The 134,536-nt window shown below is 45.1% G+C and overlaps 5 protein-coding genes across 5 annotated transcripts; 3 read left to right on the top strand and 2 right to left on the bottom strand.

Moving 5' to 3' along the window:
- The first annotated feature begins 54,526 nt into the window (after window positions 1–54,526).
- On the top strand, window positions 54,527–68,959 carry gtf2e2 (general transcription factor IIE, polypeptide 2, beta). The gene is made up of 9 exons (XM_056280111.1): window positions 54,527–54,563; window positions 54,708–54,738; window positions 55,342–55,496; window positions 66,041–66,132; window positions 66,772–66,879; window positions 67,245–67,427; window positions 67,584–67,677; window positions 67,939–68,054; window positions 68,241–68,959. Exons 3-9 carry the CDS (start codon window positions 55,343–55,345, stop codon window positions 68,358–68,360), a joined length of 867 nt encoding a protein of 288 aa, XP_056136086.1. The 5' UTR covers window positions 54,527–54,563; window positions 54,708–54,738; window position 55,342; the 3' UTR covers window positions 68,361–68,959.
- smim18 (small integral membrane protein 18) lies at window positions 58,161–59,487 on the bottom strand. Its single transcript, XM_056280113.1, has one exon. The coding sequence runs from the start codon at window positions 59,370–59,372 to the stop codon at window positions 59,049–59,051; it is 324 nt and encodes a 107-aa protein (XP_056136088.1). The 5' UTR covers window positions 59,373–59,487; the 3' UTR covers window positions 58,161–59,048.
- A 270-nt stretch (window positions 68,960–69,229) lies between the features above and the next one.
- Window positions 69,230–74,139, bottom strand: LOC130112657 (dynactin subunit 6-like). Its single transcript, XM_056280112.1, has 7 exons — window positions 74,054–74,139; window positions 73,787–73,851; window positions 73,571–73,676; window positions 73,374–73,462; window positions 73,197–73,244; window positions 72,935–73,077; window positions 69,230–70,877 (listed from the first exon to the last, which is right to left on the bottom strand). The coding sequence occupies exons 1-7, from the start codon at window positions 74,080–74,082 to the stop codon at window positions 70,785–70,787; spliced, it is 573 nt and encodes a 190-aa protein (XP_056136087.1). The 5' UTR covers window positions 74,083–74,139; the 3' UTR covers window positions 69,230–70,784.
- A 1,164-nt stretch (window positions 74,140–75,303) lies between these two features.
- Window positions 75,304–105,572, top strand: hgsnat (heparan-alpha-glucosaminide N-acetyltransferase). The gene is made up of 18 exons (XM_056279921.1): window positions 75,304–75,547; window positions 76,399–76,511; window positions 76,901–77,037; window positions 83,073–83,191; window positions 83,865–83,934; window positions 84,312–84,381; window positions 85,263–85,366; window positions 87,875–87,951; window positions 88,129–88,159; window positions 89,236–89,396; window positions 89,501–89,616; window positions 89,888–90,009; window positions 90,296–90,422; window positions 98,460–98,546; window positions 98,667–98,744; window positions 98,915–98,985; window positions 99,205–99,317; window positions 104,669–105,572. The coding sequence occupies exons 1-18, from the start codon at window positions 75,334–75,336 to the stop codon at window positions 104,848–104,850; spliced, it is 1,992 nt and encodes a 663-aa protein (XP_056135896.1). The 5' UTR covers window positions 75,304–75,333; the 3' UTR covers window positions 104,851–105,572.
- Window positions 105,573–107,389: 1,817 nt separating this feature from the next.
- On the top strand, window positions 107,390–117,700 carry LOC130113096 (recombining binding protein suppressor of hairless). The gene is made up of 10 exons (XM_056280609.1): window positions 107,390–107,445; window positions 107,600–107,695; window positions 107,819–107,984; window positions 109,003–109,177; window positions 109,482–109,619; window positions 109,912–110,024; window positions 110,278–110,418; window positions 116,540–116,695; window positions 116,818–116,921; window positions 117,041–117,700. Exons 1-10 carry the CDS (start codon window positions 107,390–107,392, stop codon window positions 117,393–117,395), a joined length of 1,500 nt encoding a protein of 499 aa, XP_056136584.1. The 3' UTR covers window positions 117,396–117,700.
- The last annotated feature ends 16,836 nt before the right edge of the window (window positions 117,701–134,536 follow it).

Raw genomic sequence — 134,536 nt, forward strand, 5'->3', positions numbered from 1 at the left:
TGCCCCGGTTGTTCTTCCACCGCTCCCGCCGCGAGGTTCGCCGCCCCTCCCCCGGGCCAAGAGCTCGGTGTGTACGTCGCGGCGCTTCCCGGAAGACATTTTCTCAAAGTGCTCGCACGCTGAAGCGCATGCGTAAAAAAACCCCGAAAACTCCCGACCGTTGTTTACCGAACCCGGCCGCGGGGTCCATCACCTACCCGCCCGTACACCCCACCACCAACGGGGTTGCGGTTTTCGGGTCCGCCCAGTCCGTTCAGCCGGGCAAGTATAGCGAATGGCGACATACACAATGATTGATATGTTATTTTTCACACTCCGAGAAGATCCTCAAGGATCAGGCACCTCGGTGGACTGGATTGAAGAGGTTCTGTTTACATCTCGTCCTCACCTGGGAATGACATCACGGAGTGGGGCGTGGGGTGCAGCAGCTCATTTGCATCAAATTAGCATATGCTCAGTCCGAGTAATCTGAACAGGAGGTCAACAGAGGGGTATAGAAGCATGCTAGAACGCTTAATTTGAGTGGTATTTTCAGCATAAAAAATACTCAGACATGTTTTGGGGACCCCAAAGACTTAAATTAAATTGTTGGAAAATGGCATAATGGGCCCCCTTTAAAACTCCGCCATGAAAATACAGTTTCAAGAGTGGGATTAATCACGGTCACAGCCGGAAATCACCTCGGTACCGTCAACAAAACATTTCCCATGGCTGAGCTCTGTTTTCTTAATGCTATTTTATTGCCTCAGAATTAGTCAATCGCCATCCTTAATTTTATATCATGAAAACTGCGACATTTGAACCCATCTGAAGTTTTTTAATACAGTCCCCTTTTCCCTGTTGGTGGAAGAAAAAAAAAAGGTGGTTTCTCACCAAGTCGGAGCACCAGAGAAGGGGAGATACGCCTGGCGGGGATATGCACTCAGCTCAGTGCACTCTTCTAGTTGTTACTGTTTTTGTGCCATGTGATGTGCGTGTGCAATCTGGTTGCTGAGTGACATAAAGGAAGATCTGATGGTGATGCTGCAATAGCTGCTATAGTGCACAGTGGTGTGCATGTATGTTGTGGTTGTTAAAGATCAGCTGTCTTGTTGGTGTTGATCCAGTAGTGCATATAATGTATTTTGTATATGGCTGTGTTGGTTTTATTGGCACCCATATGAGAAATTTGTGTGTGTGTGTGTGTTTGTTGGGAGGGGGTCAGTTTGTTACTCAAGGCCCTGACTGAAACCCCCCAGTATGCTACTGAGTATAGTGTTTGGCTTCTCCTGGATTGCCACCTTGCCGTGGTGGAGAAGCTTGCGTGTACCAATGATCCCAAGAGCCATGCCATCCGCAGCTTGGCTCCTGGTAGGGTCACCCAAGGTGGATTGGCCAAGGGGGAGGTTCCAGATGAAGCGCGATCCAACAAAGACCTCAACAGCAGAACTGGTCTCCAGGTCACAATGGCAGTGAAGGCGGATGAAGGCTGCGACAGAGGGTGGTCCCCAATCGTCTTGGTTCTCCATGCCATTGGACTCTGGCCACCCCCTGGCAAGGACCGTGTGGTGGCTGCAGCCGCCATCAGCCACTCCACGTAAAAAGCTGTCATGCACAGGTGTCCCATTATGCAGCTCCAGGATCGGCCTCGTCACCCACCAGAGGACCCAGAGGGAGGACGGTCATACTCGACCCCGAGTGACCGCTGATGATGATGATGATGATGAAAGTGTATGGGCAGTATAGTATATAAGCAATATTGTATAATATATGGGCAAAGGTTGTTGATTACTCAACCATAACAAAACTCTGTGTAGTAGCAACATACCTGTTGTGCATACATGCTTGCCTCCAATGTCCTGTTTTGGCTCCATTTATTTTTTTTGTTTGGTTTTTTTTTTTTGGAGAAAAAAGAGAGCCATTTTATTTAGTCATTGAGCCTTACAACGAGGTGTATTCTTACAATGAAATGTGTTCTCTGCATGTAACACATCCTATTGTATAGGAAAAGTGGGTAACTGCAGCGCCCGGGGACCAACTCCAGTTCTTCTTTTCATTGCCTTGCTCAGGGGCACAGACAAGAGTATTAACCCTAACGTGCATGTCTTTTTGATGACATGTATGTTTGATGACATGACATGTATCTTCTTGTGTGAGTGATGCCTGCAAGTGCTGGAAGCTGCTGTGTACCTGAATCAAATTCCCCATGTGCATAGGCACACTTGGCCAATAAAGTTGGTTCTGATGCTGAATTGTACAGGCTTGCATTACCTAAACTGAGCTGAATTCATTAAATGTAGCTTTAGTAACTTGTAAGTTTTATTTTTCTACACATCATGTGTAGAAACACTACCATTACAAGTTCTTGCTGTACATGTAGCATCTTGTAGCAAGCCTTCAGAAGATACTGGCCAAGTAAGTTGTTCTCTTCATTATGTATTAACTGTGGTGTACTGGCAGCCGTCCCCGTCTTTCCCTGCTCTTATGAGAGTGCAGGCTCAAATGTTATTGGTCTTTCACCTCTACTGACTGACAGTGCTCTAAAAATGTCATATTGTGTTAATGGGAGCAGGGAGAGCTAGACCTTGATGTTTGTTTTGCAGCCAGCACTCAGAGTGAGCATAAGTACAAACAGTGCCATTTATTTCCATGCTTTATTGAATCTCATAAATATGTACAAGATTGATTATGGACCATTTTTCACTGATAGTACTGGCCGTATTTTTTTTCCCCCAGACACTAATCGGAAAGGTGTCTTATATGCCAAAAAAAAAAAAAATCCATCTGACTTCATTGAGAGACATGTTAGTGTGTGTGGTGAGAGGTACGTAATACATTTGCCTGTTTTGTTATATACATATACTTTATGTATATACATACAGCAGCCTGGTCTGCTGCGTCTGGTGGGCCCAGGGACCACGGCCTTCCCCGGAGATACGCCCGAAGAGGAAACATCGAGGGCTGTCTGGCAGGACATAGAAGTGGGGCAGGCTAAGCTAACTGCTAGCCCATGCAGACCGGCAGTTGTGACAGTCATCCTGGCTGGCGTTCGCTCTATTGGAAAGTGAATTTTCTCTTTTTTGTTTTTGGATATGTTGTATATATGGGTTTTTGTAGCTTTTGTAGTTTTTTGTAGTTTGGATATGTGTTTTTGTCTTTGTGTTGCACTGCTGTGGGCTAGGGGGAACGATATTGTGCACATGAAATGAAACGACAAATAAATGTGATTCCTGATCCCTGACTTTAAGCGTGTCAATGCTTATTGGTGTTTCCTACTCAGAATTTACGTAGAAAAGGACGCTAGTTACATTAACAGCTACCACAGTTTTTTCCCTCGCATGGAAATTAACTGTATTAATTGTTTACTTTGGTTCTTGATTTGAGGGAACCCCACCCCAAAATTTTCAAAGAGAGTTATCAAAATCATTGTCAATAGTGTCAGGTCTGTAGGAAGAATGTTGTTGCATGAATCTAATGTCTAGCCTGTCAAATCAGACATTGGATATGTCCGATTCGGCTGGAAGTGGAGGCATAAGAAGGACCATCCGCCACAGCTTCCCAAGTGGTGCCTACTCTGAATCAGCAAGAGGGTTCTTGTTCGGCATCCTTTGGTTATGCTGATAAAGCAGAGGGTCTGTGCTGTATTTGATTCTCCTCAGTGTCTGTTCATGTGTTTTACTAACAGGCGCCTAAATTGCAAAGATTGACTTGACTTCAGATATCATTAATCGGATTTAGTGCGCAAATTAAACGACACACTGCGGCCCTCATTGACAACCTCTCATTGGTTTCAGAACATCCTTTTGTAGATTGGAAGAAAACGCTAGACCCGTCAAGGACAGCTGGTTTGTACAGGGAGGATAGGCTAAGCGTTCAGGCAACAGGGAAACCTGCATTTGCACGTTGACCTCAGAAGCAGGGTTACGGGCAAGAAATGAAACTTATTGCTTTTGACAAAGCAGCAGAAAATGTAGAATGGGCCAGTCCTCTTGCAAGGGAGACTTGGGGGTTAGTAACATAGCGTTTCACTTGCTGTGCATTGAGGTGCTGATCATCCTGTTGGGATTTATATTTCAAGAGTGTCCAGCAGGCTTAACATTATCCATTACATATACTGCATGCCGTTTCCTAGGTGATCCTGCCGTGGGAGAAGGTGCTGTTTCCTATTTTCCATGGTCATGCAGAAGCTGAAATCTGTTTTTCGCTTTAAACTTTGGTGTGTTTTTTCACATTCACTCCTAATCTCTTCGGGTAATTCACATTGCATAGACTGCTGGACCTGTTATTGGCAGCGATTGCATCGGAACACCGTATTTATAAATGCTTAAACACATCGTGTTGCAAGGCATTTATTCTCTGCACAGCACAAGTGTGTGTGACGAAGCTCTTTGATAGAGAGCCAGACCATCTTGTACCTTCATCATCTGCACTTTTGGTTGAGAGTGATCTGTTCCGGATGGCTGGCATAATGATAGGCCGCTAGTTTTTGCACGGAGGTCCTACTTTTGCAGGGCTAAACCCCACTGTTGTTCGTGTACTTATGGAGGCAAAGCTGAAACCACGGTCATAAAAATCCGTGATTGTCCAGATACTGATCTGCGTGTATTCTCAAAAATTAAAATTTGTCCGACAACTTGTGTGCTTGCTTTATGCTATTGGTGCACTACTGCAGGCAGTAGATTTCATGAGTTACAGTGGTACATACTGAAAATTGCAAAGTAAACTAAATCCAATGGGTGCCTTACATCTGGACGGTAACTGAACTTCAGCTGATGAAAAGGAGAGTTGACACTTGTGCGTAACATGGGACCTCCCTGCAGTGCTCGGCGATAGCAATCCAAGGTGTCCCTTCAAGAGGGTTCTTTAACACGCGGCATGAGTCTTTGCTTCTAACAGACTGCCCAGAAAATTGCTGTCTGCTGTTTCTTTGTTTTTGTTTTTTTGGGAATGCTGGCCCTACTCACAAATTACATCTAAATGGTTATATGTTACCATTTTTTGAAATATCAAAAAAGTTTGATCTTGCATCTAGCTCTTGTTAAGTCAGTCAAAACTGACTTGTGAGAATGCAGCACTAGTATCCTCATAAAATGTTTAGCATGTAGAACCAATGTTGATTTATTTTGATATTTTGCTAATTACGTAATTGGACAGCCCAAGAGGCAAATTAAGTAGATTCGAAAAGCACCAAAAGACAATGGTAATGGACTGCATTTGTGTTGTGCTTTTCTAGTCTACTGACCACTCAAAGGTCTTTACAATGTATGCCTCAAATTCACCCATTCACACACACATTCATACACTGATGGTGGAGGCTGCCATGCAAGGCGCCAACCTGCTCATCAGCAGCAGTTAGGGGTTCAGTGTCTTGCTCAAGGACACTTCGACAAGCTCTCTGGAGGAGCCAGGGATTGAACCAGTGACCTTACCATAATCCTCACAATCGGCAGTCACTCGGGAGTCGAGTATGACCGTCCTCCCTCTGGGTCCCTCTGGGTCCTGAGGTGGGTGTAGAGGCTGATCCTAGAGCCGCATAATGGGAGGACGCCTGTGCATGACAGCTTTTTACGTGGAGTGGCTGATGCACCTGTAGCCACCACACAGTCCTTGGCAGGGAGTGGCCATGGTCCAATGGCATGGAGAACCAAGACAATTGGGGACCACCGTCTGTTGCAACCTTCATCAGCCTTCACTGCCGTTGTGACCTGGAGGCATCTGCCAGTTCCGCCGTTGGGGTCTTTTGTTGGATCACGCTTTGTCTGGAACCTCCCCCTTGACCTATCCACCTTGGGTGACCCTACCAGGAGCCAAGCTCTGGACAGCATGGCTCTTGGGATCACAGACCTTTCAATTACTAGATGACCCGCTCTACTTCCTGAGCCTTCAAATTTGTGGCCGCAAATTAATCAGCGGCCAGATGTTCTTCCAGTCATTTTTCAACGAGAGTTAAGAGCTGAGTTCACCCCGGAGGTATGTAGCTCAGTCTTATTAAGTGCTTTATAAAGTTTATTATTATTAAAACTTTGGCAAATGTTTAATCTGTGTAATCAAGAGGGCAAACATTTTGAAAAATGCTTCAGATGGCTTGCCTATGGGGTGTGTGTGTGTGTGTGTGTGTGTGTGTGTGTGTGTGTGTGTGTGTGTGTGTGTGTGTGTGCGTGCGCGCGCGCTTAGAGCATTTTGAACAGCATCAATTGGCCCACCATAACCGAAGATGACACATGCTCAGTTGAGGATAAGTACTGTATCACTGGTTATCTTCATCAGGTCATTGAAAACGGTACATATTTCCTTCACATATTGATCTTTAATCATGCATGTTGTACTGTGTGCTTACTTTTATATTTACTGTTAGCATCCAGCTCTGAGCTTAAGGCCCTCCTGAATAGGGTTTGTTACCGAACTCGATACTTTTAAGGGGATGGACTGAGTTACATCTGTACTACCTAGTACATCACATTAGATCAATCGGTGCCAATTGTTGGCACCTTGAGAGCGGGTTGTGTTATGAGTTAAAATAAATATTGATAAGATTCCTTATGAGCTTTTCGAGAAAAAAAACCACCTAGTTTACCGCCTGTTGCAAATGCACAGCTGGATGAGAGAGTATACATTAGAGAGCGAGACTACGTTACCCCTCCCCCTAAACCTACAGGTGGTTCAAGTCCAACACAGTCAGGAAAACGGTGAGCCAGAAATTGTTCACTTGTTTTTGTTTTGTGTAATCTCCTATTTCCCCCAACCCCACTACAGTAACTAACCTCGTTGCTATGACTCCTATCAGGATATCCCGTGCTTCTTCCGAGACACGCATGGCGCTCTGCCCTGGTGACTGGCTAGGGGCTGTAGTGGCAGTTTGGGAGGGGGGTTTATTTTGTGTCATGTGTTACAAGAAAATGTTCTAAATAAATAACAAATTAGATAGATAGAGAGAGAGAATAAAATTAAAATACAATGGCTGCGCGAACTCACATTTGCGGCGGCCTCACCCAGTACCAGTGTAAGAAGATGGCAGCATGAACTTACGTTTGCGGCAGCCTTACCCAGTACCGTCCATGCAGTGTCTTTGTCCACCTCTGCATCTAAGTTTGTGTCTTTGTTTGATGGTTGAGAGAGCTGGCGCTGGACCTGCTGGGAGAGCGTGGTCTGTTGCGTCCTGTGGGCCCAGGGGCCACGGCCCTGCCTGGAGCTGTGCCCGAAGAGGAAACACAGAGGGCGGTGTGACGGGACGCGGAAGCGGGGCAGGCTAAGCTAACTGCTAGCCCATGCAGACCGGCAGTTCTGATAACACCGAGGGCGGTCTGGCAGCGGCCTCACCTAGCGTTGACTGTTTTTTGGTGTCGTCTTGTGGAGTGCGGGGAGGTGTGTCGAAGGTGTCTGGCAGAGACAGCTGGCGTTGGATCAGCTGATGGGGACTGGTCTTGCTGCGTCCGGTGGGCCCAGGGGCCATACCCCTGCCCGGAGCTGCGCCCGAAGAGGAAACACCGAAGGCGGTCTGACAGGACGTGGAAGTGGGGTAGGCTAAGCTTCCTGCTAGCCCATGCAGACTTGCAGTTCTGACAGTGATCCTGACTGGCATTCATTTTCTTGGACAATGATTATTTTCTTGCTTAGTTTGGATATGTGTTTAGTCTGGATATATGTATTCTTAGTTTGGATATATGTATTCTTAGTTTGGATATATGTATTCTTAGTTTGGATATATGTATTCTTAGTTTGGTTATATGTGTTCTTAGTTTGGTTATATGTGTTCTTAGTTTGGTTATATGTATTCTTAGTTTGGTTATATGTATTCTTAGTTTGGTTATATGTATTTTTAGTTTGGATATATGTATTCTTAGTTTGTGTTTAAGTGTTCTAGTTTGGATATATGTGTTGTTGTAGTTTTCATTAGATATGTGTTTTTGTCTTTGTGTTGCACTGCTGTGGGCTGGAAGAAACAATATTTCATTTTATTTCATATACGCAAGAAGTGAAATGACAAATAAAATGTTCCTGATTCCTGACTGTATTTGTCATTAGTACATACATACAATTAAATTCACTCTCTGCATTTAACCCATGCTGTTGTATAGGAGCAGTAGGCTACTGCAGCGCCCAGGGACCAGCTCCAGTTCTTCTTTCCATGGCCTTGGTCAGGGGCAAAAGCAGGAGTCTTAACCCTAACATGCATGTCTTTTTGATGGTGGGAGGAAACCGGAGCACCCGGAGGAAACCCACGCAGACACGAGGAGAACATGCAAACTCCACACAGAATGGACCTGTGATGGCCTGGGGTTCAAACCCAGGACCTTCTTGCTGTGAGGCAACAGTGCTAACCACTGGGCCACTGTGGCGGATGGATGGATGGATGGATGGATGGATGGATGGATGGATAACAATGTTGAAATCGAGAAGTTTGGACTTATTTTCTACAACTGAAATTCCATTTTTGTTATTATTTTGTTAGAGAGCAACGTACCAAAAAGGGTACTGTTGGGTAACGGTATCAGTTCAAATGTGAACAGTACCAATCCTACTCCTGAAATTCTGGCTGGGTTGGGGGGCTGTTTCCTCTGCCCTAACGGTGGAAGTGATTGATGGAAGCCTAGCAACATCATCTATGTGCTTTGAGACCCTACCTCTTCCAGCCCACTACCAAGATTTCTCAACATTTAAGGCAGAGCTTCTTGCGAGTATAAATACAGCTGACCCCAGTTTGGGATTGGTTGGATTTTAAAAAAAATTATTATTATTGTTTAAACGTTGGTTAAATCTGTCTTTGCTGTTGCTAAGTGATAACTGAAATGAAATACACTGCTTCTCTGTTACTCTGGCTTCTTGTTTGGTCAGTTTATGGTAAGAAGAAAATGCACACAATTTGTTGTTAACCCAACAGATTTGTTACTGTGTTTCTTTTTTGTTGTTGTTGTACAGTAGCGCTGTCCTAGTATGTGTTGAACATATTGAATGGTAGCCAGATAAATCTCAGTGCCATACGTTTGGGAAGGTCCCAGTGGATCAGAAGCTGTATTCCTGCCAGTTCTTTATGGCTCAGCGGGTCCTCTGTGATGGGGACTGTGACTCCATGGTGTGGGTCTTCAAGCAAGCCACAATCCTCCCAGTCAAGATGCTGAAAGTATAATTCCTAAAAAGACATTGCCTTTCAATGCATTTTATGATCGTTTATTTAATGTATTTTCACTGGCTTGTAGACAGATCTTAAATGGAATATATGTCATGCATACAGCGATTGAAGAGTCGAGAATAAGGGTGATGTGCAGAGCTGTGGTAACCACAGCATGAAGATATGGGCAAGAGTAATAGAAGCTAGGTTAAGAGGAGAGGTGGTGATTAGCAAGCAGCAGTATGGTTTCATGCCAGGAAAGGGCTCAACAGGTGCGATGTTTGCTTTGAGAATGTTGATGGAGAAGTATAGAGAAGGCCAGAATTTCCCCTCGGGGAAGAATAAAGTATTCATGTTCTGATTGTGTCTGTAGATTTAGAGAAAGCCTATTACAGGGTGCTGAGAGAGGAGGTGTGTTATTGTATGAGGAAGGCAGGAGTGGCAGAGAAGTATGTAGGAGTGGTGCAGGATATGTTTGAGGGCAGTGGTGAGGTATGCATTAGGAGTGATGGATGGGTTCAAGGTGGAGGTGGGATTACATCAAGGATCGGCTCTGAGCGATGGCTTGTTTGCAACGGTGATGGACAGGTTGACGGACGAGATCAGGCAGGCGTCTCCGTGGACGATGATGTTCGCGGATGACATTGTGATCTGTAGCGAGAGTAGGGTGCAGGTTGAGGAGAGCCCGGAGAGGTGGAGGTATGCACTGGAGAGAAGAGGAATGAAAGTCAGTAGGAGCAAGACGGAATACCTATGCGTGAACGAGAGAGGACAGCGGAATGGTCAGGATGCAAGGAATAGAGGTGACGAAGGTGGATAAGTTTAAATACTTGGGGTCAACTGTTCAAAGTAACGGGGAGTGCAGGAGAGAGGTGAAGAAGAGAGTGCGGGCAGGGTGGAGTGGGTGGAGAAGAGTGTCAGGAGTGATTTGTGACAGAAGGGTACCAGCAAGAGTTAAAGGGAAGGTTTACAAGATGGCTGTGAGACCAGCTATGTTTTATGGTTTGGAGACGGCGGCACTGACGTAAAGACAGGAGACGGAGCTGGAGGCGGCAGAGTTGGAGATGCTAAGATTTTTATTGGGAGGGATGAAGAAGGACAGGATTAGGAATGAGAATGTTAGAGGGACCGCTCAGGTGTGATGGTTTGGAGACAAAGCAAGAGAAGAGAAAAGATTGAGATGGCTTGGACATGTGTGGAGGAGAGATGCTGGGTATATTGGGAGAAGGATGCTGAATATGGAGCTGCCAGGGAAGAGGAAAAGAGGAAGGCCAAAGAGGAGGGTTTTTTTTCTTTTGTTTTTTCACCCCAATTGCACTTGGCCAATTACCCCACTCTTCCGAGCTTTCCTGGTCGCTGCTCCACCCCCTCTGCCAATCCGGGGAGGGCTGCAGACTACCACATACCTCCTCTGATACATGTGGAGTCACCCGCCGCTTCTTTTCACCTGACAGTGAGGAGTTTCACCAGGGGGATGTAGCGTGTGGGAGGATCATGCTATTACCCCCAGTCCCCCTCCCCCTGAACAGGCGCCCTGACCAACCAGAGGAGGCGCTAGTGCAGCGACCAGGACACATACCCACATCCGGTTTCCCACAAACATGGCCTATTGTGTCTGTAGGGACGTCCGACCAAGCCGGCAATAACATTGGAGATTCGAACCGGCGATCCCCGTGTTGGTAGGCAATGGAATAGACCACTATGCTACCTGGACGCCCCCAAAGAGGAGGTTTATAAATGTGGTGAGGGAGGACATGCAACTGGCTGGCGTGACAGAGGAAGATGCAGAGGGCAGGAAGACATGGAAATGGATGACCCGCCGTGGCGCCCCCTAACGGGAGCAGCCCAGAATAGTAGTAGTAGTAGTAGCATTTATTAAACTGAATCGGTCAGACTTGATAAGTGTAATATCACACTGTTCTATAACGACGAGAGTTGGCATTAATAATTGTGTACCTCTGCACCGTTGGGTTCAGTCACTGGATCCAGACTGAGTCTCGTCTCCCATAGTTCACTGGGTATTAAGTTTCCCTCAGTTTTAATTGGGCGGTTAACCCAGCCAATGCGAAAGGCCAGCTTGTAATCTGGGCACAAGCACGTATTGGCAACAGCAGAAGTGTACCATGTTTGACCGGTCAAGAAAACCATCATCTTCTAGCTAGTGAAGCACACTGGAACAGTCATTTATGACTGCACACCACATGTCTCTCCACGGCCTCTCCGTCCTGCAAGGAGAGTTTGACTAATGTTAGTAAAATATAACGCAGCTGTTATCACAACATCTGACTGGTTTACCTAAATGTGGCACTGACAGAGAAGCCTTCAACAACGAAGTGCTTAGTTTGTTTACTTATTCATTTATTTAGCAGATAACTGTAACTGAAATGCGAAGTCCTGGTTAGACCACTCCAAAGTACATTTGCATCCACAAACCAATGGTCGTCAAACTAGTCCTCATGTCCAGTGGCCATTCTCATTGACTTGTTATAGTGGGGGTTGGTGAGAAAGATTAGTAAACCTCCCTCTGATTATGGACACTTGCCAGCTATGAAGCTGGGCTTTTCTGCACCTGGCACAGAGAGCATCCATCCATTATCCAAACCGCTTATCCTGCTCTCAGGGTCGCGGGGATGCAGGAGCCCATCCCAGCAGTCATTGGGCGGCAGGCGGGGAGACACCCTGGACAGGCTGCCAGGTCGTCACAGCTGTTGTGCAGTACCAGCATTCTCTACACCATGGTCGCCTCTTACCCTTAAACAGTTATCAAGGGGCGTCCGGGTAGTGTAGTGGTCTATTCTGTTGCATACCGATCGTAGGTTCGAATCTCCATGTTACCTCCGGCTTGGTCGGGCGTCCCTACAGACACAATTGGCCGTGTCTGTGGGTGGGAAGCCAGATGTGGGTATGTGTCGTGGTTGCCGCACTAGCTCCTCCTCTGGTTGGTCGGTGTGCCTGTTCGGGGGGGGGGGACTGGGGGGGAATAGCGTGATCCTCCCACGCGCTACTTCCCCCTGGTGAAACTCCTCACTGTCAGGTGAAAAGAAGCGGCTGGCGACTCCACATGTATCAGAGGAGACGTGGTAGTCTGCAGCCCTCCCCAGCTTGGCAGAGGGGGGTGGAGCAGAGATTGGGATAATTAGCCGGGTACAATTGGAGAGAAAAAAATAAAGGGGGGAGGGCGGGTGGGCAGAATATCAAGAGCATGCATTTACTATTGCGGGTGAACAACTTCATCTTCACATGTTGCCTATACAGGCATGTGGAAAGACGCTCCACACCTACACATCACGCAGGGAAACGCACTAAAATTTGCAGCACAACAAAACTAGAGATAGATGTGCGATACTCTGTCTTCTTCAGATCACATTTCTCTTGGAAAATAAGAGCGGCAGAAGTTGTGTAAGTAGAGTATCCGTGGGTGCTTCAACGGTGTGAGAGAGACGGGGATTGAGGACAGAGTTTATAGCGCTGAACAGGATTCTGGGTCTGTGAGAATGTTTACTGATTATCTCAGAGAAATATTTAGCCCTGGCTTTTTTTTCCCTTTTTTTGGGCTGCTGTTTGGAAATTAGCCAGACATTTTTGAAATATTTCAAATGAAACTGAGAGGTGATCTCCCCCCCCGTCTCCGCTAAGCTTTCCGGCAAGTCCTGCCTAAAATAACGGGTTGAATCGTCCGCCCACTGAAGGGATTTAAGTTTGGGATGTCTATATTTGAGGAGGGCCGCAGAGTCCAGGAGAGCTGAGCAGGAAGAGGGAAATTAATTCATCCGGACTCGAAAGAGGCTCAGCGGCAGAAGTAATGGAGGCTGGGGCGGCATTTCTTTGATCGGCTTCAGCAAACTGGTTTGCGGGGAGAGACGTCGTGTAACGGGAATAGTAACCAGGGGTTTTGGCAGTACATAGCGGACCGGATAAGGTGGCACAAAAGGTGTGTGATTGGAAAAACATGCACCCTCTATATTATCAATAGAAAACCCATAAGACATAATAGGGTCAAGTGCATGTGCAGCCTTATTCATATGCTGAAGAAGGCCATAAAGTGAAAGACCAATAAAGTGAAAGACTAATAAATAATCCTGTACTTAAATACGATTCATGGGCGTATAGAAAAGAGATGCAGGAAAACTTTCAAACACTAGCAGAGCAAACTGGATTTCTAGTCAGGTTGTTGTTGGTGGCACACGGGTACATGATCTGTAAAAATACAATATATAAAAAGTAAGCCAAACCTAAAAGTCTTGGTAATGTGTGCATACATGCATCGTATCTTTCTTGAAAGGCCATCGATGGCGCCAAAGATGACAGTGTTGTACCCAGTTACACAAAGGACGTTAAAAGTAGGCCACACACAATGTAATCCATCCCCAAGGAACTATAATAGACAAAAATAGAAATGTTATGCACACTGGGCCAGCTAATGGTTGGCGTCTGTGTGAACTGGAGATTGTGGGCGAAGCACCGAGTTCGGGTGAGAGGATTGCCAAGAGCATCTGCACACACATGGAAGCCCCCCTGCACCCCGATGCCCTCTCGCCTGCAAGCTCCCCTTCACTCGCCGGTAGTCTGCGTGAGGCATGCCGTCTTTTATTTCTGTGGCTAAACGGGTCCAGCTCAACACCTGAACATGTGCGGTACAGTGCTCTGACAGAGATGTCTGATTCTGCCAGTCTTCTGGACGGGGTTCGTGTGGACACACCCGTTATTTTGGCAATGCGTGGCACAGGCAGGCAGGCCGGCCAAGGTTTAGCAAACGTGTCAGGTAAATCCGGAGACACTTCTCATCTTGGACGACCACTCGCTCCATGCCGGACTTGAACACAATCTGTTGGTCGTTTGTTTTGCCGTTCAGATCTAGGGGCTGTTGACTCGGGACACGCACACGATGTACCTGAAGCCTCTCCAACAGGGTCCGTATCTCCGTTTCCTACAGGCGGGAGAAGAGAATGTGTGTTGTGAAGAACAACCTGTTGACCGCTCATGTTGGGCGGCCACATGTCCTAAACCTTGTGTCCAGATGAACTGACTGGTTTAACTTTCTGGGACCATGTCCACGCGCTCTGACTGATCTGGAGAAACCCGAGGCACCTCCTTCTTTGGAAGGGTAATTGAGCTGACTGGAGAGCAGATGCCCCTGTGGCGCCCCCTGCTGTTATGGTGCTCAAGCCCATTTGTGAGAAAATTGGGCATTTGCGACTCCCACAAGCGGAAGGTCATGTGATCCGCACGTGATGTGGGTTGCTGTGTACTTGTCAGAAAAAAATGTGTTGTGTTTGACACAGGCATGCAAACGGTTGCTTATTTATCTGAATCCTTTCTTTGCATTTGTGGAACCTGCCCGGCATTTGTTTGTAAGTAGTATTTGTATTTGCAAAGCACATTGTACATTTTTGATAGCCGTGTATGTGTTTCGTGTTTTCAAAGCTCATTGTGTTTGTTGGAGAGTGCGTGTTGTATTTGTAAAGCGTGGCGTACATATTTGCAAGTCATGGGGCGTTTGTACAACATATTCGGTGTGTTTGTGACCATTTGGTGGCTTTCTAACTCCAGTTGGGGTGCTGGATAACTTGAAATCCTGTTATGATGATGCTGTAATTGTTTTGTAAATTTCTAAGTTACAAATGTGAATAGCACACTCTTTCTCTGAATGGGCGGTCAATAGACTTGAGGAGGGGCTTCAGGAAATGACACTTGCTGGACCCTTGGCCCAAGGCCTTGCTTAGTCTCTATCCCATAGCTGATGCATGTTTCCTCTCTTTTACCCGGCTAGACAGGTAAACGTAAGCAGTGGATCAGTGCTGCTTTTGATACTGGGAGCCTTCACGTTTTGCTTGACCGCCTGCAAAGCTTGCTTGGTGTTTATGGTACTCTTCCTCCGGCCGTTAAGAGCCTGCGTCACTGAGCGATAACATTTCATCATCCTTGGCACTCGTGAATCTCCCAATGCTTCTGTCACTCAAGGTGTTCCCTAAGGTGCTGTGCTTGGTCGCTATGGCCTTGCTTTTCGTTGTTATGCCGGCCATACCCTGATCTACCATGACATCTGTCCCGTCTCACTCCCTTTACCCTCTGTGCCTGCTTTCAAGTGACTGTGTCTTGGATGGCAGCGGACAATCGGAAACTGAACAGTCCCTAATACCACCAAATCTCAACTTTTGAAACCATGGAAATAAATGCTTTCCCTGTCCGTACAACCTCGGCCCTCAATAACCCTGGGGTAGGCTTTGATACCACCTGGTCACCTCAACACTATTTCAACCACACGGCCAAAAACTGCCTTTTTGTTTCACCTACAAAACACCGGCTGTGTTGGACCGCCGCTCTCTCTCCCTGGTGCTACCTGTCTCTTTCATGATCACAGAAAGGTGAATCAGTTCGTCTGGACACAACGTTTGTTGAAACGTTTCATCGCTCATCTAAGTGACGTCTTCAGTCTCAGCTGACTGCAAGTATCCCCACAAACCAGTGGCATAACGACCAAAAACAACAACCGGTTTCATATATTTCCGCTTCCAGTGTGGGAAGATGGCGGCGCAAATTCACATTTGCAGCGGCCTCGCCCAGTACCCGTGTGGGAAGATGGCGGCATGAACTTACATTTGCAGCGGCCTCACCCAGTACCCGTGTGGGAAGATGGCGGCATGAACTTACATTTGCAGCGGCCTCACCCAGTACTGTCCATGCAGTATCTTTATCCACGTTTGTGTCTTCATTTGATAGCTGAGAGAGCTGGCGCTGAATCAGCTGGGAGAGCTTGGTCTGCTGCGACCTGTGGGCTCAGGGACCACGGCCCTGCCTGGAGCTGCGCCCGAAGAGGAAACACCGAGGGCGGTCTGACAGGATGTGGAAGCGGGGCAGGCTAAGCTAACTGCTAGCCCGTGCAGACCGGCAGTTCCGATAACACTGAGGGCGGTCTGGTGGTGGCCTCACCTCGCGTTGACTGTGTTTTTAGTGTTGTCGTGTGGAGTGCGGGGAGGTGTGTCGAAGGTGTCTGGCTGGGAGAGCCAGCATTGGATCGGCCAGGGGAGCCTGATCTGTTGTGTCCGGTGGCCCCACGGACCATGGGCCTTCCTGGAGCTGTGCCTGCAGAGGAAACACCAAGGGCGGTCTGACAGGATGTGGAAGCAGGGCAGGCTAAGCTCACTGCTAGCCCATGCAAACCAGCAGTTCTGATAACACTGAGGGCGGTCTGACAGGATGTGGAAGTGGGGCAGGCTAAGCTAACTGCTAGCCCATGCAAACCAGCAGTTCTGATAACACTGAGGGCGGTCTGACAGGATGTGGAAGCGGGGCAGGCTAAGCTAACTGCTAGCCCATGCAGACCAGCAGTTCCGACAGTCATCGGCTGGCGTTCGTTCTCCTGGACAGTGATTTTTTTGTTGTTGTTTAGTTTGGCTATGTTAGTTTGGATATATGTGTTAGTTTGGATATGTGTATTCTTGTAGTTTTTTGGATATGTGTTTTTGTTTTTGTGTTGCACTGCTGTGGGCTGAAGGAAACGATATTTCATTTCATTTCATGTATGCAAGTACATTAAATAAAATGACCAATAAAGTGCTCGTGATTCCTGATATGCAGATTGCCGTGATCATTAACTAGAGTTACAATGGCCATGTGTACTATTCACAGAGGATTTGGGAATGTTTGCAATCACAGCATTGTAAGATGGGGACAGATGTACTCTTGGCCCCAGGGATGGTCATTCCCTCTTCGCATCGATGGCCTCTTTGACTCCCTGTTCAAACCAGCGTTCCTCCCTATCAAGGATGTGCGCATTCTCATGTTTGAAAGAGTGACCACTGGCCTGTAGATGGGTGTAGACTGCAGATGATCATATTTACCTGGATTATTTAGCATGCATTAAGACATGTCTCCTTCAAGCGTTTTCCGGCTTCTGACTGGACGACTGCAACACACTCTTGTATGTACTGCAACCTTCCCTCACCTGCAAGCTATGATATGTGCAGATTCAGCTGCCAGGGTCCTACCACCTACCAGGTCCTGGTAGCACATTTCTCCAACTCCTACAAACCTCCGCTGGCTCCCCATCAAGCCTGTCGGGCACCCTCCCTTTTTTCCCCAAGGACGGCTACCGCACGGTCTGTTTTTCCATCACACACCCCCCCCTTAACTTCAGTTACTCCCGCTGTTTCATCACCTAACACCTTTCCTAACTTATCATTCGCTCATGTATTAGTTTTATTGCCCTCTTCCTTTTTTTGAGTGTCTTTTTAAGTATTCCTGAGCCCTGCAAATGATATAATGATATATATTAAATTAGTTCTTGATTATTACAATAACAACCCACATGCAGGAGGGAGAATTTTGTGGCCAGTGTTCACAGTGTGAATGGAAATAACCTTCTCAGCTTGCGTCTTGAGTAAGTCGCCGTTGATGGTCAGTAGCCCAAGGGGAACCGCCAACACCAAAACATCCTATACCGTAGCAATAAGCACGCAGCAAGGCCTGCTGACCCGCTTCTGGGGGGCTGCAGTATAATGAAGCGGCCTTATACAGGTTCGCTAAGACGGCGTTAAGCGCTGGCGAATGAAGTCTGAAACTTTGCAGAAGCGGTTCTTTGAAAGGAAAGCGCAAAGGAGCCCACCCCCACCCCCCCCACCCCCTCCGGTCAAAGTTAGTCGAATTCCACTCGACGAAAATGTGGCGCCGTCGCATGAAGGACACATAAAAAAAAACCTACCCGTCAGTCATAAAAATAAAAACACAAAAGACTTGCGCATGAATATTCACAAAGTCCAAATGTTGTCTCGCGCAATATCACGCACGCCAACACACGCGCACGTGCCCAACACACACCGGCACGCAGACGCACGAGCAGCCACGGAGTGAGACTGATGGCTCGTAGATGTGCTGCGCTTCGGCTTCCAATGTTCATCACGTGCCCTGATGCTCTCTCTCATCTGTTGCCACATGCTCATCATTCACCCAGCTCCTCCCCCCCCCGTCACGTGCGTGTGCGTGTGCTGCTGGTCTTGTGTCAAATCTTGTGCCCACGTTTATGTGGATATTAAACCGGTAGATTGGCTATTTGCCGTGCGACATTCTGATCATCTCGCTGTGGCGGCGTCAGTTTCAGAAGTCCTTATTTTATTGAAGATAACTAACACCCCAGAATTCAATTACCAACAGCGGGGGGGGGGAGGGGAGGGGGGGGTCCTGCTTGTTCCACGCCGCCGTCATCAAATTCCCTGTTCACCCAACGCAATGACCTGATTATATGGATAGAGATGGCTCTATTATGTGGTGTGTGTGTGTCTGTGTGTGTGTGTCTGTGTGTGTGCGCGCGCACCCGTGCAGAGGAGATGATGTATGTCCCTGTGCATGTCATGCATGCGCTTGGCTGGGCTGTCGCAGTGCCAGCCTCGCGGGCCGCATGCTGGTGGAAGCCTGTGGGCCCCAACATCTGCTCGCTGCTGGTAGGAGAAGCCCGGCCCGACCTCCACCCTCCGTCCCCGCCATCCGTCTCCGTCCGTCCACACGTCTGTGTTGTTTTCATCTGGCGTGCCCCCCCCCACCCCCACCCCCCCCCCCAAACAGCCTCGTAACCTCCGAATTTGTTTTTTGTACTCCCTCCTCTGCTCACATTTTCACCCACCTCCCCTATTTTCCACGCCGTTCTTTTCTTCTTTTCTTTCTGCCCCCCCCGCCCCCCTCCTCGGCTGCCCCCCCCCTCTCCGTCAGCCTCTCCTCCTTTGTTGCTTCTTCGACGTCCGTGACCTCCTGAAAGCCGACGAGCTGCGGTGTTAAGCGAGCGGCGTGTCGGGGGTCCGCACAACGCGGCTGACCTCCCGGACGCGATGAATGGCTGTCAAATGGTTTTATTGATCGTAAAGGAAGAGCCGTGTGAAGTGTGCGCCCCCCCCCCCCGAGGAAGGGCCGCGGGTTGCTGTTTTCAGCTACTGGGCTTGCAGGGGGGGGCGTGCGCTGCGTTGGGTGTGAAATGTAAGCGGCTTAACGTTTTCAGCAGCGCCAACAAAGGTGAAAGGAAGAGGGGCGTAGCGGTCTATTACCAACACGGGGCCTCGCTGGTTCGAATCCCCGCGTTGCCTCCGGCTTGGTCGGGCGCCCCAACAGACACAATTGGCCGTGTCTGCAAGGTGGGGAGCCGGATGTGGGTATGTGTCCTGGTCGCTGCACTAGCGCCTCCTCTGGTCGGTCAAGTTCAAGTACTTTATTTGTCACATGCACAGAAATGCAAAGTAAAACATGCAGGCGGAGCACCCCTCAGGGTGCCTGTTCGGGGGTGGGGGGGGGGGGAATAGCGTGATCCTCCCATGCGCTACATCCCCCCCGGGATGTAGCGGGGAGAACATGCAAACTCCACACAGAGTGGGGTAATTGGACGGGTACAGCTGGGGAGAAAAAGGGGGGGGGGTCCCAAAAAAAAAAAAAAAATATATATATATATATAAAACTCACTCTCAAACCATAATTGGCAAAATGCATTGTTGTGACGGCGTGGGAGTTGGTGGGCTGGGCTGCTGTTCTGTCAGGGTCCGTCAGATGCCGGCAGGCGGTCGGGTTCTGGACGTCCACCTGTTGCTGGAAGACGCCTGCTGGTGGTGGTGAAACACGGCGAGGTTTAAGAAATAAAGAGGAGCCGATGGCTCTCCTAATGTTGATGATCCGGTTGATTGTGCTGTTTCGTCATAATGCAAAGGGAATCAAACTGATCGTAAACGCTGTGTGGGTGATACTGCATGGTAAACACACACACACACACACACACACACACACACACACGATAGCCCACCATAATTACCCTCCCAAGATAGTTGCTAGACAGCACTTCAACCTGCACAGATGGCTACACACATAATCTCTCACAACCTCTCTCTCTCCCTCTCTGCCTCTCCCCCTCCCTCCCCCCTCCCTCTCTGCCTCTCTGCCTCTCTCTCTCTCCCCCCTCCCTCTCTGCCTCTCTCTCCCCTTCCTCTCTGCCCCTCTGCCTCTCTCTCTTTCTCCCCCTCTCCCTCTCTGCCTCTCTCTCTCTCCCCCCTCTTCCCCTCTCTCTCTCTCCCCTTCCTCTCTGCCCCTCTGCCTCTCTCTCTTTCTCCCCCTCTCCCTCTCTGCCTCTCTCTCCCCTTCCTCTCTGCCCCTCTGCCTCTCTCTCTCCCCCTCTCCCTCTCTGCCTCTCTCTCCCCTCCCTCTCTCCCCCTCCCTCTGTCCCTCTCTCTCTTCCTCTCTCTCACACACAAATTCTCTCTATCTCTCTCCCTCTCTGCCTCTCTCTCTCTGCCTCTCTGCCTCTCTCCCCCTCCCTGCCTCTCTAACTCTCTCCCCCTCTGCCCCGCTCTCTCTGCCTCTCCCCCTCCCTCCCTCTCTGCCTCTCTCTCTCTCCCTCTCTGCCTCTCTCTCCCCTCTTTCTCTGCCCCTCTCTATCTGCCTCTCTCTCTCTCCCCCTCCCTCTCTGTCCCTCTCTCTCCCCCCCTGCCTCGCTCGCTCTCTCTCTCTCTCTGTCTGCCTCTCACACACAAATTCTCTCTCTCTCTCTCTCTCTCTCTCTCTCTCTCTCTCTCTCTCTCTCTCTCTCTCTCTCTCTCTTTCTGCCACAGACACAGTGCCTACCCGCTCTCTCTCACTCTTTTATTCTCGCTCTCATTTTCTGGTGTGCTGTCGCCTCCCTTCCTGTCAGACACCCACATGAAGTATAATGCGTCCCTTCCCTCCCTAGTTAACTGCAGTATACGTCATATTTATTGTGTAGTTAAATGGGAAGGACGAAAATGAGAGTCAGAGAGAGGGGGGGGGGAGGGGGGGAGACAGAGATGGAGAGAAAGGTTTAAAGAGTTGAACACCCACATGCACACACAAAGGTGTCGACGGAGACTTGTACACAGACACCCCACATACCTGCTGTCAGACAAAAACTTTGCACCGGCATCGTCGTTTTCCTTTTCTTCATGTGGAACTTCTTTTAACCCTTTGTTGAAAAACAGACTAATAACAGCAAGCGCACACACACACACATACACACCACACACCGGAGGCAAGCCATCTGAAGCATTTTGCACGCACTCACACAGACCTGAGCACAAAAAGTTTATTTTTAATTCTTCAGTTTTGTGTGATTGTATCGAGCATTGTTTGTTTTTAATCTCTACTATTTTGAAACGAGATGAAATGAAAGCCACTTTATTTGACATCGTATTCTTACGGTGGAACGTGTCCTCTGCATGTAACCCATCCTGTTGTATAGGAGCAGTGGGCAGCCGCCGTGCAGCACCCGGGGACCAGCTCCGGTTCTTCTTTCCATTGCCTTGCTCAGGGGCACGGGCAGGAGTATTAACCCTAACATGCATGTCTTTCCGATGGTGGGAGGACACCCACGCAGACACGGGGAGAACATGCAAACTCCACACAGAAGGGACCTGGGACGGCCTGGGGTTCGAACCCAGGGCCTTCTTGCTGTGAGGCAACAGGCTCTTTTTGGCGGCGAGGTGGCCCAGTGGTTAGTGCCTTCGCCTCACAGTAAGAAGGCCCTGGGTTCGAACCCTTGGGGGGGGGGGGGGTGTCATCCCAGATCGTCCTCTGTGTGGAGTTTGCATGTTCTCCCCGTGTCCGCGGTGGGTTTCCCCCGGGTGCTCCGGTTTCCCCCACCATCAGAAAGTCATGCATGTTAGGGTTAATACTCCTGCCTGTGCCCCTGAGCGAGGCGTGGCAAGGCGACCTGGAGCTGGTCCCCGGGCGCTGCAGCTGCCCACTGCTTCCGAGCTACACAGCTAGGATGGGTTAAATGCAGAGAGAGAATTTACCTTTCGCAAAGCACCGCCCCAGAACGGTGCTGGTCCAATCCTACCTTAGCAACGGTCCGTCACGCTTTCAAACACACAGCAAAATGCTGAAACGGTGTGCCTATGGGATCTGCACATCAGATACTAGATGAAAAGTTTGGAGGGGGGTGTCATTTTCTTTCCCTTCCCGACACCCAGAACGCAAGAAGCACAGTGTCGGCAATATATTTGGCAGTACAGCAGACCCCATGGCCAGCTTAATCCATCCCAAATCAACACAAATACCTGTCTGCTCCAAGCTAAGCTTGCTACTAGCTATTATTGATAGCCGATACAGCTAACGTATTATTACTGTTACTTTTACCCACACAATGCGCTGATTTCTTCCGCAATGTTTTGGTGTTTTCCGGCTACTTCCTGGATAGTTCTGAAATGCTTGACGGGCATAGCAACAGTAACTAAGGGGGGCGGGACTTTGCGAATGGTCAATTGCCCCATGGGTGTGTGTGTGTGTGTGTGTGTGTGTGTGTGTGTGTGATGGCCTGGTGGCCTGTCCAGGGTGTCTCCCCACCTGCTGCCCAATGGCTGCTTGGATAGGCTCCAGCATCCCTGAGAGCAGGATAAGCGGTTCGGATGATGGATGGATGGATGGATGGATGGATGGATGGATGGATTAAAAAGTAATAAAAAAAAGTAGCCACTGGGCCAACGTGCCGCCCAGATTTGTGGGTTTTTTTTTTCAAATGCACTTCATGAATACGTGCACATGTAAGCTCACACACAAGTCAGGGGAGTAGTAATAATGCCTGCCCTGCCCTGAGCGTTATAATCTCACTAGGTTAGGTTCGCGACTTCAGATGCATTGATTTGAGTGTTCAGATTAAAATCCTAATCCAGAATTTGTTTGAGTCAGCCTGCGCGTGAAAACCACGTCCGCTGAACCCCCCCCCCCCCATAAGCCAAATCTGAAGTAAGGTCGCCATTTTACTCGACTAGGTGAAATGAACAATGCCTTCTGAACTCACAGTACACGCGCGCGCGCGCGCGCGGCGCGAGATGTAGCGGTGACGTCTCCTGCAGCGAGAACACGTTTCGATGAGCTGGCTCAGCTGGCGTCCAAAGTGCACCTCCGGGAACCCCCCGTGGAGCCGCAGAGGTAATGTTAAAACAAAGAGGAGCAGGAGGAGGGCTGAAAAGAGGGAGGAGATGCAGATTGACTGAGAAAGAAGAGAGAGGGAGAGGGAACCTAAATAAAGTTTCAAAGAGTCATGGAGGGAAGTGGATCAAAATGAAACATTAAGTGCGGGAGAAGGCCCAGAGGATGAAGAAGGGAATCACTTCAAGGCTTCAGACAAATTGAGCTCGTGTTTAAGTATTTATTTGTCTGGGGGCGCCGCTGATGCTTGACAAAGAAGCTGCTTCTTGAAGCCGACTTTGTGTCATGGTATGCCAAGTAGACTCGGCTCTTCCCTGCTATTACCTGCTGCTGCTGCAGCCTTTCGCCGGCGACAGCTCCCATAATGCCGCTGCGAGCGTGCCGATGTCTCGTGTATAGCATTTGCATAGCATTTGCATAAAAAACCCAACAAGTCATTGTACAGCAAATAAAGACGACACCTTGTCGTTCAGTGTTGTGGCGGGTTGTGGGCTGGCGTTGTGGGTGCACAGTCCACGTGTCTGCGCGTTATCGGAGACAAAGCGCGCCACGCGTGCGCACGCGGGAGGGCGCGGATGAAACAAAAGTGGAGCGTGTCAAGTATGAAGGCTTCTCCATTTGCCGAGAGACGCTCCTTCACCTCGGACCAGGAAACAATCGGAGGCGCATTTGCATGATGGAGCGCCTGGTGGAATGTATGGGAATTAGCATAATCCAATGCGCACGTGTGCATATGGGCGTGCGTGTGTTTACTAAAACATTAAGTAGGATTCACCGTGTGCGATTTCCCCTGACAAATCCCCCAGGTCAACAGCTTTATTATGAGACAAGGTGTCACACAGGCTCTGTCTCCGTCTCATGCATGCAAACACACACACACACACACACACACACACACACACACACACACACACACTCAGAGGCACACAGCATGATGTTGGTTGATTTACTGATCTTCCCCACTGTCTTGTTCCCGATACACCTGCACAGTTTATACACACACACACACACACACACACACACACGCACAAGCACGCACTCATGTACACACACACACATGCAAATACATAGACAGCCATATACACACAAGCACACACACAAGCACGCATGTACACACACACATGTACACAGAAATACATAGACAGCCATACAGACACACACACGCGAATATACACACAACCACACGCACACACGCATGCATGTACACACACGCTCACGTGCTCGCGCACTCACACAAATACATAAAGACGGCCATGCACGCGCACGGCTATAAGCTGAATAAGATTCGTGCACCTCCAAACAACCTCGGCGAGTCAGAACTTCGCTCCCAGGCGAGCAGCAGTGGGAGAGAGGAACATGAAGAGAGAGAGGTTCAATGCAAGAAGAGAAATACAGCAATAAAACCCTCTCCTCCTCCTCCTCCTCCTTCTCCTCCTCTGTGCTGCTGCTTCCACTTCCATACCGTCCCCACCTCTCCACCCTCTTATTCATTTTTCCTGCCACGCCCCCCCCCTTTTCTCATCCTTTCATTTGTATACCTTCTTATCTAAAATTCAGATCAGCTTTTGTATTTTTCCGAGGCGGTGGGTGGTGTGTGTGCGCATGCCACTTGTTAGCGGGGAAACATGCGCCGTATTTCCTCACCTCCCCCCGTCCCTCGTGGTGACATGAACACACTGACAGACAACTGGCTGCAGACAAATGTCACGCTTTCTACACGTACCTGTGGCAACCGCTCACATCACGCACACCGCGTCTGACGAGTTTCTATTTGTGTGCGCGCGTGTACGTGCGCGTGCTTGTTCGGTTGGTTGTGTGCATGTGCGCGCGCGTATGTGTGTTTGTGTGTGCGTGCGTGTGCACGCGCACGTGTGCATACGTGTGTTTGTGTGTGTATGTGGGTACGTGTGTGCATGCGCACGTGTGCATGCGTGTACGTGCGTGTGTGTGTGTCTGTGTGTGTGTGTGTGTACCTCATCAAACATATCTAGCCCGTTTACCCTGTTGGTTGCCAGACAGTTAGGTTTGCTGTGTGTGTGTGTGTGTGTGTGTGTGTGTGTGTGTGTGTGTGTGTGTGCGTGTGTGTGTGCGTGTGCGCGTGCAGACGCCTCCCTGCCAGAACAGCGTGTCCCAGTTTCACTCTCGGCAGCTCTCGTAGTTAGTTGGTTGGTGAAGTTTGCATACGGAAGTGTTTGCGCGCGCGTGCGCGCACGTGTTCGTGGACGTGTGCATGCATACGTGCGTGACTGTGTGCGCAGCCAGCTTTCCCCGTGGCGGGAACGGCGTCGGGGTTTTCTGGCGCCTCGGGAATCACCAAGGAAATCGTGCATCGCCTGCCCGTAGGTGAACAGCACACGCGTCAGATTTACCCGGCTCGAGGAGCTGCTCGGCGTCCACGGTTTGGGGTTTTGTGCAGAAGCTCATTATTAGAATACGTCTCGGTCCATGCAAATGCATCCTCTAACACACCATCTATCCCCCCCACCCCCCCCACCCCCACTGTTTCTTGCAGTATGCACATGCACGAACTGTACGTGCGCACACATCACTGCCTGTGTTGTTGTTGTTGTTGGTTTGTTGTTTATAAGAGTCGGCACGCTTTATTTACTCGGGTTCACGTCTTAATCTTACTCGTACCTTAACTCCAGCCTACCCCTAACCCTTAACAATCAGGCCTGTAGGATGACACTAGCGGTCAGGGATGGGCAACGTGGTCCAGAAAGGTCCGGCGTGGGTGCAGGTCTTTGTTCCAACCAAGGAGTTACACAGCGGGGTCTACAAATCGAGGTCCTTAGCCAAGACTTTTGGTTGCTCTATAGAATCAGGGGTGTAACTGCTTGGGTGGAACGAAGACCTGCACCCACACCGGACCTTTCTGGACCATGTTGCCCATCCCTGCTATACAGGGCCTCGTTTCCCTCTTTTCTGCTGAGGAATTTCTCAAGAAGTTGTTTGTAACCTGCGAGATTGTAAAGGTCCACTGCTTCCATACAAAGAAACATGTTTTCTGGGGCGTCCGGGGGGCGTGGCGGTCTATTCTGTTGCCTACCAGCACGGGGATCGCCGGTTCGAATCCCCGTGTTACCTCCGGCTTGGTCGGGCGTCCCTAAAGGCACAATTGGCCGAGTCTGCGGGTGGGAAGCCGGGTGTGGGTATGTGTCCTGGTCGCTGCACTAGCGCCTCCTCTGGCCGGTCAGGGCGCCTCTTCGGGGGGGGGGGACTGGGGGGGAAATAGTGTGATCCTCCCACGCGCTACGTCCCCCTGGTGAAACTCCTCACTGTCAGGTGAAAAGAAGCGGCTGGTGACTCCACATGTATCGGAGGAGGCACGTGGTAGTCTGCAGCCCTCCCCGGATCGGCAGAGGGGGCGGAGCAGCGACCGGGACGGCTCCGAGGAGTGGGGTAATTGGCCGGATACAATTCGGTCGAAAAAGGGGGACCCCCCCCCCCAAAAAAAACAAAACGTGTTTTCTTAGGTCTGCCGTTAACTTTATGTATTGGTTTTAGTCCAGAATTGTGTATTTGCTGTGGTTTTGACACGTTGGTCTTGGAGCACAATGGAGCACAACTGCTCCTTGTCATGTGAGACTGGAGACACAATGCTATGTGGGGTGGAGTGGGTACTTTTACTTTGAAGGCACATGTGTATGTGTGGGGGAGGTTCGAGTTTGTGCACGTGTTTCTTCGCTCACCATTACAGATGTTGCATTTCTTAAGGACAACAACTCCAGATGCTAGCAACCACCACTGCTTCCAGAGAGCATGACGGATGTGAGCACGGAGGAAACAATGTGTCGTGTTTGTGCCACGCTTCAACACCGCCTGTGTCCAATCCGCACACAGGGGCAGTTCACGATGTGAGTGACGGATGGTGGTCACGGGTAAGTAATCCCTGCACTAATCAGTAACCTGTCATTAACCTTTTAATGCCTCTTATGTAAAACACTTGGCTGAAATGTGCTGTATAAATATATTTATACATAAATATATAAATGTATGAATATATAAATGTGTGAATATATAAATATGTGAATATATAAATGCATAAATATATATGAACATGTATAAATGTATGAATATATAAATGTGTAAATATATAAATAGATCTGCCTCACCTTGCTTGTGTGAAAACAAACAGTGCTTTTCAATGATTCATTTGCGTTAATGATTCATTGTCGATTTTAGAAAAGACATGGCAGACATTTACACACCTGGTTGACTTCCCCAACCAAGCGAGACCCGCTCAAGTCTTTCGCAAACCGGACTGTCCGGTCCAAAACCAAGGCCTTGGAAACGTGTCGTGGGCGGCTGAAGGAAATGGGTGGAAGGATACGTCCCTTTATGGTCTTCGTAGACGTAAGATGACTGTAAGGCAACATAGCCTCTGATATAAGAGCTCCCACACACACACACACACACACACACACACACACACACACAGCCGATGCATTATTTGAGAGGGGCTCCACAAAAGCAGTCCACTGGGTAGACCCTTTAGAAAACACACACATCACAAGCACACACACCCCGAGGCCTGGTTTGCGCTGCGGCGTAAAGGTTTTTGCACTGGGTACTGAAATGTTTGTCATTAGTTATTATAGTTTATCAAGCAGTAGTAACACGCACACACACACACACACACACACACACACACACACACACACACACACACACAACCCTGATGTAGTACTGCTGACCAGCCCACACAAGGCCTTGAGACGCACAGTACTCACTTTTTGAGCTATAATCTGTCTAACTTCAAAATGGGGTTCAAAATTGTATGCACGGGAGCACGTGCACACACACACACACGCACACACACGCACAATAATACTGATGCACACACACACACACACACACACAATAATACTGATGCATACATGCACACACACAAAATAATACTGATGTACATGCACGCACACATACATACACACACACACAATAATACTGATGCACACACACGCACACACACACACAATAATACTGATGCACACACACGCACACACGCCCACAATAATACTGATGCACATGCACACACACACACGCTTGCTTGCTGGTTGTCCATGGTGCCCGATGATGACCATCTTCTTCTATTTGTGGGTCCTTTGAGGACTCAGATAGCAGAAGATCCCTGCGCAGCAGAGATGGTTTTTAAAGTGGCATGGGGGGTGGGGCGCTTCTCCCAACGCCACATGACTTGATTGTAGAGGAGATGGTTCCGATGGCAAGGGGGATCCCTAGACGACCGGCACCTCCACACAACTGCAGGGGGCTGCCGGAAATCCAGTTTTTCGGAAACCGCCTCGAAGCGTGCCGCCACAGCTTGCTTTTCTGTTGGGGTAAGCTCCCTCAGCCTTATGTCTTCCAGACTCACCCACAAGGCAGCGGGGCAGTGGTTGATAGGTGCCAGGGCGTGTCCACCAGGGTGGGCCTGCACACCATATCTCTGGGGCCCACTGCTGCTCCGAGATCCCCTGCCAAGTTAGCCTGGGGCCGCAAGACCCCAGTTACCATGTGTGGCCACGGGGAGGCCTGGCAGGAGTCTTGGTGAAGGAGAGGCTATGTACTGGCAAGGGAAGGCTTACACACTAGGATGCTGCCCTATTCGCCACAGAGGCTAGCCAGCGGCAGCAAGCTAAGGGCAGGAAGGACACAAGCGGGTTGGAAGAACACATGCACCTTCCCTCCAACTACACACTGCTGCACTAGACACATCACAACACCCTGTGTGTATGTACACACACACACATACACACACACACACAATAATATCGATACACATACACATGCTACAATACTGATACACTCACACAATAATACTGATGCATACATGCACACACACAAAATAATACTGATGCACACACACACAATAATACTGATGCACACACGTGCGCGCATGCACACACGCCCACAATAATACTGATGTGTGTGCACACACACACAATAATATTGATGCACACACACATACACATGCTACAATACTGATTCACACACACAATAATGCCGATACACACACATACACGCACAATAATAGATACACACACACAATAATACTGATACACACATACATACACAATAATAGATACACACACACCCACAATAATACTGATGCACACACACACGTGCACATGTGCACACACCCACCCACAATAATACTGATGCACACACAATATTGATGCACACACACACACAATAATACTGATGCACACACACGCCCACAATAATACTGATGCACACACACACAATATTGATGCACACACACACACACACACACACACACACTAATACTGATGCACACACACACACACACACACACACACACACACAGCTGAATAGTAAGGTGCAGCTTCCAGGCTAAGTGAGCATGTGTGAGTCCCTCAGCAGCGTCCTGCTGCCCTCTCGTCTCTTTTATCTGGTTAATGCTTCACCACGCTCCACCATTTTGTGAGTGTCTTACTGCAGCTGTAGAGATGAACTCCACTGACCTGATCAGCAGCAACTCTAACCTTAGAATGCCAAGCCCCGCTGGCAGGGAAGAGCATTGTCAGCCCTGAATCCACCCACACACACACACACACGCACACACACACAGACACACACACAGATAAAGTGCATATGCAGAAAAGCAGAGTAAGAGAAGGTGCTGAGGAGCGTTTATTCTTCTCCAAACTGCTGCGGCTTTGGAAAGTCAGTTGGTTGCATCCATCCCGTCACCTGACTTCTGGGTGTTTATTAGGTGGCTTTCTTTTTTTTCTTTCACTGCTTCATGCCCAAAAAAAAATATATAAAAAAAATAATAATAATTCATGTATTTTTCCAATAACGTCCCACCCCAGGCAATTATGTCTATTTTTGTGCGGCATCTTTGCCTCTCAATAAAGTGTTCATAAACGGGGAGGGCAAAGATGTGAATCAAGGAAGTGATTTTGAAAAGATGGCCGGGCCCGTGAGGAAATGAGACAGTGAGAGCGCGCGGCGGAGGGAGGGAGGGAGGGAGAGATGGCGGCGTTAAGAGATGGGCGGAGATACTGGAAGTGAAAGCGATATTAAAAAACCCGGAGTTGAGAGGAGGAGGTTTGAAGGGAGAGGTCGTGGATATGAGTTTTGAAGTGCGGGCCTGTGTGTTCTGCTCTAGACACTTTCTAGAAACGTGCTGCAGTGGGGAAAATTTAGTGTGCAATTGATCATTTTTTTCACACTTTGTGGAGATATACATTGCCCCCCCCCCCCAATTAGCTCCATCAGATCCTTATCAACCTATATTGCATCTTATTACAACGGGTAATGTCGGCGGTAATTTCATAATAAACATGACCCCAGTGTGTGTGGGCCCTGTGATGGCCTGGCGGCCTGTCCAGGGTGTCTCCTCCCCAGGGTGTCTCCCCGCCTGTTGCCCAGTGGCTGCTGGGATAGGCTCCAGCATCCCTGCTGCCCTGAGAGCAGGATAAGTGGTTTGGATAATGGATGGATGGATGGATATCCTTTTCAAATGATACCAGCACTACTTTTTTCTTTTTGTAAATATATTTTATTGATTTTCAAATGTTTTATCCCACAAGAATGACAAATCATGTATAACGTCAAATCAGCTCCTCATCCCAAGACACAAAGTATTATTCATCACATGTATTAACAAATTAAAAACCTCATTCCCATCACTGAACACCCACCCACCCACTCATAGGATCACAGGTTACAGAATCCATTTACGTGAAGAAGGGAAAACGTAAGATAATCAAATAATTGTATTAATTATTCAGACAAAAGGAAGAAAGGAAGCGGGGGGGGATGCTCATCACTGTAATAGGACATTTAGGGCTTCTGCCCTACTCTTTCAAGGGGTTCCTTTAGAGAGTCATGGCAATCCAGAAAGGGCCTCCATATCTTAGCAAAGGTTCCTGATGACCCTTCGAGTGTGTATTTAATGTTCTCTAAATCTAAGAAATGCATAACACCTTTGACCCACTGAGAAAAGGGTGGAGGAGTGTGTTGTTTCCGTTTTGACTTGGATTTCCTCAAAAGGCTGTGTTGTGATCTAGGATTTATCGAAGTGTTGAATAATGTTCATCCGTTATCTACGTCTGCTTGCCATGCATTTCAGGGTAACAAGGGGCCGGAGTCTTTCCCAGCATGCATTGTGCGGAGAGAACAGGGAGACACTCTGGACGGGTCACCAGTCCATCACAGGGCCCGCACACACGGTCATTCACACCTATGGACGACTGAGAGACTCCAGTACAGCTGACATGCATGTATATGAGCTGTGAGAGGAAGCCCATACAAACACAGGGAGGACATGCCGACTCTACCCAGGTGGGCTGGAATCAAACCCAGGACCTTCTTGCCACGAGACGGCAATGCTAAGCACTACTGCCTGCTCAACAATATGAATTTAATTTAATTTTCAGTATTATACCATCAGAGAGCCGTCTTTGCATGGATCGCATGCAATGTTTTATTACTGATGCATTGCACTAGAAAATGTAAAAACTTCAGCTCTAACATAGAGCCTCAACATCACACAACAAATATCTCTTATCAGATGTGGCATTTGTGTCAAAAAAAAAAAAAAAGGCCTATCAGATTCTGCTTTTTTACACTTGAGTTAGAGTAAACACTGGCTGCAACGCTTTCCAGGGAATATGAGCATGTTTGTATACAGCATAGGATGTCCAAGACGGGACTTCATGGAACCTTAAAGTACCCCAACACTCAAAAATGTGTGTTTTCTGCTGCAGGAGCTGTCTGTGCACTTCCCTAAAAACCTGAGATTCAAACGCACCCCGGGCAGGCTAGATTTGGTACGTCACAAATCCAAAAACCAATCGCTGGCTAATATGCAAATGTTGGGCTGGCAAAGAATCCTGACACCTCCTGGGCAGAGCGGACTCGACCGTACGGAGAGCGAGTTTGCATTAGCATTGCAGAAGTGTTGACAGCGAACAGCTCACAGTTTTTGCTAGTTTTTACCGGACCCTGTAGCTTCCTCCCACTATCTACTAAAAATAAATCCCACTATATAGTGCTGAAATGGTTGGAATCTATTTACAGACCTGGGGCTCATGTGCCTGCAAACCTGGAGGGACTGTGTATCTGCAAGGCTCATTTCAGTGAGGAACGTTTCCATATTGCAGAAATCATTGGTTTTTCATAACAAATTAGTTTTGAAATGTGATGCTGTTTATCCTGGGACTGCGGCAGCGAGTGGGGGTCATTATGTAAGTTGTGTATTTCGTTTCTTTAACCGGCAGTCAAATGAAAGCGTTCTGCATGTAGCAGATTTCCTTTGTGACTTATACATAGCGTTAACTACGTGAGGGTCTTGCTAGCTGCTGCTAGCTGTTTGGCGATAGTAAAACTGTAAACTATGTATTTAGCTAACGTTTCCAAGTTCAGCTATACCCAGGTAGCATTCGGATGTAGGCCACTTCAGGCAATGATGCGGCACTGATGGCCTTCTTCTGGCCCTGACAAAATGGATGTGAGCCTGAAGTGGCCCACATGTATAATAGCAAGTATGGCCCAAATATGCCAAATTAAATGTGGACCTTTTTTGGCAAAGATGCGGTGCTCTGGGCAACATGTAATCTAGATGTGACTCTGAAGTGGCCCGTGTGGTAAATGGTGAATATGGCCCAAATATCACAAAGCAAATATGGGCCACCTTTGGCAAATATGTGGCATATGCGGCATTGCTATGGCTTGGTTCTGGCCCAGATCTGGCAAACAGGAGTGGATCGCCCAAGTGCTGCCACTCCATGCGGTATGTGGACCGGATGAAAGTGTCGGTGTGGAATAGGTCCGGGCCACAGCAATTTTGCTATCTGGTGGATGGATGGATGGTATGAAATGATGACGGCAGCCCGAGGTGCATCGTTTTTCACCTGAAAACCGGTGCGGTGTGCAATGTGAACCTCTTTTCTATTCTGGATTGTGATCCCGACCGGGTTCACATGGATCACCCCTGCTCCAGTGGCGCCACTGAAGACGTGTGTTGTTGTGCGCTCCGAGGGAGGGCTGACTGAGCAGTGTCGGGGAGTTCTCCCCACCCCCTTGCTTTTCGGGCTTGGTCCCAAACAAAACTCCCGGAACCATAAACTGAAGTGCGGTGTGGGCTGCCTCACAATGATGTCCCGGCAGTTTTTTATTTTAGACTACTGCCAGTGAGTCAGTTCCCAGGCAAACCTGGTTGGCTGTAAATATAAACAGTAATATTAGATATAATATGACATTGTGATCTGTAGCGAGAGTAGGGTGCAGGTTGAGGAGAGCCTGGAGAGGTGGAGGTATGCACTGGAGAGAAGAGGAATGAAAGTCAGTAGGAGCAAGACAGAATACCTATGCGTGAATGAGAGAGAGGACAGTGGAATGGTCAGGATGCAAGGAGTGGAGGTGACAAAGGCATTTGAGTTTAAATACTTGGGGTCAACTGTCCAAAGTAACGGGGAGTGCAGTAGAGAGGTGAAAAAGAGAGTGCAGGCAGGTTGGAGTGGGTGGAGAAGAGTGTCAGGAGTGATTTGCGACAGAAGGGTATCAGCAAGAGTTAAAGGGAAAGTTTACAAGATGGTTGTGAGACCAGCTATGTTATATGGTTTGGAGACAGTGGCACTGACGAAAAGACAGGAGGCGGAGCTGGAGGTGGCAGAGTTGAAGATGCTAAGATTTTCATTGGGAGTGGTGAAGAAGGACAGGATTAGGAACGATTATATTAGAGGGACCGCTCAGGTTGGACGGTTTGGAGACAAAGCAAGAGAGGCAAGATTGAGATGGCTTGGACATGTGTGGAGGAGAGATGCTGAGTATATTGGGAGAAGGATGCTGAATATGGAGCTGCCAGGGAAGAGGAGAAGAGGAAGGCCAAAGAGGAGGTTTATGGATGTAGTGAGGGAAGACATGCAGGTGGCTGGTGTGACAGAGGAAGACGCAGAAGACAGGAAGAAATGGAAAGGGATGATCCGCTGTGGCGACCCCTAACGGGAGCAGCCGAAAGTAGTAGTAGTAATATTAGATATAATATAACGCAGATAGCAGACACATTTGGGCCTAATCTGGGGCACTTTTAGTATATCCGGCTCAGTTACGGCACTGGCAACTGTTGTGTGGGCCAGATGTGGCCCAAATGTCATAAGCCGGGCCTGACTTGGGTTACGGCAAGTGTTGCGTGGGTCAGACATGGCCCAAATGTAATGAACCAGCAAATACTATGTGGGCCAGATGTGGCCCAAGTGTAGCTGAGTTGAGGCAGCCACACTCACCCTGAGTCAACGCCAGCATTCAAGGCCAAATGTTGGCCGTAAGATAACTGCAGATGTGGGCTATATTTGGGCCAGCCAAAGATTCTTTGCTATCTGGGAAAAAATCCTAGCCAGACAGAATATACCTTTCTGCAAACTTTGATTAGACCTCTGGTATAATTAAATAACAACAATGTGACAATGTGAACACACTGTAACATCGTAGCAGATGTTATTGTACGTTTCACAGTCACTGCCTGTTACAAGCTAACAAACAGCATAAACAAATAAAAGATGCTAACTACACTTACCACTTTGACATGTCTGCTATTTGCTGATTTTGGTGCACAACAGAGTCTGAGTCTGGGTCTGAGTGAGGCTCAAACATGTACGGCTGGATCTCTCCAATGTTTGCTTTAATGCTTGCCATCTTGATGTGCACTGCTCTTTAACCGGTCAACGGGGTTCCCCAGTTAATTTTCCCCGAGGGCCAAATCATGTCATGCATGCCAAACCAAGGGCCAAAACCTCCAGGGGCTTATTTTTCCATTGTGCCAGTAATGTTGTTTTATGTGCAGATGTTGTTGTTGTTGCTGCTATTAGATTATTATTATTAGTAGTATTAGTAGTAGTAGTAGTGGTAGTAGTAATGTAGGCCTGGGATTCTCAAAGACTGTGTTGAGGGTCACACAAGGGAAAAACAAAAGTGCTCTAGAAACAAAATAAATCCAAAACCAACCATTTAATTATGGGCAAATGGACAAAAATAAATGGATGTTAATTCACCAATCAGTGAGAGAAGTGAGAGCAATGAGATGAAGCAATCCATCTGATGTCGGGCCTGTTTTCTGTTGTGGCAAGCCTGGGGCACTGGCCAAGATATCCACTGGAGAGTCCGTTTCTTTCCTGGTTCTTGATCCAAGTTCAATGAAGAAAACCATGACTCGCATACATACGTGGAGGGGAAAATTATGGGAAGGAGCATTGCAGTAGCTCTCGTGTTTTTGAATTGAGCTCGGGGAACAATGTTGGTCCAAAAGTCACTCACCCCAACGTCCTCGTGTTGTGCTTTGAGTAAATTAGATGTTCCCATCTCCAAGACCTCCATCTGTAGAGTTGCCTAATCTATGGAAGGTAGCAGCCTTTTCGCCTCCGCAGTCCACTGGCCGTCAGCCAAAACGGGGAACGGCTGTCTCAGGAAGAGCAGGACGTCACCTGAGAGTTTAGGGGAGCTCTCAGTTTGTTCCTTGAAGTTTTCTGCCAGGCTCGTCACGGAATCCTTCATGGCTGGATCCTCCTGCATTTCATTCTTCTCGCAGTGCTCCTGCATAAGTGGAAAGTGCAACTTTCTCCCGTGAATGTCTCTCTCCAAAAGGTTCAGCTTTGACCGGAAAGCTTCAACCACCTCCTACAGGTCTGCAACGGTGTGGTTCTTGCCTTGTAATTGCAGATTGAGGTGATTTAGATGAGACATGATGTCACACAAAAAAAAAACATAGGCCATCACCTTATTTTCACTTACAACCCTCAGAAAGTTGAATCAGTTCATCCGGGCACGTTTATCGAGAGGAACGTTGCATCACCCATCTAAGTGACCTCTCCAGTCTCAAGTGACTGCAGGTAGTAAAAATCTCTAATAATTCTTGGGCTTTTTGGCTCAGCTGGCGAACATCATTATGCAGCAAAAGATCCTTGTGTTCTGCTGACAATTCCTCCAGCCATGCTCTGAAAAGGCCATGTTGCAGACCAGGACTCTCGCGAATGAAATTTACCAGTCTCGTCACAGTATCCATCGCCTCTTTCATTTCCCCACTCAGTTTAGTGCACAACATTGATTTATGAATAATGGAATGAAATGCTAAGCGTGCTGGGTTGACGGCGGCCAGCCTGCTTACCGAGCCCTTGTGTTGTCCCACGGTTGGCGGAGCTCCATCGGTGACAACGGACACAGTTTTGCTGACGTCCAGTGCCATTCTTCTCAAAGAACTGTGTTAATTCATTGAAGATGGTTTCCCCAAGTTGTGCGCCCAGGCAGAGGAAGCAAACAAAGTAGCCCCCCCCCCCACCACCACCGAAAGGTCTTCCCATCAGAACATCTTGCCAACACACATAGCTCTTCCATATCGGTTGGGTCACAGGACGAGTCTATGGCTAGTGATATGGCTTCTGCTTTCTTCACATCGGTGAGTACACTGGAAAATCAATCAATCAATCAATCAATCAATCAGTCAAGTTGCATTTTATATAGTGCTTTTCTAGCTGCAACAGCCACTCAGAGCACTTTACAATGAATTCATTCACACACAATATACACTGATGCATGTCAGCTGCCGTTTGCAGTCCCCAAATGATATGGCGGGAGCAGAAGGATCATGTGACGTGATACGTGTGTCACGTGACGTTAAAGAAACACTCCCCCACTTACAAGTTCTCCTAGCGCTTCTTGTTGCCGTTGTAAACTACTAATAAGACACGTTAGTCCCTAGCTAACGGGTCTGACCCTTTAGCCGAGCGGTTAGTGATGTCGCCTTGTGGTGCAGTACACCCTCCCTATCGAATCCCGCACCGGGCAAGAAAATAACCGGTCACATTGGTGGCAGCGGTGGGATCCGGAAGTGTCCAGATCCTCAGGAGTCTCTTCGGAGCGCGGGAAGAACAAAGCGCGAGGGCGCGCCTCCGGGGAGGGTGACGACTGTAAACTACTAATAAGACACGTTAGCCCCTAGCTAACGGGTCTGACCCTTTTATCGGTGAGTTAGCCGGTGGGCGGCTCTGGCCAGTCAAGGACCGCAGAGAGCGCGGGGTACGTTTTACGTCCGCACGCGCTCTACGGCGTAGGTCGGGCGTACGGTGCGGGGGCGAGGTCAAAATAAAGCGGAGCAGCGCGCGCTTTATGTCACGCGTCATGACAGGTGCGTTAGCGCCGGCGGGTCGGCGCAGGCCGGCGTTTGGCTCCCTGTTCACACATGCCGAGTTTCTCCGTGAGGGAGAAAGAATAGCTGTGCTTCCGGCCCCTTTTCAGAGGTTTATTATTATTATTATTATTTTACTTCTTATGCGGGAAACCGTGTTAAAAATATATGCTAATCATAGGAGAGTATTTTTAAACTTTAAAATGTGTCTGGAAGGGTACTTTGATAGACTCCCACCCCCCCCCCCCGCCTCCAGTAATAACCCGCTAACACCGAGCTGAACTGCAGCCTTCTCATCGTGTCAGATCTAGAAACTCATACAGTATGTCAATACGGCACAATCCTTTCTCTCGCACACACCCATTTCCTGCCCCTCGTTTGCTTATCGTTCTGCTTTCTAACCCAGCAAACTACCCCCCCCCACAACCCTACGCCCACCCCCCACAACCCTACGCCCCCCCCACTGCTTCTATTTGTGTGCGTCTGAAAGGCTCATCATTTACCACAACGCATGAGTGCACACAAACACACTCGTATACATGCATGCATGCTGAAACACACACGAATGATTGCACACACCCCCCCGGTTCTCCACCCCACCGTGGGGGGGGGGGGGGGCGAGGAGGGGCCGGGGGGGGTGTGGTGGGTCAAGTCACCGGCGGAGTAAAGCGGTGCGGACGTCGCGAGGCAAGCGTTGCTATATGACACGCGTTTTCCGCGTGTTTCACCGCAGCGCCTCTGCGGTCGTTCTCTCATTAGCGCGCAACTCCCACCGCATCCCTCCGCTGCCCGAGCCTCGCTGTCAGCCCCCCTCCCCTCCTCCTCCCCCCCTCCCCCCCGCTTCTGACAATGGTGTGACTGGCTGCTAACAGGAGGCAGCTCTCCCCAGAGCCACTAATAATACCGAGGACCGAGATACCAACGCTGCCTACGCCACGTACCCAGGCTGGCCATGGTGAAGCAGGGAGGAGGGAAGGTGAGAGAGAGAGAGAGAGATGCAGGGAGAGAAAAAGAAACAGATTGTGTGTGTGTGTGTGTGTGTGTGTGTGTGTGTGTGGGGCGGGGGGGTGTAGAGTTTTGTTATTACTGAGGAAGGAGGGAGGCAGATGGACGTGCCGAATTGGCAGAAAGGATGAGGCATATTTTCGTGTATCATCGCTCGGTTTTAATGAACATCTAAAACGTGGGGGCGCAAACTGTAAGCTGACAAATCCTTTCTTTGAGAATATGTAGGCCCTCGTCTCCCAGCACCCTGTAACAGCCCCGCACTGTGTCTCCCAGTCTGCTGATCAAGCTGAAATGCATCACAAGAAAAGAAAGAAAGAAAGAAAGAAAGAAAGAAAGAAAGAAAAAACATAACGCAGCGAATAGTAAGGTTAACCGCACACATGCCCACATGCACAGAGATTAGCATATGCATATATATATATATATATACATATATATATGCAGACACATTACATTCATGCACGAAGCTTTACGAGTAAAGAAATGTTCAATTCAGAAAACCCATGCGTTCATTTTCCCTCTCTCTCTCTCTCTCTCTCTCTCTCTCTCTCTCTCTCTCTCTCTCTCTCTCTCTCTCTCTCTCTCTCTCTCTCCCAAAAAGACACCAACACACCGAGCACAGCGTATAGGATAGCACGGCTTTCATATCCAGTGCATGGCATCATCCATAACTGACACCAAAGGGCTCTTTGGATGGTCATATATTTCAGACCTGTGTGTGTGTGTGTGTGAGAGAGAGAGAGAGAGAGAGAGAGAGAGAGAGAGAGAGAGAGAGTGAGTGAGAGTGAGAGAGAGAGAGAGTGAGAGAGTGTGTGAGAGAGAGAGAGTGAGAGTGAGAGTGAGAGAGTGTGTGAGAGAGAGAGTGGCTGTTAGCTGGAGAGAAGGTTAAATCGTTTTGGTGGCCTAGCCTGAGAAGTGCGGCGTCCTTGTTGTTGTTGTTGTTGTTGTTTCTTTAACAGTCTTGTGAGATAGACTCCCCGCACTAACACAGTAACCGGATCATTCACACAGACACACGGCAAATCGCAGAGCGTGTAGCGCAGAGTCCACTCTGCCTGTGATTTCCCGACTCGTCCCGCCCCCCCTCCGCCCCCCCCCGCCCCCGCTGTGCTACGTGCAGCCTCGAACAGATAGACATACGCCGACGCAAAGACGCGTGCGTACATACCCACACAGCGTGGCGAGATCGGCTCGTTGCTGCGCGTGAGATGAGGGCCGCGTGTCCTTGGGTTCGCTGCCGAGGCTGTGATAAAGACGGGTTGGGAGTAGGCAGGGAGGGAGGGAGGGAGAGAGAGAGACAGAGAGCGGAGAGTGGTAGGTGGGAGGATAGATGGAAGGAGGCGATCGCCGCCTTATCGCACGTTCGCTCTCGACCAAAATGAAGAGGATGCTGACCCTCCACATTCAGCTGCTGCTGCTGCCAGGACCCAAACTCCATTCCAGCCTCTTATATCAGGACCCAAACTCCATTCCAGCCTCTTAAATATCGACTCTGTCGGTGCTGTGCACATGCAGCACAGCTGTGTGCACATGCAGTACAGCTGCACACAGCTGTACTGCATGTGCAGCATGCATCGTCCGATAGTCAACTCGGGCCGTGATGTATGTCTGATATGATCCTCCGTATGATTGCGCGACCCGGTGGAAAAGCCGCAGTATTCGCACCGATACATAACGACGAGTTAATGACTTGAGAGGAGCGGTGACAAGCACTAAGATATCATGTTCATCAGTATGGATGTATGTGTTGCCGAGGCATTGCCAGACGTACAAGTGCGATGGGCGATAAATCACCCCCACATTATTTTGGCTCCAAACAGCCCTATTAATCTGCCTCTCGTCGCGCGGCGAGGTTTAAGAGAAATATGTAAAGTGCCATATTAGATTGTGTGCCATCATTCAACTGGTTTTCCATTTCGGCCCTGGGAAACTCTCCCGAGGAGGGCAGGGTGAGGGGAGTGGCTGGGAAAGCAACATGCACCAGTTTATATCAGGGGAGGGGGGGGGAGAATTCGAGAACAAAATGAGTACACACAGATAAACACACGCACGCGCACACGCACGCGCGCGCACGCACACACAAGCATGCAGTAAATGAAGAGCTGCGCAAGTACAGAAGAGTTCAAATAAGCACATCCCTTCACTATCTCACGCAGCACCGACCCACCGTGTTCCCATGACATCTAATACCGCAGGGGTCGTTTGGCTGAGTCAAGGAAGCCACAATGGCGCATTCAAGGCTGGAGGAGGCAATCACAAGGACAGCGCTACGAGTCGACTGAGGAGCCAAACAGCTCCGTGGATATCGGTGCGCTAAGCAAGCCTGTAGGCCATTGTGCCCTTCGCCAAGAACTGAGTACCAGAGCAGCATAATAGACGCAATTGTGAAGTACAAGGACGCCGTCATTGCTGTCTTATCCACCATCATCAACTTCCCAACTCAGTATTTGTACACTGCTTTCTTGTGGGCACTAGTGTCATTTTACCAATCATGTTGTTTTTTTTGGGGGGGGCCTTTTTGTCCTCAGTTGTACCCGGTCAATTACCCCACTCTTCCGAGCCGTCCTGGTTGCTGCTCCACCCCCTCTGCTGATCCGGGGAGGGCTGCAGACTGCCACATGGCCTCCTCCGATACATGTGGAGTCGCCAGCCGCTTCTTTTCACCTGACAGTGAGGAGTTTCACCAGGAGGATCACGCTACCCCCCCCAGTTCCCCCTCCCCCCTGAATAAGTGCCCCGACCGACCAGAGGAGGCGGTAGTGCAGCGACCAGGACACATACCCACTTCCGGTTTCCCACCCGGAGACACGGCCAACTGTGTCTGCCCGACCAAGCCGGAGGTAACAGGTCAATAGGTCAGGTTTAATAGGTCAACTTTGAAGAAAAAAAAATGGCCAACCATGTTATTCTAACCCAGCGCATCCTGATATTTCACACTGGGGACATGATTTAGCGTTTGCACAGTGTTGGGAGATGGCGCCATTATGACTCAGCCGAATCTGCTAACTATCAAAATGCAACTGTATAGAGAGTAATTTTAAGGCAAGCACTTTACATTCTTCACTTTGCCTTGAATAATGACCGACCCAATGGGAAACAGTGGGATGAGTTGCGATAAGTCTTGTTGAGGTTACCATTAATTCTGCCGGTGATAAAAAGGTTTTTAGCATGGTTTTGACTATCGTAGTCATTCTAGAGAGTCTAAAGCAAGAGCACCGAAAAAGATATTATCTTTTTATGCACTTCACACCTCTTTCACAAAATACAGCTAGAATTCAGTGCCAAAGATCCGCACCATCTTGCATTATTGATACCATTTTTACCCCCCCCCCCCGAATAAAACTTGTGGAAGAAGCCTTCATAAGATGACTCAAATTGTTTTATTGGCTGCCTCTGATGACTCGAACACATCCCACTGCTACAGAAAAAAGGACGCGTAAAAGCAAGATGGATGGCTTATGAGGACCCTCACCCCCCAACTACGGGTTCCCTCAATTAAAGCAAACAGCACTTTACCCAAATACACCACAAATATGAGACCAGTTAAAACCACCTTGGATATCGATGTAGACCGCCTAGTGACAACAAGCTGTTATTGACACAAACGACTGAGTCCCTCAACTCTGCAGAGCGAAATGACAGGTTGTAATAACAGCGACTTTGCTCAGAGGCTCTGGGGGCCACCTGACCCCGCTGGCCCCTGGGCCTGTGTGGGAAGCAATCTACGATGAAATTCACCGTCAGACATCGGTCATGTTCTTGGGCAGCGTTTTACTTCCTCAATCTTGGAAATTACCTCCCAAAGGTAAAAAATCCCAAAATGCTGGAGGCCGAAGATTAAAAACAGAAGATTGAAGAGCACTGCTTGTTTTTTGGGCTCTCTTTGCTTCATGTTTTGGTCATTTTCAGCCAGCAAGAATAAATAATGGCCCCACTCAAACATTAATGTCTTGTTAGCTGGGAAAAGCTGCTTTCAAAGAGTGGAAGAGACTGTGGGTGTAGAGTGTTAGCTCGGGTTTAGCTTCAGATGTTTTTTTTTTCTTCTCCTCAAGTCCCATGATTAAAAAAGAAGACGATACAAGTAAAATATAAACAAGCAATTCATGGAGCGAGTCAAGACTGGAAGAAGGTTCTGCAAAATTCATTTATGCATGCTCAATAATCCAGGCAGGGAAATCACAAAGGTGAACCAGTTCATCTGGACACAGCGTTTATTGAGAGAGAGATGTGTCGTCCCTCATCTAAGACCCCGTTAACACTTGGTTTTAAAATGTGGTTTTTTTTTCGCAATCGGCTCACAAGTGGACAGCACTAAATACAAGTGTAAACGACCACCAGAACGTTGTGTGAACCGGTTACTCAAAGCACTTGCTGAGGTGGTCTGGGACGCAGTTGACCACATATCTTTTGTAGTGTAAATGTTAATGCGTCCTGATGCGTCCCCGACAAGGACAGTAACGAAATCTTCTTCGGAGTAACGAAGTCTGATCACAAGTGGTCAGCAGGACACATTTGGAGACGTATGATAGACACGGGTGTAAACGGCGATGTGTCTCACTGTCCACTTGTGAGCCCATCGCCCAAAACGCATTTTAACACCAAGTGTAAACAGGGTCTAAGTGACATCTTCAGTCTTAACTGACTGCAGGTATCCCCACCCTTGTGCTTATAACTTACTGTGATTCTGCACAATCCCCTACTAATTCTGCTGTATGCATTAATGCGTTTTTAGTGGCACCGAGATCATGTTGGTAGCAGTTCTGAACTAGAATTCCCAAAGATAATAAAAATAATCCCTGAAATAACTGAGACAGGAACAATGCTCAGTATGAACAAAGTCGGCCCTCTGTGTATTGTGAAAGGGACAGCTCCACCAAGTGTTGCTCAACGCCCTCACACTGCAACGTATCGACACCCTGCTTTCTAAATTGGGGGGGGGGCTTATTTCTGTGCACTGATGAAGATCTATCCCAGATAGCAAAATTGCTGTGGCCCGGACCCGTCCCACACCCGACACTTCATCTGGCCCACATACCGCGTGGAATGATGGCACTTGGGTGGTCCGCTCCTGTTTACCAGATCTGGGTCAGAGCCAAGCCATAGCAATGCTGCATGTGCGACATATTTGCCAAAGGTGGACCATATTTGTTTTGTGATAGTTGGGCCATATTCACCATTTACCACACTGGCCACTTCAGAGTCATATCCAGATGAATTGTTGCCGAGAGCACAGCATCTTTGCCAAAAAAGGCCCACATTTGATTTGGCATATTTGGGCCATATTTGCTATTATACATGTGGGCCACTTCAGGCTCGCATCCATTCAGTCAGGGCCAGAAGAAGGCTATGAGCTGCCAAATCATTGCCTGAAGTGTCCCACATCCGGATGCTATCTGGGCTCTGCCAAGACACTTGGAAAGTATTGTGCAATTGTGCTCAAAAAGAACGGTATTTTGAGGAGTTTGTGTGCGAGTTGACTCTTTCCCAAAGAATGATTGACAGAGTGATCCACCAGTCACTTCTTAGCAACCGCATGACTTCCTGCTGCTCTGACGTCACATCCACAACAACATGGAGCAACTACTGCTCAATACAGCATACTCCTAGATTACTGATAGACAAGACTGAGGGAATGAGGGGAAAAGGGATTCACTGGAAAACCCGGAATACAGATTAGCATGATCCGTAGCGTTCAGACATCTCCTGTGGTTATTTGCGGAGGCGAAAAATAGCCGAGTTCATCTTGAAAGTTTGTTGGCAGGTCTTGCAGAGCTCTGCAGCGCACTGAAGACAACAGTCATTAAATATACAGGTGCAGAATAGGGAGGGGGGGGGGCAGTAATCAGTGCAAATAGACCATACACACAAAATATGCATGCACACCGCACACATACTGACCAAAAACAAAAACATACAAATGGAGATCTTAATAGAGGGGGTTAAATGAAGCAAACGCATGCACGCATGCATGCGCACACGCGCACACACACAGAAATGTGAGACCCCCATTATGTTCCCCCTCCTCAGGAGTTGCCCCTCTGGTGACATTTGGAAAGGGCAGAGGAGCATTATGCACATACACACACAAACACCCTGTTCACACACAGACACACACGCAGCCCTGACCTCAACACTGTCGGGTGTAAATGCGGCCCTCCCGCAGAGCAGTTCAATACGCAGATTAGCATGAGAAACAAGGATTAGAGTACACCTACTGACTTTGGACAACACACACACACACACACACACATTTGACCGGGCTGTCCCACCGCTCAGCACCATGAGCCCCCCCCACCCCACCCCCACAAACACACATCAAAAGACATGCATAGGTTAGTACTCCTGTGCCCCCGACTGAGGTGTGGCAAGCAGAGCTGGAGTTGGTCCCCGGTCGCTGCAGGGCGGCTGCCCACTGCTCCTAGCTGCAGTGTGTGCTGGGAAGGGTTAAATGCAGAGGAGGAATTTCCCCACAGGGATTAATAAAGCACATTTTATCTCTTATCTTGTCTTACACACCTTGTCTCTCTATACCTGTGGGGGCCCCTCGTTGATTACATTCATTCCCTAAACCCCAAACTTAACTATAATAACTACATGCCTAACCTTAGCCTAATCCTGAGTCTAACCTTAACCCCAAACCCAGGTCCTAACCCTAATGTGGACCATTTTCCCCATGGGAACCCATTAAATGTCTCCACAGGGTAGGTGGTTTCAGGTTTTTCTATCCTATTGGGAGTATTTGATCCCCATTATGTTAGAAGTGGATACACACACACATACACACACACACACACACACATCATGTTACCCTATACTTGTGGGGACCCCTCATTGACTACATTCATTCCCTAGCTCTAGCTTACACCTAACTTTAACCATCATAACTACATGCCTAACCCTAACCCTTACCCCAACCTTACTCTAATCCTAATTCTAACCTCAACCCTAAACCCAAGTCTTAACCCTAAAATTAGACCCTTTTCCTCATGGGGACCCATTAAATGTCCCCACAAGGTAGGTGGCTTCACCTGGTACACACACACACACACACACACACACGGACACACACACACGGACACATGCACTCAAACCTACTCACACACAATGCACATACCCTCTCTTGCACATTTCTCTTTTAAGATATCGTAATGGAAACTGAGAACCAGCAGAGGTTCAGTATGAGATGGTGAACAGCAGAGGTTCCGTATGAGATGGTGAGCAGCAGAAGTTCAGGATGAGATGGTGAACAGCAGAGGTTCAGTATGAGATGGTGAGCAGCAGAAGTTCAGTATGAGATGGTGAACAGCAGAAGTTCAGGATGAGATGGTGAACAGCAGAGCTTCAGTATGAGATGGTGAACAGCAGAGCTTCAGTATGAGATGGTGAGCAGCAGAGGTTCAGTATGAGATGGTGAACAGCAGAGGTTCCGTATGAGATGGTGAGCAGCAGAAGTTCAGGATGAGATGGTGAACAGCAGAGGTTCAGTATGAGATGGTGAACAGCAGAGGTTCCGTATGAGATGGTGAGCAGCAGAAGTTCAGGATGAGATGGTGAACAGCAGAGGTTCAGTATGAGATGGTGAGCAGCAGAAGTTCCGTATGAGATGGTGAGCAGCAGAAGTTCAGGATGAGATGGTGAACAGCAGAGCTTCAGTATGAGATGGTGAACAGCAGAGCTTCAGTATGAGATGGTGAGCAGCAGAGGTTCAGTATGAGATGGTGAGCATCAGAGCTTCAGTATGAGATGATGAACAGCAGAGGTTCAATATGAGAAGGTGACCTAGCAGCCAATAAAGAAAAGGCTGAAGTGATTACACCAATCAATGCCAGGATCAATGCTTAATTGGAAGGTGTTGTCTTTTACTGTGCATGTGTATGTGCGTGCGTGCATGCTTGTGTGAGTGTGCACGTGCTTTTGTGCACTCATATACCAGTAAGCAAAAGACAGAAAGGCAGGAGGAGCGAGTTGGCGAGAATCATTAACCCTTGTCGCACGCACACTTGCCAAAAAAAAAAAAAAATCATCCCTCGCTCAAGTTACATAAAGAGCAGAATAATGCATCAAAGAAGCTCGGTATATGAGCTTCACAGGCCTGTAGGCCTCATTCTGGCCCATGCAGTTTTCCACGAAAAATATAATATTTTTTAGAAAAACTGCCTCGGCAACAACACTCCATCCCTGTGTGTCTATACTTCCTTACATAACGATGTCTCACCAGCATTTGCACAGCGAGAGAGCTTGGTTCAGATTTCTTCTTTACTTGGAGCAAACACGGGTCGAACAAGGACTGCCTCGGTTGATGAGTGCAAGTTCTTCACTACATCCCTCGTTCCAGTCAAAGTCAGATAACAGATTTGTTCGAAGTACAGTCTGCAGGAAGACTGTGTTTAGGAATATACAGCCAGCTAGATAGATAGATGGATGGATAGATAGATAGATAGATAGATAGATAGATAGATAGATAGATAGATAGATAGATAGATAGATAGATGGATGGATGGATGGATGGATGGATGGATGGATGGATGGATGGATGGATGGATGGATGGATGGATGGATGGATGGTTGGTTGGACGGACGGACGGACGAACGGTTGGTTGGTTGGTTGGTTGGATGGGTGGATGGATGAATAGATAGATAGATAGATAGATAGATAGATAGATAGATAGATGGATGGATGGATGGATGGATGGATGGTTGGTTGGTTGGTTGGTTGGTTGGTTGGTTGGTTGGATGGGTGGATGGATGGATGGATAGATAGATAGATAGATAGATAGATAGATAGATAGATAGATAGATAGATAGATAGATAGATAGATAGATAGATGGGTAGATGGATGGATGGATGGATGGATAGATGGTTGGTTGGTTGGATGGATAGATAGATAGATAGATAGATAGATAGATAGATAGATAGATAGATAGATAGATAGATAGATAGATGCACATTTTCTGAAGGCTAGCTGTTCAGCTGCAGACTGGGGTCATAACACGAACGGCTGCTCTGTCTTCTCTGTAGGGCCAAAAGGCTTGCAGCTCCTGTGGATAAGACAACGTGTTTGTTTAAATGGCAAAAACTTACCTCTACTGCCATCATGTGGACACTTTGGCTACAGCATCTGGTTGCAACGTTGGGCGAGACCATACGAAAAACAAGAGGACAGGGAACAGCAGTGGATGTTATCAGTTCATGTTGTGTTGATAACAAAAGGATGATCCCTCAGAATATGTTAACATCCGCATGTTAGGACATATTCACCTTGGTTGAAAAAAACAAAAACACACATTTTACTGTGTTTAAACGACATTGTGTTTGTTTATGAGATAAAGCCTGGACTGATCCTGTTTTCCTTTATGTCCTGGTCACACGCGCTGCACCTGGCCGGCATGGATTTGTACTTGTCATTGTTTGTATGTTAGGACATTGAGCTTCTCAGGTTTGTCAACTATTGTGTTAATAACTTCCGCTCGATTAGCCCAAACCATCGGTTCTCACTGACCTGGAGTTCATGAGTCACTTCCCTCGCTTCCTTTGACCAAGCAGAGGATGGGAAACAGAACCTATCCCCTGACACTCTCTCGAACGCACAATTGTGTCACATACATGTGCGGACTCACACACTCACACACACAAATACACACAATGAGTATGAAGGAGTAGGTTCAACCCTCAAGGACTTCCTCTCTCCGCAGTTCTCAAGAGTTCAAGTCCGGCGAGGCCCGGACACACCTGCTCTGCCCTGGGAAGAGGCAAACTGATATGTGTAACAGAGAGGGAGTCAGTGGTCCTCGTGTGTGTGTGTGTGTGTGTGTGTGTGTGTGTGTGTGTGTGTGTGTGTGTGTGTGTGTGTGTGTGTGTGCGCGCGCGCGCACCATGAGGATTTAGATTCCATAATTCCATAATCATAAGGGAAGCCCACATGATCTGACAGATCTCACACACAGACACACACACTCGTTTCACTATCCTTATGAGGACCCCTCATTGACTACATTCATTTCCTAGCCCTTAACCCTAACCTTAACCATGCAAACTACATGCCTAACCCTAACCCTTACCCCAACCTTACCCTAACCCTAATTCCAACCTTAACCCTAAAACCAAGTCCTAACCCTAAAATAGACCCTTTTACTTGTGAGGACCTTTAAAAATGTCCCCACAAGGTAGGTGGTTTCTGGTTTTTCTATCCTAATGAGGCCATTTGGTCCCCATTAGGATAGAAAAAACATGGTACACACACACACACACACACACACACACACACACACACGCGGTCGCAGACTTTCTCATAACACGGTAATTGAAAGCTGTCATGGTGACAGCCTCACCTCACGAGGGATTAGCACTGGCCGGCTGTAGTTTCAGGTCTTCACTGTCCCCGTCTTCCTTTATATTACTTCTCCCCTCTAGATTAAAGTCTCTCTCTCTCTCTCCCTCCCTCTCTCTCTGTCTCTCTCGCTTCCCCCCTTCCATTCCGTACCCATCCCTCTCCCACAGAGTGAATCGAAACAGTGAGTCAAAAATAATTACCCGCTTCCGACCTCGGCCGCGTCCAGCCGTGGTCTCGTGTCCGCGGCGGCGCGAGCGCACCTGTAGTTGCGCTAATGAAAGATGCATCGGAGGCATTTGGGGCAGTCTGGGTCGGGTTCGGCGCAGTCTGGGTCGGGTTCGGCGCTTCACAACTCCCAGTAACTCGGCGGTAAACAAATCTAAAAAAAAAACAAAAACCGATCTCTCTTGCTCCGTCATGGCTATGACTAAACAGCGTTGTTCATTCATTATGGATCGGGCCCTAAATTAGGCTGGCACATATTTAATCATTCATACGGGCTCTCTTCTTTGAGTAGCCTGCTGAATGATTAATCAAAAGTTTTTGAAAATGCTAATTTGCTCCATTATTTGTGTGAACTTCTCCAAGTTGGGTGAACGGGTGCGTGTTTTCTGTTTGGGACCTGCACAATGCCGGGGCGGTTTATCCGCGGAGAAGATCACGCGCCACCCTCGGAGTAACGCGCGCGAGCACAGGCAGCGGCTCGCCCACGCGCGCGCACACACGCACACACACGCATCGGAGGCCAGGCTAAGCTCCTCTAATATGAACATCTCACGCTGGTGATTCTGGGTAGAACAGCCCCAGCAGCAGATGGAGGATGCAGTGTGTTGTTGTCTTCTCATAGTAGGCAGAGTTTTACCCCAACACTTACCAGCTCACACAAAGTACAACTCAAATACACACACGCGCGCGCGCGCGCGTGCACACACACACACATACACACACACGCTCTTTCTCTCTCTCACACATACACTCACTCTCACACACATAAACACACACATACACTCTCTCTCTCACACACACATACACACACTCACTCTCTCACACACAAACACACATACACACTCTCTCACACACAAACACACATACACACTCTCACACACGCACATACACACTCTCACTCTCTCACACACAAACACACACATACACACTCTCTCTCACACACACATGCACATGCTTTCTCACACACATACACACTCTCTCACACACAAACACACATACACACTCTCACACACGCACATACACACTCTCACTCTCTCACACACAAACACACACATACACACTCTCTCACACACAAACACACATACACACTCACACACACACATGCACATGCTTTCTCACACACTCTCTCTCTCTCTCTCTCTCACACACACACACATCCTCTCTCCCTCTCTCCCCCTCTCTCTCTCTCTCTCTCTCTCTCTCTCTCTCTCTCTCTCTCTCTCTCTCTCTCTCTCTCTCTCTCTCTCTCTCTCTCTCTCTCTCTCTCTCTCTCTCTCTCTCTCTGTTACACACACACACACACAAATCATACAAACACAAACGATTCCCATTTTCGCATCCCTGTGGAACAGATAATGATACACTCTATTTTAGTGCGGTACGTTTTTATCGAAACTCTAGCTGAGCACTTACCCGGCCAAGTACCATGCAAAAATAAAGTCAAACGCCACGGTCAGACGACTGCTGCATGCTGCGCACACTCACAGGCCAAAGTTCTCATGGTGCTTGAATCAGAGTTTGTATGCATGGGCACCATGAAGAGACTGACCGTCTGACCTGTGAGAGACGGCTGCCATGAGACTGGGGAGTGTGTATGTGTAGTTGTATATATGTATGTGTGTGTGTGTGTGTGGGGGGGGGGGCGGCTCCCCTTTACCGTGCCTCGGTCTCTTTCAGTTACCTATTACCAGCTCACAAAAAGTATATTCTGTAAGAAAAGTCATGTAGTCGTCCAGTTCTGCCATTTATCTGTCAAGGTTTGTCCTCCTGCCAGTCAGACTCATGAAATGCACCGAGAGAAGGCCGGTATTACACACTGACCAGCAAATCACAGCCACTGCTAAATTATCATCAAGGACAGAGCAGAGGAAACACATGGCCTCTTGTTTTTGTTTCAGTGGCACGGTGGCAACAGTGGTTAGCACTGTCGCTTCACAGCAAGAAGGTCCTGGGTCCAACCTTGGGGGGTCATCCCAGGTCATCCTGTGTGGAGTTGGCATGTTCTCCCCGTGTCTGCGGCGAGTTTCTCCGGGTGCTCTGGTTTCCCCCACCATCAAAAAGACATGCATGTTGGGGTTAATACTCCTGTCTGTGCCCCCGACCGAGGGAGGCATGGCAAGACGAACTGTAGTTGGTCCCCGGGTGCTGCACGGCGGCTGCCCGCTGCTCCTAGCTACACCGCTAGGATGGCTTAAATGCAGAGCGTAATTTCCCTACGGGGATCATTAAAGTATATCAAAATCAAAATCCAAAAAAAAATATCAAACTTTGTCGACTTCTTTCACTTAAACTTGTTCATCTTTTGTGTGTATGTGAATGAGTATCAGACCAAATCACATGAGCACTTGGATACTTGCTCTTCATGATACTGGGAGGAAATGAAGAGGACCACACTGCTTTGTGACTAAATAGTCAGAAGTGAGCCTTCACCCAAGACTTTAGGGGACTCAGGTTGAAGCTTAATTCTCATTAGGGGGGGGGGTGACTAAAAGTAAATACAATTAAAGTACCATCGTTAAACATATGATCAGAAGCCTTGTTAGAGGAGCTATACACTCAAAACCCCCCCAGACAAACCAAGCTTGGCTATTGGCCCACAGCATTACAGCCCATTGTCACAGCCACTATATCTACAGTGTTTACCTCACGTGCAGAAAACCCTTCATATTGGGAATGCAACCAAATCACTGTCAGCATCTGTAGTCTTACAATACACAATTTTGCACAGAAGAAAATATCCCCATTACTTGCACATATCATGTGTCCCACAACAATCCCAAAAGGGCAAAAAAAACCCAAAAAAAAACACCTCAGCAGAAGAGCGATAGATAAAAAGTTATTTTAGAAAACTGTAATTTCTCGAATCTCGCACTGATATCGCCTCTCTTATTTGACACAGCCGGCTCACAGTCAGGACATCATTATTCAGTAAAACACCAGCGGAGCTGGAAGTAAATAATTAGCTCTGACTGTTGGTATGTGCGGTGCTCATGAATGCAGAAACCGTTTCACTTTTGAAAATGCATGCTACTGGGGGGGGGGGGGGACGAATGGTATATGTATGAAAATTGCACGAATAGTCTGTGTTTACTTTCTGAGTCACGTTTTAAAAAAAAACATTTAAAGCTAAAACACATCCGGGAAGTCATGGAGGGATGTGATTGTTGTATTTTGCAGAAATGTAAAGTTAGATATTGTAACGCGCATGGGTAAGTAGACACGTTGGCCCTTGGCTAAATGGTCGGATCCTTTAGTCGAGTGGTCAACGTTGTCGCTTGCGGCGTGGGAGCCACGGGTTCGCGTCCCGGGCGCGGCGTCCCAAGCCACCACCAACACCACCCCCCCCCCGAATTCGCTACAATATAGAACGAGTAGGATTTGTCGGTTGCGGTTTGTAAACACAGTGTTCGAAGTTTGCCCCGCCCCCGATTCAACGTCACCAGGAGGACACGCCCCCCTGACCGCAGTTGGCAGAACACGTCCCAGTGTACAGGCCAACTCCGTGTCGCTCTTCATCCCCATCCTCTCCTTCAGTGCTCGCCAGCGGGTGAAAGCCGACCCCAGATTCACTCTCGTTTTGGGACGAGCTTGGCGTCTCGCCTCGCTATGTTTGTGTCTTTTCAAGCGCTGTGTCCGCCATTGTCGTAGCTTCCTCTTGGACCCGTGCTTACGATCTGGCATCTGGTAGCTACGGCTTTACAGAGCTAACCGCTCGACTAAAGGGTGCGACCCGTTAGCCAAGGTCCAACGTAACTACTTATCCATGCACGTTTCACTACCCCCTTCCTTCGGGAAGCGCGTCCCCGCGCTTAAGCATATCAGCACCTTCACGCGCAGACGCTTCCGATGGCCTTACACCATCCCACTTCTGACACCGGTGTAGCAAACTCGGGGGGTAACCACAGGAACTGCCGCAGCCGGGACGCGAACCCGTACCTCCCGCACCGCGGGAGACATCGCTAACCGCTCGACTAAAGGGTGCGACCCGTTAGCCAAGGTCCAACGTGTCTACTTATCCATGCACGTTACACTACCCCAACGTGCATGAGGCTGGCGGATCGATTGAGCTCAGGGGCTCTGGGCTGCAGCGGCCTATGCCGATCTGGTGTCCGCACTAAGTTCGTTATCGATATGGTGTTCCGGGGGGAGCCTAGGACCACCAGGTCGTCTAAGGAGGGGGGTAGTGTGACGTGCATGGATAAGTAGACACGTTGGCCCTTGGCTAACGGTTCGGACACTTAAGTCGAGCGGTTAGCGAACTACGGGTTCGCGTCCCGGCTGCGGCAGTTTCTGTGATTGCCCCCCCGCTACAATATATAACAATAACCTCTTGCCACGTTTGCAACTACAACCGGTTCCCATGTGTATTGTTTTTCATCTCCTCGCTCACTTGATAAACTTAATCATTTTAATTGGTAATTTCAAGGCATTCTTTCCCTTTTTGTTCACTCCAAGACAAGCTCTGTGAAAAAGAGAAACTATGAGCCAATTAGCAAGCAATAACAGTTAGATTCCAGCGTATGCAAAATGTAGACCTACAACATTCTCAGTACAAATAGTCGGGGGAAATCTATATTCAAAGGGAAGCATCTCTTCTTTATCCCAATTAAAGCACAACTCAACATGTTCAACAGAAAGGTGTCACTGTCTCGCGACAGGAGTCATTGCACGAGGATTGTGCAGAAGAAGGTACAACACATTGAACGGTCATTCTATGCAGTCGTATTGTTGTCAGCGTTTGCACCAACTCCCTCAGTGTCATTATATCAAATTGTGAAATTGCTTGCTTCATATACTTCCATCGACATGGTGGAAATGTGTGACTCCATATCTCAAGGCAAATACTGGAGTATGGGACCATTTAAAATGCATTTATATCACTGATTACAGATATAGAAAACCGAAACCGACATCATTCACATTATATTTAACTATTCAATTTTAATGATCAAAGAAAGTTGAATCAGTTCACCGAGACACAACGTTTATCGACAGATACGTTTCATCAGCTTTCTTTGATTTTCTTACCTGGATTATTGAGCATGCATAAAGACAAAGATATATTTTAATGACAGCATCTGTCACCCAATGGAAATGAATAACAATGAACAGGAGCCAATTCGTGTGCCATAAGCCACACTCTCTAAAAGGGTTTCTGATGGGAGGCTGTTCTTGTGGATGACTAGTGTAAAAAGGTTAATGGCGGTTGACTTTATCATGCAAAGCTGTTGATTATGAAATCCAAAAACACCCCATTACAAAAGCACCAGAGTTATGGTCATTCATACTGTTGTTTGATAACTAAAAAGGTCACACACGAATTAGCTGTTCAAAAAATATAGTGCAGACAATCTATTCGAAGTGCGTTTTCACTTGCTTAAAAAGAGTTTAGGTGAAAAAAAACCCCCAACATAATTTACTTCATTGCAAATTGTGACTTATAAATTCGTAGATCTATTTATTTCCTTTTGGACGAGGCCTGTAAGATAACAGTCACACCATGGGTGATGCTGGATCAGACAATCCCAACGCTGATACAAAAACTTGTGGAGATGAAAAGTGCTGTGCCAAGTCCTACGAAGTGGTGGATGAAGAGTGTTTCTCATTTTCATTTTATTTTTTTATTTTGGCCAGCTGATCTGAGTCTGAGGGTGATCGAACCTGAAATATACTAATATTTTCTTTTAGCACAGTAAACCTTGGCGCTGACAACGGAGGCTGTGAGATGCAGTTCTCCCAATCGTCACTAGGTGGCACTTTGCGGTTGAACACCGTGACGTCAGAGGATTTGCAGTCGATATCCGCACAGTCGAACGCGGAACGAGGAGGAGCGCGACGAGCTGGCGAAATGTCACAAGTTGGTTTGCTATTGTTTACTAGCGTCTAAGAATAAAACGAGGGGGGGGACGTTGTTATTTACAACAATATTACGACTGGCAAATTTATCAGTAGGGTTTTTGTTGTTGTTGTCTTTTTAATTGTTGCTTTTACTGAATTCCAGTAGATCAACGGGAAGTCCATCGAAGAATAAGGTAATGTTAGTAGTTAGCTAACTCGCTAAGCTAAACAAATTGGCAAGCTAACGTTAGTAAATCAGGACTTCTGATGCTTCGTCCGCTTTAATGAATAAAAACAACATATCCAACACTAGGTTAGGTGAATAAAGTGAAATAACAAGTATGTATGCTTGTAAACGAACTTCACCCAAGTTACCGTTAAATGTCAACGCAATCTGACGTCTTTGCCGACTAACCAAACGCTATGAAGTTAACTTGAGGTCGTTAGCTACATTATTCTGTTGTGTCGTTTAAGTGTGATCAGATCACACTTATATCCGCTCATTTTTATATGATCATATTTATCAAGGTAGAATTCAACGTAGATGCATATATTTAATATTTCTTAAGATCCCGATACTGATGTTGGTCTTACCTAAATCCAATGGAAAAAAAGCTCACCAAGTCTAAATTGTTTTTTTTTTTCCAAACCTTTTCAAATTTTGAGATCTGCTTGTAGGGAGGTTGTCATAATCCTTGTAAAGACCAATTGAATAAATGCTATCAGACAAAGAAATATTGAAAAATTCCCACTACCACATTTGATCTTCAATCCCTTCAAACTGCTTTTATTCTCAGGATGGATCCAGCCTTGTTGAGGGAGAGGGAACTATTCAAAAAGAGAGCTTTGTCCACTCCAGCAGTAGAGAAAAGACCAGCTGCCACAGACTCTCACAAGAAAAAGAAGGCTAAAGTTGACAAGGAGGGCTCCTCGGGGTCCAAGCACAGTGCCGGTGAGTGAGGCAGACTCTGCTGCTTGGGGAGTAACCACACACTTTTGGATGGGTTATGGTGAAGGGCTTCTTAATTAAGACCTAAACGCATTGCACGATTTTAGCGCTACCTGTGTCACATCCTTCGAGTCACAGACAAATGTCCATTGTTGTGGCCAAAATCCAAGTACATACACGATTTTTGCTTGTTTTGGCTTGTCCAATGTGCCCGACCATGGGATGTGATCCTAGGCTCCGTTAAAGTTTTGGCAGTGCCCAAATTTTTTGGGCTGAATTGTGCAGTGTGGCTCCACTTATGAGCAGATCCCAGTGCCTGATCAATGGGAACATTATCAGAAAATGTGTAATGCTGGCCTGAGATTTGTATGTACACATGGTAGCAGACACAGCTACATGAGAGACAGTCATGTCTTCACAAAAAAAAAAAAAAAAAAAAAAGGCATGAAGGGAGGCTTGTTGGACTGTCGCAACAGCAGAAGCTTCTCTATCATGTCTTGTGTCCAAAATATCACGATAGGTCAAAAAGGAAAAACTCTCCCTCTTGAAGGCAATTGTGGCCCATGTTGTCCTCTCCTACCAAGTCAGGATCAGGTCCATATCCCCTTTCTTTTCTTTTTCTTTGATTTCTCCAAACAAAACACCAGCAGAATCACGGCAACAGCTTGTTGTTGTTATTCCGACGTAGTCTCACAAGCTAATCGCAGAATGTGTCATGATTTATGTCCCTTGCACAATCTGGCCAGAGTGCTTTTAAGACTTTTATTTTGTCACATTGCACAGGAAACACAAGACAGATTCTATTGTACAGTTCAAGCACTACTCATGCCATATTGACATCCCCATGTTGGTCTTTAAAAGTGTGAAAATTTAAAAAACTATATTCATGTCATGATGCAGAGTTGCCCTGTTGGCTTTTGTTGTCATACATGGTAATATTTGCAGCATTAATCATTTCTTTGGTGGGTCAGAAGCATTTGCCATCTTTCACTAATGTTTTTATAGCCAATTTCCCATTCAGCATTTTTGCTAATAGCTGATTTCTAATGTCATTCTTTATCAACTTCATGTATCAAAATATGTGGTTCACCTCTGCTGTGTTGTGAGCTAAAGCATCAATACTCATGGAGAGCTTTGAGTGAATGGGAAAGGGTGTCTCCATTAAATGAAAGATGGGATACTAAGATCCCGTACTCATCGGCATCGCCAGTTCATTTTTTGAGTGTAGCTCTGAATATAATTTTAATTTTAAGCCTGTGTGAAGCCCGACAAAAAAACATAACGTGTGTGAATGTCCGATAGTCTTCGTAACATAACAGCCTGTGAAGTAAATGCAGGTCTCTAAACTAACTCTGTGTGTGTGTGTGTGTGTGTGTGTGTGTGTGTGTGTGTGTGTGTGTGTGTGTGAAAGAAAATTTAATATTCCAATAAACTGATGTTAACATAAATACATTTAACTTTTTTTTTCTCTAGTCTGGTACTGTAGCACGTCAATACATGTTTAGTGATAGCAGTTGTGAAGTATTCTGCTTCTACTCAATACTAATACTCATTACTAACAAGTAATATTTTTAACATCACAATTCATAATTAATCCGGAGAGTAAACAACAGTTTTTGAGGTACACATTTCAAATTTTCAATGATTAAGACATGTACTTTGAATGTAAATAAGGTGCCAGAGTGCATAAAAAAGCATCAAAATAGATCTTGTTTATCAAAAAAACATTTCCTGGGGAGGATTCCCCCAAGAACCCCCTACAAAAGTCCAGGCTAAGCCCAGAATGTGCTCAAATCGTGGAAACGCTCTTGCCTGTACTTATCAATGGCAAAATCTTGGTTGATATTAGTCAAGTCTGTGACTTGACTAATATCAACGATAATATTAGCTATTTTTATTTTTATTTTAAGTCTGTCGTTGCTGAACACTTGATTGAGGCTCATTGACCTATCTGCGTTCTACATCAAACTTGAGTTGGGGAAAAAAAATCTTCATAACTAAAAAGAAAGTGAGGAATTTAGCAATGAAGGAAGTAGTAGTAATGGGAGATTTTTTTCGGACAGTCAAAACCTTTCTTTTTTTTTACAGCTTTACGGACAAAGTTGAAATTGAGATACTTCATTGCGGAGTATGTAAATTTACGGACTGTTGGCTACCCTGCGTAGTAGCAGACTACCATTTCAACACATTGGCCCAACAGACCGTCTTTATATTTCATGATTGACTTGGCTAGTTGTGCCAGGTGCTCAGCCTTACCTTTATGTACTCAAAGCAGCAGATAGTGTGGTGTTGCTGACTTGGGATGAGAAGTGGTAGACTCATTTTGCCTGTATTATCACTTTTTTTTTACTTATGCTGCATTCACATGGAATCCACAATTTAACTTTTTTCTTTTCAAATTATTGTTTTTTTTTTCAATCAATACACCATAGCAACCCTTGTGTGTTTTTTTTTGTTGTTTTTTTTAACTGTCCTGCCATTCCATCGTGCGGTTTGTGGTTGTTCCCATTCTGTTTTGCCAACTGCCATTTACCGTCTCCCGGATTCCATGTGAATGCAGCATTAGCCTTAGACTTTAACCTCCTTCGCTGGAAAAATGCATCACTCTTGTTTTTGTATGTCTCGTTTTGGTATAAAAAGGCAAAAAAATTACTCAATAATTCTGTGATCATTTATTGGATATGTTGTGTTAAGGCATTTAAAATCATACCGTGTGCTCAACATGACTTTGCTATTGACCATCACTGTGCAGCATTCAGGTGTCAATCATCATAAATAATGTGCTGAACATGTTGACAATATTAAATGGTGAAAGACTGGAGAAAATGGGCTTGACCTAAACCTTTGACGATATCAAATTAAGCTTCATCAGTTGAGCTGTTGTTGGTTAGGTCTAGTTGATGAGCTAATAAAGGCATAATTGCAAACCTTTTGGACAAAATTTCCCAGCAGTAAGTAACGTCCTGTGCCATATCAGAACAGATCTTTTATTGTGGCATTATCTTGGACACATAGGATGCATCCTGTTGGCCACAATCATGTGCAAAGCTGAGACAGCCTAGAAATTATTTTCTTTCGTTAAAAAGACTAATTGCCTATTGTGATTTTCTAGTACAGTGCCGTTTCAAATGGCCGTTCTATATTTATTAACTGCATTCTACCTGCCATTCTGTGAAAAGTCAGAAAGTCGCTATTTTTGTACATTTCAGTGCAGTGTACTATCTAGTAGTCAATAAGTAACAACTGGATACAACCTGTATTTGTACTGGTGTAAAGATTGTAAACATAGAGGGTGACATTTTCATTTCATTGTTGACCAAATTAGGCATACTTCACATTACTAAGCAAAATAAAGATTGTTATCCATCTCCTTTAGTATTACCTTGCCCTGTCCCTTGCCCCAGCCCCATTTTGCACATCCTTCCCCGTGTGAGCAGTCCAAGCACTGTTGGGCCATTTTATAAGTTGTCTCTGAATTAGGACCATGGCCGAAGCTGTGACACTGGCAAATTCAATGCCGAATCACTGCTTTCACCACCTCCTGCTTTGCTGCCTTTACACCACCTCAGTGTGGGACTGTGGTGTTCGGCGGAAGCCGCTCATCAGCTTGCTGAAGCCTCCTGGCCTCTCCTCCTGGAGCTGGCGGTGTGTTTTTCCTTTGGCGCAGCATCCGCAGTCCAGCAGCTCATAGAGCACTGCCAGGGCAGCCAGAGACAACACGGTGAGGATGAAGAGGAGGAGAATAATGAAGCAGGCCACATTCCAGCCGTCGTGGAATGGGTAGACCTCCTGGACCTGCAGGGAGACCTGGGAGAGTGGCGCCACATCGGGGTGCCCGGGCAGACCACTCGGGAGCTCAGTGGTTGTTATGTTGTCCATGGTTTCTAGATAGAAGGAGCAAAGAAAGGGAAAAAGGCAGAGTGTGAAGGTTCATCTGTTCATGGCTGCTCAACAGAAATTACCTGTTTTTGACAGGGCAAGGGATCAAAGTGCTTTTCCCTCAATGTAGTGCACCTCCACAAGTTTTGTGATGTTACAGACAACCATTTGGAATGCCAAAGCTGTTGCCATGGAAACAACAGAACTCTGCCTACACATGAATGCCAGATGTCACTCAACACCTAAATTTCTGTCAAGTTACCCGTTATTGGAATCAAGAATAAACTGACTGTTATTATCTGTAGCTACAATAAGATTTGACTCCTTTAGACCAGTGTTTCCCAACTCAGTCCTCAAGGAACCCCTATCCTGCAGATTTTCTTTGCAACCCTGAATAGGTACCTGTTTGTAGTTATTCAACCAATCAGCAATGAATCATGTCAGATGTCGCACACCTTGCATAATTAAGTGCTGTGAGATGATTGGTTGAGTAAGTACAAGCAGGGCTACCTATGCAGGGTTACAATGAAAATCTGCAGGATAGGGGTTCCTTGAGGGGGTTCCTTGAGGACTGGGTTGGGAAACGCTGCTTTAGACAATGTTGGGCAGTGACGCTAGAGACTAAGTGTGAAAGGGATAGTTGAAAAAGGTTTCTTCTTCATGCTCAGAATGAAATTATAAAGATCCTGTAGGAAGTACAATTACTACTAAAATGCAAATGTTTGGAATTTATAATTTTTGAGTGAAATAAAATATTTTTAATGCCCAATGTGATCTGTAAGGTTCTGCAGCACTTAGCACAGTTGTCCCTAAAAATAAATACATTCTGCGTACATTTTCCGTTATTTAAAGAGGCCGTATCATGCTTTCCCCCCCTTTCCTTTAGTGTATTATATAGCTGGGAGGTGCATGTAGAATGTCTGCAGTTACAAAGCCCAAAGTCCACGTCAAGGGGATTTATTCTCTCCGACAGAAAACTGCCTGAAACGCCTCTTACTTAGTCTAGCATTTTCTTCCGTTACTTATCTATGTCACTATGTAACACATTTTCGTAATACCTGCCTAGCGGCTAGTTTGGCCCGCTCCCAAAGAAAGTTAGATATAGCGGCGGCGTGAGGACTCAAGTTAGGTTGAGCGGAGGCCGGGAAGAGTTTGGTTAGTGTATATCGCAATGTTTAGAACATTTCTTCTGTGTGAAGGCAAATGCCCTTTGTATGGACTTCCAAAGTAAGACAAAAAGAAGAATCGGTGGTTAAAATTCTTTTTACCACTATTCCTCAGCAATACAACCCCAAACTTGTATTGTGTTCCCGTCATTTTACAGAGGACTGCTTCCGGAACTGGGCACAGTTCAATGCTGGATTTTCGGTTTGTTCACGTTTCCTAAATAAAAAAGCACCAGACAGCATTGGATAGTTTCTTTTTTCAGGCCAACTACAGCCATATGCCACCGTGTCTGTTTGTTCATGCAACTTAAACAGCCCAGTGTAAAGCTGGATTTTCGACTAGGCTAGTGCTAAAAGACGGGGCTGTTCCATCTGTAAAGGTCCATGTCGAGCAGTCAGAAGTGCAAGCTGCAAGTAACATATCAATGAAATGTTTGTCTTGAATTGGATCAAATGGCTTGTGAATACAGTTTCAGTGGGCATATACGTACAGTGCAGTTTCAGTGGGCATATGCAATGCAGCTAAAGTTATTTAGGTTGCTAATGGTGATTTGCACAAAATAGAGCCATGCACCGAGCAGTCAGCTATATGCCTTTATTTCAACCATATTCACTCAAAATCGTGGTGTTATTTTCCACAACCACCGAGGATAAATGTCACCATCCCCTAAACATGATTTTTTTCAAGTAATAAGCAATCAACTATATATATTTTTATAATGCCAAAAGCAGTTACGCTCAAGCGAAGATATTCCAAGCCTGTCAAACTACGATCTACTCGGTAAATGTATGTACACGTTCTTGCAAAACCATCTGAGTGGTACTATAAGGCATTTAATGTACTCCAGCAATTGACAATGCAGGGAGATGCTATACATCTATTTGGCGGCAGCAGAATAACATTTTACTAGCTACGCAACCTTTTGTTATTTCTTGAAAGCAGCCATTTTCTACTTCAGTCGGTATTTTAGTGCATTTCTCACACGTACACCGATTTACGGGCATGTTTACAAAACATTTACGGCTTGTGATTGAAACACCAAATCCACTGTTGGGATGTATCATATAGTAAGAAAGTAATGCGTGTAATACAGGTAGTCCCCGGGTTACAAACGCCCGTACTTACGAACGCCCGTACTTAGGAACCGACCTCCGTAAAGCCTATTGTTTAAAAACAAAAAAAAACCCGAGTTACACACAATGGTTCGCATTAAAGAATGGACAGACTACATTGCGCGATGCTCAAAACACAGCGCGTTTTAGGCGGGTTGTCGGCCCAGTTGTTGCCATTTTAAGTCAGATCGCGTAAACATTGTTGTGTGCGTTGTTTTGACTTGAATTTTCGGTGTGTTTACCGTCGTACCATGGCTTCAAAGCGTAAATCTGATGCAAGTGATGGAGATGCATCGAAGAAAAGGAAAACGATCATGATTGAAACAAAAGTGGAAATAATAAAGCGTTCAGAGAGTTGAAACGCTCATTGTTTTTTTTTTTCCCTTCTTTTACTTACCCGGTGAGGTGGGGAGGAGAGCCCCAAGCGGGCTCTCGTTTCTGGTGTCTAACCGGTCGCTACCCGCTGTGGGGACTGGCAGGTGGGGAGTTTGAAATGTAAGAATTTTTTCTTTAATGTTTTTTATACCTCTCTCAATTATAAATACTGTACTGTAGTTGCATTTATTATTACTGCATTATAATGTTTATGTTTTAGGTAAAATATATACTATATACTAAGACAAACATTTGACTAATGGACCCTAGATGTGAACTGTACATAACTGTTCCGACTTACGTACAAATTCGGTTTACGAACAGACTCAAAAACAGAGCTCGTATGTAATCTGGGGACTGCCTGTATTTACCAGACATCCTGCTGTAAACTTTGCTGCTGCGGATATTTGTGTTGTCTGCTCTCATATTGCGGATCGTATTTGGGCTTGAACCTGTATGGATGGATTTGAGAAGTTACCATTTCATATCAAGAACAATAAATTATGTTACTTGGTAGGTTTATAGTTTGCTTACGGAACCGGCTTGTTGTGAGTTCGACACAAGCACTAGGTGCTGCCCCCCGACCGGCCTCCAGAAATTGGCCAATCAGAAGAAAATTAGTTTTTATGGAGGGGGACCCTAAAGAGAAAATAGCCCAAACAGCCTATTTTAGACAGAGGATGAACTGAGGAGCTACAAAAGGTCCAGTATAAGATAAATTATGATTTTTATTTTTTTAACTGTGAATCATGCAAAGCTACTCGAATGCAGCCCCAGAATAAAAATATAGAGCTGTAATGAGCTTGATATGGCCACAGTAAACAGATCAGCCTTAGATATTTCCCTTTTGTGCTGCTACATTTTCAGTTCTGGTGCTCATGTGCTACTTGTTAAAATGTCTCTGAAGATTCCTTGTTTGTGGACTAGGGACTTTGCAGAGCAAAGGCGAAATGCTCAGTCTTACAAGAATAGCCACAGTAAGCACAGGGTTGAGGCGAGTGTTGGGTCATACTGTATCATGCTTTTATCATGTATATAGTGGCTAGAATTTCTCAGAACCTGGGTTTATTGCATTATACTGCCAATGTTGTGTTGACTGCAACTAAGATGATTTTTTAAGTGGTTTCCAACGTTGTGTCTTATGCACCATAACTCCATGCCTAGACCTGTCATTGTATTCATAGGTCTTTGCTGATGAAGACCTTGTAGTCAAGGAGCTGCAAAGTTGCAACTCCACAGAGTGCATCAAGTGGTCTTTTATTTCAACTATCTCTTTTACCAAACAATTTTTCATCTCCTTGGCCATCCTTTCACACTCTACCCAGCACACATTTAAGGCCCCCCCCCACCACCACCACTAAAGAAGCAGTATGCTGCTCTCCACCAGCACCCACTCATATCAAAAATGCATTCAAGCAAATAGTCTACTAGACTGACTGGAGGAACTGTTGACCTAGTTTGCTTGAGCGAACCGCAGAGGCTGGGGAAGATGGTGAACAAGTGAGAAAGCGGGTATTGGGTTAGACCAGGCTGATTCTAAAATAGTCTCAGTTCTCTTGGATTCTGCCCCCAGCACATGCTCTTTGGATGTGTGCATCATGAGCATGTAGGGTACTGTCGACAGCCAAGAAAATAGTCTTTCTAGTATTTATTTGTATTTTGGCTTGTGCCTCGAGTGTAACAGAAACTGGAGTATCAACCCACCAAGCACTGTGCAACGTGAAGCCACAGACATGTTGTGGTGACTCCATTTGTCTCACACAGTTACCTAGCGACCAAAGAACCTAATTTATACTAGCAGTATGGGGCCCTAGTCTAGAAAAAAACATTTCTTCCTCCATCTTAGAGAAGCCGAACACAGCAGAAATGGATTGATAAACCTATTTTGGGTTCCAGTCCACAGCTCGGAGACTAGATCCTGAACGTCTTTTTTTCTTTTCTTTTTTTTTTTTTGGTGTGCGTTGTTTGGTTTGGTCTTGCAAGAAACTCCACAGCTTCACGATTTTCATCCATTCTGTTCATGCTCATGAAGCTTGTGAGCATATCTGACTTCTTTTCATGCTGGCTAATTTTTGCTTGTGTAGGTGGTCTGAATTTAACAATAAGGTTTAGAAAAGGGATGAAGAGAGTGATGGTTTATTGAAGGTCACACACTTGGCAATGTGTTCTGCGAACTGGAGATCAAGTTGTAGGAGCAAAACGTAGTGTCCTGACTTGGGTTCGTTAAACATGCATGTTGATGTGTTTTTTTGTGCACATATGGTTCCTTCCATCTAGTCTAGCTTTGTAACTTTACTCAACCTTCTCTCTCCGCTGTCCAGCCAGTTCAGATGCAGGGTACATTTTCAACATCAGGTCAAGTCATAACCATGACGACAACCCCTTTACGCCCACCTCCTCTGTCTCGTCTGGCCCTTGCTCTCCCCTCCCTCTCTTAAAGCACCCTGAGACACAAGGACCAGTTAGTTCTCGACAGCATTTGGTAAATCAACCTAAAGTAAGCCCTTCCCCAAATCTGCTCCCTGAGGTGATGAGGACAGAAATTGTTGTCCAACACACACACACACACACACACACACACACACACACACACACACACACACTCTCCTTATGTCTCTGTCTGGGTCCATGCAGCTGTCAGTCCTGCATTGATTTCTCTTGAGAGCTCCAGCTCACATCCAGCCCAGTATCTCCACAAACACAGACAAGATGAGACAGACACACACACACACACACACACACACACACACACACACACACACACACACACACGCACACACAATAATACTGATGCTTTTTATTTGAGTGAGAGTGCAGACAGCCAGATTAATATTTATTTAATCCAATGGATCTATACTTCAACACATTCTTTAACATTGTAAACTTATCAATCATGCTTGTTGGTATGGTGCAGAAAAGAATTTTTTTTTTACATATATTCAAATGTGGGCTACCTGTTTTATACACTGCGTGCTCACTTGACATTTAATTGATAGTGGCTGTTGGATGGAATCTGCTTGTTTAAGAACTGGTCCAGTGTGAGTGGAGTTGTGTAATATATTCGCTAAATGCTAGATTGTGGAGCAAAACACACAGAGGTACACTCAGTGAGACATGATAGTCTGTCGACAGATTAGCCTTAATCTCATCGCGTAGATTCTCTGTTGCTCTCTCGCACACACACACTCACACTGCTACTCTGATAAATATGCAGACTCACCTGTGTGCTTATATCTCGAGAGGATGCTTGTCAAGAGATACCCTCTTCTTTCTCTTGCTCCACCTATTGCTCTCTGTCTTCCACTCTACCTCCCCTGCCTGCTCTCTCGCTTTCTCTCTCTCTCTCTGTGTCTGTCTCACTCGTTCATTCTTTCGCTCTCTGGCACTCCTTGCAACCTAGCAGGGCACAAGCTTCAGTTGCCGTCATTGGTTATTTTCTAGACCTGCCTCTGCACCATTTGTTGGCAGCCCCATCTCACAAATCCGATGTCCCACCCCTTAAACTGCACACAGCAACATAAGCAACCGCTCACATCATGAATCATTTATGAGTTGGTGCCATTAGGCAGCTCTGATTGGCTTGCCTCCAGCCCAGGCTCCCAGTCAGATCCGTCTTTCCACGGGGGCGGCACCTTGTTTGGCCATCCACACACTCGGCAAACTGGCAGGACTTGAAATATCTTTTAGATGATCCATATACACTACCATTTTAATTTTCTGTTGGATTTTTTTTTTTATGCAAAAACTATAAATTGAGTAGTCATTATATGCTAACAGTGGAGGTATTGGAATTAATATTATGTCCTATCCTGACAAAGATCAATGAATTCATGGCCATTTGAATTGATTAAATAAGGGCTTGTCTCCCCTGAAATGATGACGCTGTGTAATGACAGTCTTAACAGAAGCTGATCTGCAAAGTTGCTGCAATGTCTTTACCATGTCAGCCTCTAGATGGAAATAATTTAAAATGTGAACATTTTAACTAACCTTTTGTTCTCTTTTTCCTTCTAGAGGCTAATAATGGCAACTTTAACCTCAAGGCTTTAAGTGGTAGCTCTGGCTATAAGTTTGGCTGCCTGGCCAAGATAGTCAACTACATGAAGGTAAGATCCTGCAGAAATTCCACCTGTTTTTGCACAGGATGGCAGTGAGTGTGCATGTGTAGGTGTCCTCAATCCAACGCAAAAAGAACATCTCCTGGCACTTTTAAGAGATGCAATTCTTATCGTTTATGGTCATTCTTAATGTCCCTTTCCAAGTAACTTTGAGGGCTTACAACTGCATCTCTTTGCCAGCATTTTTTTTAAAACAGCCATCATCTCATTTAAAAGTTGTTTTAAAAACAGGGCTTGCTTCCTGCAGTGCTAAGCCAGTGAGGCACTTGTGCGTCCTGTGCAACATTTTGACCCCAGATTTTCTTTTTGCATCTTGGTTTGCAGAGATTGCTAGGCCCTGACACACCAGCACTGACTCATCCCCTCACTGCAGAGCAGGCATTCATGTTGAGAGACTTTTCTATGAATGTGGGCTTATTATTTTTCTTTTTCAGTCGCTTAAAAGGTCAGTTTTGAATGGTCTAAATTTAGCTTAGCGTCAGGGTTTTGGTGTAGTGGAAAGATTGAGCCAAGTCCTATCAAATGGATTGTGTCTGAAAATGTTCTACATTTGGATCAGAAATGTAATGTTAATTTGTGACTGTTGTTGGCTGTTGGTGTTTATGTGTGTTGGTCTGTGTTTTTCAGACAAGGCATCAGAGAGGGGATACGCACCTCCTCACCCTAGAAGAAATCCTGGATGAGACAAAGTTGCTAGATATTGGCATGAAACAAAAACAATGGCTTATGACAGAGGTGTGTGTGTCACATACTATAAGAACCTACAATTATTTTTTGTTAGTTTAAATCAACAACTGATCCACCACGACCTCACCATTCCTTTTCTTTCCTACAATCCTCTTGCTGTCCCCCACAACCCTCCAAGTTAATAAACAGAGAAAAACACAAAGTATGTCACAGAAGAATGTCACTGAATTGAAAGAGTCCTTTTAACCATACCATCAAGATACCATCAAGTGTAACACTAACGTACACTGCTCTGTATTAATGGTGTCAACAGGCCACAATGCATTGACATGTCTACTCTTTACAGATAAACAGGAAACCCACCTTACTGCTAAAGTCTCTTTTTCTTCACCCATTCTGGTGTCCAATTTCAGGCCTTGGCCAACAACCCAAAGATTGAGGTGCGGGATGGGAAGTATTCCTTTAAACCCAAGTATCACCTCAAAGACAAGAAGGCCCTGTTAAGGCTGCTGGACAAACATGACCAGCTGGGCCTGGGAGGAGTGCTGCTAGATGACGTGGAGGAGGGGCTTCCCAACTCTGCAAAGGCCATTAAGGTAACACACACACTATAAATCTACAAGCTCATCTCACTCTGGGAGTGAGTGTGTGTGTATGTGGGGGGTACAATATGTGCACTGTAATACACATTTTTAACTCTTCGCTGTATTGGTACCAAGTTAAGAGATATGAATCCATTTGGTCACCTACAGGCACTGGGGGATCAGATCATCTTTGTGACCCGACCAGATAAAAAGAAGGTCTTATTTTACAATGACAAGCACTGCCAGTTTGTGGTGGATGAAGGTGAGAAACGGTCTGGGCTCTCCAACAGCTACTGAAAGGACTTCCTCTGCGATCTGTCCCCATGTGCATCGATTGCCTTTTTCAGATTTGTAATCTATCGGCACAGCCATTTCACAAAACATGGTGTTAAATTAACTCACTGTAAAATGCCCCTTGCTGCAAGAAGTTTGGACATTTTCCACCTAATACTTGATATAATTTGAAAATTGGCCAAATTGTTGCACCCAGATGATGCATCAGTAGAATTTCTGTTCATCCTAGAATTCCAGAAGCTGTGGAGGAGTGTTCCGGTGGATTCCATGGACGAAGAGAAGATTGAGGAATATCTCAAGAAACAAGGCATCTCCTCCATGCAAGAGATGGGACCGAAAAAAGCGGTAAGCGTCTTTTTTTTTTGGTCAATGCTCATCAATTCAACAAGCGAAATGTAGAGGAATGTGCCCAGTGTGCGTCGTCATTGGACGTACTTCATTAGGAATAATGGTTTGGAGTTAAACAGTGACATTTGTGATAGGGCCATCAAACTTCTTGCTGACTTTTTGTTTTGTTGCTCTGCTCTGCAGTTACCTGTCCAGAAAAGGAAGAAGCCAGGGGGCCAGAAGAAGAGGCGCTTCAAGACCCACAACGATCATTTGGCTGGAGTATTGGAGGACTATTCGGAGGGTGTTCCTGCCAAGAAATGAAATCTCTTCCCATGGTGCTTTCTGATCAGAGAACTAATAAAGGGACTGGAGGCTACAAATGGCGGGAAAGAGAGAATGTGACCCTGGATCAGCAACCATACAAAGAGTTTTTATGGCTTTGTCCCAGTAGTGTTAAACAGCTGGCTTATTTTTTTGCTCGAAGTAATCCTTCCTCAGCAGTCGGTGATCTTGCAGTATATGGATTGATTTGAAATTGTACTTGTGCATCGTGTCCGATTAGTGAACTGATCAGAGACTAGACCAATGGAAGCCAGTTTAGTATTGTGACCATTTAAGACACTGGATGTCCATGCCAAAACTACCTTCCTATAAGGGGGTACTGACATTCATCTTACTGTTAGCAAAAGGCAAATATGTGAAATATGTACATATGTTTTTTTACTTGACTGAGTTTAACGGACATGTGTGATTATAGCAGGGAAATGTGCCTGTATGGAAAGAAAGATTTGATATGACAGCAGAGGGCATTTGCTGCAGCAGCATTTGACTACGGTTTCATAAAAGTTGCATAGGACATAGGCTTTTGTTTCACAGCACTACATTAAAACTACCTAGGGTATATCCATCCTGGTATGTCTTTGAGTAGTGCACTTTTAATCAACAGACCATCTAGTTTTATTTCTTTTACATCATGACACAATTGCAAAGATGCTCTGAATAGTGGGATCACACCTTAATCTTATTTGTTGGCGTTCTGTTCAAATACACAGCCTAGCAGCGTGAGATGTACTGGATCTAAAATGGCCTGTCAGACATCCTGCTATTGGCTTATTATTCCACAGGTGTTTTACCCTCCGAAGTGGCAAGTTAAAGGCTTTTTTTGAGGCCTAGAAAAAGTCACACTAAACCGTGAAAAGGTACAAACTGTTTATTGTGTTCAAAATGTATGGAGCATGGAAATACTTCTGCAAGCCAATTACGGAATCAGTTTTCTTACTTCCACATCTGCACTGGAGAAATCAATTTGTATGGATTCAAAACTCTATTTTTTTTTAATAACATTCATGACTAATCATGAAGGTTAAGTACTGGCTTATGAGTCAGACTCCTTATAATACCGCATCATAACTTGAGGGCATTTAGTCATGGATAACAACCCATCACAATAACATGCACACAAGATTTGTCTTCAATCCAGTGGTTCTCGAACCAGTCCTCAGATACCACCAGTACTAGGGGTGGGGTGATACTGGATCAAATTCCGAATCATTCGATACGGTCTTCATGGCTTGAGATGCTCCCCATTTTGCGAGATCGTGTGTTATTAACACTAGAACGACTGGGATTTCCCTTGTACCTAAAATGACCGCCGGTTTTTAAACTCTATATTCTGTCAAGATAAATACCCAATTGAGATATTAATGCATTGCATATGTTAGTGTGTCTGTTAGGAAACGATTGACACCAAAATTAACATTTTAACAACCTAATACTGCAGCGAATTCAGGGGGCAGCCAGGAACTGCTGCAACTGGGACACAAACCTGGGTCTCCCGCACCACAGGCGACTATGTTAAGCAGTCAACTAAAGGGTCCAACCTGTTAGCCAACAGGCTAGCGAGTCTACACATCAGTGATCATTACAATACTATTTTTCAAACAATTTAAAATGGCCGCTGTCCAATGCCTGTAAATACTGCAATGCCTCAGTGGTAGTCATGGTGCGTCTGAAATGGTGGCTGTACCTAGGCATGTTGGCAATAATACCTGAACTTATTTGTGTGCAATTGATCTAAAACTAATTTTAATGCAATTTTAAGGGCATTCAGGGAGCGGCAGGTCTGTATTCCCCCCCTCAAAGTTATTAAACTTTGAAAATCCAAAATGGTCAAAATGACCGCCTTTGTCATTCTAATAGTTTTAAAGTAAAGCAATTGTGTTACACAACAAGAAAAGATGGCACAAAATTCTGTTAGAACTTTTGCACTTGCATTGCGTTTCAATGCATGCCTTGATAATGCCAAAATGTTGGGCCTAATTCTCAAAATAAATGAAAAATAGAGAACGGCACTGTATCGTATTGAATCGAAATCGTGAGCCCTGAATCGTGAGACGTATCCAACCGTGAAATTGTTGAATCGTCCCACCCCTAACCAGTACTGCTAGTTTTATATTTCTACCAGGTAGTTAATTACATTCACCTGTTGTTCAAATATTCCAGCCTCCAACCAGGGAGGTTTGTGAACGTAATTAACTACCTAGACAACTCGAAAACCAGCAGTACTGATGGTACCCAAGGACCAGATTGAGAGCAATTTCAAAAGAATTTTTAGTCATATAAGCAAACGTGAAAGATGCCCACATTTTACATAATTATGTACATTTATACTTTCCTCCAGAAAATTTTCTTTAGTTGCCAGGTTCTTGCCTTCATTACGAGTCCGTCAGTCCTGAAATTAGGTTTTTAGCTTGTATTCTGGCTGGGTTTGACTGTTTTCTTTAAGTGATGGTAGTTTGGCAAGATCTTCATCAGAAAGTCAAGCTGGAGTGTCTGGGGCTGGAGAGGGAAAGACATACACGACATGCAATGAAGAACAGAGGCAGCTCTTATTTCCTTGACACGGCATTTCTAAAAATATTGTATAACACCTGGTTTTTGGTAGAATTACAATGAGCAGAATTTGTAAGTGACTCTTTTGGGAAATTATTCCCCAACAATATACTGAAAATACTGAGATTTAAATTGTTTTCCAATGAAGACTGAAGACACTGGAAAGTAGTAATTTGAAGCTAGTGATTAAAAACAATCCACCTTGCAAGTCAATGCAGATAATGGACATAACGACTTGCTACCAGTTGTTCGGGCTTTTAATGGGGCCTCAAATTACCAATTAGTAGGTCTTTCCAATGCATGCTATGACACAGTTCATACAGTTTAGTTGAGTAGGAACATGTACCTGCACTAGGACTGTATCAAAAGCAATATTTCTGAGAGATGATGGTAGAGTCACTTAAGTCAAATTTGTCCAACAAAATATGCAACACAGCTGAATATGAATTACATCTATAGATGTAGTATATGTTGTTAAAGTTCTTCTACAAGCCTGTTCTGCCATATTTCCTTTTTAGCTACAACAGCTTTGCTTCTTCAAACTCACCACTTCCTAAAGCTTTAAACTCATGTGCCTTAAATCTAGTTGATTGTATAGGTGTGATGGTGACACAGTTCCCTTCCTGTCAGTAGTGATTTCAGAGTCCTGTCTACCTCTTTAATATATGTAATATTGTGTGAAAATAGCTCCTCTGAAAGTCCACATAATCCTCTCCCTCCCAGCTTTGCCCTCATGTTAAATCTCCATTGAAATTTAGCGGTACGACTTTGTCTCTCTGATCGTGGCTTGCTTGTTGAGGGGAACTGATCTGATACTGAATAGCACCAAGCCAGAAAGGCAACAAAAGCTGTGGTAATAACCACATTGCCATAGCTGCGGCTGAGAACAGAAAGGCAATGTTCTCTAGAGTTTTACATGTTTTGGTTTTTTTTAGCCCCAAGTAAAAGTGGGTAACAGAGAGAGGCTAGAAGTGAAACCGGGAGACGATCTTGTTATTGTAGTCGACCGCAGACCTCGGAAATAGTGCTTTACCAGAAAGGTTTACATTGCCGCTCTACTGGTAATGGTACAGAGCAGCAAAATGAGTTTGGGAGTCTGAAGAATGGTAGAAAATGTATTCACGAAGAAAAAAAAAATTAAAAAAAATTTTCAAGAGCGCGAGGATAACTAGGGAAGCACTATATAAAAGGCTGTCTATTTGCCATTTATCTACAGACTTCAAAACTCTGACCAATATAGTCCCCCCACATGAAACCATTTTGCATATGCCCAGAGGTAATCATGAATATTTCTTTTAAGAAATAACACTAGCTGCCTGAAATCTATCTAACCTAATCTAACATTATGTAACTTAAAAAAAAAATTCTGCATAAAATTTCCCCCTTCATTTAATGTAGTGATGTTTGTGGCGAGAACCTCTGTCCACTTCTTTCCTATTTAGTTTGTTGTTGCGGCCTGTGTTCATCTTTCTGTTTGGGAATATCGAACCTTTAATCAAGTGTCTACAGGGAGTGTTTGCACTACAACCGAAGCACACTTGTCATTACAAGCTCACTTGCTAGCTATTTAGCACCTGTTATACTGCCCAAGTATAGCTCTACAGATGGCTAGTATGGATGTAAACTATCCAGTCTTATTATTTTCAAGACACACCACCTCCAATGTTACATCAATACTTGAAGTTTAGGCTAAGATTTTTTTTTCACTCTGAAAATGATGGTGTTGGCTACCTTTTCAATAACAACTGTGTTCAATAATGTTTTTAACTCACTGTAAGAGGCATGTATACAGCACAACTTGGAGAGAGGAGGTAGACTTGAGTCGGGCTGTTTTTATTTGGATTCAGATTATATTTTGAGTGTTCATGGGTGTCAAATCTTGTATAGGAAACCTTAAAAACAAAATTAAGTTGAGGGATTCTGACTACATGAATTTGCCAAGGATCCAACTTTCGACACCAGATAGAGCCAATCTCCATGTATATGGAAATGTTTTCATTTACCTGTGGTCTCTCCGTTTGTACTCGTCTCATACACCCAGAGCCATATATGACTGTGTTCTCAGGTATGACCTCACAGGTGTTGACCTGGCAGAAGGCACCGATTATACAGCCACTGGTAAGGATCACATTCCTGCCGACATCAGCTGAACAACAACACAGGAAGCGACATCTGATTAAGTTTGACACACCAAATCCCTTTCCCACAAGCCTACACTTGCCCACTGTTGTACATGAACATAAAGATATTAGGAAAACAACCCACCTTTTGATTCTATGACATTGTTGTCCCCGATTTTCAGAGCTTGTGATACTGTTGGTGTGCAGTTAAGGAGACCTTCGACAACTGAGAATGGTCACATTGCTGCTGCTGCATAAAAATACTTGGCATTAAGAAAAAACTAATGCATTATCACACAAGTCCAGCAAGTCACAAGGATACCGCATCCAACTTCAAATACATTATTGATGCCAATGGTCATGGTCTTTGGTTCCACTCCCTCAGAATCTGGTGTGATGTTTTCGGGGTAACTGTTACAAGGGATTGAACAATCAAACACACACACAAGCAAAACGGTAACATTGCAATGCAGAGGTCCATACAGACGAGGGATTAAAATAAAGCGTGTACCACATTACCTGTTGATGATAAGAGCTTGCTCCTCTATCAGATTGCCTTCTCCAATCACTATCGGTCCTGCCTCTGCGATGATGCGAGCCTTGGGGTGGACCACAGTCCTGGGGCCTGGGGGGGGGGGGGGATATACGAACAACTGCGGTTGACTCTGTGTTGAAACGTATAGAATGGTTGGTTTCACAAGAAAGCGAGAGTCATATAAAGAGAAGGCATCTCACCAATAGTCACATCTCCTCTGATTTCACTCTCAACGCACACGACCGCCCCGGCGGCTATTTTAACGCTGGGAAAAAGCACAACAGTTCACACAGTGCTGGAGGCAATACAACTAAGGGTGCTAGCTAACGCTAAACGTCAGATACGTGGCTAGCGTCGTCCTACTTTAGCGTCTTAAAAACACGTCATTGTATGTAAATACCATATGCCTGAGAACGATATAAAATGTGATCAACATTAAAAACAAAAACAAGCTACAAATGAATTACCTTTTCAGAATATTTTGTTTATCAGCCATTGCGGCAGTGTGTCAGGAAGTGAGGACGAGCGCGTCACTCGACGATCGATTTATATTCCTAATCACCGGGCAGTTGTGCGCATGCGGAAGCAGGCAGACGTGCGTTGCGTTCCGGACAACTCGGAAATCGAGGATTTCCAAGCTGCTAGAAAGAAGCGCAATGGGGCGCCGCTTGAAGTAGGAGTTCCTACTTGTGAACTCGGGGGCAAATCCATCTACCCCGACTTCATGGAGAGGCAGCTGCCTGACGTCACACAACAGGTCTTTGAACTGTGGGAGGAAACCGGAGCGCCCGGAGGAAACCCACGCAAACACGGGGAGAGCATGCAAATTCCGCATAGAGGACGACCTGGGATGACCCCCAAGGTTGGACCACCTCGGGGCTCGAACCCAGGACCTCCTTGCTGTGAGGTGACCGCGCTAACCACTGAGCCACCGTGCCGCCGATGGAGGTAAACGATAAACCGTCAACTAAAAGGCAGCGTAAAGACTTGTAGTGAATGCGGGGGATAACGCAACCACGGGAGCTGTCGCGGCCGGGAAGCGAACCCGTATCGCCCGCACCACAGGAGGCATCACTAACCGCTAGACTAAAGGGTCAGACCCGCCAGCCAGCGGCCAGCCTGTCTCCTTATCCATGCACGTTACACTATATTTGCCTGTATTTGATTAAAAAAAAAGAAGTAAAACCTCTCCTGCATGTAAACCGATGTCAGCACATGTCACCAACGTTATTAGATACCTGGTTACGGTAAACGATCTCTGGAAGTCATCTTCTATTGGCGTCGTGCGCCATACTTGGAGGTCGGAACCTCCCGGTTGAAGTGGGAACGGGGGAAATTCCGACCTCGGACATTGAATGGAACGCAGCACAAGCTGTCGAGGGAACGTTTGATCGATTTATCGTCCAATAAATAATTATAACAAGCTACGAATGAGAGGCGCGGCCGAGCAATATCTGGCTTGTGACGGAGGGGGGATACCCGTGCCGGATGTCACTGTTAACGCGACGGCATTTCTTGTGTTGCGAACTGAGGGGAGGCGTTCATGTCAGAGTTGACGTCCAGATGTCCGCACGCAGGCTAAGAGCTTAAAACCTCGGGAGGGGACGAGCATCCGGAGGCAGTTTGGCGGCTAAGCGACGGTCGGTTTGGTCGGGAACCCCCCTACCCACCCCCCTCATAGGCGTCAGGGGTGGGCGAGCAGGTAAACGTGCATCTTGTCCCTCGTCTCTCCCACTACAATGTAAACATGAGGAGGAATCGGAAGTTGCCTTCGCTGTGGGAAGGGGGCGAGCCGGGGGGAAACCAAACGGGGACGCGTCGGGGAGCGGAGGAGGAGAGCGGAGAGAAGGGGGGCCAAGACGCCGAGATGTCGCGACGGGGGAGCCGCACGCTTCGGCTGGCCGCCGCGCTTGTTTTGGTCGGAGCCGTTTGCGCGGCGCCTTTCGCGGCCGACGTCACACGTAAGTAAGCGCCGGCGGCGGCGGCGGCGGGACCTCGCTGCTCTCGGCTGGGCGAGGCGGGGGGGGGGGACGTTGCTTGGATCGGTCGTAGCTGCTACTCTTTAGCCGATAAACCTTATTCAACTGGTGGCTCTTCGAACGAATCTCCCCCTCCCCCCCACCCATTCAGAACGACACAAAAAGATAAAAAGCGCACCCGACTAGGTTGCGTCGGCGCAGGAGTCGCGTGGAGTCTCGGTTCCGCGTTTCACCCCCCGCCTGGACGCACCGAAGGGCCGGGCCAGCTGTTCCACCATCCGCCTCAGACGTTTGAACTTCCCACCAGAGGGGGTTTAGACGGCTAATCGGCCGACAAGGGGGCTTGACGAAGCATGTGACAAGCCGGCTGTGCAGTCGTAACCTCAACTCCCTCACATGCTTCCCTCCCCTTCGAGCCACTTTTGCTTGCTTCCCTCCTTTGGCTTGGGACTAACGGGCCACCCATCCGCCGCACGGTTTATTGGAATAAGTCGATAAAATGTGTTTTGGCACCGAGTCATGAGCGTTAGGGTAAGTTGAGATGGGCTAGCTAACCTTTAAGTGGGGAAGCATATCGGCAACGTTGTGTCAGGAAAGCTGGTATTTTGGGGGTGGGGGTGGGTGGGGGTTGTGCTATAATCGGTGTAACAGAATGTACTGTATTGGCTTTCAATGGTAAATGAGAAGTCTTGATATAGTATGGTTTACACACATGGGTGTGGTGTTCTGGAAAACATGCCAAGACACTCTGAGCTGTTGTAGCTGGCTCTAATAAATATGTTTAATAAATGCATTTGTTCATAATGGTTCCCCTCCCCCCCCTACTGTTTCAGTCGGTCACCCGCATAAGTCTATAGCCCCGAAGATGGACGAGGCAGTTCTGACTGTAAATAATGAGCTTGACACTGAGGTGGTGGTGTCCTGGATGTCAGACCACTGCTACCAGGTGGGTCCGGTGCCTGCACACACACACACACACACACACACACACACACACACACACACACACACACACACACACACACACACACACGGCACTAGCTCAGAGGTCAGAGGTAGAGCAGGTCGTCTGGTAACCGGAGGTGTTCCCGAGCAAGACACCTAACCCCTAACTGCTCCCGATGACTTGCTTGCACCTCGCATGGTTGATGCCACCATCGGTGTATGAGTGTGTGCATAGGTGGATGTGAGGGATAAATTGTGACGCGCTTTGGAAAACAGCGCTGTGTATATGCGCTCCATTTATATTCCCAAACTTTTGATCTAAAATGTATTCTGTAGAGATAGCTGACTTGTTTCTGGATTCACGATGATGATTGTTGGCTTGTGTGTTAGTGTTTGTACCAGGGTCTAGGAGTGGTGCCTGCAGGCCTGGGTCCCGGCATGCCTAGCTCAGTGGACTTCACTGTGGGCACACAGCACGGTATTACCCTGCAGCTCACCAACTCCCCAGTTACTCTGGAGCTCTGCACGTAGGTTACACGTTCACATGCACCCATGCTTATCAGTTCATACCAGACCTGGAAAAAAGGAATATATATACAGTGCTGTGCAAACGTCTTTTGCCACCCTTGAAAAGTATATTTAAAGCTTTGTCTTGGCTGTAAGTCTTTATCATTGCCCCGATAAATAGCTGTTATTCCAAAAACACAAGAATTTCTTGTTTCTAAAAAGTTACTGATATCTTGTGAGATGGCCAGAATAACACAGGTTTGGTTCCCAAACCTCTCCTTTTAGGCACCCCAGCCATTACATAGCTGTGTCTGAAATTGATACCTATTTACCATATAGTATGTTAAATAGTGCGCTATATAGTGTGCTATATGGTAAATAGGGTATTCACCTTTCTCCAGTTTGAGTGTCCGAATTCTAATTGTAAAGTATCTTCGCGATTTAGTGCCCTCAAAAATTCCCACAATGCAACTGATAATGTAGCGTCCAACACATGTACACTACTTTATGCTAAAAATGCCACAATGCAGTGTTTTTCCTCTTCTCCTCTTCACACTCGTTTTATTGTCAAATATCGCGTGATGGGTTGAAAAGCCGCCACAAAATGATCATTTAGCAGTGTATAAAATCTGGATTCATTACTCCCTACAGAGGACCGTATTGAGTGTTTTATATGTAGGGAATAGTGAATGAGGTAAGGATTCTGGACATGGCTTATGTGTTTGTTTAACTCCACCAGCACACCTGATTCAACTTAATGAGGTTTTGGCTAGCGGAACCAGGTGTGCTAGTGGGGGAATTTAACAAATACATGGGTGTATTGGATGGTAACTGCAAATACTGAGGTACCTCAAGGATAGGTTTGGAAATGACTAAAGAAACGTGCTTTGACTTACATAAAATCATAATTTTTGTATCAACAAGGCTATAGAGAGTGAACAATAGACCACCAAACCAAATTTTCAAAATGAGCCGTTCAAGCTGTCGTAAAGAAATGATGAAACTGGGCAAGTTGAAGACGCAAAGTGCAGTAGAAGACCCAGAAATCTTTGCTTCATCATGCTGTACCTTTGGGGGAAAGCAACTGGAAAAGTCTTAATCTTTCGGCACGATAATGACACTAAACACACTTAAAACACCCTCCCTCTCTTCATTCACTCTCTCACCTGCTCGACCAATGCTGCCCAATCTAAGTCAATAGTTAGAATATGCAAGTCTCACATCTACAGTTGACTTGGATGGGGCAACGACATGATCAAAAGTTATTAAAAGAATTTCGATAATCCAAAAAACGTGAACATTATAAAGAAACAACTTCCTTTAGGTTGCAGTCAAAACAGGAAGTGCTGCATATTCTTCTCGCTGCCCGATGTGAGTCAACTGTAGATGTGAGTCACGTACGTATGCGTGACCGTAAGCAGTTTTCCCAGCTTTATTGTATTGTGAAAATAAAGACAGGGTTAGGGTTGGACCAAAATGGACGCATAGCAAGCCTTTTCTTTCTGAAAAGTACAAGTTCATATTAGACTTTGTCACACTTGTGCAAGGGTCTGCCTAGGAGGCTGCGCATCCACAGACAGACAGGCAAAATATTTTTATGAGGTAGATACTTTAGCTTGAGTGCTGCTTAATGTAAAAACCTTTTTTTTCAATATTTCCTGTTCAGTCAATGTGGGTGCTGCGCAAAAGTCTTACACGGCAGGAAAAACACTGGTTTTTCTGTCAGTGTGTGCATGTATCTATCCGCTGCTAATCTCCCACGCTACTGGGCCTGTCAGCCTCATAATTTTCGCACACAGTTATTACTGTGATCGTGGATCGCTCATGGTTGTGGCGTTTCAAAACCTTTGATAAGCCCGTTTTTATACTGCTAACTCCTCAAGCTGGTTTTTCGCCCAAGTCCGAGCACCCGAGAAGGGGATTTGTACTCTACTGAGTGCACTCTTCTAGTTGAAGGTGTGTGTGTGTGATTGCTTGGACAAGGAAAAGAAAAAAAAGCCGAAAAGTCAAGGGACTATTTATAGAAAGTGTTGCAAGAAGCTCAGGAGAATTTGCCACAGAGGTACTTGGGGGGGGGGGGGGGGGGTTGCACAGAAGTGTACCAAATCGAATTGCCTCAGTCATGCGTTCTCTTTAACAACTTTTATTGATTTTTCACTATACATTTTCATGCACATACACGTGAATATATATGCAACTACATATCCATAAATGCATTATACCTGAACCATATGCATAGAGATTAGTACACAGTTTGCACATGTGACCGGTGTACTGACGTTTTTAACCATGCTACACACATATATCTTGCCATACATATTACTCATAATACACACATACATATAGAAAAGAGAAAAAGGAAAACAGACGACAACAAAAACGAAAAAAGGAGGAGGGGGAAGTTCTCTGCCGCCTCAATCTAACTTCCTTATTAAGTTATGCATTCTAAGGAAGGCTGTATAAAATACTGACTTGTTTTAAGAACTCAATAAATTCTTGTTACTCTCTATTGTGTTCAGGTTTATTTGTGTTTATTGTAATGCTATATAGTGTTTTAACAAGCAAATAAACACTTCGTACCTGCATAACTAGTTTAAATGTATTTTTTTTGGGTGGCATAAAACTTTTGCACACTACTTTTTATTTATCTAAATATCGCATTTTAAACCATTGAGTGCGTTATTCACAAATCCACTACAAGCACATATACTGAAACTTGTTTTACGTGTGTGAAACAAATATTTCAGCAGGTCTGAATCTACGGTTACTGGAAACTATTTTTTTAATGCTTGTCTCTAAATAAAGCTGTCGATTGGGTGACATTTCTTATGTTCTACAATATTGTATCTAAATGGGGGGGAAAGCGCATGTGTGTGTGTGTGTGTTTGTGTGTGTTTATATAGCGTTTTTTTCCCCGAAACCGTCAATGGTGTTATAAGTGCTCAACTAATGAGGAGTGGAATATCAACACAGATACAGAAAAAAAATGTATTAAACTTTTTTCCCCCCCTGCATCTGTGTTTTATATATATATAAAATCAGCCAAACTAACAGTTAAGTGAATAACATAGAGTGTCGCCAGGGTTGGGATATATTAGGCAGCAAGTGAACAGTCAGTTCTTGAAGTTGTGTTCGAAGTAGGAAAAATGGACAAGCTTAAGGATCTGAACAACTCTGACATGGGCCAAATTGTGATGGCTAGATGACTGGGTCAGAGCATCTCCAAAATGGCAGGTCTTGTGGGGTGTTCCCAGTATGCAGTGGTCAGTACCTACCAAAAGTCCAAGGAAGGGCAACCCGTGAACTGGCAACAGGGTCATGGGCACCCAAGGCTCATCAATGGACATGGGGAGTGATGGCTAGCCTGTCTGGTCCGATCACACAGAAGAGCTACTTCAGCTCAAATTGCTGAAATAGTTAAATCTGGCTCTGATAGACAGGTATCAGAACTCACAGTGCATCGTAGCTTGCTGCGTATGGTGCTGCGTAGCTGTAGACCAGTCAGAGTGCCCATGATGACCCCTGTCCACCACCGAAAGCAATGGGCAACGTCAGACCTGGACCGTGGAGCAATGGAAAAAGGTGGTCTGCTCTGATAAATCACATTTTCTTTTACGTCATGAGGACAGCCGGATGCATGTGTGCCGTTTACCTGGGGAAGAGATGACACCAGGATGCACTATGGGGAGAAGACAACCGGTGGAGGCAGTGTGATGCTCTGGGCAATGTTCTGCTGGGAAACCTTGGCTCCTGGCGTTCAGAATCAGAATCATGTGGACGTTACTTTCACTTGTACCACTTACCGAAACATCGTTGCAGACCAGGTCCACCCCTTCATGGCAGTGGTATTCCCTGATGGCATTGGCCTCTTTCAGCGGATTAATCCACCCTGCCACACTGCACACATTGTTCAGGAATGGTTTGAGGAACGTGACAGAGTTGCCCTGGCCTCCAAATTCTCCAGATTACAATCCGATTGAGCATCTGTGGGACGTGCCTGAAAAAACAAGTCCAATCCCACCTCGCAACTTACAGGACCTTCTGCTAATGTCTTGGTGCCAGATACCAGAGGACACCTTCAGAGGTCTTGTGGAGTCCATGCCTCGACGAGTAAGAGCTGTTTTGTCAGCACGAGGGGGACCTACACAACCTTAGGCAGGTGGTTTTAATGTTTTGGCTGGTGTGTGTGTGTGTATTTTTTACTATATATATATATATATATATATATATATATATATAATCCTATATGCTCCTTATTTGTTGAGTACTTTCCCTACCATTGAGTGTTTCTTTTGACAAAGTTTTTTTATTTTTATATATATACAGTGCATCCGGAAAGTATTCACACCCCTTCACTTTCCCCACATTTTGTTATGTTACAGCCTTATTCCAAAATGGATTAAATTCCCTTTTTTTCTCATCAATCTACATACAATACCCCATAACGACAAAGTGAAAAAGATTTTGTAGAAATTTTTGCAAATTTATTAAAAATAAAAAACTGAAATATTGCATGTACCTAAGTATTCACAGCCTTTACTCAGTACTTGGTTGAGGCACCCTTGGCAGCGATTACAGCCTCAAGTCTTCTTGGGTATGAAGCTACAAGCTTGGCACACCTATATTTGGGGTATTTCTCCCATTCTTCTCCACAGATCCTCTCGAGCTCTGTAAGGTTAGATGGGGAACGTCGCTGCACAGCTATTTTCAGGTCTTTCCAGAGATGTTCAATGGGGTTCAAGTCTGGGCTCTGGCTGGGCCACTCAAGGATATTCACAGACTTGTCCCAAAGCCACTCCTTCGTTGTCTTGGCTGTGTGCTTAGGGTCGTTGTCGTGTTGAAAGGTAAACCTTCGCCCCAGTCTGAGGTCCTGAGTGCTCTGGAGCAGGTTTTCATCAAGGATCTCTCTGTACTTTGCTCCATTCATCTTTCCCTCGATCCTGACTAGTCTCCCAGTTCCTGCCGCTGAAGAACATCCCCACGGCATGATGCTGCCACCACCATGCTTCACTGTAGGGATGGTATTAGCAAGGTGATGAGAGGTGCCTGGTTTCCTCCAGATGTGACGTTTGGCACTCAGGCCATAGAGTTCAATCTTGGTTTCATCAGACCAGAGAATCTTGTTTGTCATGGTCCGAGAGTCCTTTAGGTGCTTTCTGGCAAACTCCAAGCGGGCTGTCATGTGCCTTTTACTGAGCAGAGGCTTCCGTCTGGCCACTCTACCATAAAGGCCTGATTGGTGGAGTGCTGTAGAGATGGTTGTCCTTCTGGAAGGTTCTCCCATCTCCACAGAGGAAATGCTGGAGCTCTGTCAGAGTGACAATCGGGTTATTGGTCACCTCCCTGACCAAGGCCCTTCTCCCCCGATTGCTCAGTTTGGCTGGGCGGCCAGCTCTTGGAAGAGTCCTGGTGGATCCAAACTTCTTCCATTTACGAATGATGGAGACCACTGTGCTCTTTGGGACCTTCAAAGCTGTAGAAATTTTTTTGTACCCTTCCCCAGATCTGTGCCTCGATACAGTCCTGTCTCGGAGGTCCACAGATAATCCCTTTGACTTCATGGCTTGGTTTCTGCTCTGACATGCGCTGTCAACAGTGGGACCTTATATAGACAGGTGTGTGCCTTTCCAAATCCTGTACAATCAATTGAATTAACTAGACGTGGACTCAAATCAAGATGTAGAAACATCTCAAGAATGATCAGTGGAAACAGGATGAACCTGAGCTCAATTTTGAGTGTCATAGCAAAGGGTGTGAATACTTATGTACATGCAATATTTCAGTTTTTTATTTTTAATAATTTTGCAAAAATTTCTACAAAACCTTTTTCACTTTTTCATTATGGGGTATTGTGTGTAGATTGATGAAAAAAAAAAGGAATTTAATCCATTTTGGAATAAGGCTGTAACATAACAAAATGTGGGGATAGTGAAGGGGTGTGAATACTTTCTGGATGCACTGTGTATATATATATACACACACACACACACACACACACATATATATACATGATCTTCCTCTGTCATATGGCTTGGTGTTTTTCTCTAATCTCTAGGGTTCCATATCACTTTGGGGAGCATGGGAACTACTCGCTGTGGGTGAAAAATCTGAACGACTCCTCAGAGGTCAATTGCTCTATGGTGATAAATGCAGACCCTATCAACGGCTATTTGCGTGAGTGTGGTATATTTGCACACACAGACACATACAGTAATTGTGTGAACTTTTATTAACAAAGCAACATGTACATGTTGGCCCTCACTTAAAATGCATTCCTTGTCTGGGCCAGTCAGTTTTAGCTTGTAATACCAGGTCACAGTGATGAGATGCATCTTCCCCTCAGGTCAGTCAAAATTTGATCAGTGGTGTCTGATATAACATTTGATAGATGGGCAATGACTTCATGGATCAGGACATTGACAAAGACACTGCATAGTCGGTACTGGGTGAGGCCGCTGCAAACGCAAGTCCGCGCTGCCATCTTCCCACACCGGACTGGGTGGAAGTAGACTGATTCCATCGAGCAGGACAAATAGACCTGTCTAGCATGGCAAAATACTTAGCTTACCTCAGTTTCCACGCTGATATTGATATACTCTCTCTTAAATTCTCCCTGAGGAAGAGTGCAACTAATCAATTTGCTTTGCCTAAAATATGCATGTATCATATTTATCATCACATTTACTCTTCCATTATGACAGTCCCGTTTTAGTCTTGAGCGTTTTACCATGTGTATTTTTCCTCATGTTGAAGGAGTGGTTCTCCTCCCTTCAGTTTTCATATATTCCCACCTGCCACCTTCTACAAAGGACATCTGTGATTTTTATGCACTTCTCTGTCCCGTCAGCGATCTTGATAGCCTTCCTCTTGTTGACCGGACTGGCCATATTGTCCGCCATTGGAGGAACAATTTTAGGGTAAGCTGCTTTCTGCATTGTTAAAAATGTGGATCAGTTTAATATCTGTCATGGGTGTCGGTGTCTGCAAAGGATACGAATGCATTGAATTAGCGTCATGCTTTCTTATTTAGAACCAAATTGCGTGGAATGATTCTTTATAATAATGGTTCTCAGCTTTATTAATTACAATTAATGTATTTGTTGTTAAATGGAAATGGAGCATGCAGTCTGCAAGAAGAGGTAGTACCTAAAGATGAACAACAAACTGCTGTAAAATTTGAGGATTAAAATGTTTTATTTCATCAATGGCTGATTTAAATAGATTTTACTGAAGTTGATATAATGTGTATGTTTGATCAAACAAACACATCTAATATGTTGCATGTATTGTTTAGGTTGGATGTAGTGAAGGGTATCCTCCTCCAAATGACCAATGCCATGGAGACAGAAAGGCTCATCAACTCGGTGAGTGTTTTGGAGAGATGATGTTTTTCAAGGACATCCTTTTAATCAGACTTCATACTTTGAACGATTATGAGCTAGACCTAAAAGCCCAATTACAATGCTTCGGTCACTGTGAGAGGTAACTTTAATGTATAATTGTATTTTGCCTGGGGCTGGGCAATATATTGATGTTATATCTATATCGTGATATCATATGGGATTTTGGATGTTGTAATATCGTGACATGACTCAAGTGTTGTCTTTTTCTGGTTTTAAAGGCTGTATTACAGTTAAGAGATGCAATTTTATGAACTTATTAGACTGTTCTAGCTGTTGTATTGTTGGTGTCTATCTGTTTGGACATCATAGCCACATTACTAAATGTCACTGCATAAATATTTTGGGAGACCACCAGTAGGTATCTCTACAATATAGTCCATCCATCCATCCATTATCCAAGCTGCTTACCCCAATTGGGGTCGCGGGGATGCTTGAGCCTATCCCAGCAGTCACTGGGCGGCAGGCGGGGAGACACCCTGGACAGGCTGCCAGTCCATCACAGGGCCGACACATTCACACCTAGGGACAATTTAGTATGGCCGAGTCACCTGACCTACAGTATAGTCAAAATATCAATATCGAGGTATTCGGTCAATAATATCATGTTTTATTTTGTCCATATCGCCCAGCCCTAATTTTGCCATTGCATTTTTTCATGTTTATTACAAATCTATTACATTTACTTGCAGTAAATAGTAGCTGCTCTATGTTTGGCTCGTTTTGTCTTTTTTTTTTTAAATGGAAAGATGCAGTTTGTGTTTGACAGCGCTTGGTTTGTTCTGTAATGCAGTGCTAAAATGTAACCTTAAATCTGAGGTTTAATGTTTTCTCTTGCAATTCAGGAGCTCGGTTCCCCGGGCAGGGGAGTCGAGACAGTCACCGACAACATCCTCCCTTCCACCGCCAGCCCCAGCAAGAGGCTTCGATCCTTGGACACATTCAGAGGGTACACACTCTTCTTGGCTGCTCTAATCTCAAACCTACTGTTTGAATATTGGTTTAGTTAAACAGTCTGAAGGACTATTTGATTAACAGCTTTGATATATTTGGAGTAAAGAAAGTCTCAAAAATAACCCCAGGGCCAGTATCTAGAGCACCATACAATCAGATAGAAGATGATGATATGCTTGACCAAACTTCATGAGCATAGAATAAATCATTCTCTATTAGCACTGCGTAAAGATAACGTGTCAAATGACGTCAAATACTTGGGAAGTGAAAAACTAAGAGACTACAGGAGAGTGTGCTGGTGAATTAGAAGCATTACGGCCATAGCAGGTTGACAAGACGATTGTGTCCTTGCACAGTTCTGACTGGTACACCTAGTAACTGTGGGACTGACCGAACAGGAAAAGACCATTTTCCCTGTAAATATGAAATACACCAAAGCGGTTCAGGTTTTGATAGGCATTATAAACCATCAGTAATTCCTGGGTTTGCACATTAGGAGTGGTGAAATTTCCCTTTAAGTTGGGTGATCACCATGTTGTGTCCTCAGGGATGTGTTCTCACTATAATGGGGTTACTGTTCAAATATCCAAGAGGATACAGTGGTTGTTTATTTTTGGATTACTCAGCATCTCCAGTGCCATGAAAAAGTATTTGTTCCTTCTTCCTGATTTCCTCTATTTTTGAATATCTGTCACATTTGTTTCAGATCTTCATACAAAATATGATCTAATATGAAGAGAACCCAAGTAAATGCAAAATTCAGTTTTAAACCAGAAGAATGCACTCAGTAGAGTGCAGATCCCTGTCAGGCATATTGCCCCTTCTCCGGTGATCAGACTTGGCGACAAACCACCTCTTTTTTCACCTACCAGGAGAAGGGAAAATACAGAGGCACCGCCTGCATATTATCTCCCCGTCTCTGGTGCTCGGACATTGGCAAAAAACCAGCTGAGGAGTTAGCACTAAATTGCGGTATGAAACATGTTTTTCAAAGGTCTGACAATAAGAACATCATACCAACAGTAAAACATGGTGGTGGTAGTGTGATGGTGTGGGGACGCTTTGCTACCTCAGGCCCTGGAAGACTCTCCATCTTTGAAGGAACCATGAATTCTGCTCCCTACCAGAACACTCTGAAGGAGAATGTCTGGTCATCAGTCCGTCATCTGAAGCTGAAACATAATTGGGTTATGCAGCAGGACAATGATCTAAAACACAAGAGTAAGTCCACCTCAGAATGACTCAGAAGAAACAAAATTAAGGTTTTGGAGTGACCTAATCAAAGTCCTGACTTGAACCCCATTGAGATGCTGTCAATCATCATCAGTTCCGTAACCTATGGAGGTTGTAGGAGCACAGCTGATGCCTCAACAGGTTGAGTCGTCATTGTGTTTCAGAAGGGGGAGTACCTGGTGGTCCCTATCTCCTCTCCAGGTATGGATGGCTGTTGGTTCACAGAGGAACTCATCCGCCCTTTGATAGGTTTTGTTTTTAGTCCTGCTGGGTGTCCACACACCCTCCTCACAACAACGCAATGGTTGAAGTGGGAGTGCCGGTTTAGTTGCCGATGACCCGAAGGTTGCAGTTTAACGTCATACCCAGGACAGTGCGATGCTGTGGCAGGACCTTAAACAAGCAGTTCATGCTTGAAAATCCTCCAATGTCACTGAATTCCAGCGATTCTGCAAATAAGAGCGGGCCAAAATTCCTCCACAGCGACGTGAAAGACTGATGTCCAATTTTAGGAAGTATTTGATTGCAGTTCAGGGGGGTGGTTACTTTTTCACATGGGTGATATGGGTGTTGGGTAACTTCTTTAAAAACTATTTTGGGTGGCATGGTGGCCCAGTGGTTAGCACTGTTGCCTCACAGCAAGAAGGTCCCAGGTTCAAACCCCCAGGCCGTCCCAGGTCCTTTCTGTGTGGAGTTTGCATGTTCTCCCCGTGTCTGCTTGGGTTTCCTCCGGGTGCTCCGGTTTCCTGCCACCATCAAAAAGACATGCATGTTAGGGTTAATACTCCTGCCTGTCCCCCTGAACAAGGCAATTGAAAGAAGAACTGGAGTTGGTCCCTGGGTGCTGCAGCTGCCCACTGCTCCTATACAATAAGATGGATTAAATGCAGAAAACAACTTTCATTTTAACCGAACAACTGTACAGTGACAGAATAAAGTGGCTTTCTTCTTCTTTTGTGTTTTCTCGAATTCTCTTTGTCTTATTTCATTTTGTATGAAGCTCTGAAACCGTTCAGTGTGACAGATGTGCAAATAGAGGAGATCAGGAAGGGGCAAATACTTTCTCACAGCACCGTATAAAGCAAACCGTAATTTACATTTCCTTTATATTTTTGATGCACTGTATGCACATGGTTATAATGCCTTTGTGTCTTGTTTGGCATCATGCTCAGAGGCAAATGATTACTTTGAGTGATTTATTTGTTGTTTTTTTTTTTTTTTGTGTTTTTGTGTTTTTTTGTTTTTGTTTTTTTTTGCCTTTTCCTCTCAGTATCTCCTTGATCATCATGGTGTTTGTAAATTACGGAGGAGGGCGGTACTGGTTCTTCAGACATGAAAGCTGGAATGGTGAGCCCAAGTTTCTCTCATTGTTATTTTAAACCATGTGTCAAATATTTTTCACATCTAACCTCGTAGTGCTGGCCATACACTTAACCTCGATGCTTCTGTTGCCCGGATCGTGGGTGACTAGAACTGTTTAAATGCAGTTGACGCCGTAGTGAGCATTTCCCATTTTGTTTTCAGGCCTTACTGTTGCTGATCTGGTTTTCCCTTGGTAAGATAATTTTCCCTTATTATTTTAGTGATTCCCCAACTTCCGTTCAACACTAGAGAAAGCAGACAATCCTTCATCATTTCTGCTTGAATAAAATGACCAGTTGTGGACACTCCGGCTTCAGAAAGTAAAAGTCTGTGGCGTAGCGGTCTAAGCGTCGGCTTGGTGTCGATGCAGTTGCCCACTGGGGACTGGGGTTCGCGCCCCGGTCTCGTCAGATCCGACTATGGCCGGACTCGATGAAGCAGCAATCATTGGCAACGCTGTCTTCGGGAGGGGGGCGGAGTCGGCTTGTGTTCGTCATGTGAATGCGTCTCTGTGTGTGTCGGAAAAACAGTGGTTCGGCTTGGATTCGCCTTGTCACGAAAGTGGGGAGGCGCTTTCCTTCGAGACTGCCGGCCGGAGAGATGCAGTTGGCGAACGCATGCAATACGAGGGTGGGTGTTTGAATTAAAATAGGGATCAATTGGCCACTAAATTGGGAGAAAAAAGGGGGAAAATCAGAAATAAATTATTTAAAAAAAAAAAAAAAAAGAAAGTAAAAGTCTGACCATGTATTTGTTCTAGCCATTCACTAAACAAGGCAATTTCCCTCTACCTGGCTGAAGAGTTGTGCTAATTAACTTCAGCTGGTGTAGCATATGGTGGAACAAATACGTGGCAGGACTTTTACTGAAGCCGGGGTGTCCACCTCTGAAACTGACAGAACCAGGGACTTCTTTATCACCGCTGCAATCACATTGATCAGGTTGCAAATTAAATGAAGCAAAGAACTTCATATTTAGCAATCAAGAACACATTTTTAGTCACACTCCCTTCAAGCTTTTGTTCATTCGTCCATCAAGCTCTTGACTATAAAGTGAATCCCAAGTAAAATGCTGCTGTGCTAAAAACTAAACTCTGTTTCTCCCTTCTTTGGTGTAGTCTTGGAGAAACGGAAGCTTGAATACTATACTCGCATGATGAGTGAACCCTGTCGCCTTCCTTTTTTTCTTTTTCCCTCATTCCATCTTCCTCACTCTTCCACTCTTATTTTTTCTTCTTCTACCCCTTCGCTGTTCTGCCTTTGAAACCAGGTTTGTGTTCATAATGGGGACATCCATTGCCCTGTCAGTCAACTCACTGCTGCGAGCAGGCTCGACTCGCTCCTCCCTGTTGTGGAAGGTTGTATGGAGGAGCTTGCAGCTCTTCATCATAGGTGTCTTCATCATTAACCCTAACTACTGCCAGGGGCCGTGTGAGTAGACACACACACACACACACACACACATCCACTTAGACAACACAGTCTTGCACTCTAAACTGTGTGTGCGCTTGTGTACATTCATGCCTCATCTGCAGTGTCTTGGGATAGTCTACGGATCCCAGGTGTGTTGCAACGTCTGGCCTGGTCATACCTTGTTGTAGCCTGCCTTGATCTGTGTGTGGCCAGAGCTCGCCTCGACAACCTACCAATGGTCAGTCACCACCTAGATTTTGCCGTCAGCCTTTAATTTTTGAGTCAGTGTTTACATTTTTTTATTTGTGGAACTGTTGAGAGTGAAAAAGAAAACCAACTGCCATAGAAACGAATGAAAGGATAATTATATTTTACTTTTTTTTTGCTTTTGTCACACGGTGATCTCATGTTTGGTATCTTAAGTTAGATATATTGGTGTGCTCTCAGAAAGTGAAAGCTATGTTTACTGTACAGACACATCTAGTTGTGGGCTTTGCTGTATTATCCAGGAGGCGTGGTGGTACCCTGGCTGTGAGATCATCCTCTATTGGCAAGCCTGGCTATGTGTGGTGGTCTTGGAAACAGCTTGGCTCTGTCTCACCTTCCTACTTCCTGTGCCGGGATGCCCAACGTGAGTTAAAAAGAGTGCCTGTGCGTTTTGTGTGAGTGTATGTTTTAACTGTTTGCTCTAGATGGCAATATTTTCTCCATCCTCCCTTTTTAAAGATGCCATTGATTTGTGTTTGTGTATGTGTGTGTATGCTGCTTTTTGAGCAACACATAAATGAAAACAGTTGACACTTGACTAATTGTGACTTTTTTTATACTTTTGCTTCCTGTGGTTGACATTTTAAGCCCCTTACTGTACCATTTGTCTGCTAAGTTTAATACCTAACCTTACTCTTTTTTCTTTGTAGCGGTTACTTGGGCCCTGGTGGGATTGGTGATATGGGGCTTTATGCCAACTGCACTGGTGGGGCGGCTGGATACATCGACCGTTGGCTGCTTGGGGACAGCCACATCTATCAGACGCCCTCCTCGCGGGTTGGTGAAAAGCTATAAAAAAAATGGAATTTTTACAGTTAATATATGTAGATAGATTGTAGATAGATGTAGAGAAAAAAACCTTTAATTCATAGCAGCACAAGCCTGTTTCGTGTGTCACGCACTCATCAGCTGCCAAGTTGGATATATACACTACCGTTCAAAAGTTTGGGATCACCCAAACAATTTTGTGTTTTCCATGAAAAGTCACACTTATTCACCACCATATGTTGTGAAATGAATAGAAAATAGAGTCAAGACATTGACAAGGTTAGAAATAATGATTTGTATTTGAAATAAGATTTTTTTTACATCAAACTTTGCTTTCGTCAAAGAATCCTCCATTTGCAGCAATTACAGCATTGCAGACCTTTGGCATTCTAGCTGTTAATTTGTTGAGGTAATCTGGAGAAATTGCACCCCACGCTTCCAGAAGCAGCTCCCACAAGTTGGATTGGTTGGATGGGCACTTCTTTGAGCAGATTGAGTTTCTGGAGCATCACATTTGTGGGGTCAATTAAACGCTCAAAATGGCCAGAAAAAGAGAACTTTCATCTGAAACTCGACAGTCTATTCTTGTTCTTAGAAATGAAGGCTATTCCATGCGAGAAATTGCTAAGAAATTGAAGATTTCCTACACCGGTGTGTACTACTCCCTTCAGAGGACAGCACAAACAGGCTCTAACCAGAGTAGAAAAAGAAGTGGGAGGCCGCGTTGCACAACTGAGCAAGAAGATAAGTACATTAGAGTCTCTAGTTTGAGAAACAGACGCCTCACAGGTCCCCAACTGGCATCTTCATTAAATAGTACCTGTTAGAGCCTGTTTGTGCTGTCCTCTGAAGGGAGTAGTACACACCGGTGTAGGAAATCTTCAATTTCTTAGCAATTTCTCGCATGGAATAGCCTTCATTTCTAAGAACAAGAATAGACTGTCGAGTTTCAGATGAAAGTTCTCTTTTTCTGGCCATTTTGAGCGTTTAATTGACCCCACAAATGTGATGCTCCAGAAACTCAATCTGCTCAAAGAAGTGCCCATCCAACCAATCCAACTTGTGGGAGCTGCTTCTGGAAGCGTGGGGTGCAATGTCTCCAGATTACCTCAACAAATTAACAGCTAGAATGCCAAAGGTCTGCAATGCTGTAATTGCTGCAAATGGAGGATTCTTTGACGAAAGCAAAGTTTGATGTAAAAAAAATCTTATTTCAAATACAAATCATTATTTCTAACCTTGTCAATGTCTTGACTCTATTTTCTATTCATTTCACAACATATGGTGGTGAATAAGTGTGACTTTTCATGGAAAACACGAAATTGTTTGGGTGATCCCAAACTTTTGAACGGTAGTGTATATATATATATATATATATATATATATAATCATTTTAATATACACTACCGTTCAAAAGTTTGGGGTCACATTGAAATGTCCATATTTTTGAAGGAAAAGCACTGTACTTTTCAATGAAGATAACTTTAAACTAGTCTTAACTTATAAGAAATACACTCTATACATTGCTAATGTGGTAAATGACTATTCTAGCTGCAAATGTCTGGTTTTTGGTGCAATATCTACATAGGTGTATAGAGGCCCATTTCAAGCAACTATCACTCCAGTGTTCTAATGGTACAATGTGTTTGCTCATTGGCTCAGAAGGCTAATTGATGATTAGAAAACCCTTGTGCAATCATGTTCACACATCTGAAAACAGTTTAGCTCGTTACAGAAGCTACAAAACTGACCTTCCTTTGAGCAGATTGAGTTTCTGGAGCATCACATTTGTGGGGTCAATTAAACGCTCAAAATGGCCAGAAAAAGAGAACTTTCATCTGAAACTCGACAGTCTATTCTTGTTCTTAGAAATGAAGGCTATTCCATGCGAGAAATTGCTAAGAAATTGAAGATTTCCTACACCGGTGTGTACTACTCCCTTCAGAGGACAGCACAAACAGGCTCTAACCAGAGTAGAAAAAGAAGTGGGAGGCCGCGTTGCACAACTGAGCAAGAAGATAAGTACATTAGAGTCTCTAGTTTGAGAAACAGACACCTCACAGGTCCCCAACTGGCATCTTCATTAAATAGTACCCGCAAAACACCAGTGTCAACATCTACAGTGAAGAGGCGGCTGCGGGATTCTGGGCTTCAGGGCAGAGTGGCAAAGAAAAAGCCATATCTGAGACTGACCAATAAAAGAAAAAGATTAAGATGGGCAAAAGAACACAGACATTGGACAGAGGAAGACTGGAAAAAAGTGTTGTGGACGGATGAATCCAAGTTTGAGGTGTTTGGATCACAAAGAAGAACGTTTGTGAGACGCAGAACAAATGAAAAGATGCTGGAAGAATGCCTGACGCCATCTGTTAAGCATGGTGGAGGTAATGTGATGGTCTGGGGTTGCTTTGGTGCTGGTAAGGTGGGAGATTTGTACAGGGTAAAAGGGATTCTGAATAAGGAAGGCTATCACTCCATTTTGCAACGCCATGCCATACCCAGTGGACAGCGCTTGATTGGAGCCAATTTCATCCTACAACAGGACAATGACCCTAAACACACCTCCAAATTGTGCAAGACCTATTTAGAGCAGAAGCAGGCAGCTGGTATTCTATCGGTAATGGAGTGGCCAGCGCAGTCACCAGATCTGAACCCCATTGAGCTGTTGTGGGAGCAGCTTGACCGTATGGTACGCAAGAAGTGCCCATCCAACCAATCCAACTTGTGGGAGCTGCTTCTGGAAGCGTGGGGTGCAATTTCTCCAGATTACCTCAACAAATTAACAGCTAGAATGCCAAAGGTCTGCAATGCTGTAATTGCTGCAAATGGAGGATTCTTTGACGAAAGCAAAGTTTGATGTAAAAAAAATCTTATTTCAAATACAAATCATTATTTCTAACCTTGTCAATGTCTTGACTCTATTTTCTATTCATTTCACAACATATGGTGGTGAATAAGTGTGACTTTTCATGGAAAACACAAAATTGTTTGGGTGACCCCAAACTTTTGAACGGTAGTGTATATTATTTTAATATCTATTTATGGTGGTGTTAATAGGCAAGGCCACTTTATTTATAAAGAATCAGAAACACTTTATTTGTCATTTCATTTCATGCACTTGCGCACACGAAATGAAGCGAAACATCATTTCCCCCAGCCCACAGCAGTGCAACACAAAGACCAAAACCCATATCCAAGAACTGCAAGAACATATATATCCAAACTAACACATATATCTAAACTAAAAAAAAAAAAAATCCCTGTCCAGGAGAACAAACGCCAGCCAGGATGACTGTCGGAACTGCCAGTCTGCATGGGCTAGCAGTTAGCTTAGCCTGCCCCACTTCTGCATCCCGTCAGACCACCCTCGGTGTTCCCTGTCTGGGTGCAGCTCCGGAATATATAAAAAAAATATAGCACATTTTATACACAAGGCAGATTCAATGTGCTTCACATAAAAAAAATGAAAAAAATTATACAATAAAAAAGGATTTAACAAGTAATTCATAAAAAGACTTAAATTAAAGAATAAAATCAAAATGTAATGCAAGGTTTACAACTTTGCAAAAGCCAAAGTGTAAGGTTTGCAGTTTAGCAGAAAGCAGTAGTAAACATAAACCTTTTTAATATGGATTTAAAAGTAGTCAGTGTAGGAGCAAGTCTCAAATCTTCTGGAAGTTTATTCCAGCTATTCGTTGAGTAGTAGCTTAAAAAGACATCAAAAGACATGCATGTCCAGGCCAACACTACTGTCTGTGCCACTGACCAAGACAAGGCAAATTTATCCATATAGCCCATCTCCGCAACAAGACAATTCAGAGTGCTCCACACAAAACACAAAAGGCATAAAGAAGCAACATAAGGCAATAAATGAAAATTTTAAAAAACAATAAAAAGAGAGTTAAAGTTACAGTGCAGTGTAAGATGAAAATCAAAAGCTTCAAGCTTGATTTAATAAAAGACAGTGGCAAAGAGGAAAGTCTTCAGCCTAGATTTAAAAGAACTGATAGTTGTAGCAGACCTACAGTTTTCAGGGAGTTTGTTCCAGATATGTGGTGCATAAAAACTGAAAGCTGCCTCTCCGTGTTTAGTTTTGACTTTGGGGACAGAAAGCAGACCTGTCCTGCATGATCTGAGTGGTCTGGGTGGTTCATAGTGTAGCAGTAGGTCAGAAATGTATTTTGACCCTAACCCATTCAGTGCTATAAACCAAGAGCAGAGTTTTAAAATCAATTATTTGATGGACAGGAAACCAGTGTAGCGACCTCAGGACTGGAGTGATGTGATCCACTCTTTTGGTCTTAGTAAGGACTCAAGCAGCAGCTTTCTGAATCGGCTGCAGCTGTTTGATCGATTTCTTTAGAAAGACCAGCAAAGACACCATTACAGTCGTTGAGTCGACTGAAGATAAATGCATGGATAAGTTTTTTTTTTCAAATCCTGCTGAGACATAAATCCTTTAATTCTTAATATATTCTTCAGGTGAAAGAAGGCAGACTTTGTAATTGTCTTAATGTGGCTATCTAAATTCAGGTCTGAGTCCATAACTATACCAAGATTTCTGGCTTGATTCATGGTTTTTAACATTACCGATTGTAGTGGAGTGCTGACTTAGTCATTCTTCCTTGGTTCCAAAGACAATTACTTCAGTTTTATCTTTGTTTAATTGAAGAAAATTCTGAGTCATCCAATCATCGATTTGTTTAATGTACTTACTCAGGCTTGTATGGGATTATAGTCCCCTGGTGATATGGTTATGTCAGTCTGTGTGTTGTCTGCATAATTATGGTAACATATTTTGTTGTTTTCCATAATCTGGACTAGTGGGAGCATATAGATGTTAAACAGAAGTGGCCCCAGAATGGAGCCTTGGGGAACTCCACAGCTCGTTTTTGTATTGGAGCCTTGGGGAACTCCACAGGTCATTTTTGTATTGGAGCCTTGGGGAACTCCACAGGTTATTTTTTTATGCTCAGATTTGAAATTACTTATAGACACAAAGTATTCCCTGTCATTTAAGTAGGATTCAAACCAGTTTAGTGCTGTGCCAGAAAGTCCCACCCAGTTTTCCAGTTGGTCCAGTAATATGTTGTAGTCAACTGTGTCAAATGCAGCACTGAGATCCAATAATACCAGGACTGAGATTCTGCCACTGTCTGCGTTTAAGCGGATGTCATTGAGCAGTCTTAGTGCTGTGGTGTGGTCGAAATCCTGACTGGAAGACATCAAAACTGTTCTTTAGTGCCAAAAAGTTGTGGAGCTGCTTGAAAATGGCTTTTTCAGTTATTTTACTCAGAAACGTGAGGTTTGATTATGGGCCTATAACTTCATTAGTGAAGCGTCTAGATTATTATTTTTAGGAGTGGCTTGAAGATTGCAGTTTTCAGGGCCTGTGGGAAGAGACCTGAGAGAAGAGATGTGTTGACAGTTTTGTAGAAGATCTGAGTACATGCAATTAGAAACATTTTTGAAAAAGCCTGTTGGCAGAATATCAAGGCAGCAGGAGGAGGATTTCAGATGTTGTATAATGTCCCCCAAGTTTTTATGGTTGATGGGATCAGATTGTGAGATGCTGTTCGAATTGATTTTAGGTGGACTTAGGGATAACACATTCCCTGTACCTATTAAGGAGGCACTGGTTCCCTGTCTAATGTTCTGAATTTTGTCATTAAAGAAGGAGGCAAATTCATTGCAGGCCCCGGTAGATAGAAATTCAGAGGCAACTGCCACTGGGGGGGTTTGGTAGCCTGTCGACAGTAGAAAATAAGGCACATTCATTATCATTTTTTTGGCAATGATGTCAGAGAAGTAAGACCTCCTTGCATTTCTCAATTCCAAATTATAAATGCGCAGTCTCTCTTTATAGGTTTCTTAATTAATAGTAAGATTTGTTTTTTGCCACCTGCATTCAGCTTTACGACACTCTCTTTTTTTCTGTTCTGACCAGTATGGCACATCTCCATGGAGATCTTTTCTTACCAGAGGCCACCTTCACCTTTGTGGGTGCAATGGTATTGATAACATCTGTAATTTTAGAATTAAAATGATCCACAACCTCATTGACTGAGACCCGAGAGAGGGCGGGTGTGGAAGAGAAATAATAAAAATGATAATAATATTATGTCATCCTGGGTACGACATTAAACTGTGACCATCGGGTCATCAGAGACTAAACCAGCACCCCCACTTCAACCCTTGGGTTGATGTGAGGAGGGTGTGTGGACACCCAGCAGGACTAAAATCAAAACCTGTCAAAGGGTGGATAAGTTCCTCTGTGAACCAACAGCCATCCATACCTGGAGATAGGAACCACCAGGTACTCCCCCTACTCAAACACAATTATAACCCAACCTGTTGAGGCATCAGCTGTGCTCCTACGACCTCAAAAAAAGGTTACAGAACTGTTGATGAGATCTGAAATACTTGGATTTATTAATTTGTTTGATCTACTATTTATGGACAATTTTCTGCCATAAACAGTACATTTATATATATTGGCCAAAAATATGTCATGAGCCAATAAAATATGTGTGGCAAGTCTGCGCACAGCCTGGGTTCTCCAGCACAATGATGGTAGATAAAGGCACAACAGCTCATTTATTAAAAAGATAAAAACACCTGAGATTAGACAGGCGGCATGGTGGCACAGTGGTTGGCGCAGTCGCCTCACATCAAGAAGGTCCTGGGTTTAAGCCCCGGGGTAGTCCAACCTTCGTGGGTTATCCCGGGTCATCCTCTGTGTGGAGTTTGCATATTCTCCCCGTGTCTGCGTGGGTTTCCTCCGGGGGCTCCGGTTTCCTCCCACAGTTCAAAGACATGTAAGTCAGGTGAATTGGCCATACTAAATTGTCCCTAGGTATGAATGTGTGTGTGTGTGTGTGTGTGTGTGTGTGTGTGTGTGTGTGTGTGTGTGTGTGTGTGTGTGTGTGTGTGTGTGTGTGTGTGTGTGTGTGTGTGTGTGTGTGTGTGTGTGTGTGTGTGTGTGTGTGTGTGTGGACCCTGTGATGCCCTTGCGGCCTGTCTAGGGCATCTACCTGCCTGCCGCCCAATGACTGCTGGAATAGGCTCCATCATCCCCGCAACCCTGAGAGCAGGATAAGCAGTTAAGATAATGGAATGGAGATTAGAACTGTTAAAAGTAAAGAGTAAAGCCAGACATCTTATTAAAGTCTTGGTTGGGAAGAGTGCTGAATTGTTGAGCCGCATCTCTGTGAGTCAGCTCTGTCCTATTCTCTGGTACGTCGTTGTGTGCAACTGCATTTTAACCTGTCTGGAGTTAATTAGGCCAACTCAAGACGGGTGCGATTGCACCCCACTCCGCCACAGTATATTTCTTTTTCTGGCATATATTCAGATTGGGCTTTCAGTAGAGATATGCTTGAAAATTGCTAATCTATTTCATAGTTTACAGAGTTAATGATCAACCAATTGATTTATTGCAACTGTCAAGTCAAGTTTATTTGTATAGCCCAAAATGACTAGGTAGTCCCGAAGGGCTTTACAATCAGTACAATATACGACGCCCTCTATCCTTTTACCCTAGACCCGAATGAGGAAAAACTCCACAATAAAAACCTTATCAGGAAAAAAAAATATGGGAAAAACCTCAGGAAGTGCAACAGAGGAGGATCCCTCTTCCAGGACAGATGGACATGCATGTAATAGGTGTCAGATGCACAAAATACACAAAAATAACAGCATTATAATGTAACATCTTAGATTCCACACACAGTGAGGTAATGTAAAATACACACAGTTATTGCATAAAATTTAGTAAATTTAAATGTGCTGGATGATAAATGTCAATGTCAGGACCATACAGATGCAGTCGAGAGTGAGCCAGCACCCTACACCTCAAAACCAGCTCTGCTCGGTGGGGCCCTGCAGAGAGAATAGACTTCACATGACCACAAATGGCGAAGCAGACCTTTGACACATTTACCCCAACTGTCAAAACAAAGGGGACTATATAGTAGCTAGAAACCGTAGTGTGTTTTTGTGTTTATATTCAGAAGGATATTCCATTCTGTTTACATTTGAAATTAGGTGATCTATGTGACTCACACGCCATATGACCCAGAAGGTGTTCTAGGCAGCATCAATTCCATTCTCATCGCTTTCCTTGGATTACAGGTGGGTGATGTCGGAATTTTTTTTCTCCCCCTTTCTAATTTTCACAATGTTTCCTGCATCACAAAGTCTAAGGAAAATATCACCCAGGTTGTTAATTCATCTTGTATTTAATTCTTCCAGGCAGGAAAAATTCTCTTGCACTACAAAGATCTCCACTCAAAAATTATATCTAGATTCCTCGTATGGGGTCTCACACTAGTAAGTACATTATTTTGCTGGCTGTTATTCCATACTAATGGTTCATTTTAATATCAATAATGTCATAAGTAATGTCTCAATCACGTAGTTTTGGCAGTTCCATGAAGATGCTTGTTTATTGCTGAGGCAGATGTCCTGTCCTGTCTGAATTACGTCTTTGTGTAAAACAGGGAATCATATCGGCTGTTCTTACCAAGTGTTCCAAGGACCAGGGATTCATTCCTGTCAACAAGAATCTATGGTAAAGCCATCATTTGCACCTTGTTCAGTCACTCTTACTGACACAGTATACAGACATGGCAAGCAATCATGATATTTATCTTTGATTGGTTCACAAAGTAAAGTATTTGGAGTCCCTAGCAAAAATTATGCATACAAACATGCAGGTGTCTTCATTAGGGTTACATTTTTACTTTACAATGATGTCCTTTTAACAATGCTGTGAATGCATATGACTTAGGTCTCTGTCCTATGTAACCACCTTGGCCTCGTTTGCCTACGTGATACTGGTCCTAATCTACTACATAGTGGACGTGAAGAAGATGTGGACGGGAGCCCCCTTCTGTTACCCTGGTAAGCACTGAGCCTGACCTCCTTTGACTCGCCAATGGTTTTCAGACTACTCTGTTGGTCTGAATAGAAGACTTTTTTTTCCTGGAAATGCATCGGAAAAAGTGGGTCCATCTTATATTTGGGGTCTAAACTTTTAAATGTCAATATACATTCACAAACAACATATGGCATCAAATAGAGGTAAAATGAGTGTTCCCCTCCTGATGGAATCGAGCCTGTTTTTGGCTTGACTGGCCAGAGGGGCCACCCCTACAAACACGAATGTCCCTGAGTGATCGACTGAGTGAGCAATTTGACACGATTGGGCCGCTGGACCAGGTGACCAATAACTTTTTTTTTCTCCCTTTTTTTCCCCCCATTTGTACTTGGCCAATTACCCTACTCATCACATTCGGCTTCCCACCTACAGACACGGACAGTTGTGTCTGTAGAGACGCCTGACCAAGCCGGAGGTAACACAGGGATTCGAACTGCCGACCCCCGTGTTGGTAGGCAACGGAATAAACCGCTATGCTACCCGGGCGCCCTCAGGTGACCAATGACAATTTCAGCTAGTGGCAACTAACGACGTCACTGAAGTTACATGATTGATTGCTGGTAAACACGGAGGTGGGCGTTTCCCTATTAACTGCGAATCAGCTCAACGGTTCGCATGCTAATGAATGTGATATATTGCTGCTCGCGGATACAACTTGCAAAAAAAAAAAAAGCCCAATTCACAAACACCAGCGCTAATAGCCACATGTAGTTAGAGTGAAAATAACGGCGTCTTCGGAGTTGGTGGTAACAGAAATGCATTTATAAGAGGTGTCACACCCAGACTTTCCAGTAATCATGGTAGCAGTGGTAGTAGCCAGGTAATTATTTCATATAAAAAATAAATTGGTGCTATTTAACTGTATAACTAATCAGGGTTTGAAAACTGTTGTCCAGTACAGCAGTGTTAATGGAACCGATGTCAAAACAGCCGCTTTTTGAACGTAGTTGCGTAATAACAGCTGCTTTCTAAATGTAGTCGCGGTCCAACCGTCTATGAGGTTTTAACCTAGTCTTGATTTTTTCTGTCAGATTTGTTGCAAGACTGTCCAATAATTAGACTTCACCTCAATGGTTATGCAGTTATTGAAATTTTGATTGGCTAGATGGTTGTTTTTGCGAAGGCCTATGCCATCTATGTGAAGAGGGAATGACCATGCCTGAACCAGGGGGGCTAAGAGTACATCTGTCGCCATCTGACAACGCTGTGATTGCAAACATTCCCAAATCCTCTGTGAATAGTACACATGGCCATTGAAACTCTAGTTAATGGTCACGCCCATATTTGCATATGAAACCGATCGTTGGTTTTGGTCATTATGCGGCTGCATTGTTTATAAGGGTGGGCATACCTGCAGTCAGTTGAGACTGAAGAGGTCACTTACATCCCGTTTACACTTGGTTTTAAAATGTGTTTTTTTGCGATCGAATCACAAGTGGACAGTGCTAAATACAAGTGTAAACAACCACCAAAACGTTTTGTGAACCGGTTACTCAAACCGCTTGCCGAGGTGGGCCAGGACTGCATTAGACCACATATCTTTTGTAGTGTAAATGCTAATGCGTTCTGATGCATCCCCGACAAGGATGTAACTGGAAACTACGTCATCAATGCAGGATCTGGTGGTTGGTTTGGTAACAACACGTCAACTTTCAAAAAAATGTAGTGAGAGGAGAGTGTACGTGGTTGGTGTGCAAGTGAAACGAGATGCCTAATCTCCATTTGGGTAGAAGAATCAGTCCTGTCAATCTCAACAGTTGGAATAGTCCATACATGTATATGAGTGCTTGAAACATCTTCAGACATTAATTAGCTATTTTTTTCACAGCTAGTCGGCAAATCTGGCGCTTACTGAGGCCCTTTGACCTTGTAGCGGAAGTGACGTGACAGTAACGAAATCTTCTTCTTCACAAGTGGTCAGCAGGATGCACTTGGAGACACATGATAGACACGGGTGTAAACGGCGATGTGTCTCACTGTCCACTTGTGATCCGATCGCCCAAAATACATTTAAAACCAAGTGTAAACAGGGTTAGATGAGTGACGAAACGTTTCTTTCTTCCAGATCAACTGATTCAACCCTCTTCGATTAACAGCATACACTATATTGCTCTGATTGTTTGTCAACTTTCTGTGATTTTTTTTTCTGGATTATTAATCATACATAAAGACACAAAAGCATAGTCTTCGCACAGTTGCAAGCGACAGGTCGCTGATGGTGTCGCACCCCGGAAATGCCAAAAAATGATTGGTGAGAGTGATGAGGTATTTAGCCTAACTGGTATCAGAAATACCAATAGATTACAGTTTTCAATTTTTATGGTATTTAAAAACCACAAGTCATGGAACGCCTGGGTAGCATAGCCGTCTATTCCGTTGCCTACCAACACGGGGATCGCCAGTTCGAATCCCCATGTTACCTTCAGCTTGGTCGGACGTCCCTACAGACACAATTGGCCGTGTCCGCGGGTGGGAAGCTGGATGTGGTCGCTGCACTAGCGCCTCCTCTGGTCAGTCGGGGCGCCTGTTGAGGGGGGAGGGGGAACTGGGGGGAATAGTGTGATCCTCCTACGCGCTACGTCCCTCTGGCGAAACTCCTCACTGTCAGGTGAAAAGAAGCAGCTGGCGACTCTGCATGTATCGAAGGAGGCATGTGGTAGTCTACAGCCCTCCCCGGATCGGCAGAGGGGGCGGGGCAGCGACCGGGACGGCTCAGAAGAGTGGGGTAATTTGCCCAGGGTACAATTGGGGAGAAAAAGGGGGAAACCATAAGTTGTTCATTTATTTAATTTAAATGGGCCAATTTCATTTAGGGCGGCACGTGTTGCAGTGGTTAGTGCAGTCATCTCACAGCAAGAAGGTCCTGTGTTCGAGCCCCGGGGTAGTCCAACCTTGGTGGGTCATCCCGGGTCGTCCTCTGTGTGGAGTATATTTTCCCCATGTCTGCATGGGTTTCCTCCAGGGGCTCCGGTTTCCTCCCACAGTCCAAAGACATGTAGGTCAGGTGAATTGGCTACCATACTAAATTGTCCCTAGGAATGAATGTGTGTGTGTGTGTGTGTGTGTGTGTGTGTGTGTGTGTGTGTGAGTGTGAGAGAGAGCCCTGTGATGGCCTGGCGGCCTGTCCAGGGTGTTTCTCCGCCTGCCGCCCAATGACTGCTGGAATAGGCTCCAGCATCCCCCCTACCCTGAGAGCAGGATAAGCGGTTAAGACAATGGATGGATGGATGGATGAATTTCATTTAAAACATTGAAAACATGATTTTATTTAAAAGATGTTAAAAACAACAGTTTATTCAATGCTTTTATTATGATTATTTAAATAAAATTATTTTCTTTTAAAAAAAGATTTGGTCTTCAAAAAGTCTTTTTCCAAAAATCAGTCTTGAAAAAGGTGTGGGGGGTCATCTTATATTCGGGTCAATACGGTACTTTAGAAATTAGTTTCGCACAATTATTTTGATAGTGTTTGAAATGAGGGTTTCTGACTTTTATGCCCCACGCTTGCTATTGGTTTGAATATGTTCTGACTGTAATCCTTTTTGACACAAGTAACATTCAAGATTCAAAGATTCGAAAGACTTTATTGTCCATTAATACAAGTTGTAATGCAACATTTGTCGTTGGCAGAGAGCATAGTTCACATAAAAAGGACACTTGTACGTATAATGCAAAACACAGAACACTCAAATAAAACACATGATAAACGGAGTAAACTGAACAATTGAATTGGGAATTTGAGCAATGACAAAAGTTGAAAATTTGTTTATATAAGGTCCTGTGTGCTGGTTCAGTAAGTGCATGGGTCTCTATTTAATTGCTACTGAGTTGAGCAACGGCAGTGGGGGTAAATTATCTTTTAAAACAACACTTCCAAGCACAGCGTACTCTGAGCCACGAGCCACAAGGCATCGTCTCAGAACCGATGTGAAGAGGATGGGATGTGTCATTCAGGATTTTGAGGATCATTCTGTTCACTGCTTTTGCATGGAGCTGTGGGAGCTGGGTCCGTTTGCAACCAGGGATTTTGGTTCTCTAGTTGATCTTTCTGGAGAGCTTAGCTTTGCATCTCTCCTCTCAGACAGGTGACTGAACCAGGATCTTTGTTGACATCGAACCCTCTCAGTTTCCGCAGCATAAAAAGACACCAATGGGCTTTCTTGTAGATGGACTCCGCATGTGTGGGGAATAAGAGGGTCTGGTCGATTTCAGTGCCAAGTTATTTAAAACAGTGTAGTCGCTCCACCTACTGGCCATCGATATGAAGTGACATGGATAGTGGGTGGGGCAGGATGGTTTTGGTGCCTCTCTGACACATTCCTTTTTCTTGGCCACATTAAATATGGAGTGGCTCTTATCCAACCAGTCTGTTAGTCCAGCGACATAATTCATACATATGTTCAAAGACTGAGCATTGGTAGATGAACTACCAGAGCCATCTCATTGGTATAATTCACTAAGGTGAGGCAGTGATTATTGCACATAATCAAAAAAATGTTTTTTTACTACTTTTATTAATCCCCATGGGGCAATTCTTTCTCTGCATTTAACCCATCCTAGCTGTGTAGCTAGGAGCAGTGGGAAGCTGCCGAGCAGTGCCCGGGGACCAACTCCAGTTCGTCTTGCCATGCCTTGGTCAGGGGCACAGACAGGAGTATTAACCCTAACATGCATGTCTTTTTTTGATGGTGGAGGAAACTGGAGCACCCAGTGAAAACCCACCACTGACATGGAGAGAACATGCAAACTCCACACAGAGGGCAACCTGGGTCACCCCCAAGGTTGGACAACCCCAGGGTTCAAACCCAGGACCTTCTAGATTGTGTAAATTGCATAGATAGAAAGTGAACGGGCAACAGGGCACAGCCCTGGCAAACCCGTGTTTTATAATTGGCTCATGAGAAAAACATTCCTTCAAGAAAAATGATCTGTTCCGTATGAGAACAAATCTCCACAAGTTTGATATGCTAGAAATACATGTGATCTCACAACCTTAATATAGTTGTGTTTATGTCAAATTAATTTTGACGAAGTTTGGATAAAAGTTTTGGGGAAAGATTGAATGAGAATTGCTATGGATAGGATTGGAACCATGGTAGCATAATCTGAGCTTTACATGCATGCAAGCATGCTCACAGAAAGTCAGGTGGCTGCTGCACGCATGTAGTTTCAACAAACCATAATTGCAAGTCTTCGGTTGTGCAGTTAGCAAATTGTTCATTTTTTTTCTTGCTCTGTCTCCATATTTTAGACTAATGTTTGAGTATGACCAATGTGACGTTTGACTTTTCTTTCCACCTTTGCTTGATTCCAGGTATGAACTCAATCTTGGTGTACGTAGGCCATGAAGTGTTTGAGGAGTACTTCCCCTTCCGCTGGCGTATGGCCAACAGCCAATCCCATGCTGAACACCTCACCCAAAACCTCCTGGCTACTTCGTGTTGGGTCCTTATCTCTTACCTGCTGTACAAGAAGAAAATTTTCTGGAAAATTTGAAACATAAAGCCCCAAAGATTGTGGGTGCCCAGAGACAACAGAGGCAGAGTAAGACATTTCTCACATAGAATACTACTATTTTGAAGGCTGAAGGACGTTTTCCATTTTAATATTTTGATATAGCCGTAGCAAATTCTTTTTCAATGATCTGTTGTTTACTTTCAAGAAGTACTGATTTTGTGGGCTTCAACTGTTGTAAGACTTTCTCCAAAGATTTACAATTGTGTATCAGCTGACGCCTGCCAAATATCTGAACATGACTCAGGAATAACTAAGGATTGGTTCAGAGAAGTTAAGAACCGAGAAAGCTGAAATTGCTCATCTTCTGTATTTTTACATGTATATTTACTCCCTTTTCAAAAGCAAAGTCTTTCATAGCTTGGCTGAAAAGACTACCAGATTTGATTTTTGGTGATGCAGAGGGATGTTTTTTTTTAAAATGATTTCGTGTAAATGTTTATCATGGGGCTATTTTTTCCGTTTGTTTTGCCAATAAAATATTCCTTTTTTTTCCTTTGAAAATAATTAATTTGGTAGCTGCTTCACCACACATCATATGGATAATGTGTCACGAAGGTACAGAAAATTTAGATACTATCGCACACAATGTAAATACTGAGGTTTGTTTTTTTTCATGTCATAATGTTCAGCTGCCAAAACTTCAACATCTCTGTTAAATGGTTTTAATGGTTTATGAATGAATTTCCATATTAAAATATATATAAAAAGAATTGTTAGCGTTCTATTCAGTATTCGGCAGAAAAATGTTGAAAGGGGTGGCCAAAGAGGGTCCATTGATTTTTAGGGGTCATCACTGAAATTGTTCATTTAATTTTAGTTAATTCTAGCTAACTGATGATTGTGTAATGGGGGGGGGGGGGGGTGAAAAAACCTCTATGGTAAATGAACACAAATGGCTATTAGGATATGATGGAATAAGAGACCAGTATGACGTCACAGAGAATCGAAGCCATGACGCTCGAGCTGTCTTTGCAGCCTTTTAATACCGTATCCCAATGGTGGAATAACGATAGATCCTTTAATTGTGAGGTATCTTGTAAGAATTGTTGGGAGCGCTTATCTGAGATAAAAGAGGTTATCACGGGGTGCTTGTCATGTGACCTAATATTCAACCCAATTTTTTTTTGTTTTTTTACTTGTGCCCTTGTCGGCATTCATGCGCTCATGAATTTCACTCCACCAAGCTGTCGTACCTTTGAACTGTGGTATTCGCCTTTTAAAAATAGGCATTTATTTCACCGACACCATGTTGCTTTTCCCTCGGCGTGACAGCTTTGCGACGTCTCGGCACGTCGCATTTCGAGTCGGCCAATCGGTACACAACGCTTCGCTGCGGGGCGTATTTGAGCACGGAGCCAGCGTTGCCCTCCGGTTGCCAAAACACAAACAATTTTCCCTCGTTTAACAGCCTGGGTTCATGCTTATCAGCATCCTCAAGTTGTGTGTGTAACCCTGCGGTGTCGCGCAATTGGTTTATTGCTCAACAAGGCGTGGGAATCGAGTTACAGCGCGGAACCATGTGGGAAAAGAACCCTCGGCCTGCCGTAATCTCGCGATAGCACGGCTCTGTCCTCATTCTTGTCTATTGTGAGAGTTTTTACGTCTCGCGTGAAAGCCGAACTTTCCCACGCCTGTTGTTGTGGCGTCTGCCCGTCGCCCCCCTCTTCTCCTCCTCCTCCTCCTCCCCCCCCGTCACCCCCCCTCCTCCTCCTCCCCCTTCTCCTTCCTTCCAGTCTGGTTATTCCGTTGTGCTTGTTGGCTTTGGTGCGGGGGCGGGCGGCTGGGGGAGTGGGAGGGATCTCGCGATTTTTGGACTTTTTTTCTGGAGAGTTATTGGAAGATGGCGCCCGTAGTGACGGGGTAAGTGTTGAAGTTCAGAGCGAAATGTGGGGAGAACTTGTGGTAAAAGTTGAGTGTCGCGGTTCTGGGAAGCCCTCGATGCTTCGTGGAGTTATTTGCCAAAATGTTCGTTGGGTGTTGGATGGCGTTACCCGCAGCCTCCAAACTGGCCCTTCACTACATGCTACTTTGTGTGTGTGTGTGTGTGTGTGTGTGTGTGTGTGTGTGTGTGTGTGTGTGTGTGTGTGTGTGTGTGTGTGTGTGTGTGTGTGTGTGTGTGTGTTGTGTGTGTGTGGGGGGGGGGGCTCACTGTTGGGCCAGTTCAACAAAACTCGCCAGCCATTCGCAGGATCGCTTGTACTCAAATTTGCCCGATTATGTGGCGTTTTTAGCTTTTTCAAGTTGTGTGAAAACCAGTTATTTTTTTTTCTTAACTCTCCCAAGTTTGACCCTCTTCGTTGTGTTCTTTGTATTTTATGAGCACATAGTTGTGAAAGTTTACTGCATACTTCTCAGTTGGGGAAAACTTTCAAGTGACTTATTTTAAATGTCCCGACTTAAGCCATACCTTGACCAGTTTTTGTGTGTGTGTGTGTGTGTGTGGGGGGGGGGGTTGTCTAAAATGAGCACGGTTACGTCTGTGCCGCACTGAAACCATGTGTACCCAATGTGCAAGCTGATGTTTTGGTTTTGCAGGAAGTTTGGTGACCGACCTCAGCCTCAGCGTTTGACAAGGTAAAACTCACAACATCTAAAGTCACCTCCAGTTAGACCTGTAATCTAGACAAAACGTCCAAACGAGGGAACATGTGAATATCAAAACGAGCCCACTTCGTCCCAAGTAGACGAGAGTTTCTTACTGTCTTTGCCGTGCTTATGTTTTTCTCAGGGAGGCTATGAGGAATTATCTGAAGGAAAAAGACGACCAAACAGTCCTAATACTACACGCTAAAGTCGCACAGAAGTCATACGGAAACGAAAAAAGGTCAGTTGAGAGAGAGAGATTGAAAGTCTTAATGGAAAACGCAGGGATCTTTGGAGTTTCTATAGGTCCAAATTTGGTTGTGAATTTTGACCCCATCCCTGTGTCACTGTGTCACTCAACCAGGTTTTTCTGCCCTCCACCATGTGTGTATCTATTGGGCAGTGGCTGGCAGAAGAAATTAGAGAAAATGGAGCGGGAGGGCTGCTCGGAACAGGAAGCCCAACCGTGTGCCTTCATTGGCATCGGCAACAGCGAGCAGGAGATGCAGCAACTCAATCTGGAGGGGAAGGTGGGCACGCGTTCACAGTAACACACTGTTATCTTTTTGTGTGTCTTGCTTGGGGAGTTTGGCATATACAAGAGTCTAACACACACTTCCCCCAAGATAACCACATAAGATTACCCCCTGCCCCCGCCCCCGCCCCCACACACACATACACACAAACACTGCAGGCTCTCATGGTGTTCATTCACAAATATGAAACTCTTTTGCGAGTCATCAGTGAATAATAGTGATAGACAATTCAATTCAGAGCCCTCAGTCTATTCACATTGTATTTGGTCTGATTCATTTCACAATGCCCATACTAGGCACACCCTTCAGTTAAATCTAAATCAAAATGAGGAAATTATGACACAGACTTGTTACATTGTAGGTTTATCACAGGATGTTTTGGTTTATTTTGCTTATTAACTACAGGGGGAAAAAAGGGTTTGGCTGAAAGAAAGAGGTACATGATTTATCATCATGAGTTGGCTCCAACAACTTAATTGGCCATGAATTGCCAGAACTGCTCAATCTTACTTTTGTGTTGTGAAACTTAGTTTGGGTCTCTCAAGCAGTCAAAACGTCCCATGGAGAATACACGGTGAAATGTATCAAGTAATTTCTTGAATTAGGTTAGGATTTTATTGGCATACCCAAAATGGTCTGCTTCACAGTACTGGAGGGAGGTGGATCAATACCCCCGGTGGATAGCAAGCTTTTTAGAGTAGTTTTTCACACGCCAAAGCTCATGTGGATTGTTTATTTATACCTGTGAAAGCTGCCTGTAGCTCTGTTGTTATTACACACAAAGTTGTCATGACATGTGATATGCGCTTGTTGGGCTGCTTCCCTTTTCAGTTTAGACATATCCTTTGCAGCAAAAACCTCTGAACTATGTTCACACTTAGAGCTGATATTCTTGCATTTCCGCCCCCCAGCTAATACGTACACCTTAAAATGGAAATCATAGGAAGGTTAATGACTGACTGGTAAACTGACATACACAGAAGACATCCTAACTCCTATTTCCCCCTGACAGCACTTCTGCACAGCTAAGACACTGTACATCAGTGACTCAGACAAAAGGAAACATTTCATGCTGTCGGTGAAGATGTTCTACGGGAACAGCTCTGACATTGGAGTCTTCCTCAGCAAGAGGATCAAGGTCATCTCCAAGCCCTCCAAGAAGAAGCAGTCTCTCAAGAATGCAGACTGTGAGTGAGAATGTCACACACACACACCAACGCACATACAGTCACACGAGACCCCCATTAGGTGTTCCTCAGGAGTTGCCACATATACACACACACACATACACACACACGAGACCCCCATTAGGTGTTCCTCAGGAGTTACCACATATACACAGAGGTACACTTAAGCTCTTCTGGTTTCAGTGCATGCTGAAGTTCTTTTTGTTTTTTTCAGCAATTTTTCTGAATTGTCCCAAGTTTTGGTTTCTCATCCCTTGGACATATTCTAATAGCCTGTCCTCTCTCCATCGCTGTCTCTCTACAGTGTGTATAGCATCAGGGACTAAAGTTGCACTGTTTAACCGTCTGCGCTCCCAGACAGTCAGTACCAGGTACCTCCATGTGGAGGGGGGCAATTTTCATGCAAGTTCCCAACAGTGGGGGGCCTTCTACATCCACCTATGTAAGTCCCACATGCTACTTTTTGATTTGTTTTTCCCTGTTTTTTTTCCAATTTTTTTATAAACGTTATTTTGACCTTGTTGTCACCATCATCTTTATAACTTTCCTTTTTTGCCCTTCAGTGTTGTAAAAAAAATTACCTTTTTTTTTCCTTTTGATGTTAATGTAATACCAAATATATATATTTTTTCATTATGCTACTTGGATAGTTATAGCCCACTCCCACAATCGACATGAATGTACTTTTAAGGACACCTATCTCATACCGTTTTGTATGTGCTATCTCTGTTTAGTGGATGATGATGAGTCTGAAGGAGAGGAGTTTGCTGTTAGAGATGGCTACATTCACTATGGCCAGACAGTGAAGTTGGTTTGCTCTGTCACTGGCATGGCTCTGCCCAGACTGGTATGTGTGTTTATCTCCCATGCCAGCTTTTGAAAAGTAAAAAAAAACAAAAAAACAACAATTGACACTGGTGTTGGGTTGGTGTCCTCCTGTGTACCCAAGCATTGATATGTCTGTGGGTGTTTATAGGTGTGTGTGTGTACACAGTGTGCCCCAGTAAGTTTGAGGTGCTATTTGTCAATAGGTACATATTTGCAGTATGTAGTATTGCATTTGTATATTTGCATATGTGTGCATTTTCCTCTATCCCCAGGTCATTCGTAAAGTGGACAAGCAGACAACATTAATGGATGCTGATGACCCCGTCTCCCAGCTCCACAAGTGTGCCTTCTACCTTAAAGATACAGACAGAATGTATCTCTGCCTGTCACAAGAGAAGATCATCCAATTCCAGGTATACAAATACACACACGCACATGTCGACGCCGCTCTGTCTTAGAAACACACTAGCGTTCTCCAGTGCAGAGTAATAGTCTAAACTTTATTTTTGATTATTGCCAACATGTCTGGGTACAGCCGCCATTTCAGACGCACCATGACTACCACCAAGGTGTTGCAGTATTTGCAGGGTTGGACAGCGGCGATTTTAAATTGTTTGGAAAAATATTATTGAACCTGTTGAAATGTTAATTTTGGTGTCAGTCGTTTTTTTAACAGACATACTAACATATGCAATGCATTAATATCTCAATTAGGTATTTATCTTGACAGAATATAGAGTTTAAAAACTGTGGGTGGGTCGTTCTAGTTGTTTCTAAGTTCCGGTTGTTTGGGACTGTTTCAATATTTATTTTTAGTTCTTTTTTTACATTTCATATTTTATAGGCCTTGTTGCGTTTGTTAGATTAGCAATATGTGTTTTCCGTTTTGTTTTTCAGGTTATATTTTCACTTTTCCCGATTTTGCTATTCAAGTTCAACCATGTCTCTCTGAAGTTTAAATTGTTTAGAAATAGTATTATTGTTGTTAGAATGTTAATTTTGGTGTCAGTCGTTTCCTAACAGACATACTAACATATGCAATGCGTTAATATCTCAATTGGGTGTTTATCTTGACAGAATATAGAGAAGGTCAACTGCCAGGTTATTTTTGGAGCTGTAAATGCATTTTAATGTTTATGACTTCCTAAAACACAGCAACGGCTTTTAGGAAGTCCTTTGTGCCAACAACCATCAGTTTCTTTTAACAACTGCACCTTTTGCCAGGGTGGTGACATCTGAATCTTGTACTCAGTGTTTAACAGTGTTATTTATTCTATTCTAAAAGTATCATTTATTTACTTTCCTGCTCCTGACTAAATGCCATCCTTATATTTTGATACTTGAACAATTGTATCCAAACAATACTTGACCATGCAATAGCAGAACAGTTCGACATGATATTTTAACTATGCTCTCAGGATTGTGCGTTTTATGTTGGAATTTATAATTTTGCGCATTTTCTTTCATTGTCTCCGCCAGGTGTGTGTGTGCGCGCGCTTGTGTGTGGGTGTGTGCGTGTGTGTGTGCATATGTGTGTGTGTGTGTGCGTGCGTGCGTTCATGCGTGTGTGTGTGTGTGTGTATGTGCGCACGTGCGTGTGTGTTTCTGTGGCTTATCTCGCAAACGGCTGGACCTATTGGCATAAAAAAATTTGTGCACAGTTATGAGTACATGATGAAGAACCTCTCATAGTTGCGGTGATTAAAAACCTTTTGAAAAACTTTTATTCTCGCTATTGCCACTCCCTCTCTATTCACACTATAGCTTGCTCGACCAACACTGCTTTCCGTCACTGCGTGATCTGAGTTGCGTATGCGTGACTCATCATTACGCGGAAGTAAGTACAATTTTATTTATATAGCACTTTTAGAAGCAGACAGTTATGAAGTGCTTTTCACTCAATACAGAAAATATGAATAAATACATAAAATAAATTGAATATAAAACATTGCATAGGGAGTAACAGACCAAGCTAAAATTAACCAAAACATAAGGCAGGGATGGGATCTATAAGAAGGCTTGCCTGAAAAGATGGTTTTTTAGAAGCCACTTAAAACAGTCCAAAGATTCAGCAAATCTAATGGATTGGGATGGATTATTCCAGAGGCTTGGGGCTAAAACTGCAAAGGTGCGATCACCTTTTGTTTTGCAGTTGGAGTGAGGGATGGATAAAAGACCAAGGTTTGAGGATCAGAGTGGTCGGGAAGTGGAATGAGGAAGGAGAAGATCAGAAATGTAACTGGGGGAAAGATCATGCATGGCTTTAAGTGTAATCAATAAGAGTTTATAGATTATTCTGAAGCCAATGGAGGGATGCACGAATAGGGATAATATGGGACCTATGGCTAGTTCTAGTTAGTAGTCTAGCAGCTGCATTCTGAACCAACTGTAGACGATTTAAAGTATCTTGGCTGAGGAAAGAGTAGAGAGAGTTACAGTAATCTAGATGGGAGAAAATGAAAGTGTGAATTAATATTTCGATATCCTTAAAAGAAAATATTTCTGATTTTTTGCAACATTTCTTGGCTGAAGAAAACAGGTTTAGACAAGCTTAGTAATGTGATCAAAAGGTATTCTGGTCAAAGATGATGCCAAGATTTTTAGCGGTAGTTTTTATATTTTAATGAAGTGGACCAATAAACTGATCAACTGCAGTGGCAAAGTTCTCAAGACCAATTAAGAGAACTTCAGTTTTGTCGGGGTTTAGATGGAGGAAATTAAGAGACAGTCTTTGGTGGCAGCTAAGTAATCATGGAGGGAGGACAGTTGATTCAGGTTATTGGGTTTGGCAGAGAAATAGATCTGAGTATCATTGGCATAACAGTGGTATAGCATGTCTTGAAAGTGACTAATCAAATGACTCAGCGGAAACATGTATAAAGATAAGAGGATTGGCCCAAGGACAGACCCCTGAGGGACTCCACAGAGTGGGGGAGCTGACGAGGATACAAGATTTTTAATACAAACATTAAAATATCTTTTAGTCAGGTAAGAGTGAAACCCATTTAACGCTGTACCAGACATGCCAACCCAGTTCTCGAACCTGTCATGTAAGATGCCATGATCGATGGTCTCAAAGGCAGTGGTTATTCACCTTTATCAGCATGCATAACAATGTCAGTGGACACTCTTAGTAATGCAGTCTCAGTGTTATGCTTGTGACAAAAGCCAGATTTAAATTTATCAAAAATGTTATGACCCTCAGTTGCAGGATTTGCTCCGCAACAGTTTTTTCAAGGATTTTGGATAAAAAAAATAAAGTTTGAAAATTGGTCTATAATTATCTACCCTTGCTTGATCAAGAGAGTTTTTTGAGGAGGGGCTGAACAAAGGCAATTTTAAAATAGTCAGGTATGGACCCGGATGTGAGTGAGCAGTTGATAGAGAGCAGCAGGCTGGGACCTAAGCCATGGAGGATGGATTTTAAAAATTTTGTTGGAACTATATCACAGGGACTGGAGGAGGGATGCTTGAGGTCTACAGTATTTACAAGGAACTGTAGAGAAACGGGAGCAAATTCTGACATTCAAATTGGACGACTGAAGAGGGGGGGCACTGGGGGTAAAATTGGACCATAGACCATCAATCTTGTCAACAAAGAAAGACAAGAAATTTTCAGTCATTAGCAAAACAGGCAGATTGGTAGGAAGAGAGGGATCCACAAGCTGATTGATAGTACTAAACAGAAACCTAGGGTTATGTTTATCACTCTCAATCAAGTCAGAGAAGTAAGCAGCTCTCGAGTCTTAAATAGTTTGATTCAATTCAGATAACTCCTTCGTATGGAGTTGATGAACTTCAAGAGTAGATTTTTTTTCCATCTGCGTTTGGCCTTTGCTATATCCCCTTCTTTTCAGATGGATGTTTTCATTGATCCAAGGGTCTATGTTAATTGGGACAGCCCTGGAAATATATGGAGCCGAAAAATCAAGGGCGGGTGTACCCAAATCATTAAACCAACTAACTTGGTCATTAATTTTGGCAAAGTGAGGAGGGCAGCTGGCCAGACTGGAAAAGTAACTAGAAAACATGGCTGCTGACTGCTTATTAAAGATGCGAGAGTTAATTACACATTTCTGAGGTATTGTAGTAGATGGTAAAGAAGCATCAAAGGTAATACATTTATGGTCAGAGACCAAATCAGTCTTATTCAGAGAATTAAGAGACATGTTCAGGGTGAAAACTAAATCAAGGGTGTGCCCATGGTTATGTGTTGGGCTAGTGACATGTTGCATAAGGTTAAAAGATTTAGAAATGTTTAACAAAAATCTACGACAAATGAGTTAAAAGGATTATCAATGCGAATGTTAAAATCACCAACTATAATGGTCCTATCAATTTTAACAACAAGAGAGGATAAAACCTTAGAGAATTCATTGAGAAACCCTGTAGATGAATTTCAAGGATGAGTATGTGCACATCCTTGATAGGGAGGAATGCTGGTTTGAACGAGGAGTCAAAGAGGCCGTCTACGTGAAGAAGGAACGACCATCCCTGGACCCAAATCCTCTGTGAATAGTACACATGGCCATTGAAACGCTAGTTAATGGTCACACCCATATTTGCATATGAAACTGATTGTTGGTTTCGGTCGTTATGCAGCTGTATTGTTTATATGGGTGGGGATACCTGCAGTCAGTTTAGACTGAAGAGATCACTTACATGAGCGATAAAACGTATCTGTAAATACACGTTGTATGCAGATGAACTGACTCAACCGTCTTTGTTTATGGAATGATCTTTCCAAATAGAGCCGTGTAAGTCGTCTGGTGAAAATTCCTGTATTTCATATCGCTATATATATCACAGAAAAAAATATAGCAGTGTGAGTTTTTCCGAATATTGTGCAGTCCTAGTCTCAAGTCATGTTGCAATAAGTTACAAAACGTTGTTCGACATTCGTGGGAGGTGGTGGGCCTGAGCATGGAAAATGAGTGGATAGGCTAAAGCTATAAGGAGAGGAGCTATTTTGCCTACCAGAAAAATTTATATTGACCTGAACTCGGGGGAACGATGGCAACCTTAGCAGAGAATGAATAGAATAGTGGTTCATCCTTCCACCATATTTTTAGACTGTTCAAGGGGATTGTAAACTAGGCTAAGGTGAAAATCTTATAGAAGCTATCTTTTTAATTTATGGGTTGAAGACATCAAACCGGTCACAGGCATCCACAGATGCATCCATGTTGTAAATCCACTCGTTATCTTTCCTGACAGAGTTTTCATGAAAATAAAGCCCCTGTCACCGTAACGCCGTTTTGGTTCCTTTACAGGAGCCACCGCCTTCTTTTGAATTTTAAACTGGTTTGACTGATTACCCCTCAGTGTAGATAGCACTTCCCCACCTTTGTGTTGATAAATACAGCCAGTATGGAAACAATAGCAATACATAAAAATCTAAGAAAAATAACCGAGAAGAAACGGTACTTAGGTCTTATGCCCGTTTTCCACTAAATGGTATCGGCTCGACTCGACTTGACTCGCTTCTGCGTCGTTTTCCATTATCGTAACAGTACCCCCTCAGTGTAGCTGGTCGTCATAGCGACGCCTGGTTTTCAATTTCAAATTTATTTTTTTTCGAATTTTCCCCCTTTTTCTCTCCAATTGTATATAGCCAATTACACCGCTCTTCTTGAGCCGTCCCGGTCACCGCTCCACCCCCTCTGCCAATCCGGGGGTCGCCCCGACCGACCAGAGGAGACGCTAGTGCAACGACCAGGACACATGATAATTCCGCTTCGTCCACTTCGGTATTTAAAAATGCCGGGTGATATCCCGTGCGCACATTGATGACGCAGTGACGCATTTCTCTGACCAATCAGAGGTCTGCATTGATTTTGGTACCCGCTCCAGTTTTTTTTTTAAACCTCGACAAAGGTGGTACCAGAAAAGTGGTAACAGTTACCAAAATGCCGGTACTTTCCAGTAATGGAAAATGAAAAAAGAGCGAGTTGAGTTGAGCTGCTACCATGTAGTGGAAAGGGGGCATTAGTAACTGGGAAAAAAAAAAGTCCATCGAAGTTGTCTACCGTCACCCGAGTTCGGTGAGTTTTTCAGGAAGACCTACATTTGTTTGTTATACTAAAATCTCAGAACACCTCCCTCCTGTACGTGCCAGAAAATTAAAGCAGTTCTGGGAGATGTCTTTATGCATGCTCAATAATCCAATTAACAATACAGTGGCATAACGACTGATCATTGCTTTTGGTCGTTATGCCACAGAGGTCACTTAGATGAGTGATGAAACATTTCTCTCAATAAACGTTGTGTCCAGATGATCTGATTCAACTTTCTGTGAGTTCTGAAGAGATACGCCCACCAGGGTAACATGCTCTTTACCAGTTGAGTACTTTGTTATATGTTGTAAAGAGGCCATTTGGGTTCCAGGAGACAACACTACATTCTAATCTGGTCCCCAGTCTAAAAATAAAATCAGAGCTCCTTGCACCAAGCACTGTGGCTTCCTCCAGCTTTTACCTGCCCTTGTTAGATAAAAAATTGGTAAACAGAGTTGACTGTTGGCACCTTTTCCAGGCCACACCCTGCCCTGAAGAAACAAACAAGGAGATGATCAACGACGGGGCTTCCTGGACCATCATCAGCACTGACAAGGCAGAATATACTTTTTACGAGGGCATGGGCCCAGTCCCGACACCTGTTACACCTGTCCCTGTGGTGGAGAGCCTACAAGTAAATACTCTGATTCACATTTTGCTTCTTTTGCACATACACAAACAGTAGCATGGTCTCAAACCACCTTTCCTTCCCACACTAACACAAACCCCCTTCCTGAATCCCTCTCCACTCTCTAGTTGAATGGCGGTGGAGACGTGGCAATGTTGGAGCTCACCGGACAAAATTTCACCCCTGACCTCAGAGTCTGGTTTGGTGATGTGGAGGCTGAGACAATGTACAGGTAGGGGCGTGTGTGTGAGTTTACCTGTGTGTGTGTGTGTGTGTGTGTGTGTGTGTGTGTGTGTGTGTGCCCGTGCTTTTATGGGGATTTTAACCTTATGCTATTCATCTGTGCTCCAGATGTGGAGAGAGTGTGCTGTGTGTAGTCCCGGACATCTCAGCCTTCAGGGAGGGCTGGAGGTGGGTAAGACTGCCAGTCCAAGTTCCTGTCACCCTGGTCCGTAATGACGGAATCATCTACGCCACTGCCCTCACCTTCACTTACACCCCTGAACCGGGGCCCAGGCCCCACTGCAGTGCCGCCGGGGCTATCCTTCGATCACACAGCACATCTTCATCATCACCAGCTTCCTCATCTTCACCGTCGTCCTCATCCTCGCTGGGCGGGCTCGGGGATAGCCAGGTGGCGTACTCTGCCAGCGACTCTGCCAGTAGTATGTCCTCAGGGGCATCAGCTATGCCGGTGCTGTCATAGTGATGCCTGTTAATGTGACTGTGCATGTGCCTGTGTGTGTGAGTGTGTGTTTGTGTCTATAAGTGAATGGTTGAGGAAATATAATCATATATTTCCCAAAGAGGCTCATGGACCTGTGAGGAACCGCACATCAACTCATAAACTCTTCACCGGAGAGCGATCATTTTCATCAGGGGTGATACAATGAGTTGAAGGTCAAAGATAAAAGACTTGGGATAACTCAGTTTGCTCTTTAGCGCCCTCATGTGGGAGGCAGTGGATAAGACAACAGCCCCCACTATGAGAAATCGATATCTGAGATCTACACCTCAATAGAGAGGCACCCGATTTTTCTGGTGCCCGTTTTATTCAAAAGTCTCTTTTGTAGAACTTTTTTTTTTTTTTGTATATCTCTAGGTCTGGAAGAACTTCTTTTTTTTTTTTTTACCCTGATAACTTGCTACCAAGGTCATGTTTTCATGGAAAGGGCTTGATGATTTATTAGTTGTGTTCAAGGGAAATCTTTTTGGGGAAGAATACGTGATTATAGTAACATAGTTTCTATGGACCAAGGAATATTATTATATTATTTTATTGGTATATTTTATATGCTTTTAGCTGAGGTACATTTTTCACTTTTTTTTTTGTTTGTTTGTTTTTATACCACATAGGTTCACTTTTGTTACCAAATGGAAAGATTGGTCATTTGTTAGCTTCCATGTGAATGTTTTCTCCACGGTATTGGCAAAGTGGAGCTGATGCACCTATCGCAATACTCTGGGCCTCCTGTGCTCTTTCACTCACTTGCTCTGATGTGTATTCAAACTGCGTAGGCAAAGGCAGACTCGTCAGAATCACTATAACAACGTTTTCATGAACCGTCGTATTGCAGAACATTTTGCATGAAAAGGGGTCGAGGCGGGATAGAAGGGAGTCTTAAAAAGGTCATTGAGAAACACCTGTACGTGCTTTCAGATGTCTGTCGAGCTGCCTTGGACGATCGAGGTCATTAGCCTTAACTCATCGGTCCCTTACCAGTTGACATATTTGAGAGATGTCCGTAATGTATATGTATGATGTTTCACTTCAATACACTATCAGTGTATTCTAGTAGACTAAGGTCTATGATTCATAATCTTTCTTTTGTTGATACCAGAACACTGAAACTCAAGTTAAGCCTTTGAGTCCTCTTTGCTCTATACATACCTGTAAGAAGCAAAAGGCTAAACTGTGGTAATGATGTCACTTCCTTCCTTTGGCACCAGTAAAGCCTTTCAGCAAAACCCATTCAATTCAAAAGGCCTAAATGTTTCCCTCTTGTTTATTTTCTGAGGGAGGAGACTAGTAAAGAAGGACGCATTAACAGCCCCAATTAACAATTTGGGGCTTCACACTTTTTGTCTGGGTTTTGGCCAAAACGTTGAAAGAGGAGGTTTAACCTCATCTCTGCCTTGATGGCCGCGAGCTCTCCCATCCGAAATTCAAGGACTGCCCATCAAAATGCTGTTGCCGTCGATCCTTGGTTGTGAGTTTGCGTCTGGCGTAGTGTCAAAACGGCAGCGCTACTGGAATCCAGTGCACCACCATCACCTGAGTTATCAGGTAACCTTGTGCTCCAAGTCTTACCCTGAGAGGATCCTACATGTGTTTTTTTTTATTATTATTTTGAAAATGTGAATGGACAAATTTGGATGGAAGTTATACTGATTGGTGAGAACGCTACAGAGACTGTCAATTTACTTTGCCTTAAAAACTACCTATGTGAGCGAGCTCTTGGTGTTCATTATGTCCCACAAAGTACCATATTGTGCCCCCCCCCCATGTAGTTTGAGCTTCACAGGAAAGTAACCTGACATTATAAAAACCTGACAGGTTGGCCCACTTATCACCTGTTGATACATATATATATATTTTCTATTTTGGATGAGGGGATCGTGTGTATTGTTACCACTCATTCAGCCTAAGATGCTATAAAGCAGCTCCGCTTGTTGCCGAGCTTTGTGTTTCTGTCATGGCCTCCAGTCCAGGATGGACGACTTATGATAACTTCCTCTCCTCTGTATCTTTGGTGCTGTAATATATATATATATATATATATATATATATATATATATATGTATATATAAAAAGGGATGGTATCTGTTGTTATGGAAATGAGTTTCTACATCATAACAGTAAAGGAAACTGGACTTTTTTTTCTGTGATCAATTCATATGTTTGTATTTAACTAACCATTATAAGCTGCAGTGCTAAAGACTGGCGTTCGATCAGATGTCAATGGAAGAATGTCTGTTCTCTCTTGGTGCCGTTGGTTGTAAGGCTGTTACCCTTTGTTTCATTAACCACTAATACTGTTCTTGCTTAAGTTTACATGTTGAGGTTTTATCTCTGAAACGGTTGCGACTTATCTTTTCCTGGTACCTTTTGTTAAGTTTTGTCTTCATGGTCCACGCTGCGTTGGTGTTAAGTGTTTTAACGCATACATATTTTACAGTAGACTGAAAAAGGGTGTACTTTTCAGGATTCAAACAAGACATGCCTGGTGCCCGACTCTGGTTCTGGTGGTGTAGATATAGAGGGATGTGTATATTCTGGTTTTCTGGAATTGCTGAAATCCAGACATTTGAGATGTTGATTAAGTGGTCGATCCGGATTATCCTTCTTTTTTTTTCTATCCAAAATGTTGGTCAGCGCTCTTAAGAAAATCGGATACCAAATCTAATCACCTTGTTTTCTCCTTTGTGCTTGCATGTCAGATGAACCTGACCAACAGTAAACATGTCTGATGATCCATCAGTACCACACGGCCAGAGATAAAGTCAATCAGAATCTAAACAGCTGCAGCCTCTAGTGTAAAAGTAATGCCTCCGTGTCGTCCAGGTAGTTTTAGTCTCATCCCTTCTGTGAAAATGTGCTCTTAACTACGTCATCCTGTCTTTTTTTTTCTCAACACATCCTCCTCTGTCCATTTATCATCCCTCCATCATAGCAATTTCATGTTCTGTTCATTAAGTCCCTGTAAAAGCCGGTCTGTCAGTGTACTTCAGTGGCCATGTATTAAAAGGAAAAAAAAAAAGAAAAGCTCAAGTCAAGTATATTGCTCATCTGCTTTGGTGGGTGTGTCTGTTGTTGAGAAAAGGGAGGTTATAAACCGTGCATGCAGACTCTCGCAGAGCTTCTGCGGAGACCTTGATGGAGATTTGCCACCTGCGCATGCTCCACAGACTGGGGGTCAGGGTGGCACCGCTTTATTTATAGAGTAGGAGAAGGATCATTGGGATGAAAGCTGACACTTTGTTACTGTCGGTGAACCTGTCCGGGGGTGGGGGTGGTGGTGGTCTGCTATGTGCACCCCATAGTCCTCCTTTTGAGGCTCATGAAAGTTCACCCAGTTAAACGAGAGAGATTGCTCCCTCCAGTATAGCAAGCCAGATATGGAGGTCATTGTGTATACTTGACCCAACAGGTGAACAAACATTTGTGACGTCTCCATCCACATTGCCCGGAAATCTGCAAACTTGCAGCCGGGGGGTGGCTCCTTTAACAACCGATCCCTAAAATGCACAAGTCACACAACATTTGGGTGTGAGTGTTTATGTCATTTGGGACGCCGCATTCTTCCAGTGACTTGTGAGTTCACCAAAATACTGTAACCTACACGAATAAGTAGACGCAACAAATGGCTCTTTTCGAACGAGCGCTAGTCAGTAATTTGGCTTTTTGCAAGTCACTTCCCTGCTTTTGCTTACTTTACTAGAGCTTATTTTGTTTTACTAGAGGCCGATTTATTTCTTATGATTAGTAAAAAAAAACCCGACGTGTCCGTGCGACAACTGGATGTCATTAAACACGAAGATGCAACATCGCGTAATCTCACGCACGTGCCGGCCCTGTACTTATATTTCCATTCAGTTTCGTGCTATGAACGTTTAAATGCAGGTGCGCACGCGCGCGCGCGTGTTTCGGGGCAGCGGGGGGAGAGGGGGGGTGGGCGGACCAGCGAGGCGAACCGAGGGTTCATGGAGCCGAATAAAAAGACCTCCACAGGTTCGAACTGGACTCCGAAACAAAGCGGGTTCACTCTCCTAGATGAATGGATGCATTTACGGCGTGCGAAGTGACGCCCTGAGGGGTGCGTTTCAATGCTGTTTTTCCCCCAGAACTACGACTCCCAGGAGCGACCCCTCATACAACGCGACAGGATGGGAGCGTAATATTAACTTACTTCAGCATCTTTTATCTTATTGATTTTTTTTGGTATGGATTTTAATGGAATAAATCCCAGAATAGGATTACCCATTTTGGAGTGTTTTTTAAAAAAAACATTTTTTTAAAATTATTATTATTTAAGGCTGCACAGTAGGACAGACCTGGATGACTGCAAATTCGTTATCTATGGAGTTTTCCCATGTGACGCTTTTTAGTCGTCTAATGGCGTTAAAAGTCCCGCACTGCTCCGTCCGCCAGATTCCTCCGCCGGATCTCTGCTGACATATCTCGCGTTTGAAGGTGCCGTTAATAGCAACACGGATCACCTAACACTTTGACGCACGGACGCTGCTACCCCCGGCAAACGGGCCGTCGGTTCCTACATATATATATTTTTTTTTAAATTGTTGTTTTTTTTAATGGGATTTCTCCCCCGCAGGCTGACGGCTGGTCCAACCTCCGGAATTATGCTCCTATTCTGCCCTGCGCTGCTGCTCCTCGTCCTCAGAGTCGCGCTGCTCGCCGCGCAAAGCATCGACAGCAGCGGACCCGGCGACGACCACCGCGGGTTCACCTTCCCTGGTGGAGGCGCCGGGTTCGACCCAACAGGTATGCCGGGGTTCCCACTCTACCCCCCCCTCCCAGTGAAATCCCTTTTACTGGACTTTTGCTTAGACATAGACTGTTAAACTTTTAGTAGGTCACTTAACATACTGTAACGTGCATGGATAAGAAGACACGCTGGCCGCTGGCTGGCGGGTCTGACCCTTTAGTCGAGCGGTTAGCGATGTCTCCTGCGGTGCGGGCGCTACGGGTTCGCTTCCCGGCCGCGGCAGTTCCTGTGGTTGCGTTGTCCCCCGAATTCGCTACAATACAATAACCCCCCCCCCAATACTTGGAGCAGTGGTGTCTCTTGCCTGATATCAGTCAAAATTGTCTACTCGTTGCAGCCCATAGCCATCTTCAGTCTGACATTGCCTCCATTCTAACCGATTTCCGTGGGGGAGGGGGATTCGATTTTCCCTAACCAATCACTAGAGACCAACGTATCCGCCTGAATCTAAGGGCTTTTTAAGTCGACGCTGATACGTAGCCATGCCAACATAACGGTTTCGCCGGGATTTTAAGAGTGGCGTGAAGTGAAAACAAACTACGATGTCGGGCGATATTGAGAAGACATGCGGCTTGACGACGGCGTTAGTCCCGCCCGTGGCGCTCATTGGCTAATCGTTAATTTCCCCCGTGGCGCTCATTGGCTAATCGCCTTTTCAGCCGAGAAACCGCTGTTTCGTGTCACGATGCCGTACCCGAAGAATCAATCAAAGCGGTGGAGTGGGCGGATTCAAAGGTGTGGACCCAGCAAGAATGTCTCTGAGGCTGTTTACACCAGGCACTAATATGCGTCTTGGGTGATCCGATTACAAGTGGCCAGCTCTAAGTACAGGTGTGAATGCACTCAATGCGTCCGCAATGCGTCTTGACATCCGATCGCTCAGGCCACATTCGGAGGTTGCCTGGGACGCATTTGTCTACATCGCATTTGGGTGTAAACGCACATGTGTCCCAGGCCACACTGAAAGACCGCCTATTCAACTGATGTCTGATCTCTATTAACAGATTATATATATATAAACACGGATACAGGAAAAAAGTTTTAATGCATTGCAGTACAGGCCTGTTTTGTGTGTCTCGCACTCATCAGCTGCAGGCCTGTACTCCTCATTAGTTGAGCACCATTGACAGTTTCTGAAAAAAGTTATATATATATTATAATATATATATTATATATATTTGCATATATATATAGAAAGAGAGAGAGAGAGAGAGAGAGAGAGAGAGAGAGAGAGAGAGAGAGAGAGCGAGAGAGCGTCAATGGTGCTCAACCAATGAGGAGCAGAATATCAACACAGGTGGGGTCCTCCCTATAGTCCCCGGGTCCTATGTATGAGCTTTGTATGAGACCGGGGAATATCGGACCTTTTTGTATACAGAGGGCCCTATATTCCCCACTTTTCCCCAAAAGGGTCCTATGTTCCCCGTTTTGTATGTGCAGGGGAACATAGGACCTTTCTTTATAAAAAGGGTCCTATGTTCCCCTAGGGCACCCGGGGAACATAGGACCCTTTTTATAAAGAAAGGTCCTATGTTCCCCGGTCAGCAGGTTTGACGCTGTTTGGCGCAAAAAGTGCATTTTCAATAATGCATTATTTAGGGCAGATTATTAAGAAGACAATGAATCATACGATTTCTATTTTTATATCACAAAAACGAATTCACAAAGTCCAGGTTGGCTAAAGTATGTGGAAACTTTCGACACTAAACCAATTTCAACTTATTAGGCTATAGCCTATATTTGGGCGCATAACCCACCCCGGTAGTTCTCTGATATTTATGCGTGAAATGTGTCACTTATCGAGGAAAATGCGCCTCGCCGAGTAGGTGAGCTGGCTCGTCTGTGTCTGAATGTAATATAGTAAGCCTATGTTCCTTGGGCAACTGTACCCGGGCATAGCTCGGTCGGTAGAGCTCTCGCCTATGGATCGCAAGGTCGTGAGTTCGATCCCGGGTGCCGCCAACTCAGCGTATGAGTAGCACATTGTGCGAGAAGTGCTGGGAGCTGAGGATAGGTGTTGTGTTCCGTCCTCAGCAGTCCATCTCCCAGAGGTCTGGCGCATTGTACCAGGCATAGACTCCTGCGTAAGCTGGCTGATATCGACAATAGGCCAGTTCCGACCCACTTCTTCTATGTACCCTAGAAAGCCGTCGTTCCCATCATAACCACACCAGCTTATTGGGAAAAGCATCTGACAGATATCAGATAGAAATCATCTGCTCAGTAAGGCCCTTTAAGCATCATAATTGTAATGATAATAATAATAACAACATAATAATAATGACAATAATAATAATAATAATGATAATAATAGCCTAATAATAATAATAGCCTAATAATAATAGTAATAATAATAATGATGATGATGATGATGATGATGATGATGATGGTAATAATAATAATAATAATAATAATAACAATATAGCCTTATATTAGAAATGCTAAAAATTGGATAATTGGAATATTTATAATTATAAAGTAGGCTAATATAGCACGGTAATAACAATAAAATAATAACAATATCTGCCTGGTCTCTTAAGATTCTAAGATGCTGTATGCTACAGAAATAACGGGACATAGGCCTAGGCTAATGAATACGCCTTTTTGACAAAATATGAATGAAAGGCTAATCAACAACGCTAAAGCTGAATCACAAAACACATATTGCTCGAAAAATAATTTATAAAAAGCCAAATGCACACATGATTTCGAGTTTGGAAATATTTAAAACTTGTCGTGGATGTGTGGTCATCTGCACGCAAGTTTCCTGGCGTTCTAAACCACATGATCAAAATTCACCAATGTCTAAACCGCCCGCCAACTTGCAACAATTTGCAACAATCGGTTGTTATCGGTGATAACTCGTGGACTCACTGTCATGTGCTTACTAGCCTACAAGAAGACAAACAATGGCGATAGTTATGGATGGTGATCGAGGGGGCAAAGTGTTGGTACATGAGAACTTCAGATATCAGAGGCACTGCACCAATCAAGACACCATTAGATGGAGGTGCTGGAGGTGGAACTGTAGAGTGCTACTGATCACAAATAGATTTGAAGTGGAGGACGTGGATGCTAACATTATTGTGCACGATGGTGGGGAACACGTGCATCCCCCTGACGGAGAAATGGTGCACCGTGCAGAATTCCGACAGGGGGTGATTGCAGAAGTTGTGAGGGATCCAACAGTCCCAATCAGAAGGATCTATAATGCGCAAAGGGTCCTGCAGCGTCGGCAACGTCAAATCCAGGGTGGCGGCGACAGACCACCACCACAAGGATTCCAGTCTGTAAGGACTGTTATGGCCAGAGCACGCGCAGCAGTCATGCCCCCGATTCCAGCTACACTTGAGGATGTCGTCATCGAAGGTGCATGGGCTGAAACATGGGACAGGGAACAGTTCCTCCTGCACCAAGACAACGAGTGGGCTATCGCTGTGTTTGCCACAGAGGGAAACATCAGGAAGCTGCGAGGCTGTCCATGCTGAGCCGGAGAGCCAACTAACTAGGCCTACTGCAGTAAATATTGGTAAGAAATAACAATAAAGCAAATTACAGCCTCCTCTAGGCCGAATTTGGATACGCACTCAAGGTGGCCTGCGATATACAACAGCCAACAATGGTAATACGGCCTAATTTAATCAGCGGAGGAATAGATTGTCGTAGCCTACAACTCAGCCATGACCCCAGTTTTTATTATTTTGGACCCGTTAAGGAAATAATTTGCAAAAAGGGTTCTAAGTTCCCCGGTTTGTTCCTCGATTGGCAATAGCGGGGAATATAGGACCCTTTATTTGGAAAAAGGTCCTATGTTCCCCTGGAAACAGCGGGGAATATAGGACCCTTTTTCCAAAAGAGGGTTCTATGTTCCCCGGTGTCTATTGCAACCGGGATTATAGGACCTTTTTAGGGGAAAACGGGGAATATGGGACCCTTTTTTTTCAAAAGGGTCCTATAGGACCCAGGGACTATAGGCACGGCCCCACACAGATACAGGAAAAAAAGTTTTAATGCATTGCAGTACAGGCATGTTTCGTGTGTTGTGCACTCATCAGCTGCACGACGCACGAAACAGGCCTGTACTGCAATGCATTAAAACTTTTTTTCCTGTATCTGTGTTGATATATATATATATGTGTATATATATAATATGTGTGGAGGTGAGTTGGGCTCACCTCCACACATAGCATGGGCTCTGGTACCAAACACCTGGAGAGGGGTTGGACTCATTACTTTTCTGGAGTTGGCCAAGATGACAGGCACCGGGCAGGTGTGGGGATACTCACAAGTCACCGTTTGAGTGCCGCTGTGTTGGAGTTTTCCCCGGAGAATGGGAGGGTTGCCTCTATACGACTGCGAGTCACTGGGGGAAAGGCCCCGACTCTTGTGTGTGCTTATGCACCGAATAGCAGTTCAGAGTATCCGGCCTTCTTGGAGTCTCTGGGTGGTGTTGTGGATAGGGCTCTGCCTCAGGACTCTATTGTTCTGCTGGGGGACTTCAATGCTCACGTGGGCAATGATGGAGAAAGCTGGAGGGGTGTGATTGGGAGGAATGGCCTCCCCGATCTGAACCCGAGCAGTGCCTTGTTATTGGACTTCTGTGCGAGTCATGGACTGACAATAACAAACACCATGTTTGAACATAAGGTAGTTCAGAAGTGTACTTGGTACCAGAACACCTTAGGCCGAAGATCAATGATAGACTTTGTGGTCGTATCATCAGATCTGCGGCCGTATGTTTTGGACACTCAGGTGAAGAGAGGAGCAGAGCTGTCAACTGATCACCACCTGGTGGTGAGTTGGATCAGATGGCAGGGAAGGTTGCCAGACAGACCTGGCAAACCCAAACGTGTAGTGAGGGTGAACTGGGAACGTCTGGCGGAGGCCCCTGTCCGTGAGGTCTTCAAGGTGAAGAGAGGAGCAGAGCTGTCAACTGATCACCACCTGGTGGTGAGTTGGATCAGATGGCGGGCAAAGCTGCCGGACAGACCTGGCAAACCCAAACGTGTAGTGAGGGTGAACTGGGAACCTCTGGCGGAGGCCCCTGTCCATGAGGTCTTCAACTCCCACCTCTGGAAGAAGTTCTCGTGTATCCCGAGGGAGGCTGGGGACATGGAGTCTGAGTCAGCCATGTTCAAAGCCTGTACTGTAGATGCGACAGGCAGGAGTTGTGGTGCCTGTGCCTGTCAAGGCGGCAACCCAAGAACCCGCAGGTGGACACCGGTGGTAAGGGAAGCCATCAGGCTGAAGAAGGAGCAGACAGGTACCAGGAGGCCACAAGGGCTGCTGCTTTAGCGGTTGTGAAACAAAAACTCGGGTGTGGGAGGAGTTCAGCGAGGCTATGGAGGAGGACTTTCGGTTGGCCTCAAGGAAGTTCTGACAAACCATCCGGCGACTCAGGAAGGGGAAGCAGGGCTTGACTCAGGCTGTGTTCAGCCGGGGAGGGGAACTGCTGACCCGGACTGGGGATGTTGTCGAGTGGTGGAAAGAACACTTTGAGGACCCCCTGAACCCGACTAATACGTCCTCAGTGGAGGAGGTAGAGTCTGAAGACTCAGGGGAAGCTCCACCCAAATCCCTGACAGAGGTCTCTGAGGTAGTTAAAAAGCTCCTCGGTGGCAAGGCACCGGGTGTGGATGAGATTCTCCCTGAGATGCCTAAGGCTCTGGACATTGTTAGGCTGTCTTGGTTGACATGCCTCTTCAGCGTCGCGTGGAGGTCAGGGACAGGACCTGTGGAGTGGCAGACTGGGGTGGTGGTTCCCATATTCAAAAAGGGGGACTGGAGGGTGTGCTCCAATTATCGGGGCATCACATTGCTCAGCCTCCTTGGGAAAGTCTACTCTAGGGTGCTCGAAAGGAGGCTCCGACCGATTGTCGAACCTCAGATCCAGGAGGAACAATGCAGATTCTGTCCTGGTTGTGGAGCAACGGACCAACTCTTTACCCTTGCGGAAGTGCTGAGGGGGGCATGGGAGTTTGACCAGCCAGTCTACATGTGTTTTGTGGACTTGGAGAAGGCTTACGACCGTGTACCCCGGAGTACTCTGCGGGGAGTTCTGCAGGAGTATGGGCTATCAGGGCAGTTGCTACAAGCCATCTGGTCCTTGTATAGCCAAAGTGAGAGCTGTGTCCACATTCTTGGCACAAAGTCAAACACGTTTTCGGTGGGTGTCGGACTCTGCCAAGGCTGTCCATTGACTCTGATTCTGTTTGTGATATTCATGGACAGGATCTCAAGGTGCAGCCAAAGTGAGGAGTGTGTCCGTTTTGGGAACCTCAGCATTGCATCTCTGCTCTTCGCAGATGATGTGGTTTTGTTGGCTTCATCAGAACGCGACCTCCGGCGTGCACTGGAGTGGTTTGCAGCTGAGTGTGAAATGGCTGGGATGGGAGTCAGCACCTCCCAGTCTGAGGCCATAGTTCTCTACCAGAAAATGGTGGATTGCTCCCTCCGGGTTGGGGATGAGTTGTTGCCTCAAGTGAATGAGTTCAAGTATCTCGGTGTCTTGTTCATGAGTGAGGGTAGGATGGAGCAGGAAATTGACAGGCGGATTGGTGCAGTATCAGCAGTAATGCGGACGTTGTACTGGACTGTTGTGGCGAAGAAGGAGCTTAGCCGGAAGGCAAAACTCTCAATTTACCAGTCAATCTTCATTCCAATCCTCACCTATGGTCACGAGCTTTGGGTAAATCAAATCAAATCAATTTTATTTGTATAGCCCAATATCACAAATTACAAATTTGCCTCAGTGGGCTTAACAGCAACACAACATCCTGTCCTTAGACCCTCTCATCGGATAAGGAACAACTCCCTAAAAAACCCCTTTAACAGGGAGAAAAAATAGGAAGAAACCTCAGGGAGAGCAACAGAGGAGGGATCTCTCTCCCAAGACGGACAGCGTGCAATGGATGTTGTGTTCACGCAATTTACATAATACAACATTGAAAGAGGATAACAGAATTATAATGGACATAAAATGTATGAAGAACATGAGGCACAGGATGCCAAGCAGTGTCCACATGCCAACGGAGCAGTCCAGTGACCAAAAAGGTGAGATCACGGATACAAGCGACTGAAATGAATTTCTTTCATAGGGTGTCTGGGCTCAGCCTAAAAGATAGGGTGAGGAGCTCTGACATCCGGAGGGAGCTTGGAGTACAGCCGCTGCTCCTTCGCATCGAAAGGAGCCAGTTGAGATGGTTCAGGCATCTGATTAGGATGCCACCTGGTTGCCTTCCTTTGAAGGTTTCCAGGCATGGCCAACTGGGAGGAGACCCCGGGGTAGATCCAGAACTTGCTGGAGGGACTACATGTCCAAGCTGGCCTGGGAACGCCTTGAGATCCCCCAAGAGGAGCTGGAGGGCATTGCTGGGGAGAGGGACGCCTGGAGTGTCCTACCACTGCGACCCAATCCCGGAAAAGCGGCTGAAGATGAGCGACGCAATATATATACTATATATCAATTGATATTCCGCTCCTCATTAGTTGAGCACTTTTATCAACACTGTTGATGGTTTCCGAGAAAACCCCCCCAAAAAACCGCTATATATATGTATATATATGTATATATGTATTTTTTTTTTTACCTTGTCTGTAATTTCTGACACACAACAGACCCACAAAAGAAGGGGTCTGATGTGTGGAAGAGCCCCTGCCCGCTTGCACATTCAAATTCAACTTCAAATTTAGGTTCAAATTAATTTATCCAGCGCAGAGCCTGACCCTCTCAAGCCCGCTGGGATAATTAGAATAATTAGAATAATTAAATAAGTTGAGTCTAAACAGATGTGGTCGGGTCAAGCCTGACAGGGTTCGGATTGAGAATTACAAACTCTAGTGTTCAGACATTTACATTTCCCACTTAACGAGTTTTATCAATGAGTTTCAATGTTTCCTGTGTATTTCGAGCACATAATGAAAGAAGGCAAACAATCGGAGCCTGATGCTCCTAATTCATTCAAATTAACATTGCTCATCAGATTATTTGTCTCCATCTGGTGTGATATGCATTTGTTGCATCCATGTCATTGTAATAATGTAAACCTATTTACCCACAATAGACCATTTCTTAAATGCAATATATCAGGTTAGGGCTCTGAAGGCTTTCATACAGATGTACATCATCATCATTTGAATAATAACATTTATTTATACAGCACTTTTTAAAAACCTGTTGTGCTTCACAACAAAGTAGAATGGAAATAAAAGAAAAGAAGTGCAGTTGGGATATGGAATGATTTATTTTATTTCTTTAAGAACACTTCAAATTTTGTTTGACAACATCATTTGGTAGAATAATTGACAGTAATAACTTACAGATGTCGCATTAAAATGAGGCTCCAGTGAGCAATTTGTTCTCTGTTGTTTCTCATTTTTTAAAATGCCTGTTGCGTTTCTGTACGTGTTTACTGTTTATTTATGTGATTGTGACAAAGGGAGGATTCAAGATGAAGGCGAACATGATTTTAGGCGATTAACACGGGCTTTATTTAATGTCTTTCATTCGTTCGCTCTTGTTACTAGTGCAGGAGAAAAGTGACTAGTCATAATCAAATTAATAACTAGTGCTTATTCTAATATAACTAGTATCTGATTTTTAGCATCTGGTGACAGTCAGAATAGTGACTAGTCTTTAAAAGATATAAGCACTAGTGTCTAATTTTTGGTAACGACTGCCTTACAATATATAAAAGACAAAGCAGCCTGCCACAGATGACATTTGTCAAAATCAGTTGTTAGAAGTGAAGTAGCGCTCAGCCAATCAGATTGCTTGGACACATAGTATAACTGTTGTATATAACCTGGGATTAACGGTGATTGTATTGGTCTTCTTTTCATTTGTTTTAAAAGTGACTAGCTAAGAGGCTTCAATCCCCCTTCTCAGTTGTAAGTTAGTTGAAGCCACCGTTGGAAGTGGCTTTGATAGTGATGCTGACCAAAACACATTTGAGCTTGCTGAAAAAAGCACCAAAAACCATTACAGCATTTTCCGATGGTTCTAATGGTTCCCTTGGGAATTGCAATGGTTTTCATGGTACGTAATGGTCTGTGTTGGTTTGTCTAATGGGAAACAGCAGAGCATATTGTGATCAGGATCAGGTTAATGGGTTCTGATCCAAAGCACAAAACCATCAGATCAGTGTGCAAAACCATGCTAAAAGTTTATGGTTTTGATTGTTTCTTCTACTAGAATCCGCCAGGATTCTTTTCATGGTTTCTAACATTTATTTTTTTTTAGCAGGGAGCCCAGCCCCCTTCATGGCCTCTAGGAGTTACATTTTTCTTGACTCATGAGAAGGAAATGGAAAGTGACTCATTTAAGATCTATGACTGACTGAAGGCACGTTTAATCTTTCCCACTTAGCAGTGAGTCAGGCTACTCAGCCCATGTGCCAGTGATATTCAACTATGTGACATGGGTGTACATGTATATACAGGGTTTCATTCCAACCAACACTACACCAGCTGATTTCACTGATTAGTTCTGCTCAATCTGGTGGAAGATGTGTTAGTCAGTGAAATCAGTTGTTTTAGTGTTGGGGTGGATTGAAATTACATTACATTACAGTCATTTAGCCGACGCTTTTATCCAAAGCGACTTACAATAAGTGCATTTAACGTAGGAAATCAGGAGAACTACTAGTCATCAGAGGTCGTAAGTGCATCTAAACAAGCATCTAAGAGCAAAACCAGTGCTAAAGTAAAAGTGCAAGAAAGAGATTTTTTTTTAAATGAGTGAATACAATAAGTGCTAAGAACAAGTAACATAGTAGTAGTTCTTAAAGAGGTGAGTTTTCAACCTGCGCCGAAAGATGGGCAGCGACTCCGCTGTCCTGACATCAGTGGGGAGTTCATTCCACCACTGCGGAGCCAGGACAGAAAAGAGCCGTGACCGGGTTGATCGGCAGCAAGGGCCTCTGAGCGACGGGGCAACCAGGCGTCCCGAGGCAGCAGAGCGAAGTGGTCAGGCGGGGGTGTAGGGCTTGACCATGGCCTGGAGATAGGAAGGTGCTGTTCCTTTCACTGCACCAGAGTCTTAAACTGGATGCGAGCAGCTACTGGGAGTCAGTGTAGGGACATGAGAAGGGCAGTTGTGTGGGAGAACTTAGGGCGGTTGAACACCAGACGAGCTGCAGCTTTCTGAACAAGCTCCAGAGGTCTGATGGCCGACACCGGGGCGCCAGCAAGGAGGGAGTTGCCGTAGTCCAGCTGGGAGATGACCAGAGCCTGGATGAGCACCTGTGCCATCCCGTCGGTGAAGAATGGGCGAATCCTCCTGATGTTATAGAGGAGAAATCTGCAGGAGCGAGCAACCGATGCAACGTTTGCAGCAAATGACAGTTGGTCGTCCAGGATCACACCCAGATTCCTCGCAGTCCGAGTTGGCGTCACCACGGTGTTGTCAATGGTGATGGCCAGGTCTTGGTGCAGGCAACCTTTCTCCGGGAGGAACATCAGCTCTGTCTTGTCCAGATTGAGCTTCAGGTGGTGTGTTGCCATCCACTCCGAGATGTCAGTCAAGCACGCAGCAATGCGTGTCTCTACTTGTGTGTCAGAGGGAGGAAGGGACAAGATCAGAAATCCTACATGCACATAGCCCTCCATGGTACATGATTGGATACCACTGCTATAAGCTTAACTGCCAGACAAAACATTTGAAACTATTTGATTCCGGCAATGTTGACCTCTCATGATTTATACTACCAGCGGCAAGATAACATCTAGATATTGTTGCCCAAAGTACTTTAAGACTGGCAAAAATGGCTTTGTGCAAGTGTTTTTTTAATGGGATATAGTCTCGCTGGCCAGACCCTACTTCAAGGAGTATTATATTGCTAACCTTCAAAAACCCCTTTGCAAATTGTTGTGGAAAAGGAATGGCGTTTTCAGGGGAGAACAATATGGACCAATAATGGACCAGTTACTCTTGCCACATTACTACCTAATAACACTTGTCAGCCTGCACAAACAGCTGTGATTATTACTGGTTCTCACTTTAAAGTGCACAGTCACATACTGTAAACTACACAGTGACCCAAACAACATGCAAAAAAAAATCCATTTCCCAGGAAGGAGAAGAACTGCCAAATGATCTTAGCCCAAAGCACAACATTGTAAACAAACAAACAAACATATTGATGGATAAAGCTGCATCAGAGCATGGAAGATTTTGGCTAAAAACACTTTTTTCAATTCAGAGAGTCTTTTTGAGCTGTTGTGCATGCATGAGTGGGACATTGTACATAGGAATATTTCCAAGATTGAAGCAATTCATCGTGTTATTGCTCCGACCATTTTTGAGTTGATGAAACACGCATCTTGTGACCAATCAATAGACACTGTGATGGAAAACAATCAAATGATAGATTAATTGCATTCTACAACAACAGGTTTTGTGATGAATTTTAGACTTGTTGTCGACCCCGTTGCAGTTTGGCTTTTGAGAAAAGGTACTTTAAATGAAACAGTTTTTATTTAGATACCTAATTTTGCTGAGTATGGTAAGGATAACCAGAAACACAATTCCAGTCAACATTTAAAGGGAAAACAAAGCTAAATTGTGTCATAGATTTCATGTTTACTTTAGCTCCCAGTGGTTGGCACTGTTGCCTCACAGCAAGAAGGTCCCGGGTTCGAACCCCAGGCTGTCCCAGGTCCTTTCTGTGTGGAGTTTGCACGTTCTCCCTGTGTCTGCGTGGATTTCCTCCGGGTGCTCCGGTTTCCTCCCACCATCAAAAAGACATGCATGTTAGGGTTAATAGGCAATGGAAAGAACTGGAGTTGGTCCCCGGGCTGCAGCTGCCCACTGCTCCTATACAATAAGAGGGATTAAATGCGGAGAACAAATTTATTCTAAGAATACAATGTCGAATAAAGTGGCTTTCTTACTTCAAAGCTGTGGTAGTTAAAGCACATATGAAGGAAATGCTGTCCCATTGTATAATAATCAAAAAGTATTTTAAAAGAATTTGAATGGCCCTACATATCCTTTTCCCCTATCTTTTTGGGGGGGGGGGGTTCCCCCCTTTTTCTCCCCAATTCTACTTGGCCAATTACCCTATTTTCTGAGCTGTCCCGGTCGCTGCTCCACCCCCTCTGCCGATCCGGGGAGGGCTGCAGACTACCACATGCCTCCTCTGATACATGTGGAGTCACCAGCCGCTGCTTTTCACCTGACAGTGAGGAGTTTCACCAGGGGGTTGTAGCACATGGGAGGATCACGCTATTCCCCCAAGTCCCCCCCCCGAACAGACACCCGACCGACCAGAGGAGGCGCTAGTGCAGCGACCAGGACACATAACCTCATCTGGCTTCCCACCCACAGACACGGCCAATT

The sequence above is a fragment of the Lampris incognitus genome, chromosome 5 (genome assembly GCF_029633865.1).
Source record: "Lampris incognitus isolate fLamInc1 chromosome 5, fLamInc1.hap2, whole genome shotgun sequence".
In the NCBI taxonomy this organism is placed as follows: domain Eukaryota; kingdom Metazoa; phylum Chordata; class Actinopteri; order Lampriformes; family Lampridae; genus Lampris; species Lampris incognitus.

Coding starts and splice junctions, on each gene's coding strand:
- LOC130113096 (XM_056280609.1), top strand. CDS start 107,390: ATGTTTTGGTTTTGCAGGAAGTTTGGTGACCGACCTCAGCCTCAGCGT. Junction 109,178..109,481: donor GTCTCTCAAGAATGCAGACT/GTGAGTGAGAAT, acceptor GTCTCTCTACAG/TGTGTATAGCATCAGGGACT. Junction 116,922..117,040: donor GAGGCTGAGACAATGTACAG/GTAGGGGCGTGT, acceptor TCTGTGCTCCAG/ATGTGGAGAGAGTGTGCTGT.
- gtf2e2 (XM_056280111.1), top strand. CDS start 55,343: ATGGATCCAGCCTTGTTGAGGGAGAGGGAACTATTCAAAAAGAGAGCT. Junction 55,497..66,040: donor GGGGTCCAAGCACAGTGCCG/GTGAGTGAGGCA, acceptor TTTTCCTTCTAG/AGGCTAATAATGGCAACTTT. Junction 66,133..66,771: donor AGATAGTCAACTACATGAAG/GTAAGATCCTGC, acceptor TGTGTTTTTCAG/ACAAGGCATCAGAGAGGGGA.
- smim18 (XM_056280113.1), bottom strand. CDS start 59,372: ATGGACAACATAACAACCACTGAGCTCCCGAGTGGTCTGCCCGGGCAC.
- LOC130112657 (XM_056280112.1), bottom strand. CDS start 74,082: ATGGCTGATAAACAAAATATTCTGAAAAG. Junction 73,245..73,373: donor TGTATTTGAAGTTGGATGCG/GTATCCTTGTGA, acceptor GCACACCAACAG/TATCACAAGCTCTGAAAATC. Junction 73,078..73,196: donor CAATGTCATAGAATCAAAAG/GTGGGTTGTTTT, acceptor GTTGTTGTTCAG/CTGATGTCGGCAGGAATGTG.
- hgsnat (XM_056279921.1), top strand. CDS start 75,334: ATGAGGAGGAATCGGAAGTTGCCTTCGCTGTGGGAAGGGGGCGAGCCG. Junction 77,038..83,072: donor GTTACTCTGGAGCTCTGCAC/GTAGGTTACACG, acceptor TCTAATCTCTAG/GGTTCCATATCACTTTGGGG. Junction 98,986..99,204: donor CCTGTCAACAAGAATCTATG/GTAAAGCCATCA, acceptor CATATGACTTAG/GTCTCTGTCCTATGTAACCA.